The 129573-nt window shown below is 40.5% G+C and overlaps 2 protein-coding genes, 1 long non-coding RNA gene and 2 pseudogenes across 3 annotated transcripts; 3 read left to right on the forward strand and 2 right to left on the reverse strand.

The window, feature by feature from the left end:
* LOC122062671 overlaps positions 1-2522 on the forward strand; it is a 3978-nt pseudogene extending 1456 nt beyond the window's left edge.
* Positions 2523-50421: 47899 nt separating this feature from the next.
* Positions 50422-57886, reverse strand: LOC122062674. The gene is made up of 3 exons (XR_006135055.1): positions 57811-57886; positions 56912-56980; positions 50422-50569 (listed from the first exon to the last, which is right to left on the reverse strand). It is a non-coding gene; the product is annotated as an uncharacterized LOC122062674 (long non-coding RNA).
* Positions 57887-61246: 3360 nt separating this feature from the next.
* LOC122062673 lies at positions 61247-94233 on the reverse strand (annotated as a pseudogene).
* An 11100-nt stretch (positions 94234-105333) lies between these two features.
* Positions 105334-106229, forward strand: LOC122062672. The gene has a single exon (XM_042626313.1). It carries the CDS (start codon positions 105334-105336, stop codon positions 106162-106164), a length of 831 nt encoding a protein of 276 aa, XP_042482247.1. The 3' UTR covers positions 106165-106229.
* Positions 106230-124129: 17900 nt separating this feature from the next.
* LOC122062675 (uncharacterized acetyltransferase At3g50280-like) lies at positions 124130-125762 on the forward strand. The gene has a single exon (XM_042626314.1). It carries the CDS (start codon positions 124176-124178, stop codon positions 125628-125630), a length of 1455 nt encoding a protein of 484 aa, XP_042482248.1. The 5' UTR covers positions 124130-124175; the 3' UTR covers positions 125631-125762.
* The last annotated feature ends 3811 nt before the right edge of the window (positions 125763-129573 follow it).

The raw sequence follows: 129573 nt of genomic DNA on the forward strand, positions 1-129573 counted from the left end.
TTTTTTTTTTTTCTTTCTAAAATTGATGCCCCAAATCGGTGAAACTCCATGGGTTGGCTGAGGCTCTGGTGGGATATCTGGAATGGTGACCTACAACGTGGTCTCATCATTATCTCCCCTGTCGATGAAAGTGTGAAATACATTTTTTGAGTTCCATCAAACTACTAGAACATGTGGATTAAGAGATTTTCCATTTACCGTGGGTGAAAGAAATCTGAGTCTGCCAGAAATATATGTTTATTTCATACACTTGAAATTGTAGTATGGGTAAGGGTTCTCTGAGCCTAAGGTATTTCCTATGCCATCTCCAATCCCCATTTTTTAAGAGAAATTTTTTGCTTTAGACATATAATGGAAGAATACATAAACAGACAGGGTAATTACAGGTAATACAAATGAAAGGAGTGATAATTAAAGTCCATTTTGTTATTTTCATTAGTGTAGAACTTTGTCATTCTTTCGGATATGTTTGGTATGCATTATCATTTTCTGATGTCTAACTTAATTATGAAGTGTCCAAGACTCTGAACCTTGCGGTGGATTCTCTCTTTCAAGCTAAACTTTAGATATGAGATTCAAGATTCAGTAGTTTTGATTATCCATAGCATTATGTTATACTTTATTTGTGGTCGGTCATTGGTGCTCACCATTAGAGGCCTCGAAGGTAGTGGGATTTTTTTTTTTTTTTGGTAAAGGTGGTGGGATAATAAATGGCGGCTCTGAAAATGTTAAACTTGATCATTACAAAATCTTACAATATGAAGAAACATTCATATAATGTTTTCTTACACCCATATGACCTTTTTTTTTTTTTTTTCGTTGTTGGGTGTGCGTATACTGTGGAGGAAGCCTCAGATCTTGCAACTCCTCTCCTTAGTATTAACAGCTTGCGGGGTGCCATTTTACCATTCTATTGTCCAGAAATTGAGTCATTAGTGCCTTAAACTTGTATTGGACCTCTTTCTACATGGTGTGCATATGAATGAACGTTCACTTTGTCAATCATTTCCTTGAAAGAAGTTTGAAATTAAAACAACCCTGTAGTAAGGAAAAAAAATATTAAAACACTCCTGTAGTAAGAAAACAGGAGAACTTCATATTTTGTTCTCCTTTTTTTCGGTTGATCGTGGTGTTCTCCTATTAAAGGGCCTAACAATGTCACAACATTTGGTTCTCATTTCTAGTTCGAACCATATTTGATTGGAAATTTTGGCTTGTTATTGGGTTATATATATTGGGCACATCAAGTTTACCCTGGATCCAATAGCACCAAACATGTTTTCTGCCACAGTAATTGGCCAAATAAGAGCTTGCATTAACTCTCTTGTTTTTGTTCATCTGTGTTGATGCAACATATGGAGTCAAATTGCTTGTTGGTTATTCCTTTTCAGATGTTAGGTTCCTTTTCTATTTAATATTCTCTATGGTTCCTTTATGAATCCAACTGTTCTCACCTTTTAGTGAATGTTAGAAGTTAATGGCTTTCTTTTGTTTATGTAATTATAAATGTGCAATGTGCCTGTAAACTAGCGTATTTCCAATATCCTTGTGCTGTAAGATTCTAACCTTGTTGCCTTTTTTTCTTGTTCCTAAAGGGTTGTTTTGGACTGATAGCCAAGTAAACGGTGAGGGAAGGGCACATGGCCATTGAAGGACACTTTCAGGAGGCAGTGGAACAACATGAGGTGGATGGTGATGAGTCGAAATTGCAGAAGTGGAAGTCAGACTCTGATGTTATGACTACCTCAGACAACAGTACTGGCTGCTTTGATTGCAACATATGTCTAGATTACGCACAAGATCCTGTGGTGACACTCTGCGGCCACCTCTTCTGCTGGCAATGCATTTACAAGTGGCTTCACTTCCAGGGAGCCTCCACAGGCTCAGAGCAGCAGAAACAGTGCCCTGTGTGTAAGGCTGATGTCTCCCTCACTACACTGGTAACCCTGTATGGTCGAGGCCATGCCCCAACAGAAAGACAGTCCAAAGGCGAAGGCTCCGAAATTGGTCTTGACATACCAAGAAGGCCTCCTGCACTGATAACTACATCACATCCTGGTCATCAATCTCTTCGTAATCGCTCAGTCACAGCTAGGTGCCCATCAGCAGCATCAGCAATTCTACCCACAGCAATAAAGCAACTATTCTGCGGCATCAACCCCTTTGATTCATCTTTCTGCTAATGTTTATCATCCAATTCTTAGTATGATCGGGGAGATGGTCCATGCAAGGGTGTTTGGAAACACAGAAACGAATTTCTATGCATATCCAAATCCAAACTATCTCATGGGGAGCAGTAGTCCAAGGTTGAGAAGCCAAGAGAAGCAGGCAGACAAGTCGCTTAACATAATTTCAATCTTCCTCGTTTGTTGCTTTGTCTTATGCCTCCTCTTGTTCTGATTGTGGTACTGCTTTTTCTTTTCCACTTTCATCCCTGTATACTTGTAAAAGTTATGGACATTATGGAAAGTACACTGGTGGATCAGATTTATATATAATTATGAGGTCAGAACTTGGAAGAACTATGTTGCATTTATCTGCTGCTATTCTGTTTCCAGACAGAATTACTTATTGAGCAGATTCAATTACAAAGTCAGAATTACTCCTCCTATTAACAGAAAAAAAAAAAAAAAAAAGGAAGAAGAAGAAGAAGAAGAAGTCAAGATTCACTCTCTTATACTACAACGTTTCATTTTTAGTTATTTTAAGAAACTGATGAATGTAATCATGATGTATTAGAATGAATCCACTGTACGGATGCGATCCCCCTCGCCTTTTTTTTTTCCTATAAAATAAAAAATAAAATAGTAGTAAAGAAAAGATGTAACATCTACAGGGTCTCCAGAAATCGAGGCTGTCGATTTCTTAAGCATAACTTTACAACCCAAAACGTAAACCAACCAACCAACCGCCTCATTACAGTCCATAAGCCAAAAAAACCACACTACTCAAAAACACTCAGAAACAAATGGAGAGAACTCCAAGGCCACGCACAGGTAGTGGATCCCCGCCTTGTGTGTTGTCGATATTTACTTTTCATCTTAAAATGTGAGTGAAGATAGCAAAGATTTGAGCAGCTTCAATTCTTTGGATGGATTTTGTGTCTCGTGTCAGTAAGAGCAATTGTTTTTTTTTGGTAAAAATGCTCTCAAGTGATGATCTACTGTGTCTGAGATTTATGCCTGTTATGGCGAAAATATACGCCCATCAAGGGCATACTGAGAAAACCGAACGAGTAGCAGGCCTGAAGCCTGGAAAGTACTAATACGGGCCCATGTAAGTAGCCCAACTCCATTTGTCCATTCACTCGACCTAAAGCGGGCTCCCGGGTTAGAAACAGACCGACTGATTGATTTTACAAAGAGAACTTTGACTACCGAACGGTTGAGCAAGTACCAGCATAAAGCAATGCGGACATTCTGCTAGGGGTGTCAACCGGTCGGGCTGGTTCGGTTTCGGTCAGGCTTAATCGGGCTTGAAGACTTTCAAAGGCTACACCGTGTCCGCCCATTTAACTAATCGGGCTTAGTTATTGAGGGCATGGTACACTTTATATTCGGTCGGTCGGTCTCGGGCTATAATCGGGCTTTAGTCGGGCCTGAACCGGGCTACGGACATGTTTAATGTTAAACGGGATTTAACCGGTTTTTAAACGGGCCCTCTTTAAAATGTGTTATTATATTCCGGCCCACTCATGCAAGTAAAAAAAAATGACAATAAATCAATAAATGATACCAAATATAACCATTATTTAAAATGTGAACATGTCCTTACTTTTTAGTTTTTATTCTTTAATTTCGGGGGTAAAATAGGTATTTTACAATCATTAAAGGGTCGGTCCAAGTCGGTGCACAATAGGCCGGTCTCGGTCGGGCGTTATTCGGTTGGTCTCTGTTGGGCGCCCGATGGTCCAAGTAGCAAAACCGAGACCGACCATTTATAAATGGGTCGGGCTCAAGCCCGACACGTTTAATAAACGGTCTGGGCTGGGCCGATCTATAAACGGTCGGTCCCGGTCGGTTTAGTCGAGTCGGGCCACTAATTGACACCCCTACATTCTGCCATGCGGTTGTCCGAACCACTAAACAAGTTTAACGATAATAGGCCCTTGGCAAAACAGAAGGTCCAAGGCCTTACCAACCGAACAGTAAGTAGCACGCACAACTCTTCACTCGGGATAAGTAGTTCGGCAATTAGAGCACTCGACTTAGGTCACTTGGCCCAAGATTCCAACGAGTTTCCTCACCAAGATACGTCTAAAAGAGCTCACCAAGTCTAGAACGTGGATTGCAAGGGTGCGGATCAATCTAATATGGAAAGGACTTTCAACGGAATATTGAATCTTCCCTATAATGAAGGATATTTCACCATATCCCCTAGGATATGGCCAATACGTGGAAGTTCCCATAATCAGGACATCCTCTATATTCACTCTCCTACTATGACTCACGCCATACACAGACTCCTACCAGCACTAGGAATTTACCAGATTGGAACTCTCTTGATGACCGCCAACTTCAACTATAAATACCCAGGTAAACCCCCTTTCCAAGGGGATCGAAACTTTTCTATGCTTACTGAAATTATCTATTCACAGAGAGATCTAACTTAGGCATCAGAGATTCCCCCACCGAATTAGCTCGACGATCACTCTCTTATTTTTGTTCCTTTGTGCAGGAGCCGGAAGTAGCCTATGATGATTTCTTGCCACAACATATTAGCATCATTCGTGGGAAAACGCTACTAATCAAGCCACCCACCTAAACTATGGATTTGCAGAGCGGTCATTCCTCGCCTCATCTTCCCATCGCTAAAAAAGACAGGGAGATCAAGAAAATCAGGCAGGACAAGCAATTGGCGTAAACCCTAACTCGTCAACTGCCAACGCATGAGTAAACGAGTTGTGAATGCCTACATTGGGTGTCGGTTCACCCCGAGCATGTGGCGTTGAAGTTGGGATCATCCAAGATGAATCCCTCCTAGAAAGGGTGTAGCTGATGGAGGAGCTGATAGAAGTACCACTGTTTGAGGAAATATTAGACCAAATAGTTTAGCTTGTGCTTGACAAAGGCAAGAATAGACCCATGAAATACTTAGCCTCCTAAAAAACAATGCATACATCTTCGCTACATGCCAGGAATCCCCAGGACCATTGCCAAACACGCCCTCAATGCTGAATAAGGGTGAAAGCCGGTCAAGCAAGTGAGAAGAAACTTCACTCCCGAGCAACGAGTAGTTATCAATGAATAAGTAGAAAAGTTGAAGGCCTCACACCTGATCAAGGAAGTACAATTCCCCTCTGGATCACCGCTGTTGTAATGGTCCCAAAAGAGAACGAGAAATGGAGGATTTGCATTGACTGCACTGACCTGAACAAAGCTTGCCCAAAAGATTGCTACATGCTTCCAAGGCTCAACTAGTTGATCGATGCAACCGTAAGCCCTAAGATGCTAACCTTTATGAATGCCTTTTTCTGGGTATAACTAGATAAGGATGAAGGAGAAAGATGAAGAGAAGACATCTTTCCTGACTAAACGGGGCAACTGCTATTACAAAGCGATGTTGTTCGGCTTGAAGAATGCTAGCGCAACCTATCAGAGGATGGTAAACACCATGTTCGTAGAATAAATCAGAAAAACATGGAAGTGTAAGTAGATGACGTGCTTGTCAAAAGTACAAAAGCCGATTGACATGTGACGAACATAGAGGAAGCGTTCGAAGTGTTACAAAAAAATCAGATGAAGTTGAACCCCTCAAAGTTTCAGAGTTATCTTAGGAAAATTTCTAGGGTTATGGTCTCAAAGAGGGGAATAGAAGCAAACCCGAGCAAAATCCAAGCGATACAAGACATGACCCCACCAAGGACTATTTGAGAAGTTCAGTGGCTTGCCAATCGAGTTGCCAAGCTTAATCAGTTCGTCTCCTAGATAAGCGATAAGTGCTTGCCCTTCTTCAAAACACTGAAGAACTTGTAGCCTCTGAAGGCTTTCTTTGGGCATCAGAGTGTCAAGACGCCTTTCAAGCCCTGAAAGCTTATCTTTTATCACCTTCACTCATCATTCGTCTAGAGTCAGGCGATAAATTGCACATTTATCTGGTAGTCTCACCAGTGGTCGTCAATGTGGCCTTCGTAAAAGAACAAGAAAAGCAGCAGCGACTGATCTACTATGTCAGCCATATGCTCATGGATGCCGAAACAAGATACCCTGGTGTGGAAAAACTAGTTTTTGCTCTGTCATTGTCGCTTGAAAGCTGAGGCCATATTTCTAGGCCCACCAAACTGTCGTACTTTAATTGATGTGCTTACCATCGGCCACTTAAGAAAATACTACACAAGTTGAGCGTGTCAGGAAGACCCGTCAGTTGGCCGGTCAAACTGAGTGAGAATGATATTGATTAACGCCCCTCAGTGGCAATCAAAGGACAACGAAGGGACGTGTGCCACACGACTTTAAACTTTGTACGTGGATGGGTCAAGCAGCAGAACGAGATGTAGAGCAGACCTTATTCTAACCAATCCTGAGGGATTCAAAATCTAATATGCACCGTGAATCACTTTCGCTACCACCAACAATGAAGCAAAATATAAGGCTTTGTTGTCCGGACTCAGAGTAGTCAGGAAGTACAGCAGAAGAACTCCGGGTCCATAAAGACCCCCAACTTATTGTAAACCAAGTGAACAGAGAATATAAGGCAAAAGAAGCAAGGGTGGTCAACTACCTGAAGAAAGTGAAGTGCTTAGTCGCTCAGTTTGCGAAGTTTGAAATCAGACAACTCCCTAAGGCAAAAAATGCTTCAGTGGATGCCTTGTCCCAATTGCCATTGACACTACGAAAATATAGGCAGAACAATATATGTCGACGTGCTAGAGAAGCCGTCCCATGAGTTAGAAGAGTTGCGTTACGTGGACCAAGAACCAAGCTGGATGGACCCGATTATAAAATACCTTAGGGATCTACAGAAGCCATATAAGAGGATGAGCCCTAGCCTACAAAGTCCTCAAATAGGGATTCTACTTGCCCCACATGCAAGAAGATGCAATGGCCTACGTCTAGAACTGCTGGTCTTGCCAAATACATGCCCTAGTAACATGCTGACCGGATGTTGAGTTGTCATCCATACTCAACCCAATCCCCTTCGCAATGTGGGGGATGGACATACTAGGACGTTCATGCCTAGACAAGGAAAGTGAGTTCCTCATAGTGGCGATAGACTACTTTATGAAGTGGATCGAGGCTTGTCTGTCAGACCAAATCACAGAAGAAAACTTGGAAAAGTTTGTTCAGGATGACATAATCTATAGGTTTGGTATACCGAAAATCCTCCTAATTGACAATGGGAGATAGTTCAATAACCCATCCTTTAGGAACTTCTGTGCGAAGTACCACATCGAGTTTCATAACACATCGATAGGGCACCCAAAGTCGAATGACCAAGCTGAGGTATCTAACCGAACCATGTCGGAAGGACTGAAGAAAAGGCTCAAGCTTGAAAGGAAGAGGTAGGCCATTGAGTTACTCAATCTACTATGGGTTTAGTGAACTACGGTTTGGGTCTCGACAAGAGAGAGTCATGCAAACTGGTATATGATACAGAAGTTTTTGCCTCAATTGAAGTCTTGGTGGGGTCTCATAGGTCCCTCAACTTCAAAGAAAACACCGACGAGGAAGGACTATGGACCAACCTAGAATTCTTGGACGAAGTTGAAGAAAAAGCCACTATGAGAAATAAAATGTATAAGAAGAAGACCGAACGAATTTACAACTCAAATGTCAAAAAGAGGGTTTTCTAAGTTGGCGATTTGGTCCTTTGAAGGAAAGAAGTTTATGATCCAAGCAACATAGGCGAACTAATGACGAACTAGGAAGGTCTGTACATAATCTTCAAAGTTATACGCCTAGGGGCATACAACTTGCAGAATCTAGAGAGTGAATCCATCCCAAGGGCTTGGAACTTGGAGAACCTAAAAAAATACTACCAGTAAACCCCACTATGAGTCCCCAAACATATCACTGAGTTATTCTAATTTAATAGTTATTTCATTTCAATTTTAGCTTAGTTTCTCTACTTTTGAGCAATAGAAAATTCATTCTACTTCGCAATTAATTTAAAAACTTTTTTCAAACAAGTTTTTGTAGCTCAACTCTACGTCAATTCTAAAAACTAGTCCCCGGATTGGCATACAAGCCGGTCCACACTGATTGGTGAAATCCTAAGGACCAATCCTTGGATTGGTGAGCAAACTCGATCTGCATTGACCAGCAAGCCCTAAAGATCAACCCCAAGTTGGCAGACAAGCCCAAACTATATTGTTCAGAAAAATCTGAAGTCCAACCAAGGGTTGGCCACCCTTGGTTGGCAATAAAAATCTTAACCGTTACTGACTGGCATACAAACAAAACATATGACACCACATAAATTCGAGCGAAGGTTATTCATAAAAAAAGGTCGTGGGCCACCATACAAAAGCAATGAGGTCACCTTACAAAGAAAAAGGAACATACACAACGAAGGGCGCTCAAACCTCATCCAACCTCCTTTTTGGTCCTGGTTTTTACAGGCGTGAAGGGCGTGAAGTCAAGATCCGATTGCTTGACACCGACGAAGTCTCAATAGTCACGAGCCCCCTAAATGTAAGCGTCAAAATAGAAGGTGGCAATGCAGTCCTCAAAATATTTTGAGGCCTTGTAGTCCTCCACAGTGCAGGATTGAGTAGTAGACCTCATCTCTTAAGAAGCCTTGAGCTCCTCCTCTAGCTGAATCACCTACCGCTCCGTTGCCTCCCTGATTACCCGCTCATTTTACGAGATCTCCTCTTCCAGCTGAGTCCAAACAGAACCCAGGTTGGCCTCAGTGGTCTTGAGCAAATCCTGCAGGTCCTTCTCCCCTTCCCAACTGGACCTATTGGGCTCACAAGCCTCTAAATCTGAGGCAACTCGAGCCTCGAGGACGGAAAAGCTCTCCTGAGCGTCTAGGAAGGAGCTCTATACGGTCTCGCCCTCAAGCTCTGTCTTCCTCAACTACTCAGAGAGAGAGAGAGAGAGAGATAGAGAGAGAGGCAATCTCCTCGTCCTTAGCTACAATGGAGGCCTACAATGCCTCCACTGGCCTGGTCAACCTATATGCTCGGTTGTAAGCCTTTGAAGCGTACGACGTAGTATGCATAAGAAAAGCGCTTCAGTACTCGAATAAATATAACATAAGTAACCTTGAATAAAAACACACCCGATCGAGCATCACTCTACCTCTTTGGCTAAGCTTTGACATCATCATCTCCTCCCTCCTCCATGAGTGGTCCTAAGTGAAACGGCAAGAGTGGGTCCTGAAGTCTGCTATGAAGTTCTCATAAAAAACTGAGCAATTATTGAGCGTAACAATCCTTAACTAGTCCCCATCATCAATGGCCATGCAATAGCCCCTGGCCTCAGCAGCCTCTGCTCCTTCATTCGTTGTGAGTGCTTACATCAAAGGATGTAGCCGTATCCCCTAGGTCGCTCATAGACCCCCATGGACGAGAAGCTCTTGTCGGGCAGCAAAGTCCTATATGCCCTAGAACCTACATACTGGGACAAAACCTAACCTTGCTCTCAACTGTCGTGCGGTGGAGTGCCCTCAGCACATGAAATTTCTTCCATCACTCGATCGGTTATAGGCCAGGTAGCCCATCTTGAAGTATCGACCCAAACAGTCGGCAGGACCACATTAGCTACGGGGTGGACTATGGCCTCCTCACTCGTGACCTCCATGTTTTGGGGGGTAGTTGCATTAGCCACTGTTACCACCTCCACGCCCTAAGGGATGGATGTGTTATCCACCATCGCCACCCCAATATCTTGTGGAATGGGCATATTGGTAGCTAGCACCAACCTTCTCCTTTTCCGTAACCTCTCCTAAGGGTGATTGGCACCTTCGGTCTCTCTTTCCCTCTACACCTCTGCCCGACTCCAGTTATGGGCCTTATGAGAAGCAAAGGCTGCCTGGATCATATCACGGCTAAGTGACACTGTAGAAACAAGACTAGAGTTAGTACCAGGAAGAGAATTGAAAGTTGAATGAATACTCTCATAAGGGTAATCAACTGTGGACAACCCATGCAGAGTGAGAAAGTCCTCATGACCCAACTAGTGTTATTAATGACATGGCCCAAATTCATCAGTGCCTAGTAGGTATGCTCATCAAAGTCTATCAAGGTAGGAAGGACATTCACCTTAGTGATATTTGGTTCGGTCCAGACATTGCCAATCGGCAGACCTTCAATCCCCGACGTAAAGAAGAACATATTCTTCCATCCATTGATAGAAGAAGGGTTCCCCTACACAACCCTGGTTTTACGACACTAGCTCAACGTGTACCAATGACAATGACCTCCCTATGAGTTCAAGTGAAAGCAGCACAAGAAGAGATTACAAGACGCCGCTTGGTCTATCCCGTTGATAAGGGCTCATAACCCTATTAAGCTTCGCCAATTATTTGGTAAGAGCTAGGAAGGACTGATGGCGAAGTAGTTAAATACCTCGGCCATGAGGGGGTGTATGGGGAAGTAGAGTCCATCTGTGAAGGCCTCCTCAAACAAGTAGACCTCGCCGCTAACCGATGTACATGAAAATTCGTTAAAGGTTGGTGCTCGGAGGGTGATCAAATCAATGATGTGAAACTGATATCTAACCTTAACTAAAACTCACTCCCCCAAATGGCTGTGGTAGTTCAGGGCCTCGAGCCCTAGACCAATGGGAATGAAGGCGAGCCTGATGCCCCTATGGATGTCAGGGATGGTCAAATTAGGACCGGTCCCCGATGGAAGTACGGTAACCAAAAATGGGGTGATGATAGATCCAGAGGCACCCAAAATACCCAATGAAGTAGGGACAAAGGGCACAAATGTGGCCATATGGTTAGCAACGATCACTGCAATCTTTGTCTCCAGGCCTCGGGCGGAAGCTATTAGTGGCGGAATAGGATTAGGAATTTGAGAAAATAAAGGAAAAAAAGGAAAATTAAGAGAAGAGGAGCTTACTAGTGAAGGAACGACGCCAACAAATGAAAGGGCACAACGGTGACGTCGACGATCCTGGAAAAGAACATAGCACACCGATGACACATCGATGACAGAAAAGGAGCAGAACTCTTAGACGTATGGCAGAAAATGGAAACGAAGAAGATGAACAGTAAAAGGAACTTAAAATGACGTCTGTCCCCCAAACATGTGTACGGGGCATTACATGAAGACGACTATGCCTGCAATGACCCCTTGCAACTATGGATTCGGCCATGGCCCCTACCACCTCCCATTATTTTATTTAATCTTAAATAAGAAGCAAACACAAGTTGCCTCTTATAAGGGTTCTTTTCACAATCCTGCAAACCACAACTACCTACAAAAAAACTAATGCATAAACAACCTCTAACATGGCTAGCTCACAGAATCCATCCCTTGCAGTTGTTGCAAAATGGGAGTAGAGAGAGAGAGAGAAAACATTCTGAATCCAAATCGATATAAACAATCATGATTAATGAAAAATAATAATAACATTATTCAAGTTATAAATCTCAATAACTGATCAGTTCAACGATTCAAAACATGTCAAACTCTGATACCAGCCGTGAGAATAAATTTATAGGATCCACATGATGAACCATTGAATATGGAAACAAAATCGATAGATTCAATTGATCAATACCTGGATCTATATCTGTTGACAATATATTATCCCCAATTGTTCCTCTCATTCTATCAACCTTAACTGTTCCCTTCCTTATGCAATTGCTAGGGTTTCAACTAATAGGTATTGAGACTATCATATCGACTGGGAACATAGACCAACCCTTAAATAGAGAACAACTGATGCCTCTCTTATGATGGACTCAGTTGTTAATCGGTCCATACAAAATAATACAAACTTTACACAACATGGAACGGGCATACTGAAGCCACTACCCAATAAGGAGACCACCTCCTTCATAAGGCTCCATCCAAACATGCCATTAGTCAACACCCATTTAACTAGTCCATACCCACAAAATGACTAGATGCTAGCCCACATATAGGAAAAATTTACATGCATAACATCTTGTAATCTGGCTCTTTATTGTACAATATTGCAAATGGACACGACTATTTCAAAGGCTAAAGGCCAAAGACATAGAAATAGAAGTTTTATTCTTTTGTTTCACGTGTCCATTTACCTCAGATGTGTGACGACATGAAAAATGATGAATGATGCCTTGTTGGTTGAAGCAACCATCAAATGCTTAGTACTGACATGCTCCATCCTATTGAAATACTTTGATCTTATAATGAAAAATATTTGATATATGAGTATGAAATTCCATAAAAATAGAGAAAGCCTCAGAGCAACATACAAGTGGAAATATTCAAGCGAATCTACTATGATCATCTAAAAGGAATAATGATACTAATAGCCTTGAACTGATAGTGATGGAGAAGGACCCCATGTTGGAGTGACTAAAATGAATAGAGATGTTGATTTATTCACTACAAATGGGAGTTTGTGAGCTTTTCCCATCTGACAAGAGACACAAAACGATGGTGATGGTGTGGCATGGAATTGTAAGATTGATCAGTGAATGAGAGAATCCAGACACTTTGATGATGGGTCTCTTAATCGATCATGCCATATCGATTTGGAGACCCTTTCGCTAATGTAAATGGTGGGCAGCAGTTGCATTGTGGTGGATGATGACGAAGATACTGTCGGAAAGTGATATAGCCTTACTTCTATTGTTCCTTGGAGCAATGTGATCCCCGTGTGTGGATCCTTCATCACATAATAACAATTTAGATGAAATTCTAATATCACATTGTTATTTCTTGTAAACCATTAACAAATAGGAGACTCTTTACGATTTTAGGTACATGCAAAAGTGCCAAAGTATGGGATGAGGAATATGAGAAGTCCCCATATGTTGAATTTTCAAACCTACCCCATTTCCAAATCGCACTTGATTGGAACCATTGTAGGGGGTATTTCTTGGCTTAAGAGGAGATCAGTGAAATCATCAAGAGCCAAAAATTTGAATCAGGCAGTCATAGATAATGCAAAGGATTTATAATCATAGCCAAGTTCACAAAGAATGCTCAGAATCACATCTGCTTCAGACATTGGGTGGCAACAATAGCAATTTGGATGGTATCTCCCGTATCATTCAATACGATGGGATGTATTGTATTTATAATATAAACCAAACCGTAATTTAGATTTTATATTTAGATTTTTAGTCAAGAGTGAGTTCTTGCTAACTTGCAGGAGTGAAACCATCCACATAATTAGGAACAATGACAATATGTGCAGACTTGGTCAATGAATTATTTGAATTTTGATTCATCCGTCATACAAATAAATTAGGTGAACTTATCGGTGAGAATGAGATTAACGTTTCTAAATATCATTGTTTTGTAAATTTTTGCAACTCAGAGTACCACATATCTATAGTGTCAATGAATGATTTGGTAGCAAAATTTTCTTTATAATCAGTTTATTTTGGGCATTCAAAATGACATATAATGATTCCAATAAAATTGCAATATAAGTTAAGAACTTTTTTTTTACAATGTCAGCTAGAAAACTATTAACTAAGAAAAATTCAATGGTGTCAGTAAAATCCATGCAAGCTTTTCATCAAATATATGACATGTATTTCAAGTATGTACTATAATATTCATTGGTGACTGAATTGAAAATTTTTTATTTCAAGGAAAATTTATGTATACCTCCCTTGAGGTTTGACCTAATTATATACACCCACTCGCATTTCAGTTATTACATTTTGGTCTATGACATGTAACACCGTGAGTGAGGTGTTAGTTTTTAAATTGAAAAGACTATCTACCTTTTTATATCTTGAACTTGAAACATTTAATTTATTTTCTATTCTTTTTTTTTTTTCTTCGCTTTTCTAGATTCTTTTTTCTTTTCTTCTCTTGATTACCAAACACAGCCTTAGGCAATGCTTGACTTATGTGTGTGTCTTTCCTCAAAATTATTTTTTTTAGTTATTTATTTTCCTCTTCTTTTCTGTTTATCTCTTTGCAACAAACATAGCCTTGTTATTTCTTTTGTTTTCTATCCAAACAAAAACAACATTTTGCATTGATTGATATTTCCATATGAAAAAGGGAAGATTTTTTATTTCACTCCCCTCCCCTGACATTTTAATTTATTACACTCCCCTCCCCTTCGAAGTTTAAAATAACATAATGCTCCCTTTGATGTTGTAGATTCTATCAATCGTACCGACGCCCTGAGTTGCCCACTGTTAAGTGATGATGGAAGATGTAGAATTTCATTTTAAACCCCAAAATACCCTTACCTTAACGTGAGATTACATATTTGCCCTTACCAAGTTTCAACTTCTTCCTTCATTGGAACTAAGAACCACAATTTTGGTTTTAGGGTTTTGAAGCTCAGTGTGCCTCCCTCTTCCTCCCTTTCGATTATTAGTGCTCCTCCCTCTGAGTCCATGTTGATTTTTCTGCCTTTAGATCATCCTCCTTTGACGATTCCTCTCCCATCAAGTCCAATTACTCCACTTCTCTTCTCTGGTATTCCTTTCTCATGGGAACAACAACCCGGAATCCCAAAGAAATATTTGAATCCTCACTCCTTAAAAAATCGAAGATGGTAACCCTCTAGTTCTACTTCCACTGCCGCCTCCCAATCCAACTATTTCAAAATGATTCAATCTTGAATCAATCTTACCCACAAGAAAGAAAAAGCCCCAGTAGAATTTTCATCCAGATCCGTTGTGTCACACCCCGTGCTCACTGAACCGGGCCAGTGACCGGGTTAACACCGGTTAACCCAAACCTGCCAGGATCATCTGATACTGTATTCCACCACAACATACACACAACTAATACAAGCTCATCAGATCAGCGGAAGACTAAGTTTTACCTGTGAATAATCCCATAATACTTGATACCCGAATTGTGATATTATAATTATATACATGTGGGCCCGAAGGCATGATATTTACACAATAAAAATACAATTCACATATCAAGTACATAAAGGAAACCATCAAAATAATCAGAGTACACAGCTCGGCTCGGCAACAAAGGCTAGATCTCAGCTCGACATCAAGGGTTGAGCCCAGCTCGGCATCACATAGTAGAGCTCAGCTCGGCCTCAGAAGTGGAGCTCAGCACGGCATCAGAACTGCGGTCCTGCAGCACAACTCTCGCACGAGTAGTCAATGCCGTGCTCTAACTCCTCAGGGGCCCACCAGTCCTCTTCAGGAAACTCGACTGTGGGACCCACCCCGTGCTCCTCAGATGTATGACCTGCAAAATCATCTAAAAAGAGGGTACCCGTGGGATGAGCTCACTAGCTCAGTAAGTGGTAAGATGGACCACACTAGCAGTCCACACAATCAAAACACAATCATATGCACTACATGCCATGCTATACATTTTAAATCACATCCACCTAAGCAACATTACTAAGTCTTCGGTTTTAGTGCTACTACAGCCACAGTGCGCGTATACTCCGGGTACGAGCCACGAACTCCATCCTGCGATACGCCCATAGGGCTATCGGAGAAGGCCCACCGTGAGTACTCAGAAAAGTAAAAACAATGCCGACCACCGGCTCTCAACAGAAAAGTAAATGACTGAAATTAAAGGTGCTGACTCCAGTAATTTAAAAGCAGTACGATTGGCCCTCTTGAATATACCACCGGGATTGCCGACTGTCCTAATGACCTGCCGGGCGTTATGTCTAACCGCCACAGTGACCAGACAATCGCGACCACAGGTTAATCCAAATGGTAACCCAACACCTTAACCCCTGTTGGGAAGGGTCGTAGCACGGGATGGTGAAAATCCTAAACCGCATGTTTCTATATGATAATAGTACAATTGTATAGTGCCACCGCGTCCCATACCACGGGCCACCAATGCACTCGTTTCCAAGCTGACTACGGCATCTAATCTATTTATGCATCATGCACAATGATGTCAACATTCATCACAAAAGCATATTATCACCTGGCATTTAGAAAATAAACACAACACACATGCATAACAATGTGAGGATGACTAAACTACATAGCATTTTCATGATGGCATAACTAGACTAGATACATTTAAATGAATGCCAAAAAATGCCTTGAAACAAGGCCAAACGTCCTCTCCCCACTTACCTGTAGTGTACAAGGATTCCCGTTCGGTACAGGTGAGATCCGGTGCGAGACGCGTAGGATTTGGTGAACCTAACATGATTGAGCGGGGTTAGTGCTTCACCATTTTGGAATCAAAATTAACACGATCCAATGACACGATCATGTTTAGAATCCTAAAAGGAGGTCACACGTCCGATTTGGGTCCAATCGGACGTAAAAATCACCTTGGGGGTCTCACAGGTGGGTCAGACAGCCCACCTGTCTGGCCCACTGGTCTGGCCCACCGGTCTGGACCGGTGGGCAAGTTGGCCTGCCGGTTGGCCCGTCAGTCTGGCCCACCGATTAGGCCAGGGGGCCTATTAAGACTGGCGGGCAGGGTGGCCCGTCGGTTAGCCCGTCGGTCTGGCCCGCCGGTTGTGCCCGAGGGCCCTGCCCTCTCAGGCGGGTGCCTACAGGCGAGCCAGATGGCCCACCGGTCCTGCCCACCGGTCTTGGCGGGAAAACTGTTGTTTCTTCCCAACTTCCTCCATTCTTTGGGGATTCAAATGGGGCTTTTTCCAACCCATTCTTCACACTTTCAATGTCTTATAGGATGGTTCTAACCTAGATCTAGGTTAGATTCAAGTGATGGGAAACCATCTTACCTTCTTTGCTCAAGAACACCTTCAAACCCTCAAAATCACTTCAAACCCACAATGCTTCTCCAACCTTATCAATACCTCTTCAAATCCTTCAAGATCAACACATAAATCATCTATTAAACCTTAGATTCATCATTTCAAAGGGGATTTACAAGATCTCAAGAAACCCTACTTGAATCAAGGGTTTTACGTGGGTATGGTGAATGTTTAAGGAACCCCACCTTGCTTACCTCTAAATGTAGATCTAGTGTTGAAGATCACTCTTTTGGCGCCGGAATGGGAAGATCAAGCTTCGGCGCCGCTGAAATCCTTCTCTTCTTCCTCTTCCTTCTCTTCCCTTCTTCTTCCCTTTCTTTTCTCACTCCTCTTTACTATCCTCACCAACGTACGAGTGTCATAAATGAAAAGAAAAGAAAATTATAAATGCTATATATATACTTCTTAAGCAACTAAATAGTTCACATGGATGGGTCACTCAGGTGGGTGGGTGCACCCACCTGTCCGCCCATCTGTCCACCCACCTGAGGGCCAAAACTTGGGATTTTGACAGAGTTCGGCCTCGGTGCGAACCCCACCCCCGGCATATGATGTAATATACGTATACTCCTTAATATACGGCTATAATACCTGCTTTATTCGTACATGGCCTTATGATAGGTGCATGTACACGGCTTGGGTACTCCCGTCTCTTCTGGCGCTGGCTCGGACTTGTCAGGCCAGTTGGTGTTTAAGGTCACCCTTGCCATCATAGTCCATAAGGAGCCCGCTCTAACTCTCTCCGGTTTGGGTCCTGCATAGTTAAACCGGGCCAACCGTGTAATCAGACCGGGTTTAAGAAGTAGGGTATTACACCAAACCCATTTGAAACATGAGCACCACAGCGCCCAAATCACATTCGATCCACAGAGATGCACAATTCATCTCTCTTGCTCTCTCAATTTCTTCAATTAATCCCTAAAATTTAGCTTGAAAATCGAAGCAATTCCTAAAAAGGAGCTATAAATCGATACAATCTGGCACTTGCTGTACCTTATAAGGCCACCTGCTCCTTCATTTGCTGGATTACCTAAGGACGAGCCATCACAATTTAGCTTCCACCAACCATCCATCGGAGGTAGCCAAAAAATTTCTCGCACCCCTTTAATTTTCCTTCTTGGAACCTCAATATTCAGCTTCAAGCATCTCTTAGAATCTAGGCGAGATTTAATTCTATCACGCTTTCCTGGGCCACGTCTTCTAACCTCCTCCATTATTGTATGAAAGACTTGACCATAAGATCGATGAAGTCCCCTAAATCTCCTTGAGTTCCTTTCCATCCAAATAAAGTATGGAACTAGAATCAAACCTGCCATCCACATTTGAGATAGTCTAATGGCGTTGGATTTTTTAGTCCACCATGAATTATGTGCCGAAAAATCTTCCCCTTGATAGGGCCAATGAAATCCAAAGACTTCAGCAAACGCCCTCCAAATGTAGATAGCTCCATCACATTCCAAGAACAAATGATTTATAGACTCCTCAACCTTATTGCACACCTCGCACCTAGAACGGAGCGGCCCTCCTTTCCTTTTTACCTTGTCATCATAAGGAAGCTTCCCATGCATGAGTCTCCATCCAAACACCGATTGGCGGGGGATCAAATCTGAGCCCCACACTACGTTTGCCTAGCCCACTTTAGGAGAAACCTTTCTCAGTGCTTCCCAGGATGATTTAGTGGAGAAGGATCCTAAGGAGGATTGAGACCAGCAGCATCAGTCTTTCTGACCCCACGGCAAGGATATATTCCCTATTGCATTGAATATATCACGTAAAAATTCAGATTGAATAGGAGGAAGACACCACTTACGTCTCCAATAAAGTTTTCCACTCTGCAAGTGTTTTGAGAAAAATGAGACAAAGGGAGGGGGGAGAGCTCAGCAATAGAAAAGGGGCCTATCCATCTATCCTGCCAAAAAAATATGTCCTCACCGATACCCACCATCCAACGCTCAGATAAAGATACAAAGTTCCACATCTTCGTAATTCCTTTAAACACCGAGGATGATTTATAACCCTTCTTAAGGCCACCACCTTCATTCATAAACCTAGCCCGCAAGAAGGTACTAAAAGCAGATCCTTCATGCTTCATTTGCCACACTAGTTTGCTGAGCTCCGCACAGTTCACATCCCTCAATCGCCTGATACCCAAACCCCCTTCCTCCTTAGACCGGCACACCTCTTCCCATTTCACAGTGATTTTCTTCACTGTGTAAATATCCTCCTGCAGATTTTTTTTATTCTTTCACCTTTTATTTCTGTGTATACTTGGTCCCCATTATATAATGTAACTCCTAAATAATGTGAGTCCCCTGACCATAGGAAATTCCTAATCCAACGCTCCACTGTTTTAATCACCGATTCAGGCCACCAATAAATGGAGAAGTTATGAATAGGCATACCTGAAATCATAGACCAAATGAGCTCTGCACGACCTTCCATTGAAAGGAGTTTGCCTCGCCATCCCTGTAATCGAGATTTAATTTTATCCATTAGAGGAAGCAGCCTATCCTTCTTGACAACGCCCTTGAAGATCTCAACCCCAAGATACTTCGTAGGAAGAAAGCAGGTTGGGATACCCAGCAGATCAGATATATACCTCTTCCTGTGAGGGGTGACTTTACCAAAAAAACCTTACTCTTCTCCAAGCTGAATTTTTTGCCAGAAAAATCTTAGTTTTTGAGCAGGAACTCTCTCAGGCATCGAACATGTTTTGCTGCAGCATTCATGAAGATAAAAATGTCATCCGCAAAGAGAAAATGACTGGGAACAGTGGCACCTCTTGGACCAGGGAGCGCCTTCAATTTTCCCTCCTTTAATAGACCATTTAGACCCCTGCACAACACTTCTTCTTCCAGAATAAAAAGCATTGGGGAGAGCGGGTCCCCTTGTCTCAAACCCTTCTCAACTCCAAAGAAACCAACCAGACCACCATTCAGCAACACTGAAATTCTAGAAGAAACCAAAATTTCGTGAATCCAGGCCAACCACACATCCATGAAGCCGAACCATTTTAAGACCACAAAGAGGAAATCCCATGACAATGTGTCATAGGCCTTCTGCACATCAATCTTAATACCCAAGCCGCCCCCTTTGACAGATGTTGTAATAAATTGGCAAGCTCAGAGGCTAACCCAATATTTGATGAGATAATCTTACCTTTCTGGAATGCCCCTTGCTCATCTGACACCAATCGAGGGAGAAGGCAAGATAACCTCTCAGCCATGATCTTTGACATGGCTTTGCAGAAAAAGTTTTCTATACAGATGGGGCAAAACTTTTCCAGAGAGACCACTCCCTCCACCTTTGGAATTAGTGTCACAAAACTATTATTTACTCCATTCAGGAGCTTCCCACTGTGGAAGAAAGCAATCACAGCCCCACAAAAATCGTCACCCACTATCTCCCAACACTGTTTAAAAAAAACTCTTGGGAACCCATCAGGGCCAGGAGAGCTATCTGGGTCCAGCCCCTATACCACCTTCTTAATCTCTTCCCTGGCAGGGATTGCTTCTAATATATAAGAGTCCTCCCTATTCACCTCATTAGGAATCACCTACAACAGCTCCATATGATCTATGCAATGGTCCACTTTATGAAAATTTTCAAAAAAATGCGACACATATTCTGCCATCTGCAGTGGCTCAGAGACCACTGTACCATCTTGTTTTTTCAAAGAGCGAATGTTGTTTTTTATACGATGCACCTTAACCGATAGGTGGAGGAATTTTGAGTTACGGTCTCCTATTTTCACCTAATTGCAGAGGGCCTTTTCAGCCCAAAGTTTTTCGTGCATCTCCACCGCTTTCAAGAGCTTAGTCTTCGCCTCTGCTTCTCTGGAGTATAAATCATCAGACATCCCTACCTGGTCAATAATTCTCTGGACTTCCTCCACTTCTCCAATAGCATCTTTAAGTGCTATATCCAAGTTAGGGAATCTCTGTCTCGCCCACCCCTTTAGAGCACTCTTCACTACCCATAATTTATATGCCAGCCTGCCAATGGGTCCACCCCTAACCTCCCTAGACCACACATCCCTCACTAGGCCATCAAACGATTCCTCTTCCATCCATAAACGATGAAATCGGAAAGGGGCATTACGAGGCTTAGGAATCGCTGCCAATGAAAAAAGGATTAGAGCATGATCTGAAATTGATCTATGGAGCACCTGTTGACCGCAATCACCAAAAACTTCCAACCATTGAGCATTGAAAAAACTTCTGTCAAGCATTGCCGCCACATGCCCTCTACATCTATTGTTAGTCTAGGTAAATTTTGATCCCTGAGATGGAGAGCTTATCAGATCACAAGCATCCACCATGGCCTGGAACTCTACCCCTGCACCCGCATTGATCTACCAGGACCCCTCTTCTCATGAGAATACAATGTGGCATTAAAGTCCCCTAGAACAACCCATGGAAGGGATAGGGCAGCCGCAGTACCCAACTCCACCCAAAGATTCCTACGCTCTGCCCTGAAGCACGATACATGAATCATAGAAACCAATACCTGCTGACCATTCCATTGCAGTGAAACTGAAATCATCTGCTCTGAGGAATGCACCATAACAGGCCTCGCAAGAGAATTTTTCTAGACTACCCAGAGGTTTGGCACTTTGTCACGATGGGAATTATGAATAATTTCAGCCATGAATCCCAGTCGATTAAAAAATAAGGCAGGGAAAGACACTGAATCCACCATGGGCTCTGCAATACACACCACATCAGGGGAGTGATCACGAAGAAAAACATGCAATGCTCTAGAAGTCGCTGCCTTTCGAACACCTCGGATATTCCAATAGAAAATTCGCATAATTAAAAGGTTGTTCCATCAGACTTGTCCGACCTCAAGGTCTGACCACCACCTTTGTTTTTCCTTCTCCTTTTCTCCCCTGCTTCGGTCCCTTTCTCAATCATCTTTGCCGCTTTGTTGATAGCTTGAGCCCCCATCCGAGCAATCTCCTTCCTGCTCAAAGGGAGCTGCAATGGGGTAGTATACTCCCTATTCATCGCTGTACAACCCCCTGCTGGCAAAACCTCCTCGAGAACTGCCTAGAGACACCCCTGTCCTCTTTGGATGAGCAGAAACCCTCACCCCACCCTGAGAGGAGGGTGCCATGGCCTTGCTGGCCTGCTGCTGGATCTCCATCGGACCAGAGGTTGAAACTGAGCCAAACTGGTTCGATTCTCCTCCCTTGACAGTATCTTGGTCTTATTCTGACCCAGTTTCAGAGCTTGACTCCTCATTAGACCGGCCCACCTCATCATCAGAAGATACCGAAACCTTATCTGAATCAGAAGATTCAAAGTGTATCTCCTCCCTATCATGAGATTCCTTATTTAATATCTCCCCCTCATGAGCTGTTTCCAGATTTTCCGAAATAGGAATAATAGAATTGTGAATGGGAGAAATCAATTCAATTAAAATCTCACCTTCCTCCACATTTGGTAACTGAGGTGAGGAATTAATGGGAATAAAAGTGCCCGACACTACTCCATCAGTGTTCACACGATTTGAATTTAAATTCACAAGATCGTGATCCATTCTTTCCAAAGAAGTGATGTTTCGACCCGGTGAGTTACTCGTTCCCGAGTTGACTCTGTCTTCTTCATACACCGCCCCTGGTATCCCTACCTTGTCTCGAGCATTCAGCCTCTCGTCATAGGTCTTCTTTTCTCGGCAGGCATGAACTTGGTGCCCTAGTTTTTTACAGAAGCCGCATTTCCCCAATGAGTCCTCGTAGATCAACTATTGCTTGAACCAAAACAAAGTTGTAGTCCTAGGCTGTTTGCGTTTAACTTGGATTTCCTCCAGCCTCGGAACCCCCACTTCCATCTCCACCAGAACACGAGCATAATTCCCATATATAATGTTCTTGGTGCGTTGATTGAGTCCAACTGGCCTCCCTACCGCCTTGGCCATTGTCAATAAGACCTTTTCATGCCAATATTCTAGAGAAAGATCTAGAAATCGCACCCAAACTAGGACCTTATTGATCAATTTTTCATGGATGCTGAAGTCTGGATGCCATCTTTGAAAATGAATGAGTTGACCTCCAATCTTCACAGGGCTTCACTTCCACATCTGGGCCATGTCATGCTCAGACTCAAAGTGGAAGATCGTGAAGCCCTTACCCATGGGTATCATCTTCACTCTACCTTTCAGTTTCCAAGATTCACGGGCTTCTCTTCAAATGTCATCTTGGGAAAGAAAACGAAAATTGATTCTACCAATCAGGGCAAATTGATATTTAATTAATCTATCCTCGTAAGCCTCCTGGGGGATGATCACCTTGGTCGAATTCCCTGCATGAACTGGGTTGGGCAGTTCATCCACCATCAGTGTATTTGAGCCTACCACATTTGCATAAGATTTGTATGGTAATTGATCCACTGGGGCTGTCACGTTTGCAGAAGCTTTGGTATCAGAACCGACAATGGAGGTGAAAGAATTATTTACGGCAAGAGAAGGATCCTTTCCCCCATCCAAAACCGCCTACTCCATGGGAGGTTGAGCCTTCCAAAAATCCATTAACCGGAGTTGCCTTCCCCTATCCTGCAGGAGGCCACCTCCTGGATCATCCCTTGTGACTGTGAGAGGGCTCTCAGACATCATTTCTTCTTCAATTTATATTAATTAACTCATTCTTTACAATTGTAGAGCAACTGAAATCTCCGGTAGTGGATGGCTTAGCAAAGCATGCAGCGGCAACTCGATTGTCGTATATTTGGGACACCCCTCCGAGGTTCTCGGCTAACGATATGGAATGGGATGCAATGGAGAGGCCGAGATTTCGCTTTGTATGATGTCTAGGCTGTTTTTCAATTTGTGCTTTTTATAAGTTGTCTTAGCTTCCTTCGCTACTGATGGCAATGCCGAAGGTGGAGTAGGATGCTAGGAGTGTTTTTGTTTCCCGATTTTGGGCTTTGTATATTTTCTCTCATTTTAATATATACTTTACTGACCTTAAGCAAAAAAGATAACACTAATAATGATGTAACCAGCAAACCCCATAAGGTAGATAATTTTTATTACATTTTACCCTTGCTCTACCAACATCCACAATGCACACTCACAAGTATAAAATAAAATAATCGCCAAAAAAACAAGTGCAATGCTAATTAAATTGTGAATGTCTGTCAAGACCCATGATCAATCAAAAGATTTTGAAACTCATTTCAAATAATAATATCAAATACAACATTATTGTGGTCTTGAATTCTAACTAATCATAGTCCGACAACTTACAAATTTGGCTGGTCACCCTTTTGAGGTGCAGGAACCCTATTGAGTGTCACCCCCTTTCACACATATACCCGACATAACGAGTGTGTCTGGTGTGTACTAAGTCTTATTGGTAGACATCAACCATTAGATTACCAAATTGCATGAAATATAAACACAAAATTAAGTGTATCTTAGATATGAGAAAAGTAACTACAAAAAATTTCTCTGGCGAATATAATGGTGGTAAACTAAATCGGAGATTTCGATGGATTCATGTTCAACACAATTAAATGCCCACATTTATATTTCTATACCAATATCAATTAGAGATACATACAATGCAACAACCCTAGAACAAAGTGCTCAAGTTTGTCCATAGTTATGGACAAGTAACGGTAAATATTGGACAATTACTCATTACTGAAATAGTCAAAACAAGCATATAAATAAAAATTGAAATAATTAATTTAATCAAATTAAATTAGACTTGATGAATACGTCAAATGTTCTACATTAGGTTTGTTTGATTAGGGATTCTCATTCGACGATACCAATTGCAACTCCTAGAAATACTAGTTTTGTTTCACTGATTCTCTATCATGGATTCTTAGATGCAGTGGTATATGCTCGGAGATTTCCTAGGTGGAGATAATTAAACAACCATGCACTCAAATTGCATGTCACTTTCGCTAGGAAGCTGATGAGATGGCAAGAGAAGTTTGATGGGTTCGGGCTTTGGGACAGGGTTATTATGCCAAATCATGTCTTCTATTAAGGCCTTTAGAGTACCATGTAGTATTCTTTCTTTCATCATGAAATCATGTTCTTAATGTTCCATAATAGTCAAATTTGGATTGATATGGGTAGGACCTCTATGTGACAAGGCCCAAACCAAATGGTGATTTTTTTATTTTATTTTTATTTTATTATGAGTTGTAAAAGAAACCAGTGGTTTTTCTATGATTGTGTGACACTTTAAACTCACTCTTAAGACACTTTGTTTTGTACTTTTCCTAAGGCTGAAATTTGTTAGTGAGATAGTTTTCGTCTTCAATTAGATGGATACACACAGATTATAAGATCAATCTATCCATAATTAGAATTTGATACTGAAAAAGTATATTGTGTAAGTGGTGGATTACGATCTCAAGAATGTATAGCTCATGGGCCCACAATTGAAGAACCTAATATTCTGAGATTGGGTGTCTTCATATACCAATGGGGCCCTTTGATAGCTCTATCAGCTGCATGTTAATTTGGTAACCTTAAAAAATCACAATACTTATGATACAAAGGACGAAGCTTTGTATGAGAGGCACTTTGATCGCCCTAGTTTTTGCCACATCGCATGTTACATACCCCAAACTGTTGGATGACATGCAGCCACCATATACATGTCATTTCATATCAAAGTGATACCTTTATTTCAATAATTTGGCTCATCATGTATTTGAAACTTTCCATGAATTGGTGTTTCTGTGGTACTTTTTTATGTGGGCGGTTTTGTTACACAAAAGGTTAAACATGGAATTGGTTCACGGCTTCACTCAATTATGTCATTTGATGGTTTAGATTGGTAGAGACTTTATGGATAAGTAGACCACTCCTGTTGACATGTAAAATTTGAAACCATAATTTAAAAGAAAAAAAGGAATTGAATGTACTGAGTCCAATTTTGAATATGAACATACACATAAGGGTTTTGTTGGCTGTTGGGAATGCCCGACAAAAAATTTCCATCACTACTCATATTGTAGAACATGCAATATAGGTTTGATCAGATACACATAACAAAGTTCAAGGTTACCTTAAAAACCCACAAAGTAGGAGTATCCATCAAGGGTGTTCATCAGTCCTAATCTATTTATATTAGCTATGGAAGGTTTATCTAGACTTTTAAGATGTATGGGAGTTGAAAATATGTTTATAGAAGTAATATTGGACCGGCTGCTTCTGAGATTTCATATTTTCTTTTTGCAGATGATTCTTTAATTTCTGTAAAGCCTCTAAAAATGATGCCCAATCCATCCAATTCATTTTGCACCTTTTTCGGGAAATATCAGGGCGAAAAATAAAATTTTCTAAGAGTGGAGTTATGCATAGTAAGAGAACTTCATGGTCATATGGTGAAAAAGTGATCATTCTTGGGGCTTCTCCCATGAGTGATGAGACTACTTATTTTGGGACCTTATTAAACCTAAGAAGAGGGAAAATGTTTTTTTTTTTTGCTAAAGGTCAGCAAATGAATATATTGAAAAATGAATAAATGGGAGAATACATGAGAACACTCTTCAAATCTTTGCTCCACCTTCAGCATGGCCATCAGCAGAGCAAAAACACAAAGCAAAATATAAACATTACAAAAATCGGAACCTTGGTCTTTTCAGACAGTCCCACTCAAGGTCTGAGATAATAAAATTAGGACTAGAAGCCCAAGATGATGTAGAACGAGTAGCAAAGGCATGATTCGCTAACTTGTCCGCGACTGTGTTCGTCTCTCTATAGCAATGAGTTATCTCCCCTATAGTGTTGTGCAAATATCTTTTATAAAAAAGCCATGATTGCTAAAAGCACCATGGAATTTTCTGGTTTCTGATACAGGCCACCATAGCTTGAGAGTCACACTCTATCCATAACTTGGTTATCCCTTCGGGGGAAGCAAATCTGAGGCCATGAAAGGATGCTACAAATTCCGCCATAAAATTAGTCGTACTCCCTTCATAAATTGCAAAGAATCCTAAGCCATTTCCTCTTTTGTCTCTGAGGATGCCACCGTGTCACACCCCGTTCACACAGAACCGGACCGGTGACAGGGTTAACTCCGGTTAACCCAAACCTGCCAGGATCATCTGATACAGTATCCAACCACAGCATACACACAACTAAGATAATGTTCAACAGTTCAGCGGAAGACTTAATTTACTTTTAAATATCCCCAATATACTTGATACCCAAATTGTAATACATAGATAAATACATGTGGGCCCGCAGGCATGATATTTACACAAAAAGAATGTCAATTCACGTATCAAATACACAAAAGGGATCATCAAAAGAATCAAAAAGTAACCCTGTATGTAGCCACAACATAGCCCTCGCACGTGCAATCCGTGTCGTGCTCATAGTCCTCGGGGACCCACCAATCCTCTTCGGGGAATTCAACTGTGGGGCCCGACCCTTAATCTTCAGGCTAATGACCTGCAAAATCATCTAAAAGAGGTGTACACGTGGGATGAGCTCACTAGCTCAGTAAGTGAAAAGGAGGACCACACAACATTCCACACAACAATCACAACCATATGCATTATATGCTATGCAATTCATTTTTCATCACATCCACCTAAACAACATTACTAAGTCTTTGGTTTAGTGCTACTACAACCACAGTGTGCGTATACTCCGGGTACGAGCCGCGAACTCCATCCCACGATATGCCCATAGGACTGTCGGAGAAGGCCCACCGTGAGTACTCAGAAAAGTAAAGCATGCCGACCACCGGCTCTCAACATAAAAGTAAATGACAGAAAATAAAGGTGCTAACTCCAACAATTTAAAAGCAGTATGATTGGCCCTCTTGAATATACCACCGGGGTTGCCGACTATCCTTATGACCAGCCGGACATATGTCTAGCCGCCATAGTGACCCGACAACTGCGACCACTGCTTCCCCCCAAGTGGTAACCCAACACCTCAACCCCTGTTGGGAAGGGTCGTAACACGGGAAGATGATAATCCTAAACTGCATGCTCCTATATGACATAGTACGATTGCATAGTGCCACCGCGTCCCATTCCACGAGCCACCAATGCACTCGTTTCCAAGCCGACTACGGTATCTAGTCTATTAATGCATTATGCACAATGATGTCATCATTCATCACATAATCACATCATCATTTGACATTGAGAAAATAAACACAACACACATGTCATAATAATATGAGGATGGTTAAGCTACATATAATTTGCATGATGACATGGTTAGTCTAGATACAATTTAATGAATGCCAACCAAGCCTTAAAATAAGGCCAAACGTCCTCTCCCCACTTACTTGTAGTGAACAAAGACTCACGCCCGGTACGGGTGAGATCCGACGCGAGAAACGTAGATTTCGGTGAACCTATCATAAGTGAAGGGGGTTAGCATTTCGTCACTTTGGGGTCAAAACTAACAAGATTTGATGACAAAATCATATTTAGAATCATAAAAAAAAGTCGCACGTCCGTTTTGGGTCCATTCGGACGAAAAATCACGTTGGGAGCCTCTCGGGTGGGTCGTCAGACAGCCCACCTGTCCCAACCCACCGGTCTTCACAGGTGGGTGGGTTGACCCACCGGTCCTGACCCATCGGTCATGACCGGTGGGCAGGTCGGCCCCCCAGTCGGCCCATCAGTAGGGGCCCACCGGTGGAGGCCAAGGGCCTGCTAGGACCGACGGGCAGGTTGGCCCGTCGGTCGGCCCGCCAGTAGGGGCCAGCCAGTTGGCCCCGAGGGCCTGTCCCCTCAAGCGGGTGCCCTCAGGCGGGCCATTTGGCCCACCGATCGCAACCCACCGGTCTTGGCGAAAACATGCCATTTTCCCTAAAACCTTCCCCAACCTTTGGGGAATCAAATAGGGTTTTTCCAAACCCATTTTTTACACATTCAAGGTCTCATAAGATGATTCTAACCTAAATCTAGGTTAGATTTAAGGAATGGAAGCCATCTTACCTTCTTTGCTCAAAAACTCTTTCAAAAACCCCAAAATCACTTCTTGGCTCAAGAAATCACCAATGCTTCACAATCTTGTAAACACTTCCTCAAATCCTTCAAAATCAACACATACACCCTCTATTAAACCTTAGCTTCGTCATCCCAAGTGGGATTTACAAGATCTCAAGAAGCACTACCCAATCAAGGGTTTTACTTGGGTATGGTGAAAGTTTAAAGAATATAACCTTCGCTCACCTCTAAACGTAGATCTCGTGTTGGAGATCACTCTTTCGGCATCGGAATGGGAAGATCAAACCTTGGCGCCGCTTAAATCCATTTCTTCTTCCTCTTCCTTCCCCTTTCTTCTTCTTCGTTTTCTTTTCTCCCTTCTCTTCTCTCTCCTCTTAAATCTTCTCACCAACTTCCCGTGTAATAAATGAGATATGGAAAAACATAATTAATGTTATTTATACTTTCTTAAAATCCTTTGTAGCACATGGGTGGGTCACTCAGGTGGGCGGATGCGCCCACCTGTGACCGCCCACCTGAGGGCCGAAAATTGGCCAACAGGTGGGATTTTGGTGGAATTCGACTCTCGGCATGAATCTCACTCTCCGCACAAGATATATTATACGTATGCGCTTTAGGATATGGCTACATACTAGCTTTATCCGTACATGGCCTTATGATATGTGCATGTACACAGCTTGGGTACACCCGTCTCCTCTGGCACTGACTCGGACTTGTCTGGCCAACCGGTGTTCAAGGTCACCCTTGCCATCATGGTCCACAAGGAACCCGCCTTAACCCTCTCCGGTTCGGGTCCTGCATGGTTAAACCGGGTCAACCGTGAAATTAGACCGGGTTTAAAAAGTAGGGTATCACATTTACCCCCCACTTTCTGAAAATTTCGTCCTCGAAATTGGCGTACCTGGTTGTTCGAAAAGATGAGGGTACTTGGCTTGGATTTCATCCTCTTTCTCCCAAGATGCTTCTTCAAGTGAATGATTAGCCCATCACACCTTTACGAAGGAAATGGAGCAGTTGCGAAGGGTTTTCACCTTTCGGTCCAAGATTTCAGCTGGCTGCTCTGTATAGGTCATATCCGCTTCTAGATATTCTGGTTCCACAGGTAAAACATGAGATGGATCATGGACGTATTGCTTCAGCATGGATACATGAAATACATTATGGATATTCCCGAGTGATGGTGGCAAAGCAAGCATGTAGGCTACTGAGCCAACCCAAGCCAAGATCTCAAATGGGCCAATGTATCTCGGGCTCAACTTCCCTTTTCTATGAAATCTTTGTAACCCTTTAGTAGGAGAGATCTTGAGAAACACCTTTTCTCCTGGATGAAATTCAATGTATTTCCTGCGGTTGTCCGCATAGCTCTTTTGGCGAGACTGAGCTGCTTTAATCCATTCTCGAATAACATCAACCTTGTCACAAGTCATCTGTATCATTTCAGGTCCTAACATTCAGCGTTCGCCTACCTCATTCCAATATAAGGGAGTTCTACACTTCCTACCATATAATGCCTCATATGGAGCCATCCCAATTGTAGCTTGGTAACTGTTGTTATAGGTAAACTCCATAAGGGGTATATATTCTTCCCAACTACCACACATTTCCATTGCACATGCCCTGAGCATGTCTTCTAATATCTGTATGGTTTGCTCCGACTGACCATCAGTCTGTGGGTGGAAGGCAGTACTCAAATTCAATTGTGATCCCAAGGCATGCTAGAAGCTTTTCCAAAATCTGGAAGTGAACCTAGGGTCCCTATCTGATACAATACTCACTGGCACTCCATGCAAGCGCACTATGTTATCCATATAAAGTTGTGCTAACTTGGCCATAGAGAATTTGGTCTTGATGGGAATGAAATGAGCAGTCTTAGTAAGCCGATCAACCATCACCCATATCGCATCCATCCCCTTAGGTGTGCATGGTAGTCCGGTGACAAAGTCCATTGTAATCCTGTCTCACTTCCAGCCTGGTACTGGGAGTGGCCGAAGAGTACCATAAGGTCGATGCCTCTCAGCTTTCACTTTTTGGCATGTAAGACAAGTTGCCACATACAAGGCTATTGTGATTCTTATGCTAGGCCACCAGTAATTTTGTTTAAGGTCTTTATACATCTTTGTACTTCTTGGGTGGAGTGAGTACTCAGAGCTGTGTGCTTCCTGCACTATCTTATCTTGTATATCCAAATCATCGGGCACACATAACCTACCTCGAAACAGTAATGCCCCATCGCTGGCTAAAACAAAATCAGGGTCGTTCATTGTTTAATCTTGAATCTTAACTCTGATCCGCTGTAATTCAGGATCCAAAGGTTGTTTCATTATCACCTATTGCCTAATAGACGAATGCACCTGTAGAGCCGCCAGTGATACAGTCAACCATTTAAGGTTTTCTAGTTGATGTTCAAGCTCTAAGGTTGCTCCTTCATATAAGAGGGTTTCATCCATTAGCGTCGCTTCTAGTACGAGTGGTGGGCTGACTACTAAGTATGAGAGTGACACAATCTGTGCCTTCCGACTCAACGCATCTGCCACTACATTAGCCTTGCCAAGATGATTCTGGATGTCACAGTCATAATCCTTCATGAGCTCAAGCCATCTCCTCTGCCTCATGTTCAAATCTTTCTGGGTGAAAAAGTACTTAAGGCTTTTGTGATCACTGTATATCTCACACTTCTCCCCATACAAATAATTTCGCCAAATCTTTAGGGCAAAAATGACTGCGGCTAGTTCCAAGTCATGAGTGGGGTAGTTCTTCTCATATTCCTTTAGTTGTCGGGATGCATATGCTATCACCTTACCGCGTTGCATGAGAACACAACCCAACCCCACCTTAGAAACGTCAGTATAGACTGTCATTCCACCTGTGCTTTCGGGGATGGTCAGCACAGGGGCCGACACCAATCTTTTATTCAATTCCTGAAAACTCTTCTCACATTCCTCTACCCAGTCAAATTTCACACCCTTTTTGGTTAACTTAGTCATTGGTGCTGAGATTCGAGCAAAATTCTCAATAAAGCGTCGGTAGTATCCAGCCAAACCCAAGAAACTTCTAATTTCAGTAACGTTCTTAGGGTTTTCCCACTCTACTACTGCTTTCACCTTATCAGGATCCATCTCGATTCCGACCTCAGACACTACGTGTCCCAGAAATCCAACTTGCTCAAGCCAAAATTCACATTTACTGTATTTGGCAAACAATTGTTTTTCCCTCAACCTCTGTAACACCATTCTCAAATGTTGAGTGTGCTCCTCTTCTGTCTTAGAGTAGATCAAGATATCATCAATAAAAATAATTACCCATTTATCGAGGACATCATGAAATACTCGATTCATTAAATCCATAAACGTTACCGGTGCATTGGTTAACCCAAAAGATAACACTAGGAACTCATAGTGACCATACCGAGTCCTGAATGTTATCTTGGGTATGTCGCTGCTCTTTATCTTGAGCTGATAATAGCCTAATCTAAGGTCTATCTTTGAAAATACCCTTGCACCCTACAGTTGGTCAAACAAATCATCAATGCGTGGCAATGGGTACCGGTTCTTAATGGTTAGCTTATTCAATTCCCGGTAATCAATACACATACGCAAGCTGCCATCCTTCTTCTTGACAAACAATACTGGGGCACCCCAAGGTGAAACACTTGGGCGAATAAACCCCTTCTCCAACAATTCTTGCAACTACATCTGCAACTCCTTCAGTTCGGCTGGTGCCATCCTGTATGGGGCTTTAGACACTGGAGCTGCTCCAAGAACCAAGTCTATGGCAAACTCCAACTCTCTATCAGGCGATAAATGCATCAGATCATCTGAAAAGACATCGAGAAACTCTTTAACCACCTTTACCTCTTCTAGAGGTGTAACCCTTGCATCAACATCAAGTACCGATGCTAAGTAGCCCTGACATCCACTCTCCAACAACTTTACCTCTTAAAAGGCGGAGACAAGGACCTTTCTAGCCCGTTTCATTTTATCTGCTCGGTATACCAATTCCTTTCCTTCCTCATCTGTCACCCTGATTAATTTTTCAGCACACATCACATTAGCTCGATTGGTCGACAACCAATCCATGCCTAATATAACGTCAAAATTCTGCATATTGAATTTAATGAGTTGTGCATCCAATTCCTTCCCACTGATTTTCACTGGGCACGGCCCATGCACCTCCTTCAACTGTGTAACTTTACCAGTAGGCATACTAACAATCATCCCATGATCTAGTGTCTTGGGTGACATACCAAGTTTCTTAGCAAATCTCTTAGATATGAATGAATGTGTAGCTCCTGAATCAAACAAGACATAGGCTGGTATGCCCGATATAGGTAGGACACCTAGTGTAACAATGCATATAAGTACAACAGGTCATCAATATTTAACATAAGAAAATTCTTAAATTTAAAATGTACCTACTACCACTTCCGTGCTGGCCTCAGCTTCCTTAGCTGATAGGGCATACATCCTTCCCTGCAGTTGATTCCCCCGAGTTAAGGGAGGTCGGTACGCAGAGGGATGACTAGAGGGCAAGGCTGGTCTGACCCGACAGTCCTTAGCATAGTGCCCATAGGAATGGCAATTAAAGCAACGGATCTGTGATGCCGAAACTAGGGCGGGGCCCCTCTGCACTTGACCCGCTGTAGATGGAGGTCGGGGCGGCCATGGGACTGTAGGCACCGTACTAGTGTTTGGGCGAAAAGATATGGAGCCCGAACCACCAGCTGGTTGAGAAGGGTAGCCAGATGGCCTATAGGGCTGTCTATATGTAAGCTCAAAACTATACGACCCACGATATACCTTGGACGAGTTGCCCATGTCCAGAAATGGATTTGACCTTTTCCACAAACCCGGTGTGAGGGACTGCTCTCCCTTCTGCTTATCTTCCATGGTCTTAGCCTTCTGCAAAATCTGGCCATAGTCTGTCAAATCTAAGACCTCAAGTACAAACCCAATGGATGCCTTTAATCCCTTCAGAAATCTTACAGCCTTTTCTTCAGCTGTCCTCATATGCCTAGGGGCAAAGTGGAACAAGCTTTCAAACTGCTACTGATACTCAAGGATAGTCTTATTCCCTTGAGTTAAGGCCATAAACTCTGTCTCTTTACGGTCTCGGAAGCTACGTGGGTAATGGTTGGCCAAGAACAACTCCTTGAACTGTTCCCAGGTGGGTTCCGGATGTGCATCCAACAATATGGGCTTAGAGGCTTGCCACCAAGAGTTGGCCTCCTTCTTGAGTTGCGGCTCTGCACATATAAGTTTTTGTGCCTCAGTGCACTCAATCACCTCAAATATCTTCTCCAACTCTTGGATCCACTGGTCCTCTAGAGTATCACTTCCCACCTTAGAGAATACATGTGGCAAGTTCCTCTTGAATGACTCCACTACCCTTGACGTATTATTCGTCGGCGGGTAATTGGGTGCATACGCCGGATAGTAAGGGTATGAGGGGGCACCACATACGGAGGAATGCTGAAAGGTGGAATTGGAGGTGTACCTCTCACTTGTGGCCCCATACCAGACCCTACAGGTGGGTCCTATGGAGTAAGTATCCGGGGAGGTTGACCTGTTTGAGAAAGGTCTAACTGTTGCTGTATAGCAGTCATAGATGCTTGCTGCTGCTGAAGCATTTGTTGTTGGAAAGCCTGTTGTGACTGCTGAATTATGGTAGCAACATCACCCGGAGTGATGACCGATGGAGGATCCGGAAGTGTAGTCACAGGTGGGTCCCCTTATGCCACACCCTGACCAAAGGTTTCTGGAGGTTGTGGGAGTGGGATTTGCCCCATAGAGCAGGACCTTCTAGGATTCGGTGGTCGACCGATCGGACGAGGACCGCGCGAGGTACCTCGTGCATTGCTTCCAGATCTAGTACGTACCATCGTATCCTTGCACCTGGACCATACCATACACCACATTGGTTAAGCACCTTAGAATTTATATCAGCACATAATCATATGCCAACGCACAGGGTATTATAGTGGATGATGTTTTGCAACTAGCCATAACTTAATCCCGAAAATACAATGCTAGTGCTTCAACAAATAGTACGATGGTCCCACACGACAATATGGTGCTAGCCGCACACACATTTTTTTTTATCACAGGTATATCCTTATATTAATAATAATAATAATAATAATAATACCCCCACTTTTTTTCTCTCTTTTTTTTTTTAAGTTTTCTCCCAACCGGCAGGTTGCCACTGGCGGTAGGTTGGCCCGCCGATCGGCCCGTCAGTCTGACCTGAGCAAAAATATGAACAGGGCTTTTAAGCCCCTGTTCCTCTTTTTCTCTCATTCCTTCCCCCTTTCTCTCTCTCAGGCAATTTTTAAGGGTTCCTTGACGCTTCCACTCGCGATCTCACTCAACGATCCAGCGGGTTTTGGGAAGATTCAACTCCTCTACTCCCAAGTAAGTCTCTTCCCCATTTTTTCTTCTTAGAACGTGTACTTTGGAGGTAGAAACCATATGTAGTCCTCAATCTTGATTTTTTTCCGTGCTTCTTTCCATAGAACAATGTTTCCATGAAAATGTGATGTTTTCTTTGTGATTTATTTCTAGTTTTAGGATTTACTTCTCAATTTTTGAGAGAAAACCCAACCGTGCCCTAATTTTCTCTAATTTGGGGCTTTCTTCTATCTCTATTCTTTTCTCCCCAACTAACGACTCAAATGAGTTTCCTTAGGCTTGGTTTGCACTTAAAATGTTGGAGAGATCATGGAAGGTTGTGTATGCATGAAATCCCATCTCTTTCCATGAAAATCCATCTCTTTTGTGTTGGTTTCTTTGACTCTCTGTCCATCACTTCATACTTGTGGATTCCTTGCACCTCAATGTCATAATTAGAAGATGTCTTTGCACATTCTAGATTGTATAACGATGGCATTTCATTCATAGACATGTAAGCTTCAAGTTTTACTCTATTTTGAGACTTTTCATTTTTCTTAGATTGAACTTGCACATTGAAAATTGGGGTTTTTCTATCATTCCTCACTTGCCATGCATTATATGCCTTTTTCACATTTCTGTTTTGCGAGAATTGGTTTTGGGGCTTCCTCCTATTGCTCACCCATCTATTTATTTCCTTTGTTATTCCTCTTCCTTACTTATCATCCTTTCTCCTCTTTTCTTGCTAGGATGTCTTCTCGCAAAGGCAAGGAACCCGCATCCTCTTCCGCTCAGCGTAAGACCACCGCTTCCAAACGGAAAAGTGCAGGGACTAGTTCCCCAGCCCCTCGCACAAGGCGACCCAGACCTGCCCCTATTGATCCTTCCGACTGCGATGATGGACTCTTCTGCTGTTCAGAGGCAGCAACCAACTGGCAGGCCTCCCTGAAGAGGTTTGTGATGATGGAGAAGACTGTGGTAGTTGGCGACTTCCACAAGGTTTAGCTTCAGGAGAGGTTCACTGCACTGGGTTGGCAGTCTATCCTCCATATAGACCGTCTGTGCTATGAGCAACTGGTTCATAGATTCTACTGCAACTTGGAGGTCTCTTACCAGTATGGAGAGTTTGCGATAACCAGCATGGTGAAGGGGGTGGACATTCAGTTGACTGTGGACACCCTGGCTAGCATTTTGGGTATTTCTTCAGTTGGGCAGCATTTCTACAGTCCTCCAAGGAGTAAGCCCGTGGGCCCATCCTTGAGTTTGGAGACACAGAACCATATCTACGAGACCATCTGTGGCAGCAGGGAGCGTCCGAATTTTGAGACGTCATTTTACCTAGAGGTTCATGTGTTTGCTCGTTTGGTCCAGTTCAATTTGCTCCCCAGAGGAGGTCACCAGAACCAGGTAGGCTTCATGGTAGCCTAGCCTTCTGCATTTATAAGGCCTTAGAGGGAGGTGTCGAGCACTTGTGCTTGCCTTACGTCATCCTCAAGACTATGGAGCACCATACCTCACACCCCGAGGACGGAGGGTTTCCATATGGTAGGATCCTCACCAGGATCTTTGAGTTCTTTGGGGTGGACTTGAGTAGTGAGGAGGGTAAGACTCCAGCGGATAAGTTTGACAGGGGAAATCTATTGAGGATGGGTCTCCACACACTCATGGATGTACCTCAAAGAACAGGGGCTCAGAAAGGCAAGGACAGGAGGAATGCCCATAGGGAGGATGTTCCCATGGAGGAGGAGCCTAGTGAGGAGGATGAGGATTATGTTCCTCAGTGCGAGGAGGAGGATTTTGTGGACGAGGACATCCTCGAGGAGGAGCCTCTTGACTCGAGAGGTGCTGATCCTGGCTTCACGAAAGCTGTAGGCCCACAGCATAGAGCCCCACCACCTGAGAGTGGTGCATATGATTTTGAGGGCATGATGTCTGCTATGAGGGCCTTGAAGGATGGGCAAGATCAGCTGCTAAGAAGACTGGATGAGAGTGCTTCTAGGGAGGAAAACATCCTAGAGAGGCAGGCTACCCTAGAGAGTTCCTTCCTCAGATTGGGCGAGGACTTGGTTACAACGGCCAATGCCATTTTGGCGGATTTTTCCTGACTTCAGAGGGATGTACAGCTGGTGAACTTGAGGTTTGACTACTACAACTGTCGACTCAACGTTAGCTCGAGACCTAGGAGGGACGGAGTAATAGTATTGGACGATGATGATGATCTTTGAGGACTTAGCTCGCTCGTCTATACCAGCTTCTCACTTGTTTTCATGTTGTTGATCTTACTATATATTTCTTTCTTTTCTCATTCCTTGTACTCTATCTGTAATTGGACTTATTTGTGGGGTGATATGTTTTGATGGTGGCTTGTGCGAGTTTTTTTTTTTTTTTTTTGTATGTTTGATAACTTATCGTAGTTTAGTTGTGGTGTCATTAGTTATTTATGCTCAGTGATATATGTATATGTTGTCTATCAGGTGTTTGTGTGCAAAAATTTTTGGAAATCTTGTTTTGCGCCGTTATGCTGTCAAAATTTTGTTAAGTTCGTACTCGATGGATTATGACATCAATTAACTAATCTTTTATTTTTCTAAGTAACTTTCTCTCATACATGCCATGAAATGCGTTAACTAAATGCAATCATTATTATTACTTCCTTCCTTTGGCTTTTAACTCTTTAAAGTTTTTACATTTACCCAATCCAATTTCCTATTATAGATTCTATGGGGTCTATATGATATGCTGTGAGTGAATAGAGCATCACGCTCTGATACCATCGTTGTCACACCCCGTTCACACAGAACCAGACCGGTGATAGGGTTAACTTTGGTTAACCCAAACCTGCCAGGATCATCTGATACAGTACCCAACCACAACATACACACAACTAAGATAATGTTCAACAGTTCAGCGGAAGACTTAATTTACTTGTAAATATACCCAATATACTTGATACCCAAATTGTAATACATAGATAAATACATGTGGGCCTACAGGCATGATATTTACACAAAAAGAATATCAATTCACGTATCAAGTACAGAAAAGGGATCATCAAAAGAATCAAAATGTAACCCTGTATGGAGTCACTGCTGTGGTCCCACAGCTCAGCCCTCGCACGTGCAATCCGTGCCGTGCTCATAGTCCTCGGGGACCCACCAATCCTCTTCGAGGAATTCAAATATGGGGCCCGACCCTTGATCTTCAGGTTGGTGACCTGCAAAATCATCTAAAAGAGGTGTACACGTGGGATGAGCTCACTAGCTCAGTAAGTGAAAAGAAAGACCACACAACAGTCCACACAACAATCACAACCATATGCACTATATGCTATGCAATTCATTTTTTATCACATCCACCTAAACAACATTACTAAGTCTTTGGTTTAGTGCTACTACAATCACAGTGCGCGTATACTCCGGGTACGAGCCGTGAACTCCATCCCGCGATATGCCCATAGGGCTATCGGAGAAGGCCCACCATGAGTACTTGGAAAAGTAAAGCATGCCGACCATAGGCTCTCAACATAAAAGTAAATGACAGAAAATAAAGGTGTTGACTCCAGCAATTTAAAAGCAGTACGATTGGCCCTCTTGAATATACCACCGGGGTTGTCGACTATCCTAATGACCAGTCGGGCGTATGTCTAACCGCCACAGTGACCCAAAAACCGCGACCACTGCTTCTCCCCAAATGGTAACCCAACACCTCAACCCCTGTTGGGAAGGGTCGTAGCACAGGAAGATGATAATCCTAAACCGCATGCTCCTATATGACATAATACGATTGCATAGTGCCATCGCGTCCCATTCCACGGGCCACCAATGCACTCGTTTCCAACCCGACTATGGCATCTAATCTATTAATGCATTACGCACAATGATGTCATCATTCATCACATAATCACATCATCATTTGACATTGAGAAAATAAACACAACACACATGTCATAATAATATGAGGATGGCTAAGCTACATATAATTTGCATGATGACATAGCTAGTCTAGATACAATTTAATGAATGTCAAACAAGCCTTAAAATAAGGCCAAACGTCCTCTCCCCACTTACTTGTAGTGTACAAAGACTCACGCCCGATACTGGTGAGATCCGACGCGAGAAACATAGATTTCGGTGAACCTATCATAAGTGAAGGGGGTTAGCATTTCACCACTTTGGGGTCTAAACTAATAAGATTTGATGACAAAATCATGTTTAGAATCATAAAAGAAGGTTGCACATCTGTTTTGGGTCCATTAGGATGAAAAATCACGTTGGGAGCCTCTCGGGTGGGTCGGACAGCCCACCTGTCACAGCCCACCGGTCTTCACAGGTGGGCGGGTCGACCCACCGGTCCTGACCCACCAGTCATGACCGACGGGCAGGTTGGCCCACCGCTCGGCCCACCGGTAGGGGCCTACCGATTGGCCCCGAGGGCCTGTCCCCTCAGGCGGGTGCCCTCAGGCGGGCCGTTTGGCCCACCAGTCGCGGCCTATTGGTCTTGGCGGAAACATGCCATTTTCCTTGAAACCTTCCCCAACCTTTGAGGAACCAAATGGGGCATTTCCAAACCCATTTTTCACACATTCAAGGTCTCATAAGATGATTCTAACCTAAATCTAGGTTAGATTTAAGGAATGGAAGCCATCTTACCTTCTTTGCTCAAGAACTCTTTCAAAAACCCCAAAATCACTTCTTGGCTCAAGAAATCACCAATGCTTCACAATCTTGTAAACACTTCCTCAAATCCTTCAAAATCAACACATACACCCTCTATTAAACCTTAGCTTCGTCATCCCAAGTGGGATTTACAAGATCTCAAGAAGCACTACCCAATCAAGGGTTTTACTTGGGTATGGTGAAAGTTTAAAGAATATAGCCTTTGCTCACCTCTAAATGTAGATCTCGTGTTGGAGATCACTCTTCCGGCATCGAAATGGGAAGATCAAACCTTGGTGTCGCTTAAATCCATTTCTTCTTCCTCTTCCTTCCCCTTTCTTGTTCTTCGTTCTCTTTTCTCCCTTCTCTTCTCTCTCCTCTTAAATCTTCTCACCAACTTCCCGTGTAATAAATGAGATATGGAAAAACACAATTAATGCTATTTATGCTTTCTTAAAATCCTTAGTAGCACATGGGTGGGTCACTCAGGTGGGCGGATGCGCCCACCTGTGACCGCCCACCTGAGGGCCGAAAATTGTCCAACAAGTGGGATTTTGGTGGAATTCGACTCTCGGCATGAATCTCACTCTCGGCACAAGATATATTATACGTATGCACTTTAGGATACGGCTACATTCCAACTTTATCCGTACATGGCCTTATGATATGTGCATGTACACGGCTTGGGTACACCCGTCTCCTCTGACACTGACTCGGACTTGTCTGGCCAACCGGTGTTCAAGGTCACCCTTGCCATCATGGTCCATAAGGAACCCGCCTTAACCCTCTCCGGTTCGAGTCCTGCATGGTTAAACCGAGTCAACTGTGAAATTAGACCGAGTTTAAAAAGTAGGGTATCACACACCAGCTCTCGAATTTTCTGGGTTTCCAAGAGAACACCCATCAATATTTAGCTTGAAGAAACCCTGTGGAGGAGCATTCCAAAAAAGTCTTGAATTCTTCTAGCCCGAGGCAAGGAAGTTAATAATTTAAACTTTTTGGTAATAAGAAGATTGCCCAATGATTTTATTTGAATAGGATTTAGAGAAGAAAAGTCACTGAGATCCCTCAAAACAGATTGCTCCACCAATCCAACTGGATTAATTTTATTATCAAACCTCCTTCTATTTCTCTCTATCCAAATCTGAAAAGGAATGATAATAATGAGGGGGAGCCATAGCATGTTACAATGAACTGCATTCAATAGAAGGGAAACCACTCCATTGTTGATCAAAATGATTGAGCAGTAGAGACCAAAGGTGGACAGAGAACTCATAGTCAAGGAAGAGATGCGTGAAAGTTTCTTCACATTTGCAACATAAGCTGCACAAAGAAGCCAAGGGGGTAGATTTTTTGTGATCTTGTCATCTGTGGGCAAGAAGCCATGGGTAAGATGCCAACCAAAAATTGAATATCTAGGATGAAGCCCTTTTTGCCAGACTATCCTCCACCATCCTTGAACAGGTAATTTTTCTCTAATTTTTTTCCAAGCAGAAGAAGTTGAGAAAACACCTGATTCAGTCAGAGACCAGATTCACCTATCATGAGCAGTAATAGAAGGGAGGGAAATCAAGGAGATGTGATTGCAAATATACTGCATAAGAGTCGATTGCAAAGTGGACAGATTCCATTGGCTATCTGAGATAAATCTGAAACTAAAGCCCTGAGCCTGCAATTGATCGGTTGATGATGAAATATTTCATCCAAAAGCCTTGAAGAGCTAATCCATCGATCATACCAGAAGTTAATTGTGGCTCCATCACCCACAATCCAACGATCGGAATTGCTCACAAAATCCCAGACTTTTTGCAGGCCAGATATAATAGAGGAAGAAGGGACATACCGTTTAAGATTACCATCATCAATCATAAGTCTTCCTCTAAGGAAGGAAAAAAAAATAGAAGGATCTGAACGAATGTGCCAGCTTAGTTTGGACAGCAAAGAAAGGTTGACATCTCTAAGTTGACGAATGCCAAATTCTCCTTCAAATTTTGGTTTGCAAACTTTGGTCTACCTAACAGTAATACCTTTGGAGGTATCAACATCACCACTCCAGATAAAAATTTTTATCCACCTCTCCATTAGTGCAATCGAAGAAGATGGCCGAAGGTAAACTGAAAATTTATGCAATGGAATGCTACTTATAACAGTCTTCACCAGTTCCACTCGGCCTGCAAAAGAAAGTAATCTTCCTTTCCATCTAGCCAATCTAGATTTGAACTTATCAACCAAAGGAAGGATCCTTTCTTTCTTGACACAGCCTCTGAAAATATCCACTCCAAGGTAATGAGTTGGAAAGTCACAGATAGGAATATTTAGGATCTCCTTAATTCTGTGTCTCCTAGCAGAAGAAATTGTTCCCAAGAAGATTATACTCTTTTCCAGGTTTATATTTTGCCCTGAGTAGCTCTGATAAATGTCCAGGAAATTTTTAATGCTTCTTACACCCTTCAAATCGGCATTTATAAAAACAAAGAGATCATCAGCATATAAAAGATGAGAAGGGGTGTAGATATTCCTAGGACTAGGAATCGGTTTCACAAAGCCTTTATCTCTGAGCTCATGAAGGCCGTGACACAGGGCTTCTTCCACCAGAATGAAAAGCATAGGAGAAATAGGGTCCCCTTGGCGAAGATCTCTTTTAACTCCAAAAAATCCCCTGGAGCCTCCATTAACAAAAATAGAAAGCTTGGTCAAGATCAGAATCTGCTCTATCCAATTCACCCAAGTCTGAGAAAATCCATAGCTTGACATGACATCAAAAAGAAAATCCCACTCAAGAGTGTCAAATGCCTTCTAAATGTCAAGCTTCATCCCAATACAGCCCCCAAAACTCTTATTGGAAATCATATTAAATAACTCTGAAGCAACTGCAATGCTAGAAAAAAATGACTTTTCCTTTCTGAAAAGCGCCTTGCTCTTTGGAAATCAAAAGAGGCAAAAGAGAGCTCAGACAGAAAGCCATAACCTTAGGAATCAACTTTAAAAAGAAATTACCTAAGCAAATTGGGCGGAATTGTCCCACTTTATAGGCATTATCTACCTTAGGAATTAGAGTAATGAAATTGTTATTAGTACCCTTTGTGATAATTCCCTCTATGAAAAATTTTTTAATAGCCTTACAGACATCATTACCCACAATATCCCAACAAGATCTATAAAAAGTCCCAAGGAACCCATCAGGACCTGGGGCTCTGGAAGGATCTAAGTCAAAGACTGCACACTTGATTTCCTCAGACAATGGAATGGAAGTGAGGCTAATATTATCTGCATCAATGAGGACCTTTGGAATCACAGAGAGTAAAGAACTATTCTTGATGGAGATACCCTTCTTTCCAAACTGTTCATAATGGTAAACCAAACACTGACCAATGTCACCCACCTCAGTAAGCATAGAGCCATCAGCACCTTCAATTTCTCTGATCATATTTCTTCCTTTTTTGATCTTAGCAGAAAGATGGAAAAACTTAGTGCAACGATCACCCTCCCTAAGCCATTTAACTCTTGTTTTTTCATGCCACAATTTTTCTTGCAAATGGACAGCTTTATTTAGATCTTCTTTTGCTTGTAGCTCTTTAAAGAAAAGATTTTCATCGATTCCAGCTTCATCAATAGGCTGAATATTCTCCAAAAGAGTTTTCTTATTGCAAACGTCCATATCAATATTAGGGAAAGTTGACCTAGCCTATGTTTGCAGAGGAGCCTTCAGACGCTTCAAATTTGATATTACGATAAACATAGGAGTACCATCTGTAGGAATCGGCCAAGAAGATCAGACAACTTCCTTAAAATCCTGATGCTCACCCAAAAACCGCTGCATACAGAAAGGGGAGTTGACTGGGCAAGAAATCTCAATAGAAGAGAGGACGATAGGTGAGTGATCAGAGTAGTGACGGGGTAAAACCCTTTGAGCAAAACTTGGAAAGACATTCATCCACTCATCATTGCACAAACTACGATCAAGCACAGCATGAACACAACCCAACTACCTATTGTTAGACCAAGTAAATTTTAATCCAGAGGAGGGGACTGACAAAAGGGAAGATGTGTCTTGAAAAGCAAAAAAGTCATCAGAAGAGCCTTGGTTGAACCTACCAGGGCCATGCTTCTCATGGGTGAGAAAATAGATATTAAAGTCACCAATAACTAGCCAGGGGTGGCTGAACCTGCTAAGCAACAAAGGTCTTGCTAGCTGCCTTCTAGCAGCCCTAAAGCAGTTTGCATGAATTACTGAAATAAAACAATTTATGCTAGATACCTTCAGAAATATGGATATATGTTGGTCTGTGCTAAGAACAACCATTGGCAGAGCAATTGTCTCCTTCCAAAGAAACCAAATATTGGGAACGGCATCCCCCCTAGTATTATGAATAAAATCCATGCAATATCCCAGAAAGGAAAAAAATTTCCTTTGATAGCTCTGAGGATCAATCTTTGGTTCAGCAATATAGAGAAAAAGAGGGTCATGATCAATAATCAATAAGCACAAAGCTAAACAGGCACGACAGTTGCCAATTCCTCTAATATTCTAGTAGATAAGCTTCACTAGGCAACAGCTTTTTGCGTTACTCTAGTGGTTCAACGAACAACACCCTCTCCATTGCGTTGAATAATTCCATCAACCATCACAATTTCTTGCCTCCTCTGACCTCTACTTTGATCTGAGACACTCAAGTCCCCTTCTTTTGATTTTGATTTTGTTTTTTTTCCTTTTGACCATAGTGAAAGGGGCATCAGAGTTTTTCTCCAACGTAGGTTGCATTGATAAGTCATGGTGTACAATTGAGGTTCTTCCATTATCAACAGCAGCAATGTTCATAGAACGTACCTCAGTTTTAGTAGCAGTAGGTTTCTCTTGAACTCCCAGCACAACTTCTAATTGGACATCCTCTTGAATAGAGGCATCAGAAGAGTAAACATCATCCAAATCACTACCCGGGTTAAGACCCTTATTCAGGTTTAGGCCTATAACCGTTCCCATATCCCCACAGACCAAAGGATCACCCATTAAAGGAATATTATTAAATAGTGGAGAGGATATTTGGTTTTCAAAAGAAGTTTGAATAACTTCTAAAATTGGTTGCGTGGAATCAACAAAGATTCGATCTTCACCCTCTGGAATAGAATTAGTCGGAGACGAATTAGGAAACTGACCTTGTGGAGAGTCCCGCTCAGGTAAGTTTTCAAAAATATCACCATCCACCTCAGCTTCCAAACATGATGGCTCTATCACCACCAGCGGCACAACCTTGGGCCGCCACTCTCATCTCTGACGAACTGGTATTTGATCTACATAGTCAACTCCAGGTATCCCTTTCTTAGAGCCATTGTTGACACTCACCTTTAAAGGACAAACATCAGGTTGGTGACCAAACCGTTTGTAGAGAAGACACTTGGTAGGAGGAGTTTCATACTCTACAATTTGTTTAAAAGTAAACAAATCCCTGGAATTAACGTGCTCCCTTTCAACATAGATTTCTTCAATACGAGGCAGCGAATTGTCAAGGTCTATGCAAATTCTAGAAAAATGCCCATAGTGAGAGTCTCTTGTTCTCCGATCAATAGCAATTGGTCTACCACCTGCTTTAGCTATAGTAAGCAAGATTTCTTCATCCCAGTATTCCTGAGGAATATTAGGAAACCACACCCAAACCAATCTATGCGTGATATTTTCATCCTCAACCTTAAACTCAGGCCTCCATCCTTGAAAATGAAGTAGCTGACCCTCTACTTTAATAGGACCTCGTTTCCATGTGTTCATCATATCCACCTCAGATTTAAACCGAAAAAGGACAAATCCCTTACCAAAAGATTTAAGAACAACTTCCTCCTTTAGAGACCAGGAGGATGATATTATTGAATGGAGAGAGTCCATGGAAATATTCCTAAAATTGATCCTCCCAAGAAGAGAAAAGTTATTCTTTTCAAGTTGTCTCAAATAAGCACTCTGTGGTATTCTGATACTGGTTAAATTTCCAACCTTAACCGGCAATGGAAGATTGTCGATTGAAGGAAGGGAAGAAGAAGACTCCATAGTAGCAGCATTAGAAGTATCCCCAAGAACAACATCACTACCAACAGCCACTGCATATGATAATGGTAGCATAGGGTGATTTATCTCCTCCACAGCAGTATCTAATGCAGAGGTTACAACATTAGGAATTAAGTGAGTTTCTGCAAGAAGGAATGGATCACCAACAAGTTGAGATTGATCTCCATTAACATCCTAGCCTCGACGGTCAAGATCACCAATCACAACCGAGGTTTCCTGGGGGAAAAAGAACAATTACACCAAGAATTCTGATTTTAAGCCCCCACCTTCAGCATTGCCATCAGCAGGGGAAAAATCAGAAAAAATCAAAATCGGAATCTAGGCCTCAAGAGGGAAAATGTGAGTTGGGATATTGTGCTTAATAACAGTGAGTTTTAAACTTGTTCTTTGGAAGGTATCTCTTCTATCTCAAGCTAGGAGATCTGTGTTAGTAAAAACATATTTTTTAAATTCTATCCCTAGTTTTGTACATCTTGGTTCCATTTTCCTATTAATGTTTGCCAAAAAATTGACTCTACATGTGCTTGTTTCTAGAAATATGGGGGAGGAGAGGCTAAAGGTTAGGCATTGGTATTGTTGAAATCCTTACGCACTTCAAAATTAAGGGTAGGATTGGGATATCGAGGTGCTTTGACCCACAATATGGCTCTATTTTGGAAATTAGCATGGCAGTTGTTAACCCAACCTGATGCTCTTTGGTCTAGAATTCTGAAGGCTAGGTATTTCTCCTAATATTTTTTTTTTGTAGGAATATTTCTCCTAATATTGTGCATGCAAGTTTTAAGACCCCAATTGTTTCATATTCTTCATATTTGTTGGAATGGTTCTGTCCTTCGTCAAAGTATATGTGGTAATTTGAAAATAACTTGTGGTAAAGACAAGATAGACTTCAACCATTTAGGAATCTTTTTTTTTTTCCTAAAAGGGGAAAGTGGCTCCACTTGCTCTTCACCTCGTAAACTCGACCACCCTCACTTTTGTTCAACTATAATTTTTTTAACCACTTTGATGGAGATTTGTAGTATCATTTTAGTAAATATAGATTGAGATCGTAGAAACATGAGCATGTGATATATTGACACCTAATTATGGACTGGTTAATCTAAGAACTATATATAAAAGTCCCTGGATGTAACGCCCCAACCCCATTAACCTTGGCACAATATTGTCCTCTTTGGCCCATGGGCCTCAAGGCTTTAAAATGTATTGTACCATGTTAAGGAGGCTAGAGGTTCTCAACTAGCCCAGTAATCTACCCTTAGATGATGTGGAACTAAAGTTTGCATACCCTCACCTATCTTCCAAACACCCTGGTACTTGTCGTATTCTTGATGAAAGAATCACCAAGTACTAGAATTGCACAGGGATACACCCATCTTCATTTTGGAGCAGTTCGTTTAGCCCTCACTTTTCATGAAAGAAAAGGTTTGCCAATTGTTTCCCAGATAGCATTACTTGATAGCCATTTTAAAAGATATGAGCATATTGTTATTTCTAATATCCAAACAACCCTAAATGCTAGAACAGTTTTCTTCACATTTTTCCCAAATTTCAACATGCCCCTTTCAGATCCACATTTTTTAACCTCACTAAGAATATGGCAAGTATTAGGGTGTTTGATAGATCAATGAGGGTGTACAAACTTTAGTCCTACATCTCCTAGGGGAGATTATTGGATTGGTTGATAACCTCTAGCTTCCTTAATATGGTACAACACGTTTTAAAGCCTTGAGGCCTATGGGCCAAAGAGGACACTATTGTGCCAAAGTTAATATGGCCGGGACATTACAAATGGTATCAAAACCTACCCGATAATGTGTGGGGCCATAGCGAGGACGCTATGCCAAAAGGGGGAAAGATTATGACATCCAAGAATACAACAAGTACCAGACTTGCCTGGGAGATTGGTGAGGAGTCCCCACAAAAAATACGACAAGTACCAAGAGTTTTGGGAGATCGGTGAGTGTATGTAAATTTTAGTCCCACATCGCCTAGAGAGAGATTGTTGGGCTAGTTAATAATCTCTGGCTTCCTTAACATGGCACAACGTGTTTTAAGCCTTAAGGCTCATGGGCCAAAAAGGACAATATTGTGCTGAGGTTAATGGGGTTGGGGTATTACACTGGATGCTTAAACATGAATTATTGATTAAATGAATGAAAAATATATAACTGAATACTTTTTTTTTTTTTTTTTTTTTTTTTGTTAATGGTCAGCAAAAGTGTATTACTATGTAAAAAAATGAGAGATACAAAAAGAACTCTTTGAGAACTTACTCCACCTTCGGCATTGCCATTAGCAGAGAAAGAAAACAAAGCAAATTGAAATCAAAAGATTACATGAATCTAAATCTAGGCCTATTCTGGCAATCCCATTGCAGATAAAAAATAATAAAGTTCAGAGCAACTTCCCATGTGTTTGAGGAACAACTTGTAGCAGCATGTTTAGCCAATTTATCAGTAGCTTAATTTATCTCTTTGTAACAGTGAGTTATCACCCATTTCCGAACTGTTTAGGTAACGCCTGAAGAATCTCCACTGTTACTGAAAACACCAAGGGATTTTGTGATTTATTATGCAGGTCACTATTGATTGGGAGTCACACTCAATCCATAATTTATTGTAACCTCTCCCAACCTCACATTTCAGACCATTAAAAAAGGCTACAAATTCAGCCATGAAATTGGAGCCAACACCCTCATATATAGCAAAGCAAATCCTATTGGATCCACTCCCATCCCTGATAATACCGCCGGATCCTGAACGACCTGGATTTCTAAGGGAACATCCATCGATGTTGAGCTTGAAAAATCCATTAGATGGGGCGCCCAACGTAATTTCTGAATACTCCTAGAATGAGGCAGGGAGGTGGATATGTTCAGCTTTTTTGTCAAGAGAAGATCTACAACTGATTTAACTTGCACTAGGTGAACTGCTGAAAAGTCACTGAGGTCGTTCAAAATTAATTTATGAATCTAGGATTCAGTCATAGAAATCTCATCAAATCTTCTTCGATTTCTCTCTGCCCATATGTGGAATAGAACAAAAATAACCAGAGGAAGCCACAGCATATTACAGTGCACAACTACTGATTTTCTCTTCCACCAAGAGAAAAGGTTTTCAATTGAAGGAAAACCACTCCATCTCTGATCAAAATAGCTCAGCAGAGAGATCCAAATATTCACAGAGAACTCACACTCCAAGAAAATATGCTTGAAACTTTCCCCATGATTACCATAAAGGCTACACCTAGAGACAAAAGGGACAGCTTTGATGGAGATCAAATCATCTGTTGGAAGACATCCTTGTGCTAATCGCCATCCAAAAATAGACAATCTTGGATGAAGTTTTTTCTGCGAGATCATACGCCACCAACCATTTGCTGGATTTTTGTTTCTTAGCTTTTCCCAAGTTGAAGAGACAGAAAACTTACCTGATTCTGTTAAGGACCATATTCGACTGTCAGGCACATCCACAGATGGAATAGGAATCTTTGCAACATGATCATAGGATTCAAGAGAAAACATAAATTGAAACAAAGGAATATTCCAATTACCATCTACTAAAAATTCAAAGACTAGCGACGAGGGGCTGCCAACAATAGGTTGAAGAGGATTAATATCGTCCAACAGAGGAGTAGCACCAGCCAAACAGTCATACCAGAATTTGATGTTGGATCCATCTCCAACAATCCACCTTTCAGAGTCAGAAACAAACTCCCAAAACTTCTGTAAGACCAGAAATAATAGATGAGGAAAGAGGATACCTCTTTAGGCTGCCTTTGCTTGTCATAAATCTTCTTCTAAGGAACAAAGCAAATTCCAAGGAATCAGAGCGAATACACCAACAGAGCTTTGCAATCAATGTTAGGTTGACATCCCTTAATTGGCGAATGCCTAAACCCCCTTCACATTTTGGCTTGCAAACCTTGTCCCATTTTATTGTAATTGATTTAGAGTTATCTGCATCCCTGCTCCAGATAAAGTTCCTAACCATCGTTCCATTTGAGCAATAGACGAGGTAGGCCAAAGATAAATAGACAAATTTTGCAACGGAATGCCACTCATGACAGTCTTTACCAGCTCCACTCTCCCTGCCAGCGAAAGGAGTCTTCCTATAGCTATATCCATCAGAATATAATGATTTGTGATGTAAAAAAATAAATTCGAGTTGTGAAGTGGAATATTAAATAAGGATTGATGAATTTTATTCATTTTGACCTCTCATGTTCCTTTAGTAATTGTGTCAGACCCCACTTTCAATTAACCCAACTTTTCATTAGGAATACCGATGGTGTGAGTAAGACACGTATCTGTCTTACAAACCTACCAGGATCTCTGATAGCAGTACCTTAACATTTCACAATCTCACATCACAAACCAACAATAAATAGCGGAATCAGAGTATAGTAGTGGAATCATAATTAAAATGGGGAAATGTCTAATGATAATATAATAGCAATAACCGAGTTATTCTGTTATATTCATCCATAACATATATTATAAATCTCAAAAAAATATAAAATCTATAGTTATACCTAAAAGTATCAAAGCATGATGTACAATCTCACGGCGTGGCGTAAGCATAGTGGTTGCAAGCACAGTCTTGATCGTGCTCCCTCACTTCTGGCATCCACCAGTCACTCACACCATACTCTGACCCAGAAGATACTGGGTCATACACCATAGGCACCACGGTACCTGCATCATCATCTAAAAAGTGTGCATACGTGGGGTGAGCTTTCTAACTCACTCAATGAGGGGTGGGGTCAAGCACATCTAAGCAAGACAATAGTAATAATAATTTATGATGCGTGATAGTGAAAATTAAACACATAGTCCATGATGCTCGTGATGCAGTTCATTTATTTATTATCCACCTAACAATACAACTAAGTCTGGTAAAATGCTACAACGGCACATTAGGTTGTATCCTTCGTCTTGGGACCGCCATCGACTACACAAGGATATAAACCCTAGCCGTGAATAAAAGCCTGCCAGTCCCCGTATGCATCCATGGGTCACCCAGCAAACCACTGATAACCCCCTCCTGGCAGTCACAGCATCGGTAACACATCAGCCATGCCAGATAGCTTCCCGCCTCTAGCAACAAACACATCATACTGTGGGTGTGGCATTCTGAAAAGACACATTGAACATACGATAATGGATTATCCAACACCTCAACCCCTGTTGGCAAGGGTTTGTAGCATAAGGAGTGATACCTAACCACATATATGCTATATACCTTTATAATGATATAGTAGTATGGATTACACGATACTGGCAAGACCTCGACCACAAAGTGTAACCATCTCCAAATACAGTCCCGGGTACACAATATCAACGAGACCTGATACCTGAGACCGTTGCCTAACCTAGCATACATATCATAGTTGAGTACGGACTATGTGACACCAATACCAATCATCGGTCATGAAGCGTATCCATTTTCAAATGCAGCCCTGGGGTACACGATACCAACGAGACCTTGGCCATAAAGTGTAACCAGCGACTACAACTAACTCTAATGCACAACATACATACGACAATCACAGCACCGGTACCACCTCGGCCACACTGGATTCTGTCTCACACACACAACCATACACACGGCGATAAGGGTACCGGTACCACCTCGGCCACACTGGATCTTGTTATACATCTCCATACAATTCATATTATAATCGTAAAACGCCAAATGTAATATATCATCGTCGTATTTGAGCAATTACAATTAAACATATAATTCTAAGCATGTGCGTAATTTAATAATAATAAACATCCCAAGAATAAACATAGTCCATCCCTCACCTGGTTTTTGTTCAAGTGTGCTAGGGTTTAAGTATGGCCACCGGTCGATCAACTCAATTTTGACTTCGGGGTTCATGTGCGTCATTGTTCTAGGCACAAAGGGAACCAAACATCAATACACATCTGGAACATCAGGAGGGACCCACATGGATCACCCCCAAAGGGTATAGAAAAAATCCATCAGTGATAGTAATGTCACTGGAAACACCCACTAGAAACAGGGAATTTCCACCGGAAATATCAATCCTATTTCTAGTGGAACAGACAAAGAGCTCCTAAGGCTTTGAGGTTCACCAGAAATATGCCACCAGAAGCAGGTCCAATGTTTTCGGTGGCTTGCTTTCGGTGGTGGTACATGAGTGTTCAGCCATTTTGGGGTTTTTCGGCTCGGGCCCAATCATCGGGATTTGTTCCGTCGAGTTTTTAGAGAATGGCCCTAGCATCATTCTAATCTAATAAAATCTCAATTTCACTGAGCCATTTAGGAGATAAATTGATTGAATGATCGAAACCCTAGTTGGTCATTTGGCAATACTTGTTGCCAGAGCTCACCGGACTTGGTTCGAGCTCGACAACAACACTAGGAGGGTAGAATACGCATTCCATGACATCCACATGATTTGTACACTAAGATTCCATCCAAAATTAGCTTTTTCTAGGTCAAAATGAAGAGAGAGAATGGTGGAAGGGAGTGTACTTACCTCCGGCAACGATTCCGGCAACTAGGCGGCAGCCGACACCAAGGTAATCCTTCTTCCTTCTTCTTCCTCTTCTTCTTCTTCCTTTCTCTCCTCTTTCTCTCCTCCCTTACGTTGGACACAAGAGAAATAAGGAATTCATTCCTCATTTCTTACTTAAATGTTAATTTTTTTGGACCTTAGGGTCTGTTTGGTTGGACCCTAATAGAGTCGATCGGGTTATTATGACTTTCAGAGCCTGAGAACCCGACCACTTAGGTCCAAAAGGCCTTCACCTCATGAGAAAAATGTGGGAGATGATTTGGAATCATCCAAGACTGTTTATGACGCGAGTGGCGGGACCCACGGGTATTGACATCTTGATAGCAACCTATTAGGCTCACCGAAAACAGCCCACCGGATTCAAGCCCAGTGGATCCGGTGGCTTATTTTCGGTGCTCAAGACAACTTGTTATCTTGACTGCTTGCTGTCCAATAGCTGGTCTTGCATGGGTGGTTGCCCTCGGCCATACTCAGGGTCTTTCGGTAACTCCAGTATATGCCAGGATCCATATTTGAGGAGTCGGGTCACTTACCGTCTGGGATTAGAAGGTACGAATCCCCTCTAGTTAGACTGGCATGTGATGCACGAACACTTGGGGTCATCTCTCCCCCTTCGGCAATGGGTGGCCGTGAGCCAAAACTCGGTTGTGCTTCCGATCTCCGGTCTAAGACCTATACAACAATTCAAATTAGACCAAGTCAAGGCACGGGTGTAACAAATTGTGAGATTGAGTCTGTAATATTGTCATCTCTTTCTTTCTTCAAATATTTCTAGGATAGAATGTTACCCATTAGACACAATGGGTGAAAAAAAGACCACGCTACCCTGAGCTAAAGATACTCCACACACACTTCCATTAGCCCGTGCACTAGCATGTATATAGCATTCTATTGCCCTATTTCTAAAACACCTAGTTTGTTAGGCCACTAAGTTTATACATAGAGTACCTTCAATATCCTTCTTTGATGGCTTGGGTTGAGTCCTTTATTATTTATAATAATATGTCTAAGTTTGATAAATTATATAATATTTTATTAATCTTGGCGATCACCATATATTTCTTTATAATTTTCTGGAATAAAGGTTTTTTTTTTTAATATGTTCCATTATCTATGATGGAAATGTTAACAAAGTTACCCATGATGCTAGTTGGGCATCTGTGTTTATTCATTACTCGATTTGTTTCTACTTATGTGAGCTATGGCTTTTCAAGAAATATATTGATACCAAAGACTAGAGGAATCTTGCAAGATTTGTAGCAGGCAATGATCAAAGGGAGCAAATATGTAGAGATTTGGGTCAACTTTAAAGAACTAGTGGAGGTGTTAAATTTGGGCTCACAAGATGGATGGTTTTTTATGTATTATTCATGATTTATTATTATTATTATTATTATTATTATTATTATTTTTTGGTAACTTTTTTTTTAATATTAGTTTCACTAAAGTTGTGAATGTAAAGTAAAGACCTTGATTGGTAAACGGATCATTGTAACTTCTAGGACTGCTTGTTTGGAGGATGTATGAAACTTTAAAGAGGCTAAGATCTATAAGTCTTTCATAGTTTTAACACCCACTAAGTTGATACATGATAGGCCATTGAGATTTTCAAACACTGCCTTAACCACCAAGTTCGGTGGTCTACAACAGTTCTCGAAACGTCTTCGATTTCTTTCAAGCCAGATTTGATAAAATCCACTAGATCAGAGAAGTACACCAGAACTACTTAAGAGGTGAAGAGGATGCCTTCTTTTCCACCATGAGAACAGTTCATAAATAGATGGGAACCCTTGCCAACTCAATTCAAATACCTTAATGATATCCACCCATATACTTTTAGAGAATCTACAATGCAAAATAATATGACTAAGGGATTCAGATTCAATATGGCATAATGAGCAGAAACAAGTGACACCTTGCATTCCATAACCTGTTCATCTGTAGAGAGCCTCTCATGGACCACTTGCCACCCAACAACAAGGAGAAATTCCTTTCACCCGTATCATAGAGTACTATGGGGCGGGACCCTTTTGCGACCGAATCCCTTCCCAATCCGATTTAATAGAGAAGCAACCTGATTGTGTTAGGGACCAAACCCTACTATCCTGCTGTGGAATAGAAGGGAGAGGCATATTCCTAATCATGGGACATATTTGACGTAACTGAGGGAATTCAATTTGAAGGAGCTCCCATTTCCCATCACATATGAAATCTGTAACCTTAGCCTCAAGACGATGAACAACTGGAATAGTAATTGCCTCTTTGATCTTGGTCTCTAGAATCCACCGATCTGACTAGATATGTCAAAGCCATCTCCAACCACCAATCTCTCATTATATTATACAAGATCCCAAACTTTCCTAACCCCTACCCAAATAGAGGAGCACATAGACGATTTTTTGGGAGCACCAGATGTTGATAAAAATCGTCATCTTAGGAAAGCAATTGCTTAGGATTTACATTCTTCACAAACCAAGTGAATTTACGAAGCATACACACCAAAGTAATATCCTTTAGTCTGCAAATCCCCAAGCCTCCTTCTGCCTTCGGTCTACACACTTTTTCCCATCTAACTGCAATAGTCCTTATTGCCTCTGAGTCACCCGTCCAAATGAAGTTGCGGGTCCATCCTTCCGTTTGGGAAATCACCTCCTTTGGATAAATCAAAAAATTATGAATGGGAATACTTCCCATCACCGATTTAACAAGTTCCACACAACCCACCATGGATAACATTTTACTCTTCCAATCTGCCAAAAGAGCCTTGAATTTTTCAATCAACGGCATAATGAGGTCCTTCTTTACTATTCCTTTGAAAAATTTCACACCCAAGTACTTTGTTGGGAACCTGCACTCTAGGATATCAATAACTATCTTCATTCGCCTTTTTCATAGAAAATAAATTCTTCTCAAGTAGAGTTTTTTTTCTCTATATTGATGACTTGTCCTGAATAAGCCTAATATCTATCTAGGAAACTCTTGAGATACTTCACACCCCTTAATTCTGCATTGATGAAAATGAATATATCATCAGCATAAAGTAAATGGGTTGGGGTGACTACATTCCTTGGACCTAGAAGGGACCGAATTTTCCCTCTTAGCTTAAGCGATTGCAAGCTGCAATTGTCACACCTCGCCTCCACTTACCTGAAGTCTGGTGATATAGACACGCACACGTGTTCACAATCCATCCAGGATCCACGATGCAGTACTTTAAGTTCATAAGATTAGGAAATGAATCTAAGATCACATACTTATCATATAAATAAAATATATCAACTAATGATTTCTATTGATATTTACCGTATTTACACAAAAGAATGTTTTCACATTTGGATCATAAATACAGTTATGCCCCATAAGGCTACATCTGCTAAGGATAAAAAGAATCAAAAATAGAAGATGATACTCCCATCTTTAACATGCTTCAAATGCACAATCATCACACACACACACCCATGAAGCGGATCCTCAGTCACAATTTTCATAAGATTACCTGAATCAATATCTAAAAAAAATAGGGCAACAATGGGGGTGAGCTTCCATGAAGCCCAATGACGGGTAACACACAGATACACAAGGCATCATGACAATCCAAGAAAATGCAATAATATAAATATCCATGCCCAACCACATCAATATGAATGAAATTATATGAATGCAATGACATGATCCAATTATTATCAAACAATCCTAAATAACAAATTATAGGTCCAAAGTGTGATCAAACTTGAGAGTACAATACCAGAATGACCCACAACCTCAGTAACCGAAATGACCCACAACCTCGGCCATGTTGCACTCATGAGCATGACCATACACTCTCTTAGTTTATAGGTAGCAGTACTAGAATCTCCCACAACTTCGATAACCGGAATTGCCCATAACCTCGGGCATGCTGCACCCGGGTTATTTTCCTAGCTGAATATGATCTTGCTTGATTCATTTCACATGACAATCACAAAGTGTTCATACTTGGAAATGCAATACTAGAATCTCCCAAAACCTCAGTAACCGGAATGGCTCATAACCTCGGCCATGTTGCACCCACAAGCATGACCACATATGGTCTCAGTTCATGGGCATGCAATACCGGAATCTCCCACAACCTCGGTAACCAGAATCTCCCATAACCTCAGACAAGTTGCGCCCTGGGTTATTTTTCCTAGCCCAATGCATTCTAATATACCATAACACATTTCAATCACACACACACACACTCTCACCCTGAGCATGCAGTGTCGTTGGCACCAACCGTTGGCCACCCTGCACCCTAGTCACACACACACACACTCACCCTGAGCATGCAATACCGTCAGTACCAACCATTGGCCACCCTGCACCCCAGCCACACACACACACACATGCACAACTATAATCCACATTCTCATGCCACATCAACGCTTTTCACAAGGAACAAGATAATAATATGCAAAATGACATAATTTCACATATGCATTATGATACAAGCATTCCATAAAAGAATACAAAATCCCCTCACCTCGAGTCCTAAGTGATGATGGACCGCCGATGGCCTTGCACCGTGTCTCATCACCTCTTGGTTCTACTCCTAGAATACATAAGAATTTTAAGAAATAAATCACTCATAGAGAAATGAGTCCCTAGGCATATGTTCTAGCCTCATTTCCTATTTTTCTTTCCTTGAAATCGTTCTCAAATTGAGGGTTTTATGACTATAGGGATAATTTATATGTGGGGGATGTTCACCACCTTAATTAGCTTAGATTAAGTGTAATTAATGGTTTAATTAAGATAGGTTTAGACAGTGTATCCCAATTCCCTAAACTTTCAGTCGCGACTAAGCTAAATTTGGGGATTTCAGTTGAGGGTGTATGTGGTGACCACCAATGGCTTATGTGGTCACCCCAATCCACTATACATGTATTTAATTTCATTTTCCCCAACCCAATTTGTGGTTTGAATGGTGGGGTATGGAGGGTTTAGGTAAAACCCACCTTTTCTAGGGTTTTTGTTACCCAAATTGGGGATTTCACTAGGGAGGGCTCATGGACTCAAATTGATCCATCAATCTTGTTAGGATAGGTCTCTTACACTAAACCGCTCTCCCAATTTGTAGTTTTGACAAGTGGTAATGTGGGTTTTAGTAAATTTTTCCATTTCTAGGTTTTGTGTTGCTCAAATTGGGGTTTTTTTTTTTATGAAGTTTCCAATGGAAGAGGTTTATGCATCCAAAGTGAGAGAAAAACATGCTAGTTAGTCCCCCACACCGAATCCCCAACCAATTCGTACATAGGGCATGTGGGTAGGGAGATTTGGTTGGGGCGATTCTTCAATAGTTCAATAGAAAGTGAAAATGGAAGGGAGAGAGAGATGTGTGTGTGTGTGTGTGTGAAGACGAGTAGAGAGAAAACATCTTACCTTACTTGGTAGGAAAATCCTTGCTCCTCCCTTCTTCTTCTTCTTCTTCTTCTTCTTCTTCTCTTTTCTCCCTTCCCTTGCTTTTAACTTGGTAGGAATGAAAGAAATGGGAAAAGAGTCTCCATTTATAGTCACTTAAGTTAACTAACGGTTGTTTGAGAAAAAATGGGTTTTCACTCATTACCGGGTTATTTCGTCATTTGGCACTAACGGGCCCACCTCGGGGTGTCCGGATATGTTGATTTATTCCCCAATATGTTGTCCCAACTATTGGGATTGAGTTTGAGTTACCTAGGTGTGAGGGGTCGGGCCCCATAGCCAAATAACCTGATTTTGACTGGTATAACTCACCGGAGGTTTTCACTGATGAAAGCCGAATTGGTCCCTTTGTGTGGAAATGGATATTTAAGTTGAACGGGTCCTTTCTAAGGTGTTTCCAGTATGTGAACCCCACCCCTTGGTGTATTTTACTATTAAAGCTCGGGCAAATCCACAAGTTACTAGTGGTTGTCACCCGGGTTGCATTACCTATGTCCAAAAGTTTAAATTTGGTCAGGATTTTGGGCACGGGTGTAACAACAATAGGGCACCTCTTTTGCAATAATGAATAATATTGGAGACATCGGGTCACCTTGACGAAGGCCACGCTCCACCCCAAAGAAACCCATTGGTCCACCATTTATTAAAACCGATAGTCTCATTGAAATTAGATCTAATGAATTCAATCAATTAGGATTTGGGAGAAACCAAATTTCAGCATCACATCAAACAAGAAGCTCTAGTCAATCATGTCATATGTTTTTTGAATATCAAACTTGAGTGCCAAACCACCGTAAATGTCTTGGAATGCATCAAATTTGCTAGCTTTGATGCCATACACATATATTTGAAGATATGATTTTACCTTTCTAGAAAACACCCCTTATTCCTCTGAATTCAACGTTGGAAACAAAGTAGACAATCTCATATTAACAATTTTTGGGATAATTTTGAAAAAGAAATTTCCAAGCCAAATCATTCTAAACTCTCCCTCCTTTACTTCACCCGTCACCTTAGGAATTAGGGTAAAATTTTTGAATAATACCTCTGGTGATGATACCTTATAAGGAAATGTTCTGAATATCAGACTTCAGGACCTGTAATACTCCAGCACAAACGAAAGAACGAGCCAAGGATAGTGATCGAAGATGTCGTGTCCGACATAGCTACAAACTCATTAGCTGAGGTGGTACTAAATTGGCCAGGTCCTCTTTTTTCATGAGAGAAAAGAGTAGAGTTGAAATCATCCAATACCATCCATGGAACTGCAAAACCCGCAATAGAGCAAAGATCTTCCCGTAATTACCTTCTCTCCACCTTAAAAGAAATATATTGTTGACCTCCACTTTTAGAGTCAACCGTTGATTTGAAGACAAAGGCACAACTGGTCTTATAATTTCCTCCTTCCATAGCACCCATATATTTGGCACTCTGTCAGTTCTTAAAATTGAGTGGTGCTCCACAGAGCAACCCAACGATGAGATTCTCTTGTATCTACTGGTGGTTCAGCAAAACAAACCATCATAGCATTGTAAGACCTGATCAAGTTACACAAAGAGTCTTTTGTGCGTTTATTCTAGATACCTCTAACGTTCCAGAATAAAATCCTCATAAATTATACAGAGGAAGAAGATTGCCCAAGGCGGCCGGAGGAACCCTTTCCTTGTAAAGAGTCTTTTCTGCGTGTATTCTAGATTCCTTTAACGTTCCAGAATAAAATTCTCATAAATTATACTGAGGAAGAAGATTGCCCAAGGCGGGAGGAACCCTTTCCCTACAAGGACTGATCCACATTAGTCACTTTCTAAACCCTTGCACTACGACGAAGGGCTGAAATAGAGGTTTGACTAGGAGACCCACTATGGCGGCACACTTGAGTAAACCCCTCCTATGATTGAGTGTCAGCTTGATCCTCAAGATCATAGTGGACCACCATTGTTCTTCCATTTTTAGTGCATGCAACTTCAGTCATCATACATTGGATATGCGTTTGAGCATTCACATTCCCCTCCTTCATCATGAATTGGACCCATTGCCAAGTTGGCATGCATAGAAGACACTTCATGGTTCCCAATGTTAGATTGACTCTCACATGACCCTCCCACACTTGATTCCACCTCTCTAGCTACCAAATCAAGAAAAAGGCCTGATTTGTAGGAGCGTGATGTAGGCCCAAGCCCATCAAGTCAAGGCCTAATACCGTATAGCCTATTTGACCCACTTGAACAAAGGCCATGAAGAAACCAAGCAATAAAGAAGTTGGCCCACACCCTTAGCCAAATTCATCATTGGGAGTCCCTAAGAGATTCCTTTAAGTTCCTCTTGCTCTTCCCGATGTCAAGAAACTTCTCTTTCCTTGAAAACTGCAAAAAAAAAAAAAACTACTTGGAAGTCGCTACTCATCTTGAAACAAGAATCAAACTATTGAGTCTTGCATCAAGGTATTAGAGATCTCAACTTTTGCATCAAGGTATGGGAGACTTCAACAAATGGAAGACCTCAACAACTTTTCTTATTTCTAGATTTCTATTGAGTTTTATTTCCCTATATATTTTTTTATTGGTCCATGTCATAACTTGAAAGTTTGAAAGATATTGTAGTCTCCTAGGTAAATATTGTAGTCCTATATATGGAGAAAAAATTTTGAGTTGTATATATATATATAATTGAATTAAAAAAAAAATTCAAAGTTGATTCTTGCGAACCTTGCAGAGTTCCTCTTATGAAACCAAGTTAAGTTTTCCACTCCTTGAAGAGATTGGGCTTTCAATCAAACTAGAAGAGAGAAGAGCTCCTCTTATGAAACCAAATTAAGTTTCTCCATTCCTTGAAGAGATTGGGCTTTCAATCAAACTAGAAGAGAGAAGAGCTGAGCCTTCAACTTTGAAGAATTTAAGTCACAATCTCTCAAAGATCCAACCTAGAAAAGTTGACTCTTTGAGCTATTGACGTTTCCAAAGTTGGATCTTTGTAAGTACAGTATCTTTATGGTCATTTTAAGCTATCTTTCACCCAAAATCTCTATATTTTCTATTTCACAACAGTTGTATTTCTGCCTCTTGTCTTTGATGCTCAATTTGAATCATCCTAAATTGATATCAGAGTAGAGAGTTATCCTCAAATTACTAGTCATAGGTCATTCTATCCGAGATTGGTTCTTGTCGACAAAAGCAAGTATTCTTCCAATCCTTAAATTCAATCAATCCCATGAGAGAGATTGCATCAGAGAGACTTTTCCCACATATGTAGGATGCATAAAATCATGCTTTCCCAAAGAGGAAACATTCTGATTTTGAGTGATGAGGATCTCGCTAGCTGTGCTTGAGTTCACAAGACTCCTTTTCCGCTTAGGAGTGATCACCGGCCGCCACTCTTGTCGCCGACAAGGGTGAATGGGTCACTTGCGTCTTTGCTCCTCCATCATCTCCATCACCTTCTCCTTCATTGAGCAGGTATCCACCCTATGACCATAACGACTGCAATTAGCGCACCGAGAAGGTGGATTTTCAAACACCACTTGTTGTTTGAACACAAAGGATTCTGATAAACCAGGTTGCTCCCATTCCACATAAAATTCCTCCACCCTTCGCACAGAATCATCAATATCCGCACACACGCATACAAAGTGGTTCATACATTGAGTCCCTGGTCTTTTGATCATTAGCCACCAGATGACCCACAACTTTTGCCATCGAGAGAATGATCTCCTCATCCCAATATTCCTAGGGAAGGTCAGAGAAACAAATCCATGTCAGCCTTTGAGTTATGTCCTTTTGTGAAATATAAAAGTCTTACCTCCATTGCTAAAAGCAAATTAGTTAATCCTCCACCCTCACCGGTCCCCTCTTCTAGATCATTGTCATATAAGCTTCAATTTAGAACTTAAACATAATATACTACTTACTCGAGATCTCAGCTCCATAGATTTCTCCAAATTCCAATTGTCCCTAATGAAAGAGCGTAGAAACTCCATTGGTATTGATCTAAAAATTCACTCTGCCTAGCAAGGTAAAGTGAAGCTTGTCTAGCTGCCGATAATATGGCCATTGCGTAATTTTAAGCCATATAAATGCCCCATCTTTAACTGCAGAAGGCAGACTATCAATCACTAGAAAAGCAGGTCTCCCTTCCACCTAGGTAAAGTACATCTAGCCGCATTCTCCAACTCAGCCGCTACATGGTTAGATTGAGTACCCTCAAGATCCCTCTCTACCTCCATGTCCTCTCCTACCTCCTTTCCAAAAGGGTATTGAGTATAGAAGCCACATGGAAATAGATGAGTCTCCTACCACAATAGGATCAGCTAGCCACCGTTCCACTCCAAAATCTCTTACTCCACTTGCAGCCTCCACCACACTAGAATCAGTATCAACAGCCACCAACAAGTTTCCCATAGGGGGAGCTCAGTACTAGAATTCTTTATTGGTATGATTCCGATATTTAGCGGGACAATTCCTGATTTTGTTCCCAGATTGAAACCCTTATATTGGACAAATCCAAATAGTTACAGCCTAATACTTATACTGGGCTGGTCAGAATAGGTGTCAGCCAAAACTGATACCATATCCAATACCTATTCCTATGCCCATGTTCACGATGTTTGCATTTGCATCACTTTTTTTTTTTGTGGAAGAGACCCTAAAAACCCCATGTTCACCTCTCTCTCTCTCTCTCTCTCTTCAACAATATTTACAAACTCTTCCATGCCCAATGAGTTGCATTTCCCCATTAGTTTAAAATAAGCCAAAGACTCAATATACTTGTTAATGAGAATTCTATTCCAACTTAGGAGCTTAGTACCAAAATTCTTCATCGACGATATGTTGGTGTCAGGAGTATTTTCGAGTACATCACAACCATACTGCCAAAATTTATTGTTTGGGAGTTATGGTGGGAAAGGAATAGTAGAAGAGATGGTGAAGGGTCTCATGTCGTAGCTACCATCATTGAGAGGATTAAAGATTGTGAGATCACTTATGCCACTAAATTCTCTAAATTCATTTCTTTGAGAAATGACTTTATTTTACTTGTATTTATTTCCAATCCTCCTATTAGTCAGGTTAAGGCTCTCGTTCTTATTTACCGATGCCCCCCCTTTAATACTGTAAAACTGAATGTGGATGATGCAAGGGGAATCTGGGTATTTTTGGTGGGGGACACACTAATAGAAACATAAATAGGAATGTTCTTGTAGCATTCTCTAATTTTTATGGGGTATATACAAATTTAGTGGCTGAGTTGAGAGCCCTTAGACATGGCTTGAGATTATGTGAGGATTTTAGTCTCTCTTATTTTTATATTAATTCTGACTTCTCCTTGATTTTGTAGCCCCAAAAATCCTATATTTTGTGGAGTTGCTGGTATTGGTTTTAGGAAGTAATCAACCTCTGTAATTCCCTAAGAGCCGAAGTCTTATTTTCATTTGGGAAAACAATAGAGCAGCCCGTTAGCTAGTTTTGCATGCGAGCCTACAATAAATTAGATTTTCCATGGTGGCGGTTTTATGAGTGATAGAGTGAATTGTCTCTCTCGGGTTAGCATAAGGCATGTCATGTCCCCTTGTAATTTCTTTATTAGTTTCATCTTTAATATAACCCTAGGAGCTTCCCTAGTTCCTAGGTAATATTCAGGTTTAAAAAAAAAAAAAATGAACCACATGGGAGTTTACGATTTGATTTCTACTTGACCAAAGGAAGTAGATAGTGGTAGCAATGACACTAAAGCACCACCGTTTATTAGAGGAGGAGTGTAACTTAGAGTTGATTAAATGTTGAACAAGAGATATGATGGTGCAAAAGGGGAGGTGATGCACCCTTAACCCCAATGGACCTGCAGCCCAAATTCTATTACCAAATTCACAGTCAAAGAAAACATGCCAAATAGACCTACAAGAGGTGTTAGATCTTATTTAGGGTTTCACATCACACCCTAAATGATTCCCATACAGACAACTAGAACATGATATCAAATTAAAATAAATGTTTGAATCAAAACGTAAATGGTTCATACCTTTCACCTAGTATGCTAAAGGCGACCGATGTTGGTCACTCTCACTTTCCCTTTCTTGGCTATGGATCTTCCATAGCCCCTTAGACCTCCTTGGTTCTCTCACTTTAGTGGTAAAGTGGGGGAAGAGTGAATGATGGATGTAGGGACCCAAAACCTGGTATTTATAATACTGTCATATGCCAAAAAACCTAAACCACAACGGGTTGGGTTAGCATATCCCTAAACTTGAGAGTGGACTAAACCAGTTCATGCAACTCGACTCTCACCCATTTAATCAACCCGAATAATTAATTACGCCTAAAAATCCAACAATCTCTCACTTGGGCTACATTAATTATAAGGATGTCTTTTAAATTGGTATGGTCATATAATCTCATTACATTAACTCTCATACTGTTATTCAGTTGAAAAATCACTCACATCGAACAACAGCAGAAGATACACCTCAATATGCGGCTTACAACTTTTTGTTATTACAAACATAAGTAAATTTCTCAACATGAATCTGTGTAAGATATTAACATGGAAATATTTTGACAAATCCTCAAATAACTCTGTTGTCATCCATTGAGGTCCTTAATTGTGATATTAACCTTTACTATGACAAATCGCCTTTGATCTGGGGCCAATATCTAACTATGGCTTTTCGCCTATAAAATTTGGCAAACATTGCTTTTGAGCTATGGCAAATACTGCCTTTTTAACTATGGGCAATCACTGCCTAAAACTGTGGCAAACATTACCTTATTGTGGTAGACATTACCTTTGGACTGTGGCAAGTACTACCTTTTAAACTGTGGCAATTAGTGCCTATAAACCATGCTTAAATAAAGCCATAAAATAATTAACAAAAAAATTGATGATAGAATAACTTTGCATAAGATAAATACTAAAATCGAATGAATAACATAACTATTAAATCTATCAAACTATGCCCAAAACATATAGGCTAAAGTTTCAAACAGAAACAAATAATCAACAAGAAGTAAATCTCCCACTAATTAAGCATATCAAAAACTCAATAGTACTCATGTTAAAAACATGATCTTTGAACACTCCTTTTGGAAAAGCCTTTGTAAAAGGCATGCCAACATCCTATTAGTGACTAAGAGTTGTAAATGAAACTGTATCCCTATCCTTTAGGATAAGGATTCACTGGTCCTCTTATTTTCTTGTATTAACTGTGAAAAGAATACTAACATTCAGAAATTCAATCACCTTTGGGCAAAAGAACTCCTAAGTCACTATCCCTTTCTGACTTGTTAATATTTTATTCACAAACCTTTTAGAAAATGTCATCTTTATTGTCAAGAAATATACAATTAAATTGAATGTTCACAAACTTAATGACCTCACCTTTGGGAAATGCCACCTTTACTGTTGAGGAAGACACAATCAAATTGAATGTACTACTTTGGTGGATTTCACTCAATCATATCATGTTTTCTCCATTCGAGATATATTTATGTGTATAGGAACATACATTTAAATGTGTCACTAGGACAACAGAAATCATACAAGAATCACAATCGTAACTACATTCCTATCCTTTGAGCTAAGAATGCACTAGTCCTCTTGCAAATCCACATTTACGGTGAGAATACAATAACTTTCGAGGTCCCCTCATCTTTGGGCTTAGAAACCTCTAGATTCCTATCATTTTCTTTAACTTTAGTGACATCACCTTTGGGAAAATGTCACCTAACTTTGCTACCCTAGAGAAAGCCATGGAAGAATAAGATGTGCTACTTTGGTGGATTTCACTTCTCCCTTTCAAAGTTTCTAAGAAATGTATTATGCAGCTAAGCATGTGCGGAAGTTTACACATAGTTTAATTCCAATATATCTATTCATTATAGGGTGTTCCAAAATATGATATGCAAGTACAAAATACCATTAATTTTTGACATATTTCAGTCATAAATGAATTCCTAATATCCTAGTAATAATAAACCAATGCAAAAAAAAAAAAAGTTGCATTAAAAATATCCCAAAATATTAATTTCAACCTCTCACTAGTTGAAAATATAAAACATATTAGAGTACATAATTCCATCCTCCCATTGATTCGACTAATCAAATATTCAAATATTAATCCACAACATCCCAATTACATGACAAAGTGACATCATGATAAATGGTATTTTATTATTCACAAGGCCATGGGACTAAGGTCCTAAAACTTGGAAATGGTCGTGTGATCGGTCAAGGCCAATACTGTTTTGATACTGATTGATACTGACGGTTTTGTTTCCCTTGAACTATGTTTGGAATTCTTAATTGAATTGGTTTAAATTTTTAAAAACCCATTAGGCATTACTTAAAAACTTCTTATTATTAAATAACATCCTTTTAAAATACTTTTAAAGATACAAACCCAATTTTATTCCTTCCTTAGTAAATCATCAAACAGTTTTGGGTTTAAAGAACAAGCCCACAAGAGTTTAATAAAAACAAACCTCTTGGGGTCAAATACATGGCCCTTTAGATGACCAATAACAAAGTTATTTTTCAAAACATTGATCAATAGCCTCTTGTTTCTTTGACTAAAAACAAATATAACATAAAATTTCAAATAAACATCTCATATAACAAATTAGATCATTAAATATGGCCTGAACAATGAATCCAACGGTAAAAAAAAAAAAAAAAAAAAAAAAAAAAAAAAAAAGAAAAAGGACTTCAGTTTGACCTTAAAATGGCCCTTAAGATGTCATTGAAAGTAGTTTAAATGAAAACCCAAAAAGAACCAGAATCCAAACAAGCCTTTTTTCTTTTTTTTACCTTCCTGTCAATGCCTGTCAACTTGGATATTTTGGTTAACCCGATCGGTCTAGTCATGGTCCAATTCGGGTTGAACCGATTACATTTGGGCATTTCGCTTTTAGTTTGCTTGATTTGGGATGAACCATATGAACCACATGATATGTGTTGAACCACAACAAATCATTTAAGTCAATGGGTCTAAGCCCATTGCTTATGACTTAAGTAATTAAAATAGAACATGTGCTTAGCTCTTTACTGAATTACTTAAGAAGTAGACCTAACCTATGACTTAATATGACTCTCATAACTGAATTATTTAAGAAATAGACCCAGCCCATGACTTATTATGACTTAAGTTCATGACTTAATATAACTTAAGCCCATAACTTAATATGACTTAATCCAATTACGAAATTAACTTAAAAACAAAACCCTTTCTAATAGATTATGCATATGGGCCAAGCTCATTACGTTTTAACTTGAAACAATAGGGGCCAAAGGGACATTTTAACATTGGGTTTCAGAAAACCCTACCATATCTTTCTTTTTCACTTCCTCCCAGCCCCCATCTTCCAACTTGAAGGTTTTAAAGCATCGAAAAAATAAATTCCCTTAAAATTAAGATTCATTCCAATGGAGGATCTCCATAAACTTAGTGGTTCTGTATATTTTAAATTAAAAATATATTATACCAATCAATTCTAGATCCATATGGGTCACTCTGATACCACTTATTAGATCTTATTTAGGGTTTCACATCAAATCTTAAATGCTTCACATACATACAACTAGAATACGATATCAAATTAGAACAAATGTTTGGATCAAAACATATATGATTTATACCATTCACTTAGTATGCTGAAGACGATCGATGTTGGTCACTCCCACTTTCCCTCTCTTGGCTATGGATCTTCTACAGCTCCTTAGACCTCCTTGGTTCTCTCACTTTAGTGGTAAAGTGGGAAAGAGTGAATGATGGCTGTAGGGACCCAAAACATAGTATTTATAATACTATTATGCACCCAAAACCTTAAACCACAATAGATTGGGCTATCATATCCCTAAACTTGAGAGTGGACCGAACCAATTCATGCAACTCAACTCTCACCCATTTAATTAACTCAAATAATTAATTAAGCCCATAAATCCAATAAGAGGTACCACAAAGGGCACAAGAGAGATCAACATTCAACCACTTATTAAGAATATCTTAATAGAAATACCATTTTGGAGAACTCTTAACAGAAAAATATTAGATTTGGTATGAATGTTGAGTTTCCACAAGATCTTCCACCACCGTGGAGGAAGGTGAACTTGAGAATACTCATGCATTCTAACCTCAAAGAATTTTCCATTGGAGACTCAATCTTGTAGGAATAACCCTTGTCGAGAGAGAGAGAGAGAGAGCACCACCGATCCTCATTCAAAGAAATGGAAATCTTAACCATCTGACAAACCAGGTTGGATAGTAACAAAGAACATAAACGAGAAATATTCAAGAATTGTTAGTGATAAACTCATGCACCCTAAAACAAGATCGATGAAATAAAGTCATCCAGAATCCTAAAAGAAGGAAACAATGGAATCCAAGGATCATTATCATAAAAAGGAATTCTTGCCACTGTCAATTTTAATGAAAACAAAATTTTGTAAGGTTGGTACAATACCCAGCACACCGTTTTATGTCCAAGATCCACATTTCTTAAGCACCGAGGGGTCAAAAGTAGATTTATATGAAACTACTTAGCATGTAACGCTTGTTCTCATAAAGAGTTAATGTCCGTAAGCAGCCTCTATCCTTGTTTCAGTAGTAGTGCTCTCCTTTAGATTTGGGAGTACCAATTTTACCCTAAGAGATAGGGTGAAGTTATGTACCATTCCCCCTATCCCCATTCCAAAAACGGGAGCAAATTGAATCCAAGGAACGGAAACTTTTAGTGGGAAATTGAAGGAAAAACAAGCTAGAAATGAGATAGGCTAATATTGAAGAAAGGATTGATTGAGTTAAAATTTTATGCCTAGCGAAGGACAATAAATGAGATTTCCAAATAGATAGTATTTTCTCCATTCTCATGACAAGGGGTTTAAGGCACACAATGCAAGAACAGGGATGGAACAAGTTAATTCCTAAATACACCACATCACTAGTCATTTCTTTAATGCCCATGAGATTGCACAACCTAAGCCTCTCATCATGAAGGACATTCTTATTGAAAAAGAATTCACTTTTTCTAAGATTGATGTTGTTACACCTGTGCCCTGACCCGATCTAATTTAAATTGTTGTGATAGTTCTCGGACCGGAGGTGGAAAGTACCATTGGGTTTTGGCTCGTGGCTGCCCATTGCAGAAGGGGGAGAGATGACCCCACGTACTTATGTATTGCTTGCCAATCCAATTGGAGGGGATTCAGACCTTCCAATCCTAGATGGTAAGTGACCCAACACCCCACACCCGAATCCCGACACAAACCAAAATTGTCAAAAGACCAAGAACACAGCCTAGGGCAACTACCTGTGCGAGACCAATTGGTGGACAGCAAGCAGTCAAGACATTTTTCTGTCTTGACCACCGAAAATATGCCATCAGAAAGAGCCTGGGCCTGTTTCCACTGACCTCTTTTCACTGGCCATTTAGGTTGCTAGTTGGGTTCCGATGCCCGTGGGTTCCACCACCCGCATCATGAACAACCCTAGATGATTTCAAATACTCCCCCACACCTTCCTTATGACACGTGCACCCTACGGACCAAAGGAGTTGGGTCCAAGTGCCCCGAATCGTGTAATAACCTACTTTGACCGGATAGGGTCCAACCAAACGGACCCTAATGAGAGACTTACTATATAAATGGGAAGTTAGTATCATTTCCCATTTTCTCAATTGCTTAAAATTTGGAAGAGGGAAAGGAGAGAAGAGAAAGGAAGAGAAACGATGGGGAGGAAGAAGGAGAAAGGGTTTGGGGCTCACACTTGCTCCCGGCTGCGCGCGTCCTTACCCGAGGTAAGTGCTACCTCTCCTACCATTCTCGCTCTTCATTTTGACCTAGGGCAAGCTAGGTATAGATGGAATCTTGGCCCAGATACCTTCTAGAGCTCAGGGATTACGTATTTCACCTCCTCGACGCTATTGCCGAGCTCAAACCAAGTCCGATGAGCTCCGACAACAAGTTAGATCGAATGACCATCAAGGGTTTCAATCGTTTGTCGACGTATCTCCCAAATGGCCCAGTGGAATCAGGATTTTAATGATTCAAATGATGCTAGGAACATCCCCCATAAACTCCACAAAGCAAATCCTGATTATCGGGCCCGAGCCGAAAAGGCCCAAATCTCACATCCAACTTCTATACTACCAGTGAAAACACTGGTTCTACTTCCACTGACTATTTTCGCTAACATGTATTAGCTTTAGGAGCTCTCTATTACTCTCACTGAAAACACCTCTAATGTTTCCGATGAAAAGTGACTGTTTTCGATGACAGTACTGCCAATGTGGGACCTTCTCTATGCCCTTTGGTGGTAAACCCTGTGGGATCCTTCTAATGTTTTCGACACATAATAACACTCAACTACGCTTGTGCCTAGGACAGAGACTCGCACATACCCCAAGGTCAATAGCAAATTGAACAACCAGTGGCCATACTTGAACCCCAATCCACACAAGTATAATCAAGGTGAGGGATGGTTGACTTTATTTTGGATTGTTTAATTATTATAGAACTGCTCACATGTGTAGAATTTCCACATGATTATTTAAATTGTTAAATAATGATGATGTTCTATAACATGTTATCTTTTGATGAAAATGATATGAGATGGAATCCGGTGTTGTAGAGGTGGTACCGATACCGTGATTGCTGTATATTTGTTACACTCATGCATTGATTATGTGCATTAGAATTAGTTGTAGTCACGAATTACACTTTGTGGTCGATGTGTTCCTGGTATTATGTACTCTGAGACTACATTTGGAAATGGATATGTTTCATGGCCGATGGAAATCCCAGTGTTACGTAATCCAAACTCAATTGCTATTCATGCTAGATAGGTATATAGTCATAGGTTATACCTTATTCCCGATGTGCTCCCAGTATCGTGTACCCAGGGATTATACTTGGAAATGGACCCGCTTCATGGCTAATGGTGATACCAGTGTTGCGTGGTCCATACTAATTGTATCATTATGAAAGGTATATAAGATATTGTGGTAAGGTGACATTCCTCATGCTACATCCCCTTGCCAATGGGGGGTAAGGTGTTGGATAGCCCAATGGTGGTATTTTCGATGAACCTTCTCAGAATGCTACACTCGTGGTACAATATGATTGTTACTGAAGGCAAGAACTTATCTGGAATAACCAATGGTGATACCGGTGTCGTGACTACCAGGAGGGGGTTATCAGGGATTTGCTGGGTGATCGATGGATACATACTGGGATCGGCAAGCTCCTAGTCATGGCTAGGGTTTGTATCGTTGTGTAGTCGATGGTGGTTCCAAGACCAGGGATATAGCCTAATGTGTTGTAGTAGCATTTACTAGACTTAGTTGTATTGTTAGGTGGATAACAAAATAAATGAATTGCATCACGAGCATCATGGACTATGTGTTTAAGTCCCATAATCAAGCATCATGAATTCTTTATGTGATTGCCTTTGCTTGGTTGTGCATAAACCCCACCCCTCACTGAGTGAGTTGGAAAGCTCGCCCCATGTATATGCCCCCTTTTAGATGATGATGCAAGTACCGTTGTACCTAGGCGTGTGATCTGTTACCCTCCAGGCTAGAGTATAGTGTGAGCAACTAGTGGATACCAGAAGCAGAGGAGCATGACCAAGACTATGCCAGTGACCACTGTGCTTACGCTGCACCCTGAGGAGCACGGTGCACTTTTGGTGATTTTGATACCGAATGATACTATTGGTATTCTTTTGGGCTTATGTATGTATAAGTCATGATTAATTGTAAACGGATAAACTTGATTATGGATATTTACATTATCACTAGATGTTCCCCATTTTACTTATGATTCTGTTATTATACTCTGATTCCACTGCTATTAGTTGGTTTGTGTTGTGAGATTGTGAATCGTTAAGGTACTGCTATTAGAGATCCTGATAAGTTCATAAGATGGATAAGCATATTACTCACACCACCGGAATTCCTATACGGTAAGTTGGGTCTACTGGAAGAGGGGTGTGACAACTTAGTGTCAGAGCCAGGTTTTGATCCTTGGACTTGTGGATTATGGGTGTGCAACATGAACACCTCGTCGTAGTGGCCACTAATAGGAAGGTCATTCAGCTGAATTTCCCTCCAGACGACCTTGGGGTGGCTACATAGTTAGTGGTACAGTCCCACCCAAAACCTGCCTTGGTGAGCAAGTTGTTCATCTCTTGCCTGACCCGACATTCTGAAACTCATAGGCTGGAGTCCTGGGAGGGCAATAGACCAGCTCTCTTGCATTAGAGACCATCAGAATATTCGCTAGCTACCCCATATTAAAGGAGATTTTGACCCCCTTCACATAGGAAGTGATCCTCATCTCTTCCATGCCACGATTCACACATTAGAGGTTGTAGTAGAATAATCTCACCAGTCGTGGGTAGTATTCCAAGTTGGGTTTCAGGATATGATACCACTCAATAGCCTCGAAGCGTTGACGTAGGCGGAACTGTCAGAAATCTCTAGTCCGTAAGTACTTCCCAGGATCCACATTTCGATACTCAAAGCGTTCCTAACGATTCTGTTCAGCCATGGAGTAGAACAGTTGATGGTCATACTATTCTTCTTCAGGAATAGCCAGTTGTTCTTATGCGGCGGCACGACAAGTGCGAACACGGCGACCGGACATGATTGCAATGAGATTCCTAAGGTTTTAGAGAATAAAACCTAAGTTAGAAGAGTAAATCGAATCTCACAGAGAAGAATACAAAACCTAGTTCAGAGAAGAAGAAAACTCACCTTAGATGTGTGGACGGCATCAATTGGGCGCAAAATCGCTAGTAGAAGGTGAGGGGTAGTTGGGATAGGCCTCCTTGGACGTTTCCTCTCCTTTCCTATAACTATAGTTAGGGTTTTATGAGAAAGAAGTGAAACTTGAGCCTATTTATAGTGCTTTTATAGGCTCAGCAGAAACAAGTCATCGGAAACACAGGGCCTATTTCCACTTACCATTTTCTGGAATTTTGGCCTCTACCACCTCCACCGAAAACAGGTCTGATATTTCCAGTGGAATGACCCTGTTTTCGGTGAACCCTTTTGGGGAGAAATTTTTTTTTCTTTTATTTATTTTTATTTTTATTTATGGTGATTGCTTCCCTACTTGGGGTATTGCTTCCTTATTATGCGTGACGTCGGGAGATACATTATGGGCCCCATTATGTATGCATGTGTACCTATAACATGCAAGTTTGTACATGTATGTGAACTAACTGGATTCCTCCACAGGAATCATGTCACGTCGGAACACCTGGTCCCGGTCCCGATCCCGATCACTTGCGTCACCTCCTGCCTCCCCTACGTGGAACCGTGGTAGACCTCGAAACACACCACCGGCTCCATCGGTACTCACTTCTCATGATGTTGCCTCCATCATGAACAATATGATGAGGGAAGTTGAAGAGAGAAAGAACCAATTCATGGCAGGGATCGATAATCGGATCCAAGCGGCAATGGAAGCCCGGAATGCACCACCTACAACCCCTACTCCACCGGCACCCACCCCAGTGCCCACCGGCTTGGGCCACTCTCCAAACATCCGATGGGGCACAAAGGAAAGTACATGGGCAAGGGCAATAACACATACATGGGCATGTATAAGATCGAGCACTAGAACAAGCCCAAGAATATGTAGAAGGTTGGACTGATCTAACCAAGATGATGGAGGAGTTCCAGAGGCTTAGGCCCCTATACTTCCCAAAGGTGGGCTAGGATCCGTTGTTGCCATCAAGGTGGATTGGTGGTATGGAGAAAGTGTTTAGGCTGATGGGATGCACCGAGGAACAGAAAATCTTATGTGCGGGCTACCAACTACAAAATGAAGCGGATGATTGGTGGAGTGCTACTAAGCCCATTCTGAGGGTGAATAACCCAAACCCCACTTGAGAGGAGTTCAACGGGGCCTTCTTTGAGAACTATTTTTGGAAAGCTTCCGGGATAAGAGAGAGAGTGAGTTCTCCCAATTGGTTTAAGGATCCCAGTCCGTGCTTGAGTATCAACAACGCTTTGAGGAGCTATTCCATTTTGCTCTTGAGCATCTCAGAGGTAATAGGGCCAAGGCCAAGAAGTTTGAGAAGGGGTTGAGGCTAGGTATTGGGTCAACCATAATTGGGTTGAAGCTACAGACATATATCGAGGTGGTCCAAGTGGCCAAATCTATTGAAGACCGGTATAGAGAACTTCTCGGCCGAGCAGAGAACGGGAAAGAGGCCTATGAGGGCTACTGACTCCAGGGGAGGTAGCAAACCCTACAGAGGGCCTTATATCAACCCGACTCTAGTGTAGTTTAGAAAGCCTAAGGCTAGCCAGACTTCTCAGTCCTCCCGCTCTAGTGGCGTGTCTTAGTCTGTGGAGTCGAGCCCAAGGTGCTTCCATTGTGACCAGTCAGGCCACCTAGCTAGGATATGCCCCCATCGGAGGCCAGGTGATGCACCTTATACTTTTCCATCTAGGCTCCAGTAGATCTATACAGCCTCCAGACTAGCACAACCCCCATAATGCCAGAGACCACAAGGAAGGGTGTTTGCCATGACCGTTGAAGATGTAGAGGCTGTATCTAGTGTAGTGACAGGTAGATTATTGATATCATTATTACCTACACATGTGTTTTTTGACTCAGGAGCCTCTCATTCATTTGTGTCATCGGCATTTGCAAAGGAGATGGAAATTTCACCCAAGAGTTTGACTTATTATTTGATAGTGAATAGCCCCATAGGAAGTGTGGTGGGTCTGAATTATGTCAACGAGCCTTGTTCGGTGACCATAAGTGGACATGAGTTGCATGCTCACTTGATCGAGTTGGATATGACCGACTTCGATGTGATCCTAGGGATGGACTGGTTGTCCGCATATAGAGCCAGTATGCTATGTGCAGAGAAGATGATCATTTTCAGACCTCGTGACGAGGTTGAGTTTGTATTTCAGGGGGATAAGCCCAAAAAACCCAAGAAGGTTATCATATCAGCCCTTCAGATGAAGAAGCTACTGGATAAGAGATGTCAAGGCTACCTAGCATCTATGACAGATACTGAAATAGAGGTTAGACTATTGACTGAGCTAGATGTGGTGAGGGAATTTCCTGATGTATTTTCAGATGACTTGATAGGTTTGCCCCCAGACCGAGAGACAGAGTTTGTTATAAATCTAGTCTCCGGCTCGACATCAATGTCAATAGCTCCTTACCGCATGGCCCCCACAGAATTAAAGGAACTGCAACTGCAACTTCAAGATCTTCTAAAGAAGGGATTCATTAGACCTAGTGTGTCTCCATGGGGAGTACCGGTACTGTTCGTCAAGAAAAATGACAGAAGTATGAGGCTGTGCATTGATTACCGGGAGGTTAACAAGCTAAACATCAAGAACCGGTATCCCTTACCAAGGATAGATGATTTGTTTGATCAGTTGTAGGGTGCCAAGGTATTCTCTAAGATAAACCTTAAATCGGGCTACCACTAGCTTAGGATCAAGGATAGTGATGCCAGCAAGATAGCCTTCAGATCAAGGTATGGACATTACGAGTTCTTGGTGATGTCATTTGCATTGACCAACGCACTGTCTACATTTATGGATTTGATGAACCAGGTACTCTAGGATGTCTTAGATAAGTTTGTGATTGTATTCATTGATCACATCTTGGTACACTCCAAGAGTACAGAGGAACATGTTGTTCACCTGAGGTTAGTACTGCAATGTTTGAGAGAGAAGCAACTCCACGCCAAATTCAGCAAGTGTGAATTATGGCTGTTATAGGTGGCATTCCTAGGCCACATTGTCTCAGATAAGGGTGTAGAGGTTGACCCAAGCAAGGTGAAGGCAGTTATAGATTGGGAGACCCCCAAGAGTGTGGTAGACATACGTAGTTTTCTGGGATTGGCTGGATACTACAAGAGGTTTATTGAGAACTTCTCTCACATTGCTACCCCCAATGACCTGACTCACACGAAAGGTGAAATTTGAGTGGTCTGATGCTTGTGAAAAGAGCTTCAAGGAGCAAAGGCAAAGGTTGGCATCAGCACCAGTCTTGACTATTTCGATCGGTATAGGTGGTATGGCTATGTATAGTGATGCCTCCAAACTGGGATTAGGTTATGTATTGATGCAGCATGGGAAGGTTATTGCTTATGCATCCCTCCAATTGAAGGATCATAAGAAAAACTAACCCACCCATGATTTGGAGTTGGCAATAGTAATTTTTGCATTGAAAATCTGGAGGCATTACTTATATGGTGAAAAGAGTGAGATTTACAATGACCATAAGAGCCTTAAGTACGTCTTCACCCAGAAGAAGCTCAACATGAGACAGAGGTGTTGGTTGGAGTTGATGAAGGACTATGACTGTACTATCCACTATCACCTAGGAAAGGCCAATGTGGTAGCTGATGCACTTAGTCAAAAATCCCAATCACTGACTCTTGCATCACTGACCACCAATGAGCATCTCATAGAGGAGGCCAGGAAACTAGATTTGGAGCTACTAGTGGAAAGTTTCACCTTATCACTATCGGCATTGGTGGTACAACCTAGTCCAGTGAAGAGGATCACTGTAGCTCATGGTACTGATGCAGAGTTGCAGAAGCTGATAACAGATTGCAAGGAAAGAACCCAAAAAGACCTAGATTTCTCTGTGACTGAAGGAAGGATTCTCAAATTCAAGGGGAGGTTGTGCTTGCCTAGTGATGGTGATTTAAGAGATACAGTTTTGAGAGTGACACACAGCTCTCCATACTCCATTCATCCCTGCAGCACCAAAATGTATAAGGACTTCAAGGGCTCCTACTGGTGGAAGGGAATGAAGAATGATGTGGCCACACATGTGTCTAAATGCCTCACATGCCAGTAAGTCAAGGTTAAAAGACAAAGGCCCCATGGTTTGTTATAGCCACTACCTATTCCGAAGTGCAAATGGGAGAATATTACCATGGACTTCGTCACAGGCCTACATCGCACTCAGAAGGGTATGGATGCTATTTGGGTAGTTGTGGACTGCTTGACCAAGGCAGGTCACTTCATCCCAATCAAGGTCACATTTTTTATGGACAAGTTGGTCAAGTTGTATATTGACAACATCATTCAGCTACATAGTGTATCAGTCAACATCATCTCCGATTGAGACCCTAGATTTACCTCTAAATTATGGACCTATGAGTAGAAAGCTATGGGAACACAGCTGAGTTTCAGTATAACATTTCAACTACAGACCGATGGTCAGTCAGAAAGGACCATCCAGACCTTGAAAGACTTGCTTCGAGCATGTGCCTTGGATATGAATTACAATTGGGATGAGCACCTTTCACTTATTGAGTTCTCCTATAACAACAATTATTAGGCCACCATTGGAATGTCCCCATTTGAGGCACAGTTTGGCAGAAAGTGCTAGACTCCACTATATTTGGACGAGATTGGTGAGCAACATATTCTGGGTCCAGACTTGATACAAGCTACTAGTGAGAAGGTGGGGGTGAATAGAGAGAGAATTAAAGCAGCTCAGTCTAGACAAAAGAGCTATGCAGATGTCAAGAGAAAGCATCTAGAATTTGGGGTTGGAGACAAGGTATTCTTGCGGATCTCCTCAGTTAGAGGGGTAATGCAATTCAGCAAGAAGGGGAAGCTATGTCCTATATTTATGGGACCTTACGATGCACTAGAGAGGAATGGGTTGGTGGTTTACATGATAGCTTTACCACCAGAGTTGGAGGGTACACATGATGTCTTCCATGTATCTATATTGAGGAAGTACGTTCCCGACCCCACTCACATCTTGACTTACATACCCCATGAGTTGGACGAGGATCTTGCCTATGTGGAGTATTCGGAGAAGATTGTTGACCGGAAGGACCACATCCTCCGCAATCGCACTATATCCTTCATCAAGGTAAAGTGAATGAACCACCCAAAAGCAAGAAGCATCCTGGGAGTGGGAAGAGGAAATGAAGAAGCAGTACCCCAAATTATTTGATTTACTAGGTACGTTCAATTTCGAGGATGAAATTCTTGTAAGGTGGGGGGGATGTTACACCCGTGCCTTAACCCGATCTAATTTGAACTATTATGATAAGTCTCAAACCAGAGGTGGAAAGTACCACCAGGTTTTGGCTCGTGGCTACTCATTGCATAAGGGGAGAGATGACCCCACATGCTCGTGTATTGCTTTCCAATCCAACTGAAGGGGATTCAGACCTTCCGATCCCAGATGATAAGTGACCCAACACCCCACACCTGAATCCCAAAACGTACCAAAACTATCAGAAGACCATGAACACAGCCTAGGGTAACTACCTATGCGAGACCAACTGGTGGACAACAAGCAGTCAAGACAGTTTTCTATCTTGACCACTGAAAATATGCCACCAAAAACAGCTGGGGCCTGTTTCCACTGACCTATTTCCTTTGGCCATTTAGGTTGTTGGTTGGGTTCCGATGCCCATGGGTTCCACCACCCGCATTGTGAACAACCCCAGATGATTCCAAATACTCCCCCACACCTTTCTTATGTCATGTACACCCTACAGAGCAAAGGAGTTGGGTCCAGGTGCCCCGAATCGCGTAATAACCTACTTTGACCGCATAAGGTCCAACCAAACAGACCCTAGTGAGAGACTTACTATATAAATGGGAAGTTAGTTTCATTTCCCATTTTCTCAATTTCCCAAAATGTGGAAGAGGGGAAGGAGAGAAGAGAAAGGAAGAGAAAGGAAGAGAAAGGAAGAGAAAGGAGGGGAAACAAGAAGGAGAAAGGGTTTGGGGCTCACACTTACTCCCGGCTACGTGCGTCCTTGCTGGAATCCTTACTGGAGGTAAGTGCAACCTCTCCTACAATTCGCTCTCTTTATTTTGAGCTAGGGAAAGCTAGGTATAGATGGAATCTTGGCCCATATACCTTTTAGAGCTCAGGGATTATGTATTTCACCTCCCTGGCACTATTACCGAGCTCAAACCAAGTCAGGTGAGCTCCGAAAACAAGTAAGACTGAATGACCATCTAGGGTTTTGATCATTTGATTGACGTATCTCCCAAATGGCCCGATACAATTGGGATTTTAATGGCTTAAAATGATGCTAGGAACATCCCCCACAAACTCCATGGAGCAAATCCGGACGATTGGGCCTGAGCCGAAAAGCCCCAAATCTCACGGGTAACTTCTGTATTGCCAGCGGAAGCACCTCAACGAAAACACTAGGTCTACTTCTATTGATTGTTTCCACTGACATGTATCAGCTTTAGGTGCTCTCTATTACCATCACTGAAAACACCTCTGATGTTTCCAGTGAAAAGTAACTATTTTTGGTGACAGTACTGTCAATGTGGGACCTTGTCTGTGCCCTTTGGGGGTAACCCCTGTGGAACCCTTCTGATGTTTTTGATACATAATAATACTCGACTACACTTGTGTCTAGGATAGAGACTCTCATGTACCTTGAGGTCGGTAGCAAATTGAATAACCGGTGGCCATACTTGAACCCCAATCCACACAAGCATAATCAAGGATAGGGATGGTTGACTTTGTTTTGGATTATTTAATTATTATAGAATTGCTTACATATGTAGAATTTCCACATGATTATTTAAATTGTTAAATGATGATGATGTTCTATAACATGTTATCTTTTGATGAAAATGATATGAGATGTATGATGTGAGACGGAGTTCGGTGTGGCAGAGGTGGTACTAGTACCGTGATTACCATATGTTTGTTGCATTCATGCATTGATTATGTGCATTAGAGTTAGTTGTAGTCACAGATTACACTTTATGGCCGATGTGTTCCCAGTATCGTGTATTCTGAAACTACATTTGGAAATAAATACGTTTCGTGGCCAATGGGAATCCCAGTGTTGTGTAGTCCATACTCAGTTGCTATGCATGCTAGCTAGGTATATAGCCATGGGTTACACCTTCTGGCAGATATGCTCTCGATATCGTATACCCTGAGACTATACTTGGAAATGGACCCTCTTCGTGGCCGATTGTGATACCGGTGTTGCATGGTCCATACTAACAAGATCATTATGAAGGGCATGTAGGATATTATGGTTAGGTGACATTCCTCATGCTACATCCCCTTGCCAATAGGGGGTAAGGTGTTGGATAACCCAATGGTAGTAAGTTCGATGAACCTTCTCGAAATGCCACACCCACGGAACGATGTGATTGTTACCAGAGGCGGGAACTTATCCGGCGTGGCTGATGGTGATACCAGTGCCATGACTTCCAAGAGGGGGCTATTAGGGGTTTTCTAGGTGATCGATGGACGCATACCGGGATCAGTAGGCTCCTAATCTTGGTTAGGGTTTGTATCGCTGTGTAGCCGATCGTGGTTCTGAGACCGGGGATACAACCTAATGTATTGTAGTAGCATTTACCAGACTTAGTTGTATTGTTAGGTGGATAATAAAATAAATGAATTGCATCACGAGCATCATGGACTATGTGTTTAATTCTTGTAATTATGCATCATGAATTATTTATGTGACTTCCTTTGCTTGGTTGTGCATGAACCCACCCCTCACTGAGCGAGTTGGAAAGCTCACCCCATGTATATGCCTCCTTTTAGATGATAACGCAAGTACCGTTGTACCATAGGCGTGTGACCCGTTACCCTCCGAGCTGGAGTATGTTGTGAGCGACTGGTGGATACTAGAAATGGAGGAGCACAACCAGGACTATGCCTATGACCACTGTGCTTACATCGCACCCTAAGGAGGATGGTGCACTTTTGGTGATTTTGATACCGAATGATACTATTGGTATTCTTTTGGGCTTATGTATGTATAAGTCATGATTAATTGTAAACAGATGAACTTGATTATGGATATTTACATTATCACTAGATATTCCCCATTTTACTTATGATTCCGTTATTATACTCTGATTTCGCAGCTATTAGTTGGTTTGTGTTGTGAGATTATGAATTGTTAAGGTACTGCTATCAGAAATTATGATAGGTTTGTAAGATGGGTAAGCGTCTTACTCACACCACCAGTATTCCTATACGATAAGTTGGGTCTACTGGAAGTAGGGTGTGATAGATGTTTTACCGAATAGACAGAAAAGAGACCTAAGGTAGCTTTAATTGTGAGTAAACCCATAGTATTGGCTATACAAAAAAAATGAAGGGATCATTGGCGAAAAATTATATGAGAAATATTCGGAGCATGTCGAGCAACTTTCACACCATAGAATAAATTAGGTTCGCTATATGTTAAAAGAAGTAGAGAGGACCTCCATGGTCACAATAAAAATATACGGATTGAGGGGACAACCTTTCCTAATGCTCCGGGAAGGTTCAATGAGGTCAAAGGAAGAGCCCTCAAGTTTTATCGAGTAAGAAACAAAGGAGATCAAATGTGCTATTAGATCATACACCATTGATCCCCAAAAAAAAAAAAAAAAAAAAAAAAATCAAAGAGTGCTCGGATGAGCCCCCTTCCAATCTATCACAAGCCTTAATTATATCCAGTTTCATGGCCACGTTCCCAATCTTACCTTTATTATGACTAAGAAAATGAAAAAATTCCTGTACAATCTCAATATTATTAGAAATCTATCTTCTAGGCATGAAATCAGCTTAAAAAGGGGAAATGAATGAGTGAAGAAAACAATTGATCGTAATAGCTAAAATTTTAATGATGATTTTGTAAGAACCCTTATATAAGGTAATAGGTTTAAACTCCTCCACACAATTATCGTTATCATTTTTAGGGATAAGACAAATTATAGTGTAATAAGTGCCAAAAGGGAGGGTGTAAGAAATGAAAAAAAAATGACAAACAAAATTACAAACATCGGCCCCCACTAGATCCCAGAGTTTTTGATAAAAGCAAGCTTGAAAACTGTCAAACCCTATAGCTTTATACGACCCCAAAGAGAAAACAACATTTTTAATTTCCAACTCTCTCTCTCTCTCTCTCTCTCTCTCTTTGTTATGTTGTGTGTTAACGTATATTAGCAAAGATTAAAGCACCCTAACACAACCGTTTCCATTGGCATGAAATATCAACAGTTGGAATCTTTGATGACAAGACGACTAGTAAGCAAGAAAAGGGAAGGGCAAATACTAAATAGAAAAACAAATTGTTGTGGCAAGAAATCTTCCTAGGCTACTTGTACGTCCTACACAGAAGAAAAAACGAGGAAGAGTGAGTGCCGGACTACACTAATGAGGGCCTCTTTGATGCCTAAGTCAAATCTCTCTACAAATAGTAATTCCATGTAGAATGAAAAAATTTCAATCCCTTTGGAGGGGGTTTACTTGTGTATTTATAGTTAGAGTGAGGCTATCATGGAGAGTCCCAACTTGGTAAGCGTCCTAATGCTAGTAGGGGTCCAAGTGTAGTAAGAGTTTGAGGTATATTTGGAGTGTATAAATAGCAATCGGTCCAATTATAGCAGCCTTACATATCCCGTTCAGTGGGGTATTGTAACACCTTAAATTTTGAAGCAACCGAATCCCAGAAAGGAAAAATGACTGAGAAGTGGAATGCTGAACTATAGGCTAGGCACCCCATGCATACAGCCATACAGTTGTGTAAGGGGCAAATTGGCAACTAGAATGGCCAAGTAAGAAGGGTAAACCTGTCTAAAGGTTGGGAGAAGGTCCCACACACAGTAGGCCAAGAAAATCAGAGGTATAGACTGTTAGGGAGCCAAAATTAGGGCAATCGATAGGTTGCCAGTTAACCAATCGGCCAATCGATTGAGTTGGTAGAATGCCCAAAAATGGGGTTTTTCATTTGTGGGATCCACCACTTTGCGAGGTAATTCCACCCATTTCAACCATGTACAAGGGCATGTGTAATGGCTAATTCATCAAACTACATGTCAAACCATTAACCCTATATTTGATTATTTAATTTTAAATAATTATAAAAATAAGTTTTATTTTAGAAGTAAAATTTGTTTTGGTCCTTTAAAGGAGAGGAGGTTGGCCACTGCCTCTCTCTTTTGCTATTTCATATGAAGGAAATCAAAGAGGGAGAGAAAAGAAGAAGAAGGAAGCAGAGAAGGAAGATGGAAGGAAGAAGAAGAAGGGAAGGAGAGACAGAGTGCAGTTGCTGCCTCTCTGTTGCAGCTACTACTTCCCTGCTTCTGTTGCTGTTCTTGCCCTTTTCATATGCTACCAGTAGTGCAAGGGTGCTTCCAGAGGGTGCTGCCACAATTGGGAGTGGAATTTGGAGGTGGACAACTACATATGGACATGCCACTACACCTCGGAAACCCTAAGGAAGGTAATTACCCTAACCCATCCCTGTGATTTTGGCTAGGGTAGAAATCGGCCAGTGGTAGGGTTAGTTTAAAATTCAAATTGGGAAAGTGAATTTGCTTGTGGGAACCTAATACAGCCCCCCACAGCAAAAAGCCCCAATTCTTAGCCTCTAATTGGGACAATTAATTATAGAGTTGTCTCAAAAACCGTATATCAAAGGGCTTTTCCCAATTGGGCTAAATTGTTGCCAATTGGTAGTGGGATTGACCCCCACATAATCTCAATTTTGCTCGAAAGTCAGCAGAAAATTTAGATGGTACACCCAGGGAGCGAATTGGGTGAACTGAGACCTAATTAACCCAACGAAATATCCCAAAGACCTAAATTGGAGTTGGGAATAGGTTTAATTAAAATAAAATGTGTATGATTAGATTTGGGTATAGGAGTTGCCCGACACAATTTTTCGAGGGGAAGGCATGGTTTAGGCTGATAATAGCCTATTTTTTCAGGGAACAGGCCAGCCGGTTTGGCCCTGACAGACTAGTGTTGTTAGGTCTGCATTGGCTCCGAATGCTCGACAGACTATTAGTATGTGACCCGACTTGTCCAAAGATGATTGTATGGTGTAGAGGTATGGTTTGACCCAAATAAGAAAGAAAAAGGCATGAAGAGAGTTGGGTTGTGGAATACCAGTGTTGACCCTACCTGTGCTTGGAAACCCCATCCAAGTGCATATATGAGCCAAGGACAACACAAGCAAGTCCAGTTAGGTAATTATGGACCAAGTACCTGTAGTTCTGAATGGACTCATTGGTTATATAGGTTGAGTAGATAATCCACATAGACATCGAAAGCTGGATTGGAATACTAGCTTGGTCAGCTGGAGAGGAATACTGATCTGAGGTCAATATGCTCCTTATCAGCTGAGTGTGGATTCTGGTGTGGGAATTCAGTTGAAATATGGAAAGTGGAATTATTAAAATAAAAAATTTAACTGAATGTGAATTGATTACCTAGGAACCTGAAATGTACCCGGTGAGGATACGTGTGATCGGTAATTCAGCAAAATAACACCAGATTTGGGAAATCAGTTGAGTGGGTGATTTTTTTATTTTACGAAGTGTTTTGTATAACCTTTTATGTTTTACATGCACATGTGGAATGTGATGATCACCATATTATGGATTCATTTTATATAAAAAATCTATGTTTTATATGTTGTATAATTTACCGAATTGGATGTGATCGAGGTTTTGTGGATGCATCGTATGATAGATCTGTGGAGATGGATATAATATTGACGGTGTGAACGATGTTCTTTCCGGTACTGTGGGCTCAGAGGTCAGTCTTACAACTATGGCCACAAATGTATGATTGTTGATATGGTGCTAAGAAGGCATGTAGATGCATATGGTTAGGAACACATCTCAGTACTATAATCCCTTGCCAAATAGGGGGTAAGGTATTGGCTAATCCCACTTGGTGGTAGGATGCAGAAAACTACTATGCCCAGATACGATGAGCTGTATCTTGAGAGGGCACAACATGGTACAACGTAGTGTACGCATGACTGTTGGACAACATGGGAGACCGATGTCAGTGTGGGATTCAGGGACCATGGCTATAAGGGGTTACTATTTAGGGGTTGGCTTGGGACTGAGGTTCTTTCTGGGACTGGCTAACTCCTACTTGTAGCTATCTTGTATCTCTGAGGTCCAATGTACTGGGTAGGAGATACCACCTATGTTGCTTATAGCACTTATACCCACATATGCATTGAGACTTAGTAATTAGAATGAAAAATATATTAATAAATGAATCATGTGGATTTTGCATATGGGGCATTTGGATATGGTATGTGTGGGCATGTGTTGGCATCATGACTTATATATGTGTGCTTGCTTGCTCACCCCTCACTGGGCTTGTAAAGCTTACCCCTCGTTGATATATGTTTTTAGATGGTGGAACTAGAGATGAGATGGATAGAAGATCAGTACTATTATGACGCCATGTCTACGAGATACATTGTAGCTGGATGGATATCCCTTCCATTTGTTCCTTTATTTATATTATCAATGGTTTGTAAGATTTATACATATTGCTATTGTAACAGGTGGATTTATTTATAATGGGTCTATATTACTACTTATCATTGTAGTTTGATCACCATACATATATGTTTCATATGGACTATATATGCATGCTCTAATTGTGATAGATGTTCTCAAGTGGTTGGTTGGTTACTAGATTGTGTCCGTTATCCTAGGTATTGGTAGGCTGACTGGGTTGGAAATCCAGTGCTGCATACCTTAGCCATATTAGGTACGATTAGGAGTTCCTTTAGGTGATCTTCCTATTTAGGAAAGATTTGTTCATTACTTTTATATTATGTATTCGACTAGGAGTGGATATCCATTTGGTTAGAGTTTCCTTCTTTAACTAGAATTCTCCAAGCGCTGATACCTCGGTCGCTCGATTAACTACCTACGAATGTAGGTTCGACGGTGGCCAGTCCTTGAGTTGACCCTAGTTCATTTCCTTAATCATTAAGGTTGGTTTAGCGGTTCAGCCCTGGCCTCCCTCGGTCTGCCCAAGTTTAACGAGTTGTGCTAGTATTGATGGGTTCAAAATGAGCATAACATAAAGTAAATGGAGATTTAATGTAGTCAACAAAAAGAAGCAAGATAAGTCTGAATCTCACTCTCATCGGAGGACTAGCTTTCCTGATGAAGAGGAGCCTGTTGCCATTAGCTTCCAAGACACCTTGCAAATTCTCTCTCTCTCTCTCTCTCTCTAAGCACTATGTACGGCCCCTGTAACTCCGATCTCCAAGCCCTCTTGTGGGAGTTTGGATTACCTTCTCGTATGAGAATAGTTCTCATACATCCTCTAATGAACATGTGGATTCCACCAAATCAAAAGACTTCTGCTCCTGAGAGGGAGAATGAGTGGAATCCATGCACAAAAATAGGGGTGAAACAAGGCCAGGAGTATTTAAAACCCTAACCAACCCTGAGTCCCCTTAGTTGGGCCTAGGCCCGGCCCTGACTCAAGGTTTGAAAAATTCAACTCTTGCCCTGAGTCAGGACAAGGCCAAACTTAGCCTGAGGCTTCAACCCTGGGCCCGCCCAACCTTGACTTAGGGCTAGAGGTTCCTCACCCTAACCTGCTCTCAGGACCAGAAATTTTAACCTATATCTTGTTCGGGCTTAGGGTGGGCCAAGATGAATTTGTGCCGTCAAAGCCAAACATAGACCCTTATATGAGAACATTCTAATGCGAAAGTGTGATCCAAGCTCACCTCGCACCCCCTATAGTTTTGATCTACATCCCCACCCGAACCACCCACCCAACCTCCCACACCATGGTTTGAGGAATCGGATCGGTTTGGTTTGGTTTGGTTCAATGTTGGTCCTGATCGATCTTGATTCTTGGTTGATACTATATTGGTAGATTGGTATGGACAAAGGGTAAACCAATAAAAAAATATTTGTTAGAAAGAATCCAATGGTATTTCTATCTAATACAGATTGATCTTATTGGTATTGACTTGACCAATCCCAACTTCAATTCTATCTTCTCAAACTTTCATCCATCCACCCACACACACAGGTAATCGGTAACAAATATCAATATTTGTCTAATAAACAAGGACGAATCAGATAACATCTTGAAATCAGATTAAATACTCCACTTTCCTCCCTCCCAAACCCCTTTGACCTTGCCCTCACCCAACCCCTGCCTTGTAACCCCTCCAAGCCCCACCATACCATACTACTCGAGTCTGAAAACCAGAAGAAAGGCTACCCATCTGATTGTAATCCACTTTTTGAACTATCCCTCTTCAGCTCGATAGGGGTCTTCTTATGATGAGTTCGACCAACAACATCCCAAATGAGCAGACATCGCTCACTAATAATAATAAAAAAAAAAAAAAAAAAAAAAAAGGAGAGAGATGATGAGAACCAGTTAACAGAGGGCTAATTTTAGTATTTCAAATTATCAAGGGAGAAGGAGATGTAAAAGTTTGAATAAGGGAGTTCAAGTAAAATAAAGGATAGATGGAAAATTTCCCTTTTGTAATTGAACTCCTCAGGGATAGTCCTCTCTGATACTGTTGGTATCCAATTTTAGCAAATCTGACCTACAAGACAATTGGTCAATAAATCGACATCGATTTATTGACCGATTGTGTTATGGAGCTAACCGGTAATCAAGTTGGCCAAAAAAAAGGATGACCTTGTATTAAAGAGTTGATTGGTCAGAATAACCATCAGGTTGATCAAGTAGACTGACCAAATACAGTTAGATGACTGATCATGACATTTTACAGTCAGCTAGCTGATTGTGGTTTTTACGATTAGCTGACCGACTGCGACTTATTATAATCAGCTAACCGATTCTAACCTTTCCGTCAGCTTGACCGATTGTCAATTAACATGATTTGTACAAACGTGATTAAGTTTTAGGGAAGTTACAAACACATGACTTGAGTGATTAAGACAGTTACAACCAATCAAGGGAGTGTAATTCCAATAACTACCCCACGAAAGGCATGACACATGGGTTCCTACAGTTATGAAACTTCCAAAAGAGCAGGATCTTTCAAATAAAACTATAAAAAATGGCTTCAATGGAAGAAGAAGGGATCTCTAACCGATCAAACAAAATAGTTTCAATTTGTATTTTTACATTTCCTTAGATTAGTTTTACTTTGTATTTTTTCTCAATAGATCAATTTTATTGCTTACCAAGACCATGACAGCCTGTGCTTCGTCATGACTGTCTCAAAGAACATGACAGCCTATGTTTTGTTATGGTCTTCCTCAGTTTACTTTCATGGTTGTCCCTTGTTTTGCCATGATTGATGTAATGTTATTGTGTTTTGCTTGGACCAATTTTAATGGATGGAGTTCATCTTTTGTCTATTTTCAAGAGTTTGTTTTTCACTTTTAAGTCCTTGAAGTGATTGAGGCATGGAATGACCTTGCTTTTTCCTTGGTTAGAGGTCAGTCAATATTTCTATAACCATTCTCTCAAGTTTGTACGTCTCTGGCACGCCCGCACATTTATCACTTTTCTACTGTATAATTTGTTGCCAACAGATACATGTTGATTCAGGAAGACGAATTGGATAACATCCGGAAATCAGATTGAAGTACTTGAATTCAAATTTGATCATAGATTTTACAAATCCTGCGAATATTCTAACCCAACTTTTTTTTTTTTTTTTTTTTTAAGAAATATTCCTATCCAACTTAGCTACCGGATCTGGGAAGATGATTAATGTAAATATTCCATTAAAGATTCGATTCCTAGTTAACAACCCCATCTCACGAGTGGACGACCACGCGGCCGAGCCATGCAACAACCAATGAACTTATTTAATGGGTCGAAACCAACGGGGCAAACTCGACAACGCACGACTTTATCAGAATCTTATGGTCTCCTCAGCACTTGAAGACAGTGAAGAGTACATATGACTAACTGCCGAGAGTTCAGAACTTCAGACCATCAGTAAACACCAACACTGAGTCTCCTATGCGCTAGTCATTATCACCGTTATATTCTTTGATCAAAAAAATATCAACCATCCATTATTTATGATATATTGACTTTCGCTATTTAATAATAATTGTAATACAGAGCTTCGCTATCGCCTCATCTCGACTCTTCACTGCTACGGTCTCTGCTTTTATTGACTCATTTTCCATTTTCCCTCCCAAAATTTCGCCGGGAAAACAAGAGAACACCAGACATGTTCGAGTGATGCCGAAACCCTAGTTGCATCGATCCTCTGCTCTGTTTCTCTATTCTCTAAGCTTTCATAGCTGCGATTTCTTGTTTTCCATTCGTGAAGCCAGTCAGCAAAACCAACAAAACCAGCAAAACCTGTCGTTTGCGAGAAGAGACCCAGTTTTGTTCATTGAAGCTGAATTTGAGTTTGAATTCTGTTTCTGTCTCTATTGGAAGAAACTATGGTCTTTGTTATTCGGTTTTGAATCTTCGAAGGAAGTTCAGTGGTGGGTCGTCTTCTGCATTTGCTTGCTCCACTTCGCCTTTAATAGGTAGAGTTGGAGAGCAGAGAAGAGATGGGAATGCCTCTTTGTTGTCGTTTGGAATAGACTCTCAGAGTATTTTACCGAAGCAAGTGAAAAGCGATCCTTCTCAGATGTTATTGGCAATGCTTCCCTTTGTTGTCGCTGTGACTGCAGTTGCTGCTCTCACTCAACCTGCAATCTTTTCTTGGTAAGAATTGAGAATTGTGTTCTTCTTTTTCTTCCGAAATCTTAATTTCTGTTCCGATTATTCAGTTTGGAGTCTGGACTCTGCTAATTTAGTTCTTCTTACTGATTTTTTTTTTTTTTTTTAACTCGTTTTCTTCTTCAGTTCTTTTAGTTGTAGGTAATGACGTTTTAGTGTTTATAAGTGAGAAATAAGGAACATCCTTAACTTAATTAATGTTTCTAATGCCCAATATGTTTAAGATTTTCTGATTTAAGAACATTCCCCCCTTTTTGTGAGATTCAGTTACTGTTCATTTGATAATTTTGAGCTACCCAGTGTTGGATTTATGGGCTAAATTAATTATTCGGGTTGATTAAATGGGTGAGAGTCAAATTGCATGAATCGGTTCGATCCACTCTCAAGCTTAGGGATATGCTGGTTCAACCCATTGTGATTTAGGGTTTTGAGTGCAGGACAGTATTATAAATACTAGGTTTTGGGTCCCTACAGCCATTATTCACTCTTCCCCACTTTACCACTAAAGTGAGAGAACCAAGGAGGTGTAAAGGGCTGTAGAAGATCCATAGCCAAGCCAAAGAGCGAAAGTGGGAGTGACCAACATCAATCATCTTCAGCATACTAGGTGAAAGGTACAAATCGATCCTCCATAATTTTATTAGATTTGTGTTTTTGTTTTTCCTGTGTGGTTTCCTCAATAGGGTTTCAAACTCAAACCCATAGGGAGTTCTAACAATTGGTATCAGAGCAGACCACATGGGACAAGAATCGATTGAATTTTTCTTGTACATGAAGATTTTGATTATTACTTAAAACCTGATTTGATTAAAAATCATGAAAATCATAAAAATCGTAATTTTACCATCACTTAAAAATCCTGTATGGGAAAACTTTCTTCACGAAAGTTGTAGACCACGAGAAGACGGTCGCGGCGGTATGCCGCAAGTCACCGGAAACATCCGTACGCGCCGGCACGCGCCGCCGGAAACCGGCTGCCGGAGGAGAGAGAAAAAAAAATTTCAAAAAAAAAACGGCGGCGAGTCATCGCCGGTTCAACTCGGAAACCCTACCGATTCGAACCGGCGACACAGTGGGTCAACTCATATGTACTATTTGACTCGGTCAAAGGTTGACCGGGTCGTTGACCAATTGACCCGAATTTGACCCGGAACTCATATGGCCGAACCGGTTGGTCTTGATTGATTTAAAAAAAAAAAGGCTTGTTTGGTTTTTGTTCATTTTGGGTTTTTATTTAAACTACTTTAAATTTCATTTAAAGGTTCGTTTTAAGGCCAAATTGAAATCTGTTTTTTGCGTTGGATTCCTTGTTTCGGGCCACATTTAATGATCTAATTTTTAATATGACATATTTATTTGAAATTTTATGTTGTATTTAGTTTCAATCATTGAAATAAAAGGGCGTTTTTATTTAAACTACTTTAAATTTCATTTAAAGGTTCGTTTTAAGGCCAAATTGAAATCTGTTTTTTGCGTTGGATTCTTTGTTTCGGGCCACATTTAATGATCTAATTTTTTAATATGACATGTTTATTTGAAATTTTATGTTGTATTTAGTTTCAATCATTGAAACAAAATGGCATAAATCAATGCTTTGAAAAATATATATGTTATTGGTTGCCATGAAATTGAGAAGTTTTTTTTTTTAAATTGAGATATGTTAATATGGAAAAGGGTGTAAGCTTCCGCTCATTCTTAGTTGCAAAGTAATTTTGCTTTAGGAAACCATGAAATGATGAGGTGGAATCCACCAAAGTGGTACATCTTATTATTTCATGATTTTCCACAGGAAAACAATGTAGGTGACATTTGCCCAAAGGTGATGTCACCAAAGTTAAGAAAATGACAGTAACCTAGAGGTTTCTAAGCCCAAAGGTGAGGGGATTTCAAAAGTTATTGTTCTTTTCACAGTAAATATAAATTTACAAGAGGACCAGTGCATTCTTAGCCCAAAGGATAGGAATGTAGTTGCGGTTGTGACTCTTGTATGGTTATTGTTGTCCTAGTGACATTTATATGTATGTTTTGAACATAAAGATATACATCTCTAATGGGAAAGATATGATAGAACTGAGTGAAACCCACCAAAGTGGTACATTCAGTTCGATTGTATCTTCTCCAACAGTAAAGGTGATACTTTCCCAAAGGTTATGTCATCAAGGTTTGAGGATAATCATCCACATTTCAGAAAGGGACATTGAATTTGGAGTTCTTTTACCCAAAGGTGATTGAATTCCAAAGTTAGTGTTGTTTTCACAGTTAAAAGAATAATATAAGAGCATCAGCTAATTCCTGTCCCAAAGGATAGGGATACATTTTTAGTTGTAACTCTTATTTAAAATATATTGATGGTATTACATGCTTTTATATTATGGTTTATATTTTGATATTTGCATGTATGGTGTTGTTACTGCTGTAGTAAGATGGCAGTTCCCTCAAGTTATGTATCTTCCATCCCAATACTCACTGGTAACAACTATCAAAAGTGGGTGGAGGAATTAGAATTGCATTTAGGTCTTCTTGACTTAGACTCGGCACTTAGGGAGCCTAAACCTGAGCCTCTCACAGACTCGAGCAGAAGTGCTGAAAGGACCAAGTTTAAGAAATGGACTGAAGCAAACAGAAAGTGCATACTGGTTTTAAAAAAGGCAGTTCTTGAAATTATACGTGGGAACATAGAGATCAAAGACACTGCAAAAGAATTCCTGGATGCTATTAAAGGTAGATTTCAACACAACAAGAAAGCTGAGAAAACCACATTGATGACCAGGCTAATGAATACAAGGTATGATGGATTTGGGAGTGTTAGAGAATACATTTTGGGTGTAGCTACTGATGCTGGTAAACTTAAGGATCTTGGAATACAGATCGATGAAGAATATATTATACACATTGCACTGAATACCCTCCCTAGTCAGTATAAGGTTATCCAATCTACCTACATTGCACTGAAGGATGATTGGAGCCTAAATGAGCTCATTTCCATTTGCACTCAAGAGGAAGAAAAATTGAAACAAACTAGGTTTGAGAGTGCACATGCAACTTTTCACAAGGGATCTTCTGGTGGACCAAGCAGAAGGAACAAAAATTTTTCCAACAGGGGAATCGTCAAGCCATATGACAGGACTAATAGTTCTCAAGAACTTGACACATCTCAAAAGGCTCAGGATGAAGAGAATACCAACAACGTAGAGTGTTTCTGGTGCCATAAGAAAGGACATGTGAAGAAGGACTGTTTTATTTTCAAGAAATGGTTAGAGAAGAGGAAGAATTCTGGGGCTGATAAGCAGGATGATACCAAGAAAGGGTGAGGTAGAATGATCACCAGTAATTGAGAGCAAGTAAAATTTGGTTCTATCAAGTAGTTAGGATTTCTTTACATACAGTTATTTGAAATGCTTGATTAGTGGGAGCTTTGATTTTGTTTAGTATTTGTTTATGTTTTGAACCTTAGCCCGTATGTTTTGGGGCACAGTTTGATGAATTATGGTTAAGTTTTAGCATTTACATTATGCACATTTATTTATTGAAATAGTTGGTTTATGATTTCATTTAAGAATGTTTTTATAGGCAGTAATTGTCTTGGTTATAGGTAATATTTTGCCACAGTTCAAAAAGTAATGTTTGCCACATTTTAAGACAGTATTTGTCACAGTTCATAGGCAATATTTGCCACAGTTTATAGGCGGAAGGCCACAGTTAGATATTAACCACAGATCAAAGGCGATTTGCCACAGTGAAGGTTAATATCTCAGTTAAGGACCAACATAGAATGACAACAGTGTAATTTGAGGATATGTCAATATTTCTATGATGGTATCCCACATAGATTCGTGTTAAGAAACTTACTTATGTTTGTAATAACAGAAAGTTTTATGCCGTATATTGAGGTGTATCTCTGCTGTTATTCGATGTGAGTGGTTTTTCAACTGAATCACAGTAAGAGTGATTAATGTAATAAGATTCTATGGCCACACCAATTTAAAAGACATCCTTATAATTAATGTAGCCCAAGTGGGAGATTGTTGGATTTATGGGCTAAATTAATTATTCGGGTTGATTAAATGGGTGAGAGTCAAATTGCATAAACCGGTTCGGTCCACTCTCAAGCTTAGGGATATGCTGGCTCAACCCATTGTGGTTTAGGGTTTTGAGTGCAGGACAGTATTATAAATACTAGGTTTTGGGTCCCTACAACCATTATTCACTCTTCCTCACTTTACCACTAAAGTGAGAGAACCAAGGAGGTTTAAGGGGTTGTAGAAGATCCATAGCCAAGCCAATAGAGTGAAAGTGGGAGTGACCAACATCAATCATCTTCAGCATACTAGGTGAAAGGTACAAATCGATCCTCCATAATTTTATTAGATTCGTGTTCTTGTTTTTCCTGTGTGGTTTCCTCAATAGGGTTTTAAACTCAAACCCATAGGGAGTCCTAACAACATCTGCAACAGTCTGAACTACATTAACGGCATTTCTATGATCGGCTCCAGCCGTGAGCTGCAAGATTTGGTTCATGGTGAGGGACTTGGCCAATGAGTAATTCTCGTCAAGGATCTGATTACCCATTTGGAGAGAAAGGGAAGAGGGCTTCTTGTTCTTGGAGCTGAGGTGGTAGTACTTGTCTGTGATCTTCCACCAAGTGAGAATACAGGGTTGGGGTTGGGTCTTCAATGAAGCTTGTGAGGATGATGTGAGGGAAGAGATGAAATATGAGATAATGGCGCGTTGGGCAGGTTAGAAATTGCTGTACCAGATGAGATTAACAGAGATTTGGCCTGAGAGAAGTGGACCATTGTGGTATTGGAAGAGCATAGACTGGTCCTCCACGGGTTTAGTGAGTCTCCTTCCAGCATTGGAGAGATGTAAGAGGGAAACCACCAGGAGGACTTGGTAGAGCAACATAGAAACAAAAGAGGCCATATTAGGGAACTTGAGAAGTAGAGAAGGGAAGCGGTGTCAACGTGGTGGAGAAGAAGTGGTGTCAGCGGCGGCGGTCTGGAAAACTCAGCCATCGAACCTTTGGTGTAGAATCAAGAACCAAGGTCTAGAGATCGATGCAATTTCACCATTGGTAAGTCCATTGAAGAGGCTGTGCAGGTCTCCATCGCCAGTATTTGGATTGATGAGGCTGGATCTGTCGGTGGCGTGCCAGGCTCTGGTGGTAGAAATGGAGGCAGAGGCGACGGCGACGGCGACGGAGGAGAAGGAGGAGGTGAGGGAGAAGGTTTGGCACCTTCGCCGGAAAGGGTTGCAGCCGCCGATCGATTAGGTATAAGGGATCTTCTTCTCCAACTTGGTGACTCATGCGATCGGATTGAGTTGTGAGTTTCATTGTTCAATCGATTTTGGGAATACAACCATTAAGGGCAATTTCGATATTTCTCTATTTTAAAGGAAAAATTGTATTTAGGAAAAATATGAATTGCTGATGTCAGCATTCTTGGTATATCCTATAACGCTGACTAATAGCAAGGGGTCCAAGTCCAATTTGGTGAAAGAGAGGGGTGTCCCTCTAATATTGGCATAGAGGGATGTCCTTCTAATATTGGCATTCTCCAGGGGGTGGCGTTGTAAATTATCCTTTTTATTTTACATATTATATAGCAAAGGATTTTGGAAGCAAAGTAAAATGAAATTTTATAACCAAATATAGAATGATTTGAAATTAATGTTAAAGTCACATGTGTAATGATTACATATATTTCTTTTTTAGGTAAGAAAATTTCTCTTCATTCTCTTTAATTCCCCTTACAACCAAACATAGCCTTAAGAACGGATTTTTTTCTGATAGGATTGTTTTGTAACATTAGCCCATGCTTTACATGGATCCCTTTGTCCCTTCTCTGTCATCTTCTTCGTACATCTGAAGATTCTTCTGTGTTATGACTTTTTACCCCTTCCTTAATCTTCTAAAGGAATTTTGTTCATATTAATGAGTTTGTTAAAAGGGTAGAATTAATAATTAAAGACAAAATACAAATAGTATGAGCCTAGACAACATGTTCTTTCTCTCTCATATGGCAACATGTGCATTTGGGCCGGAGAGCTTAGATATTTGACCAAGAGAGCATCCTAGGCCACTTCAATTCCTCTCTAGTCATTATACTCGGTCCAACGACCAAGTAGATAACACATAAGTTTTAAGAAAAATTGCATGATTACCCATTTTTTTTGTTTTTCTTTACAAAATTACCCACAAAAAGTTTTGGCTAACAAAAATACCCAAAATTAGGTTTGAGTTTACAAAACTACCTACCCAAAATTTTAGTTAACAAAAAATACCCAAAATCAGGTTTGGGTTTACAAAACTACCCAAAATAGTGATTCTTCATCTTCCACATATAATCATGTATTTTTTTATGACTAAAACTTTGAGTGGATAGTTTTGTAAACCCAAACTCAATTTTAGTTATTTTTGTTAACTTAAACTTTAAGTGGGTAATTTTGTAAAGGGAAACCTAATTTTGGGTATTTTTGTTAACTGAAACTTTTGCTGGGTAATTTTGTTAAAAGAAACCCAGAAGTGGGTAATCATGTAACTTTCCCTAAGTTCTACCATTCTCTTTTGACGGATTCTCCTTTTTTCTTCTTGATCAGCAAATAGTACTAGAGAATAATAGAGAAAAGAATCACTCCTACAACAACAATTGTCACAACAATGGTAACAATTTTTCTAGATGACCTTCCATTGTTTCTCCAAATCCTTCACCTCCTTCACCATGCACTCTCTCAATGCTCAAGAAGAAGAGAGAAGGCAAAGTCTTCATAAGGGATAGTTCCGATTCCTCGCAGCTTCACATTGGTACATTCTCTTATATTCGAATGCGTGGCATTTTGGGCGTTGCTCTCTCCATCTGCTATCACACTTAAAGCGATTCAATCAATTACGTTAAGCCTTCAAGTGTAAAAACAAGCAGAGAACTTTTTGAGATAATTGTATTCCCATATCTAACGATGGGTTTACTAATTGTACTTGTAACGTATGTGAGATGCTTAGCCATTTGGGGTGCTGGACTATTGATCTGTAATACCGTGAAGTTTGGCTTTGCTCTTCCAGTTCGTAAAGGATCTTACACCAATAGGTACCACTGTGCAAGCTCTACTGGTCCCATCTAGGAGAAGGGAAGAGGGAATAGAATGTGTGAACTTGGGAAACAATGCTTCTTTACTAGTGGTTTTCATTAGTTGTACTTGTATCCTTTCTACAATAGTAGAGTTATATAAGAGTACAAATAGTGTTGCCAAGTGTTCTATACATGAAAGCGGAAGGACTCTTAGGAGATTGGATTTAGATTACAAGTGATATGAGTTCCCACTTTTGACAAAGATCTACAATAGGTATGATTATAAGAAGCAAAATGGAGAAATTCTCATTGCCAAACAGTCACTACTTTTGACAAGACGGTCTCCTTGTTATGATCGTTACTTTTGAGATCCATTCTTTTAAGGGTAATTTACAGTGTCACCCCCTGAAGAATGTCATAATTATAAGAACACCTATTTTGTTTCACCAAATTAGACTTAGACCCCCTACTGTCAGTCACCGTTAAGGAATATACCTTATTTGCTGATGTCAGTAATTATATTTTATTTTAAATACCAAAATACCCTTATAAAATACGAAGTACCAATAATACCCTTGCAATAGATTGATATTTATTTAACCCAAATTGTAATTGTTGGACCACCAATGATTGTTCAACGCAGCGGCAGCGGCATCGGTCAGACGGCGACCAAAGTCAGGGTGTCACAACTCTCGCTAGATCAACTTTGAGAATATTTTTCTCTTTATAATAATAATCTCCTCCCCTTAGCGATTGTTCTTCCCTTCTCTATTCCAACAAAACCATTATGAGGAGTCTGAAAGTGTCAGAGGAAGGCTTCTACCTTCATCCGTTGGGAGAGAGACAGTGAGAGAGAGAGAGAGAGAGACAAAGAGATATGAAGGTAGCGTTGTCGTCAGTTTCATCGGCATTACTGTTGAAGCCTCTGTCCGATGTCTACAGTGCTTCTTTGAATCTTAACCAAGCTCCCAATTATCATAAAAATCAAGGCAGAAATCGAATTTAGGGTTTGTGTAAACAAGACATGCCGGCGACAAGGCTCCAGAGAAATCCTTGAACATTTTTAGCACATCATTATCTCAGGAATAAACTGAACTGGATTTCAATCCCAAAAGTTGGAATCACAACTCGATAATTATATTGTAATCCAAAAGAACAGGGGATATCCCAAAATGAAATCAACAATAAGAGTCATACGCTAAAATACCAATTCAGTCAGTCGGAACAAGGACAGGTTGTTCTCAAAACTCCATCTGAGTCTCAAACAAGAAACAGGGGGGCTCTTCTATTCAATCTGAGTGTACCTTCAAGCTGATTGAGCTTGATGCTGTTCTTGAGCACTCCAACTGAACCTGATCTTTGAGAAAAATATCCATGCTTCGGGTCATACAATGCAGAATGAACAAAATCTCGAACTTGCAACAACAAAATACAGAATAAAACATAATTACTCAGAGAAAAAGGAAAATTGATCACTTGAATCCTAACAACATAACAGACAACTATTTACAGAGAAAGAACTCATAAGAATGAATCTCTGTTAGTCGAGGAGAAAGCTACCGATGCGCAGCCGATGTGTTCACTTGAAACTATGATTGAAAACATCATTAACCAAAGCACCACGAAAGATTAAAACAGATTCGACAAAGAGCGAGAGAGACAAGAAGATATGAAGATTGGTACCTTTGACTGAACGCAAGGAGAATAACAGAGAGCCTTTTCGGAGGCGCACTCTCGCCAGAGACGAACGGAGACGAAAGGCAGAATGACACGATAGAGAAAAACATAGAAAAAAAAAAAAAAACCTTCTCGCCAGAGACCTAAAATGGTAGCGAGGGAAAGCCCACTTCTCCCAAGAGACAAAAGGAGAAGTATTCATCGACGACGTAATTAGCAATACTCGTCTGAACCCATTGGTCGCAGGTATGGAGAGAAGCAAAATGAAAGGGTAAAATGGTAAAATGATAAAGAGGAGTATTTTTGAGATAATGAAAATGAGTAACTTATCAGTGTTTTAATCATAAGGGCAAAAACATCATTTCATTATATACCTTAACAGTGACTGTCGATAGGGGGTTTGAGTCTAATTTGGTGAAACAGAGAGGGTGTTCTTATAATTATGACATTCTCCAGGGGATGGCGCTGTAAATTACCCTTCTTTTAATTGGTTTTAAAACATTTGGGTACATGTTGATATTATTTGATCAATGAACATTGGTGGCTGTCCTAATAAGATGTTTCGACTGGTGGTGGATTTTTTTTTTTTTTTTTTTTTTTGAGAGCATCATGGATTTTGGTATCTGTATCGGTACCTGTTGATATAGATCCGATATCAATTTGGATCGGATGTGATCGGTGTGTATCAATGATTTTTTCCCTTGCTTTTTCAAAACGAGTATATTTTTTTTTACTGTTTTAACCCTAATATGATATGGGTAACCAATCCAGATTGATCAAGTATCAGTATCGGTCTCAGTCGATACAACCAATATGATATCGATACTTGAAACCAGGATAAGAATTGGATTATTGTCACACATGTTTTTTTGGTGTTGGAACTTGAGATTCAATGGTCCAATGAATTATGCATATTTTATGAAGAACTATATACCCATTTCTCAATCCATTTGTGAATTGCCCAGATGGTTAGGGCGAATTGGGGATTGTGTGGATAGGCATATAGTCCTATGTTCGATTCTCCATCTGTGCATCTGCTATTTAAGTGGAGACCGTGGACACCTTTGCCTTCATTGCAGGAACTAGGGTGTCAATTTTAAGCTCGACGCAATAGACCCGATCGAGCGTGACACGTTTATGGCCTGACCTAGACCAACCTGATTGATATAAACATGTAGTACATGGTGCAAGGGGGTAAGCCTGATTGGCCTGGCCAGTTTACAAGTTCAACTCGACCTGACCATTTAGCCTGACCATTTATATGTAAATTTTGTTTTTATTTTTTTATGAGGAAATTACACTCCCCTCCCCTGAACTATGGCTTAATATCAAGTTTCTCCCACATACTTTCATATATATCAGCACTTTCCCCTGTAGTTTGAAGATTCTATCAAACATACCCTTTTTGTTAGATATCCCTGTTAAGTGATGACATCATCACTCAAGCAAGTAGTTTTCTTCCAAAATTACCCTTCCATATGAATGAACCCTTAATCCCTAAAAAAACTAAACTGTCTCTCTCTCTCTCTCTCTCTCTCTCTCTCTCTCTCTCTCTCTCTCCCTTCTTCATCGCAGCTCGCCGCACTCCACTCTCCACCATCGACAGTGTTTTGAATAAAATCCTGCGGCGATTTGCTCCATCGTCATTGCCTGTCTTCATCGCAATCTGGATCTGCTCCAATCAGGCTCCTCCCAACATCGGTGCCCCTTCTTGAATGCTCTAATCCGCAGCCCTAACCGCACGAACTTTCTGTTCTTTGCGTAGCTTTCATCGCTATGCCCTCAATGACTTACTTGTCCCTCAATTTCCTTTTAGACGGCTGATGGAAGCAAATGAACCAACACGACGTTGAAAAATTCGAAAATCATAATAGAAAGTGACAGCATTAAAAAGTTTTAGGATGCTACTAATGGAAGTGAGCAGATGAACGACATGTCTAGAACTTCAATGGTTCAAATTACAGAGCCACCAAGAGTACTGCCAATGATGATACCAAGAAAGAAAAATTGTTACAACAAATAATAGTTTTTATTTTTTTCTAATAAGATTAGAGAAATAGTTAATGGTGATGGTCAAAAGCTGTTCCTCGCATCCTCTCTCTCTCTCTCTCTCTCTAAACCCATGCACCCTCTCTGTTTTTCCGTAACTCCCATATGGATAGATGAATGGGCTTCCCATAACCAATCTTGTTGTTTTATGGTTGTCCTTGTTGGCAACTCGGCCACGTGGCTGTGATGACGTGGCCAGTTTGGGTGACGTGGATGAAAATGATTACATGGCAATGTCCACTGTCACCGATGAGATAACAGAGCAGCTTGGTATGCATGGAGTGGTTTAATATATCATTAATAGGTGGTGCGGGTTTCTGGGTCAAAACTGGCAAAATTGGTCTATTTACGATTGAGGGCATTTTTGACAGTGAAAATGACATTTTTGGAAGATCGGTTCTTCATGAAAAAGATAGATTGTAATTTACTTAGTCCAGTGCATTTGATTTCGTCACATTCCAATACCGTATGAAGAAGTTACGGCATTTGTGGTAGTCGAGGGCAGTTTCGGCATTGAAGATGAATTTTTTAAAGGAAGCGCTCTACATGTAACAATATGACAAAAATACAATCTTTCCAACGGTTCTGATTTCATCGCATTCTGATTCCGTATGAGAAAGATACGTCATTGGAAGGTGTAGGGGCATTTTGGTCTTTTTACATGGATGATTCAGATGATTGAGTCTTCTGAAAAGTCGTAGAGCATCCAGTTACAATTCCAACGCACTTCGTTTCATCTTGATCGGATATCGTATGAAAAAGTTATAAGTGTTTCTGTAAAGTCGGTTCGAAAATCCAAACCGAAAATCCATCAGTAGCTCTCGGTGTTGGGTGGATTTTTCGGAATTTATTTTTGAAATTCGAGGGGCTTTTGTGTAATTTAAATATTTTGAAGGTCTGAGTTGGAAGGGGTCTTTAAGCACTGAAACATATGGAGGCAGGGGCTTCATTGTAATAAAGAGGAGTAAAGGAAGTGAAATGGATGTCAAGATTCGACCACGTAGGCTTGATGCCCATCCAAAGGCTGCTGAGATTTTGGTGTGATATGGACGAGATAGATGCTTGCGGGTGGGATTTGATTGGTTAGATGCATAATTCTTGATGCACTGGCGCTACACTATATCAAGGTATGTTATTGTGTTTCGCGCGTGTATAGAAGGTACAAAAAGGATTCCGATCTTAATGATCTCATGAAATCTGATTAAAGCCATCATGGAAGATTCGGATCCAACGGTCAATATGCATTTTCACTTTTGTGAGTGGGAGACAAGCTCCCTTAAAATCCGAAAAAGCAACCAATCATAGATCGGCAACACTTCTGACGATGTCAGCGCTTACGTCATGATGACGTCATCGAGATTCAAATCTAACGGTTTGGATCTATTGTCCGTTGGTTTAATCGGACGGATTGGATTATAAGATCTTTTATATGAGATCTACGGTCAAATTTCGCCCCTGTTGCGCGCGCCGCCGGTGTAGCCTACGCCACCCGTACGAAGATTCCATTTCAGGCTATCTCATTGCTCAAACTTCAAAAGGTCATATCTCCCTCATTTTAAGTCGGATTTGGGTGAACCAAGTTGCGGCTTCTTCGTTTTTTCAAGCCCTACGCCATGGAAGCAAGAAAAATGGGTTTTGAGTGAAAGAATGCTACGGTTTTGGTAGGAGAAGCTTCCCCCTCTTTGTTGGTCCTTGAATGAACATACATTCTTGATGATAAATGTTCTTAGACCATTAAAGGAGGTAAAAGAGGTGGTTGAAGTGTGTTAATGGTATATTAACTCAAAGCCAAGGAAGAAGAGAAGAAAGCAAGGATGTGTTTGCTTTGAAGAGCAAGAAGCCAAGCAGAGAGAAGGTGTGAGCACCAAACTTGTCAGTACAAGTTTCCAGTCATCCCAGGCAATCGGTTGTGAGATTCTCTAACCTGTGATTTTACATTACATGTATGTATGTATGTTAGGGTTAGTTGTGGATGAATGTATACATGCTAGGTTAGTTGTGGATGAACTGTAAGCATGCTAGCTAGTTGTGGATGCATATGCTAGGCAGAGCTTGACTGTAGGGCATTGATATAAGCCCAATTTAATTGTATTATTTATTGTGTGCTTAGTGGGTGCTAAGCACCGGGAGTGAGTGCTCCCGTGTAGTGGGTGCTACACATTGTATCGGAACTACGAGTGCCATCTCAGCTTCGGCTTGAGAAAATTGGGTGTGGGTGCTCCCGACTGTGGGTGCAGTCAAAAGTAGTGTATTGAGTAGGTACAAAGCCTTTACAGGCACTACTCCGGGGATGTAGGCAAATTACCGAACCTCGTAAAAACCCTGTGTTGTGGGTGCTTGTTGTTTGTATTTTATATTGAAGTGCGTGGAATGTGGAATGGGTGTGCATACTTGGAAGTGCCTATGAGAGGCTGAGTGTGCATACGACTGTGTGCAAACAGGGACAGGTATATCAGGTTTTTTTTGGCCAGACATCAGACAGATTTTTGGGGATTGGAATTGGACTCACTGATTCACCCCCCCTCTCAGTGACTGCCGGGTTACAACAAACCAATCAACTCTTTCTATTTTTTGGGCATTGCCTTTAACTAATATAAATTTCTGATGGTTGAATTTGATTTTTGACATCTTAACATCTGATGGTTCGATCAGATTGTGTAGAAATAGATGGGGTTTTGATTTTTTTTTTTTAGATTAGCCCAGATCATTGATTTCACTTCAATTTCTTTCTGTTGCCATGTACTTGTCTTATGTGAGGCCGCTCTCCTTCATCTTCTTCTTCTTGTATTTAGGAATTAACACTTTGAAAGCTTTGATGGCGTTGAAGGCTAGACTAAAGCGGCACCTCGATGAAAGCTATGCAGAGAAAAACAAGTTCATGCGGTTAGGGCTAAATCGAAGAGTGAAGCTATACCAAATGATTCGGGTGCGAGCACTATTTCTTCGACGAGAATGCGAAGTAGAGGAAGCTTGCTTGAGTGCAAGGTGCGAGCTTCTTCCGAAGGTTTGTTATTTCAAAGAAATGTGGATTCTGATGAAAAAAAGAGAAGGAAGGAAGAGAATATAGGTATATTGCTAGAATGATAAACTGGTCATTTTACAGGTCAGTTTAACACCGTTAGTCACCTATTAGACGTTTGATAGAATCTTTAAACTAGAGGGGAGGGTGCTGATATATATGAAAGTACGTGGGGAACCATGAAATACCAGGGTATCCCATCAGATACCCTTATACTCTCCATCCTCGACTCGTTTGTCATCCCCAAACCATGAAAAGCAGAGCAATGGCGGTCGATCGGTCATTCTCCCTGTCTGAATGACCCTGAATGCCAGGGTCCAATACTGACGTAGCCAAAATAAGAGGCTTGGATTGGGGACTCGTGCCACTGGGGTGGAAAATTTTCAAAATGATCACCGTCCTCGCGGGTTCATGTCGACCTCATCGGCTCTATCACGTTTCCTAGAAGAGAATTGATTCACTTGACCCCATTAATTTCAGTCTTGGTCTTGGGTCTTCTTCAAACTTGGACCAACTACTACTGATCGCTGAAATCATGGAATGGCGGACAAAGGCAGTTGCAGGTTTTGTCTCCCACTTGGTTCTCAGGTCTGAGAAGATTTTGGGTGTTGATATTTAAAGATTAGGGTCGCCTAAGGGAAGGTACGTTATAACCCAGATCTGAGAATAAAAGAGAGTCAAATTAGGGAGTTAAACAACATCGGCTGGACTTGTCACCGCTAGAACAGGGCAAGCTTGATGGGTAAATGAATGTTTGAAGGAAGGCGCCTCTCCCGACGTCCAAATTGCCGCTGCTACTGCCTTGTTCAACCCAAATGGAGCATTCGACTGTTAGAAGGGCGGAAATTGTGCAGGGATGGAGAACGGCGAGGATGTGCTCAGGGATAGAGAAGGGGAGATGGGTTTTGTTCGGTGAAGGTGAGGAGTAATGAGGGGTTACTTTAAAATAAGCTGGGTTTATGTGTTTTAGTGAAAAAGGTAAAATGGACATTTCAAAGCTTCAATTCACAGAGACGACTAATAAGGAATGTGAACATACTTTGGTATCAGATAGGGATGTCTTTCCAATAGTGGCATTTTCAGAGGGATAACACTGTAAATTTCTCTTACTAGCCGGACCCAATTAAGCATTGTCGTATTTAACACTTTCATTTATTTTTTGGGCAGCACCTTCCCATATGCAGGGGAAGATCCTTCCTGGAAAAGGAGGAAAAATAATGTATTATTGGACGAGTCCTCAGAGGAAAAAAGTTTCACTAGTCTTGATAGCCCTTGAATCTCTACTTTCTGCACTTGTTTGTTCCATGAATTTTCTGAGCTAACATCAAACTCTCAATACAGCCGTCTAGTTTTAAAAAAAAAAGAAAAAAGAAAAAGGCAAAATCTTATGAAACCTAAAACTATAGTCTTTTAATCTTTGGGATCATTCATCCGGAGGCTTTAATTTGTAGCGTCGACAATCCTCTCTCCTTCTCACACTATTTAGGCCCCGATTGATAACAATTCCACTCTCGTTTCGTTGATTTATTACCATATTTTATTCAGAATTGTAAAATCACCCAAAAAAAAAAAAAACTCTGCAAAACTTGCTCTGAGAATATATTTGAAGCCGGTCTGATTCATTGGAGCATGAAATCAGACCCGCGCTTGGTAATTCCACTATCGTGAATAAAAAAAAATCTTAAATCAAGAATTAGAAATGTTATCAATAAAGCCCTTATTCTCTCCCTCTAGTTCAAACTTTCGAAGAAGGAGAGGAAGAGGGGCGCAGAAGGAAAAAGATGGGAGAAAGAGGCTAATATCAAGTTCGGTGAATCTTCACGTACGTGAACGTCCTCAGTTCGTGTATATAATATCTATTTTCTCTCTCCTCATTTAATATGTGCCATATCCACGGATCAGGATGTCCACATACATTTACTTACGTGAAGATTCATGGTTCTCTATTTTTATTTAGTAAAACAGTAATTAACTCTTCCGTTAGATTTGGTTGACCCACTTACTTGTTAGACAGAGACTCAAATACTTTATTATTGGTAGGAGAGATACGGGAGAGAGTCCTACACTAAATGGGTTCTTAAGAAGAGGTAGACCCTAAATAAATAACTTTTGTTTTCAGTTATAAGAAGAAGTCCAATGAAACACTAATCTTTCTTTCGTTGATTCCTTTTACTGTGCAAACTTCCAAGCTTGATAATAATTTTCATGGCGATGGCGACGTCCCACATTCTTGGAGGACCTCCATCAAACCTTTTGGAGCTCCACATTGTAATTCTCTCTGCTAAGCATCTCAAGAATGTTAATTGGCGTCACGGCGACCTCAAACCCTACGTCCTCTTCTGCCTCGAACCTCGCCGTCGATTCGCCACTAAAACTGATGAGTCTGGATCAGTTTGCCCCGTCTGGAACGAACGCTTTACTCTTCCCATCAATCTTCCCTTCCAAGACTCTCTTCTCACTCTCGATATCTACCACTCTAAACCCTCCGAAACCGTTAAGCCTCTCGTCGGAAACCTACAGTTTCCTCTCAAGGAATTATCTGTTTACGGCGATTTTAGTATCAGGACACTTGAGCTACGTCGTCCCTCCGGTCGTATCCAAGGTAAAATCCGGTTGAAGCTCGCTATTCGTGAACGTTTGCCATTGCCGGATTATTACTCCAGTGCCCCGCCGCCGCCGCCGCCTCCGCCTCCGTCGCGTTACATTCCTTTTCTGCCTACTCCACCGCTGCCTCTGTATCCTTCCGGCAGTTACTCAGACCCTTATTCTGGTAATTACTCGGGATACTATTCTCACCCTCCACCAGTTCCTTGGCCTTTATTCGATCGTGTATCTGCTTATGGTGGGTTGAGTGGGCATTCAGCGGCATCCTACGATCGCACTGGTTTGGCTGTTGGAGGTGTTGCAGGGGCTTTGGAAAGGCTTGCTTTGGAAGAACGGATGAAGTACGAGGATGAGAGGATGCCGAGGGTTGCAGCAGAGAGGTTCCAGAACGACTTGTATACCGGGGAAGATTACAGTGAGTACCCTGTTGATTACTGAGTCTCCTAGGTTCAGTGGTTTCTAATTTTAGGGTTTAGTGTTTTCTGAGAGGGTGAGGTCGATTGATTTATAAACTTGTATATAATTGGCCTTTCTTTTGGTCTTTATCTATGCCTTGTTTCTAATTGCTGCTTTAGTTGATTAATATCTATTGGACAACTACCATTCATTATAGTTTCATGTTCTTTCACTGTGTGATGTCCATTTCATAGTTTGTTATCTTCCCTATGTTTGAGTTTTTGGTTTTCTTGGGGCGAAATTTCGTAATTGAAATGTTTGTGCATTAAATGTATTGACTTGCATGCATTGATGTAGATATAGTTATGGGTGTAAGTTTGACCTTAACAGCCCGATCTTGTTCTGAGTTTGAACAGTGCTTGGACTAAGTTTTTTGATACTGAGGGTGAACTAGGATTGAAAAACCTGAGCTCAACTCGGTGAAATTTAACATTGAATTTTTATATTAGAAGTTAGAGCTCCTATTGGTATTTTATTTTTCTATAATTTTTTAATGTATAAAATATGAGTGGCAAAAACAAGTCAATGGAGGCTAATCCAACCATTCCTGAAGCCAAGATCAACTCAATCCGACCCAACCTAGCCTTGACAAAGTCAATTAGGCCGGGTTGGGTTGGTATAAACCCGACAGGATTGGGCCTGGGTTGAATTTTGAGGACCTAAGGTTGGGTTAGGGTTAGGGTTTTAAGGAACCCGACCCAACTCGACCCTGTTTTACCCCTAATAGTAGTAATAGATCATCTATAGGAAATAGATGTTACAGGTCACTCTGGTTCCTTTCTTATGCCTATGTGCAAGTGCTATTTCCTTTGACTAAAAGGACATTCTTTTTAGTAACTTAATTGGGGTCTAACTAGAACTTGATTTTCATGAGTTGGAAGGATTCTAAGGGCAGACTAAGAAAGTAGAATGTGGTGTTTCCAGGTAGCATAGACATGGCCATGCATGAACTTGTCGCATGTATTAGGTTAGCACAACTTCACATGCTTTCTTTGTTAACCTGTGATTACAAACATGCAAGTCTATTACCTAAAGGAAAAATTATAGACATGCAAGGTGGGGGTTAACCTTGCTGTGATATACTTCCTTGACACCAGAACTGGTTCTGTAGCTATTGCCCAGCTTGATTTTAGGACTCTATTTGTTAATATATTAATAGGTTTTGGGGCTATGGTCGAACGGATTCGAGAGATTTGAGGAATATGATCTTTCTCCTAAATTCCCAAGTCAATAGGGAGTCCTGGATGAAGGGAAACTTTCGAAAGAGCAATCGCCTTCCCATGCTCTGTTTCCATGGGGTAGGTGATGGTCTATTTCAATATTTATACTTAAGGGCTTAGTTCTGTTAATTACATTACAGCCCTTCCTTCTATCTCTGGTTTCCATTAATTCCATACCTTTTTGAAATCCCCATTCTGTCTTCTGTCTTTTACTTTTATTATTATTCTATCTGTTTGTTTTACTCAAGTGGTACAAATAATTCTGAATATTTACAAATTTGCCACCGTTCTTTAAAATTAAGCTTCTTATTATTCTGGCGGGTCCATAAGTGATCTGAATCGGGTTATTGAAACCCTGGATCTGCATCACTTTCTTTCTTTCTCATTGTCATTTGAAGAGTTTGGTGACAATGACAATTATTTGCAGTGGATGTACGTAGAAATGACTCTTACCTTCTTTAACCCAGAACATATATTTGTCCCAATAGTTTAGCCGTATGTGTGTGATGTAGTGACAAACTTACTATAATTCAGTTGATTCTGTAATGTTTTGGCATTAATGTTAAGATTAAGGGTGTCAAAAAAGCCCGATCAATCCGAACTCCCCCTAGCCTACCCTAAGCCCAAACTGACCTGAGCTGAGATTTTAGCCCATAGGGTGGGCTAGGGACCTCAACCCAAGCCCAACCCAACCCAACCCAACCCAACCCAATCTAATTTTTTATATTAAGCATATAATAATATAAGGCAAAAGAGTTAATAATTTTTCAACCAAAAAAAAAAAGTTAATAATAAATGAGTACTTATAGGAAAAGGTCTCCAAAAAGTCGTTTATTTTCCGCAATCTACATATATATATATATATATATATATGAAAACTTTTGTTTTTGGTCTCTGCAATACATCAAGATCAAGTAACCAAGTAACTAATAGTACTATGGGTTAAGCCAGGCCTAATCAGGGTCTATTAGGGTTGGGTTGGGTTAAACTCAACAGGGTTCGGCCTGGACTGAGATATCCCAGCCCAAGGGGCTTGGGTTGAGTTAAGATACCTTAGGGTTGGAATGCCCATTGACACCCCTAGTCTAGGCCATCTTTTGAAAAAAAAAAATTGCCGCCTTTGTTTTTTTCTCTTTCTTCTTCCCATGTTTTTCAGCATGATAATATTTTATTTCCTCTCATCCCAATCATGGTAATAAATTTACTGTTCCTTTTTATAATGTGCATTCTAAGTTTGGGGATCTTGCCATTCCCCTCTCTTCTTCTTCTTCTTCCTCCTCCTCCTCTTCCCTTCTCTTGTTCTTTTGCAACCTTTAGTTTCCAACTGCAGCAACACAAGCTATTGGTTGGGTCCAAACTGGACCGAAGGGGCTAGAGTTGGACCAAAAACTGGCCCAATTGTCTGAACCACTCCAATGTCCAGGCTCATTGAGCAAGCCCAGTTTTAGATATAGATTCCTTTAAGTCATCGGAGCAATTTAGCTGCTTATCATGTGTTGGGCCGAAGATGGATGTTATTCGCACGGTGATAGTCATTCAGCTTTCCAAAACTTGTGGGTTAGTATTTCCAAGCCAGGCAATCGGTTGGACAAAAATCTGGTCCATTCATCTGCATCACTATAGTGTCAAGATTCATTGAATCAGTCTAGTTTCAAATTTAGATTCCTCCATATCATGGGAGTAGTTTAGCTGCTTAAGTGTTTTTATTTTATTACTATAATTAGCTAGATTGGATAGAAATATTATATTCCAGCCCTGTTTCTATATTATTTAAGGTTTTTTTCTTCTTTTTTATTTTAATTGAATCTTCTTTTTCTGATTCTGCCCATTGTGTTTACTGTTTAATTATTAGTTGGTTTCAATTAAGATCCCCAAAGCCTACCTATTGATTTTACAAAATTATCAGGGTTTCAGTTTCCTAATTCCATTTGATTTTTCATTGTTTTGTAAGTCTGGCCATTGGATTACTGTTTAAATTTACTGATTTGTTCTCCATACCTAATAGTCCACTTGGTCAGAGTTTAGGTCAAATCAGATGTCTTTATTGAGTTCTCAGTTTCTGTCTTGCTGGTTTTTTTTTTGGATAAGCTCTGTATTGCTGGTTATTATTCCTATTTCTGTGGTTCTGGCAAATTTCTCAAGTTTCCCAACCCTAAATCCATTAGGTGATTAGAACCTAATCAATGGGTGTTTAATTCTGTTTGGGGATTGATACCAATAAGATCCCTTATCCAAGAGGCATGACAGAAATAGTGATTGAATTCGTCTCCTTAGGTGCGTCTGGTGGCTCCACAAGCCTAAACTCGTGTGGATGTCTCTCCAACAATGGATGAGGCTCTCTTCTCTATTAATCTTCACTTCAAGGGATTGGTAGCCTAGTGAAAGGAAGCCCTTGTCCAATCATTGCTTGGGTCGGCTGGTTGTGGATTCGAATTGGAATGTTATATTTTAACTCGTTGGTCCTTTGGAAGTGCTACTTGCTGTATGGAGACCTTGGGCCATCTAAATGTCTATGTTGGATTTTTAAATGTCAATAAAAGGCTTATGTGTTGCGATGTGGTCCAATGTGGTTCAGATGTGAAATAGTTCAGCTCGACTTGGTCCAAATCGCTAAATTTCCTTAAAATCTTTAATAACTCATAACTTTTAAATCATACCTCAAAATTGGATGATTCAAAAGGGATTTAGAAGCTGACTCCCTTAGCAAAATTTGTTATAGAGTGTTGCTTACTTCCCCTTGCTACCACGAACTGTTCACTCTTTCAACAGTTGGATGTTAACAATGCTTTTTTGGATTGTGACTTGGATAAAGAGATCTACATGTGAATCCCTCATGGTTCTAATCGAGAGAACATCAAGTTTGTCAATTAAATAAATCCGTCTATGGTCTTAAAACAATGATCTTGAATTTGTTTCAAAACTTTTAGATCAAGATCATTCAACAAGTGGATTGTTCTCAATCCAAAGCTGACAATTCCCTCTTTTCTAAGATTCATGGAAATTCAACTTCTAATCTTGTATACATTGATGATATCATTACTAGGAACGACTCTTCATCTATTAAGGCCATCAAAGCCTACCTAGTTCCAACACAAATTTGATATCAAAGAATTAAGCATACTATACTTCTTAGAGATTGAGGTTGCACACTCTTCAAAAGGTGTATTTCTTGCACACAAAAATTTACTTTAGATATTCTTGATGATATAGGTATGATAGTTGCTCGGGTAAGCGAGTTTCCCTTCGAACAATATCTTAAGTTAGACTATTCAATGTGCTCATAACTTACTCCTTCTTATCGTCATGATTAACTGGTAGTCTCATTTACCTTAAAATTTCAGGGATTGACATTGTTTACATTGTGTTTTACTTAAGAGACTACCATTTCATGGAAAATTAAGAAGGAATTGACTCATGGTCTTCAACAGAGGTTATCATGCTATGGCTTTGGTGAGCTTCAATGATTAAAATATTTATTCGTTGATTTGGATTTTCTTCATCCCCAACCAACGACTTAGCATTGCAATAATCAAGCAACTCTTTACATTGGCACCCGGAGTTCCTTGAAAGAACACATAGAGTTGGATTGTCATTTGTTCATAAAAAGATACAATGGGGTTTATACAACCATTATCTTTAATAGATTCCAATCTATTTTGTGCAAGTTGGCCATTCAAAATAATCATGCTCCAACTTGAGGGGTTTTAATGGTTACATCTTTACCTCAATCGATCCTTTATATCAAGCGATTGTTGATTCACACCTTAAATCAAGGGATAGCTTATATGTATGTGTATAAATTCTCCTTTCTGTATTGTACAATTTTTAATGAATTTACCCTAATTTAACAATAGCTGAAAAAAATCTTAACCCTTAATTATGATGCTCAAACGAAATTGTTTGAGCATTTAAACACTAAGCATATGTAAAATATGGAAGAAAGAACGCTACCCGCTGGCGCAGATAAACTCAGGTAAACTCCTAGACACAGAGAGTGTAGAAAATTATACTGCCCCTCCACTGAAGAAGCACCCGCATGCTGGAGTGTACCTATGCCCACGTGGTAATGTTCTTTTGCCTGTAAAATATATATGCCATGTGAGACCATATGGTAAAAATATATATATATATATAATTTTATTATTATTATTATTATTATTATTATTATTTTGTTGTGAAGGAAAGCTTGAATAATATATGAGGGAGGGAGTTTCCCACGATGGCCAAATGCTAATTTGGGCTTATGGAAAGCCCATCTTATAAGTCATAAATTGTGGGTTTAGAAGAGGGAAAGGGTGTGGGCCCCCCTCTGTCTTTGAGAGGACTTGCTGAAGGATGCGCAATATATAGATAGAAAAAAAGAAAAAAATATGCCATGTTTGGAATGTGTGTAATTAAGTTAAAACGTATACTTTTTTGTTGTAGTGATGTTTAAGCTTAACTTCATGTGTTAGAAAACTTTTTGAAAATCAAATTAAAATTGATGGAATCGAAAAATTAATGTTGAAACCCATTAACCTCGATTGTTAGCTTATTGAGTCAAATTTTGAAATGATTTGGGTTACTTTATAATAATTGAATCTAAATCGATGGAGGTCCGAATCCAAAAATTTAAAACATGATAAATGGTTCATAGAAACAAAAATTAATATCTCTTTGAATTTTCCCCGCTTGATGGCTTTTGATGTTTCATAAAATCCAAATCCTTTGTGGGTTCTCCATCTCCTTTACTTTGAAGACACTGTAACTTTTCCTCTCTAGGGATTATCCTATCAATCAATTCTTTAGATATTTAGTTTCACGCATTCGTATCCACAAAATTAAGGGCCAATCTCTCTCTCTCTCTCTCATATCAACCAATGTATATCTTTTTGAGATGTTTTTATCTCATCTAACAAAATGATGAATGGAAAAATGCTTCCCCCCAACCACTCTTTCAATCAAATATGTTGACGAAATCTCATGTAATGATATGATAACTGATGATTTGCTAACCTTTCCTATCCTCTAGAGACAAGTATTGACATTGTTTAGGTTGTGTTTGCCTTAAAATTCAAAATATTGACATTGTTTACATTGTGTTTTACTTTAGAGACTTCTATTTCATTGGAAATTAAGAAGCAAAAAATTGACTCAGAGTCTCCAGTAGAGGCAGAATATCTTGCTATGGCTCTTGGTGAGCTTCAATGACTGCAATATTTATTTGTTGACTTGGATTTTCATCATCCCCAGTCAACGACTTAGCTTTGCAATAATCAAGCAACTCTTTACATTGGCACCCGGAATTCCTTGAAAGAACACAAAGAGTTGGATTGTCGTTAGTTCATAAAAAGATACAATGGAGTTTTATACAACCATGATCTTTCATCAAATCTTCTCACCGACTAGTAGATGTTTTAACCAAAGCCTTGGAACGTGATCAATTTCAATCTATTTTGTGCAAGTTGGCCATTCAAAATACTCATGCTCCAACTTGAGGGGTTTTAATTATTACATATTTACCATAATCAATCCCCTAAATCAAGTGATTGCTCATTCACACCTTAAATCAAGGGATTGCTCATTATCCAATTTATCCCTAAATAATCGAGGGGTTGCTTATATGTATGTGTAGAAATTCTCCTTTCTGTATTGTACAATTTTTAATGAATTTACCCTAATTTATCTTTAACTGAAAAAAAAAAATCTTAACCCTTAATTATGATGCTCAAATGAAATTGTTTTGAGCATTTAAATACTAAACATATGTAAATATGGAAGCTACTCATTGGTGGAGGAAAACTCCTAGACACAGAGAGTATAAAAAGAATATGCTGTTCCCACACTGAAGAAGCTCTTGCACGTTGGAATGTACCTATGCCAACAGGGTAGTTCTTTTGCTTGTGAAATATGTATGCCATGTTCGTGGATGGGTAAAATTATTTATTTATTATTATTATTATTAGTGTCTTTTTGTTGTAGTGATGCTTAAGCTTAACTTCATGTGTTAAGACACCCTTTTGAAAATCAAGTTGAAATTGATGGAATCGACAAATGTTGATACCGGTTAACCTCAATTGTTAGCTTATTGAGTCCGATTGAGATAGGTTGAGTGAGATCGAATCTTTCAAATTCTGAAATGATTTGGATTACTTTCCAATAATTGATTTGAAATCGATGGAGATCCGATTCCAAAAATTTGAAACGTGATAAATGGTTCATAGAAACAAAAATTAATGTCTCTTTTGTAATTTTCCCCACTTGATGGCTTTGGATAATTCATAAAATCCAAAACCTTTTTGGGTTCCCCATCTCCTTTATTTTGAAGAGACACTGTAACCTTTTCCTCTCTAGGGATTATCCTATATAGGCGTGTCAATTGGTTGGGTTGGGTCAATTTCAGTCGGGTTTAATTGTGTTCGGTTAATTTTTAGGGCTGCACCATGAACGCCCGTTTTGCTAAATGGGTTTAGCTAGTGTGGACATGGTATGGTTGATAATCAGGATGGTTCGCCTTAATCAGGCTTTAACCAGGATATAGACATATTTAACTTTAAACAGGTTTTAAAGAAATCCTCTTTAAATTTGGTCTTTTAAATGTGCTTGAAAGGAATACCAATACAATGAGGCAAAGATGGGCATAACAAAGAAATATCCCATAGTGAAAATAGATTAAGCCAAAGATGGAAGCTGCTAAGTTACTAAGGTACTCCGTTTTTAACCCAGCGGAACTCAAATCAATTAAATTATGTCTACACAACCCAAGTTGAGCAAGTTTAGATCAATTAAACTATGCTTGAAACAGATGAATGTTCAGATAACAATCACCACCATCTCAACTCTACATATCACATAGTCTTAGCACTAAATACAAATAGTATTAAAAAAAAAAAAAAAATACAAGTAGTATTAAAAGAGTCAGGCTAGGTCGAGCTTAAATGAGTCAGTTGATCAAGTCGGGCTTATAAATGTGTCGGGCCGGTCGGGCTAGGCGGCTGCATCATGTACCACTTATTTATAAACGAGTCAGGCTCAAGCCGGACATGTTTATTAATCGGACCGGTCTAGGTTAGGCTATAAATGTGTCGAGCTCGGTCAAGTCTACCAGTGTGGGCCTGGAATTGACCACCCTAATCCTATCAATCAATTCTTTAGATATTTAGTTTCAAATGTGTATTGTATCCACAAAATGAAGGGCCACTCTCTCTCTCTCTCTCTCTCTCTGTCTGTCTCTTATATCAACCAATGTGTATCTTTTTGACATGTTTTTATCTCATCTAACAAAATGATGAATGGAAAAATGCTTCCCCCCAACCACTCTTTCAATCAAATATGTTGACAAATTCTCGTGTAATGATATGATAACTAATGATTTGCTAACCTTTCTTATCCTCTAAAGACAAAGTTTCAGCTGGCAAGTTTATGCAAGTTGATTTAACTTTGGATTGGGAAGCTAGGTGCATTGCATGACACATAAGATTGTAGAATTTGATGATTCTAGCGAGACTACTGCTCTCTTGAAAGGCCACGAGGTCTCATCAATAATTGGAATATGACCCATATCTCATCAAGATGGGTACTAGATAAGACTATGATTGATGACTCTATGATAGTGATCTACTAAGTTGGCCATTTGGCGGATCTAAAATTTATATACTTTGTCCATATTTTCAGGTTGGAAGCTTTTGTACGTACATATACCTTGTATCATAGTACGAAAACACTGAAGAGAAGAAGTCATAGCATGGCTATATCTATATATATATACACACGTACAAAGCCTGGTGGTCAAGGGAGGCCAAGAGAGTTATAGATAATATCAAGAGAAATATAGATAAGGCAACATAATATCAATTCCTAGCACGCAAGGAATTGAATCCTATTTTAAGTTGATTAGTTCTGCCCTATACAAGGATATGTATCAATACATCCCCTCAAGTTGAAGGTTCTTAAGGACAAACCTTTAACTTGCCACGAAGAAACTAAAACCTTATCGACGACAAGCCCTTAGTCATAATGTATACAATTTGATCAATAGTGGAAATGAAATTGACTATTAGTTTACGTCATGTCACTTTCTCTCAGACGAAGTGAAAGTCGATTTCTACATGTTTGGTGAAACCAAGGAAAATAGAATTGGATGAAAGTTGTATCGGGCCTCTATTGTCACAACATAAATAGGATGCTATAGTGGGAACCCAAGCTCGATAAAGAGAGATTGGAGCTAAGGGAGTTTTTCCGAGGCATCTGCAAGAGCCTTGTATGCTGATTCAGTGGATGAATAAGCCATAGTCTTCTGTTTACGAGATGACCACGAGGTAAGATTTTCGACAAGATAGACTACAAATCCACTTGTAAACTTGCCATCATCAATAGAACTAGCCCAATCAACTTCTGTGAATGCTTGCAATTGTGGGAATGAATGCTCAATCAAAAGACCATAGTTCAACGCGTATTTTAGATACTTGATATGCTGTGGATTGGCTCTCTCAATTCATGAACTATATTCTTGTTGGAAAAGGAAGTTGATGATTTCCCCCTTTGAAATCTATTTGGATGGCTGCAGGGATAATAGTGTTCCTAATATTTTGTGGTAGAAAAGGAATCTGAGAAGATATAAAAATGTGAATAGGCATTATAAGGTGCTTATCAATGTCATGTTCCAGAGCGTTCATGGAGCTTCAATTATTTTGCCATGCAGTGAGATCTATTAATGAGTTGGTTATATCTAAGAAGTTGACTTTTTGTGACCCCCTCAAAGTCCATTCAGATTTAGGAGGATGTGTGGAAGAAACCTGAGTTTGGTCATGTGGGTGCTAATGGGATTTTAAGATATTCTCCTGGTGCTGACATTAGAAGTTTTAGTATGTATGCGGGACTGGCCAAGCTGAAGGCTTGGAAACCTATCATTAACGGGAAAAAAAGAAATTTAGGGGGGCGACTAATTTCTTTGCTAATTATCAAGTTTTTTTCTTAAGGGATAGGACTTGTGTTTGACATGAGGCTTGATAAAGTTTGGGTGAAATATGTGATTTTATCTTTGGTGGTTTAGTATATCAAGGCGCGTTCTTTCCCATGTCGTTTCATGTAACGGTGGAACTATTATAAGCCACATTTAGAGGTTTTATCTTGGAGAATCTCACACAGTTATCAGGAGATTAATAATGTCGCTGATTCTCTAGCTCGTAAGGCTGCTTTATCGTTGATAGAGTTTTGGGGATAGTTAATTGTGAAGGATTTCAGATGGGACATGGAAGAGAGGCCTAGATACAGGTTTAAGTGAGCTTATTCTTGGTGGTAAGTGATGCTTAGTGAGCTGGTTTTCCCCCTCTACTGATGACAATGTCGAATTGAAGGGGAAAACTAAGAGCTGAAATCCCATAAATGAACGTGTGTTATAGGTGCCTACAGCTACATATGTCCCTTCAATGTCATTAAGGAGGTGGAGCGGGATATTTATGAAAACAAAAGGGAAATGTGGTATACAACGTTCAACCTTGCAAATTTTTCTCACAAAAAAGGATTTTCAATAAATAAATAAGGTATGAATATATGAGATACAAGATGCATTATTTATTAATTTAAAGAAGAAACCTAACTAAAATTTAGAAAAACACAAAAAAAAAAAAAAAATTCAAATAATAAAAATATACAAGCCCAATAGTGGATATTGATGATCAATCTAGAAGTGGGAAGACATTAATTGCTTTTCATGGTGGGATCATATCTATGCACGGGAGAGGTGACAGAAGAGGTGGTCATGGTAGGAGTCCTAATATTAGGGGAGGTCGTGTAATCGTTGAGGGACGGAAAGGTTTGATAGATTCGATTTCTCCTAGTATTCTCTAAGAAGGTGCTCTGATTTTGAAATACCCTAACATTGCTACAATCGATGAGGCAGCCTTTTTAAGAGAAGATCTCGATGGTTTTGAGAGAGTTAAGTAAAGAAAAGTCAAGGGAAAGAATAATGGGGAGTCTTGCCGGAAGTTTGACCAACTTGCCTCGTTGAGAAAGTGATTTGCTCTAATTAGTGAAGGTTATGATCTTAAGATTTTGTAATTCTTGGGGTTGATGTATAGCTAACCCCCCCTGGTGAGGGGTGGTTGGTTTTCTTTGTGTTGATATTGCTGGCTTGGTAGCTAGTTGTTATTTATTCTTTTTCTTTTTTTATTCTTTAAGACAAATGACCTTTTAGGGAAAAACAGTGGATATTGATGATTTGAATGTTCTCATGCATTTCCAAAAGGGAACTTAATTCCTCACCAAATTCTCAATTTAAGTGGTGCCATCACACTACATAAGCATAGGCCTTTGGAATAGAGCGTTAATGGGTTGCCCCAACAAGCTTATATCAAAACATTTATACATTACAGAAAGGTAATATTTCTTTGAGAGATGGATAGATAGGTATGCTGCCGATATTATGTATGTTAGTGGAAAGCACCAATCAGATCACATGATGAGGTATCATACAAGAAAGATATGGGGGTCATTTCAAAAAGGAGTAGAGAGAGATAGATACAATGGATGCTAGCTTATGGTATACCTGTGGCATACCCAACCTTTTCCCTATTTCTTTTTCTTGTATGTCCAAATGATTTGGTTCATGGTTTATTTTTCTATTTGTTTTGGTTTCTAAAACTGAATGGGCCGGCGGAGTAGGAAATGAGAGGAGCCATTGTTGCCTCTAGAGAGCCATGCTATGTATTATTTAGTATGTGTATTTTTTTGGGAAGTGTTTCTTGTGTAGGAGTGCAATTCTTATACATGCATGAAGGTCCGTAAAAGTACACAAGAAAATATTCACAAAAATGTCATTTTCTATTACATGCGACGTGGACTGGTCATTTCACCCCATATGCCCAACAGAGGGGCAAACTCCCACTATATTTCTATCATTAAGGTTTACTTGAACCCGAAAAAAAAGGAAGAAGAGGAGGTTTACTTTTGTACTCTATTTATTTGATTTATTATTATAAATTAATGAATTATGATATCGTTATCATGAAGGGTTTGGATTAGATTCCCACTACTACATGCATCCATCATTTTAGGTAGAGAATTGAATTCTTATTAGAAAGGGGAATTAAAGTGGGGTCATAATACAATTGATGATTCCTTAATATGGTTTCCATGTATTACCACCGGATCCAATATTATGTTAGTTACTTCAAGCCAGTTTGGTTCATACTTATTGACCAAAACTCATACTTATTATAGAAATAAGTGCAACACTAGTTTGTCTAGAAGGTTGACATCGACAAAGCAGTACCCTAGCCTTTGGACCACAAAGGAAGCTTTCAAATTGTCAACAATCAATCAGAGCGCAATCCGACTGGGTCATGATGCTCTTGTCACAAGATTTATCCACCACTAGTTAGTGAAGAATCTCTCCCCCTCCCATATATATAACAATAATTTTCCTAACTAAATGAGATCAATTACATGATTTCATAGTGAAGTGAAAAAAAAGAAATCATAAACATTTCACTTAAAAAGGGTGGATTAAATGGATTCTAGCCCTCCTAATAGTTTTATTTGAGGTCATACTAGAGTCAAGACCAAAACTGTGTATGTATTTCTTTACAACATCACTTATGAACATTAGACTTGCCCCTAGCTCTTTTAGTTCATTCCATCTGAATTCGATCACCGCATCCTTACTAGGACATTCTGAGGCTTCATTTGTACATGACCATACCATCTTAAATGACATTCTTGGAGCTTGTTTTGGATCGATGCAACTTTTAAATCTGTTCTAACTCAATCATTCTTTACTTTATCTCTCTTAGTCTTAATGCTCATCCATCTCAACATCCTCATATCTGCTAAACTTAAATTATATATATATATTACACTTCTTGAATACTTACATTCCATCTCATGCATCATAGTCGATCATACAACTGTCCTATACAATTTTCCTTTAAGCTTTAGAGAAATTTGTCGATCACATAACACTCCAGATGTACTTTTCCACTTCATCCACCCTACTTATATTCTAAGAAAAACATCATCTTCCATATCAAGTTTCTTGTTTATTGTTAACCCCATATATCTAAAATAGTCATTTTGTGGTATCTCTCTTTCCTCAAGTTTTACCACTTAGTTATCTATCTTTGTGCGACTAAAGTTACATGCCATATTCTCTGTCTTCATTCTACTTATTTTAAGTCTTTTTTATTTCAAGGTAGATTTTTATAACTTCAACTTTTCGTTAATCCATGCTATTATCTCTTCTATCAAAACAATATCATCAGCAAAAAGCATACATCGTGGAACCTCATTTTAAATGTTCTTAGTTTTTTTTTTGCTAAAAATTTATTTCATAAAATGAAAAAAGGAAAAAGCAATTACATCCCAACAACCAAGCAAAAGAAGAACCACCAGCCTCCCTATCCTCCCACCTTCGGCATTGCCATCAGTAGGAGAAAAGGAAAAGCGCTAAGGGAATCTATAGTTTGGTCTGCCCTTGGCATCTCTAGAAAGAACGTCCCCTATGTGGGGCGGCAAATTCACATCAACTCCTGAAGTGCCACTCTTAGCCGCATCTCTTCCCAAGAAGTCTGCCACTGAGTTCCCCTCTCTGTAATTGTGAGTAATTTTCCAAGAAATTCTTCTCATGTAAGTCTGGAGATATATCCACCTTTGCAGAGCAAACCATGGAATCTTCCATTGCTGGATCAGAGACACAACAACGCTTGAGTCTGATTCAATCCACAAACGTTGAATGTCTATGTCCTTGGCCCTCATCAGACCCTCTATCAGCCCCTCTACTTCAGCCTCAAATACCCCTGTCACCCCCATATATTTTTTATATGAGCATAGAACTTTACCAAAGTGATCATGAAAGATTCTTCCCGCTCTAGCGTGCCCAGGATTTCCCAGAGAGCTCCCATCAAAATTTAATTTGATCCAATTGATGGGGGGTTTGCACCAGTAAACCTCCAAAATGCCTCGACTATTATCTTTTTGAATATATAATCCCAGGCGTTTGCAACACATCAGGTCTGCCAAGGAATTAACTCCCTTTGCTACAGGAGCGTTTCTTCTTATTTCTTCAATCACCATGAGCGAGATGTATTTTGTTATCCGCTCCACACCCTCATAGATTCTATTATTTCTTTCCCTCCATAGGTGATCTATAACAATACCAAAACACATGGTCCACGCCTCCTTGCAGCTCACATTTTTAGTGTTTCTTTTCCACCATTGGGCAAGATCCAAAGTAGAACCCTGGGCACTCCATCTAAGATTAAAGCACTGGCATAAATCATTCCAGATTTCATCGGAAAAAGGGCACGCTATAAATAAATGATGCATTGTCTCTTTTGCTGCCTTACAAAGAACACATCTAGAAGCAAGAGGCACCGCTTTCTTTTTCACCATTTCATCAGTAGGAACCTTTCCATGAAGCACCCTCCAAGCAAGAGATGAGACCCGAGGTTATTACTTCTTACACCAAATGAGTGAAACCTAGGGGGTAGTCGGCTTTTTTTCTCTAATATCCTCCCACGCAGATTTCAAATTGAAATTCTCATCATAAAAAAGGCTCCAAACACATCGGTCAACACACTCATAATTTGGGATTTTAATTTGCAAAACAGCATTAAAAACATTTGTCATAAAGCATGAGTTTACCACATGTATGCTCCACCTATGATTGTCTTTAAATCTGTCCACCTTTCCATCAAGCATCGATCTATCCACATCTTCCACACACTCTTCCAGCGCAAAGCCACCCACCCAATTATCCTTCCAAAATTTAATGGAGCGACCATGACCAACGACCCATCTTTCCTTAGAAGAAATAAAGTTCCAAAATTTTCTAATGCCAGGCTATATGGAAGAAGCACTATATCCCTTCTTAGGTAACCCCTGTTTGTTTAGGAATCTAGCTCTCAAGAATCTACTGGCCAAGGAATTTTCATGCTTGATACGCCATGCAGTCTTACAGAGCATAGCTTTATTCACATCTCTCAATCTTCTCAATCCTAACCCCCCTTCCTCCTTAGGCTTACAACATTGGTCCCAATTAACAACAATTTTTTTTGTGGCATCTATCTCTCCTGACCAGACAAAATTGTGCATCCATCCCTCCAGAGTTGTAATTAGCGACGACGGCCACCAATACACAGCAAAACTATGAGCTGGCATACTCATAATCACCGATCTCACTAACTCAACTCTTCCTGCCAGGGATAGCATCTTGCCCTTCCACCCAGCCAAACGGTCTTTCACTTTGTCCATAATAGGCATCACAACATATTTTTTAACTCTACCTTTAAAAATCTCCACCCCCACGTATCTTGTAGGAAATGTACAAAGGGGAATCCCCAATTCTTATACAATATCCCTCTTTCTTTGAGAAGAGATCGAGCCCACAAACAATTTACTTTTCTCCAAATTGATACACTGGCCAGAAAATTCCTGGTACATGTTAAGAAATTTCTTCAGATGTCTGACATATCTGAGAGATGCATAGCAAAGATGAAGATATCGTCAGCGAACAAACTATGGGCTGGCGTTATCACACCACGAGGACCCTTAATCAGCTTTAATTTATTTTTCTTCGACAAATCATCTATAATAAGCCTAAATAGATAAGGACTTAAAGCCACACTTTGATGTAACCCAATTGTAATTAGGATCTCGTTACCTTGACCTTCTATGATTCTCACACTAGTCATCACACCATCATACATGTCTTTAATTGTATCCATAAACGTACACAATGCATTTTCTTTTGTAATGCATGCTAGATTAACTCTCTAGTAACCTATTGTAGGCTTTTTCTAGGTCAATAAAGACCATATGAAAATCCTTGTTGTGGGATCTAGATTTGTCCGTGAGTCTCCTTAGTAGGTAAATAGGTTATATCGTTGATAAACCTAGCATAGAAATGAATTGGTTCCTCTAGATATTAGTTTCTCTTTTTAGGTGGGCTTCAATAACCTTCTCCTATAACCTTTAATATTTCTTATAGTCTCTCTCTCTCTCTCTCTCTCTCTCTCTCTCTCTCTCTCTCACACACACACACACACACACACACACACACACACACATATATATATATATATGGAGAAAAGAACAGATGCCTACTTGCATGTCTCTAAGCCTAGACACAAGTGGGTGCAAAAAGACCCTCATTGGCCCCACCCCGATGCCTTTGTGCATCATTCCATTGGCTTGCATGCTGGTATAGTGGCCATGCTAGCAGACAAGGTTCTCTTGCCCTATATATACATGGCAAAAGAACGCTCACTGATCGTGAAGGCCCTGCATTGGGAGGGTACTAATGAGGGGGCACACATGGGTATCAATAGGGGTAGGTTTATTTTATTCATAGGGGTCGGACCCCTCTATGTTTGGGCATAGGGGCCACGCGACCACAGAAGATTCTTCTGCCCATATATATTTATATGTGCAAGCATGGCCCCTACGCTTAGAAATAGAGGGGGTGAAATCACTACTCTGCCCCTCATGAAAGGCAAGAATGATGCAATTGTTCATGCTTCCATATGCGCTCCTATTGCCCCCTACTGACGTTGAAGCCATATTGCCTTTAAGGGAATCCTCTCCCTTAATGAGAGAGAGAGAGAGAGAGAGAGAGAGAGAGAGAGAGAGAGAGAGAGAGAGAGAGAGAGAGATTTGGGACTTTTCGAAACAGGAGTTACATTAACCTTATTGATTCTAGTCTTAATGGTGAATGTGTTATCGGAACCAATTGGTCGGGGGATTCCCCCCCCCCCCCCCTCCCTCTTTTCTAATAGAGAAGGGGATAACAAAATGCTCATTCTCTGCTAGTGTAGGCAACATGGATATATTTAATTATCATGTGGCAGCATATTTGGCCTTAGGTAGGATCCTTCAACTCCTGTCAATGTGGAAAAATTCAGTGCATATGGTCGTTTATGCATGGCAAATGTCTTTGTTAAAGTTAATCTAAAAAATCTACATAGAAATGAGAAAAAAGAGCATAATAATTCAATAATAATTTAATGATTCAAAATATACGTAGAAATTATGATATAAGGTAAGGTATATGATTCAGTTGGATTGTAAAATTTGATATGTAACCAATCAAGAGGAGGTTGAATTTTAAACCAATGGTTATCGACCTTCGACGTCGTTAAATTACAATTACCTATGTTGCCTAGCTACCTCAGCAAAACGAACTAATTGTGATGCTTTTTCATTTTTTTAATGAAAAAAGCATCACAAATTCAATGTCAACAATGAATTCTCCTCAAGAAATAACTCTTGTCAGATCTTAAGAATCTTTGTGGGGATAATGACCCCGTGGCTTCTTTCTCCCTATAAATCTTTTGAGAGAGAGAGAGTGTAGTGGCCGGTGCAATACGTGACCCTACGTTAAGCATTTGTCACCATTTCTATTAGAGTAGTAGAAATGGACTGAGGGAGGTAACCTAAAATGACTAAGTTCAGAGTCTTGAGACCCTCTTCCATTTCTTTAATCACTGCTTTCATGGAGGAACCTGTCCGTTGACAGTTGACATTAGCTATTGCAAATTAAATGGGTGTTTATGTTGAGTCCTAATGAAACAAGATTAGCCTAGTAGGATATTTTCCTATTAAAATTGCAAGAAATTAAAAGATAAAAACTTTTAAAATATTCAATAAAATAAATAAAGTTTTCCAAACAATGGAAACAACCAAAGTGCATGAACCCATACAACTATATAAACCCCCCACCTCTCGCTCTTCCCATCTCCCTTGCAGTTTCACACACACTCAAGAAGTGAGGACAACCTGAGATAAAAGGAGTTACAAATGCCTTCTTCTTTTACTTCCTCATCTCCAACTCTCATCTCTAGAAGCACTGTTCTTCCAGAACAGAAATCCTCAATTGGGTTTCTTAAACTCTCTGTCTCCGATCTCCCCATGCTTTCATGCCACTACATACAAAAGGGTCTTCTCTTCACTCGCCCTCCTCTCCCCATCGACTCTCTCATCTCTCTCCTCAAACGAGCCCTTTCTCAGACTCTCTCTCATTTCCCACCTCTCTCAGGTCGTCTCATCACTGACTCTAATGGCTACGTCCACGTGTCCTGCAACGATTCGGGCGTTGATTTCTTCCATGCCAATGCCACCTGCCTCTCCCTCCGTGACATCCTGTCCCCTCTCCATGTACCTGATTCCGTCAAGAATCTCTTCGCATATAATAACGCCGTCAGTTACGACGGCCATTTCAACCCCATAACTGCTGTCCAGGTGACGGAGCTAGCTGACGGCATCTTCATCGGATGCATCGTTAACCACGCGGTGATGGACGGAACCTCTTTCTGGAACTTCTTTAACACCTTCGCTGAGGTTTGTAGAGGAGTGAAGAGAATCTCGAGACAACCTGATTTCAGTCGGAATTTCGTGAAAGATTCTCCGGTTGTTCTCAGATTCCCTGACGGACCTCCTAAGGTAACGTTCTCTACGGACGAACCGTTAAGTGAAAGAATCTTCCATTTTAATAGAGACAAGATTCTCGAACTCAAAGCCAAAGCTAATCCTCCCTCGCGCAAAAGAATGGAAGCTGAGATTCTTGGGAAGCAGAACAACGATGGTTGGAAGGGTAACAGTAACGACAAGATAACGGCCGTGTTAGAAAGCTTGCTATGGCACACCGTTTCGAGAGAAACGGTTACGGAGGTTGAGGTGGTGGAGGAGGAGGTCGTGGTGGTCTCGTCTTTCCAGTCTCTCTGCGCTCAGCTATGGCGTTCAGTGACACGTGCGCGAAAGTTCTCGTCAACAAAATCCACTACATTCCGAATGGCTGTGAACTGTCGTCACCGGGTGGAGCCACGTGTCGATCCGTACTACTTTGGTAACGCAATCCAGAGCATCCCAATCATTGCTTCCGCTGGGGAGATATTGTCTCATGATTTACGATGGTGTGCCGCTTTGCTAAACCGAAACGTGATGGAGTTCGACGATGCTACTGTGCGCCGTGGAGTGGAGGAGTGGGAGAAGAACCCAAGGTGTTTCCCACTGGGGAACTTTGATGGTGGAATGATCACTATGGGGAGCTCACCTAGATTCCCTATGTACGATAATGATTTTGGGTGGGGCCGACCGATGGCGGTCCGAAGTGGTCGAGCCAACAAATTCGACGGAAAGATCTCTGCGTTCCCGGGTAGGGAAGGTGGGGGAAGTGTGGATCTTGAAGTGTGTTTGGCACCTGAAACTATGGCTGGGTTGGAGAGTGATATGGAATTCATGCAATACGTATCATAAGAGAAAGTGTGGGCGTAGCATATGCCACTTGTACTATGTGTTGTTAATGTCGTATTTATAGGATGGATGTGGTTTCGTAATTTTTGTATATCACTTTGCTATAATTGGATCAATGAAAGAAAAATTATCATCTGGGGAAGAAAAATTATCATTTGGGGGAGACAATCTTCTTTCAGTTTAACCTTCTCTAGTGAATTTGTCCGTTCTATTCTATATGATGGTTAGAGTTAGCATGTCGTTATCAATTTATAGGTTAAGAAGAATGACCAACCCTGCAGCAGAGAACAATTGGACCTCAAAAGTCAAGACTCACCGGCCTAGAAATGAAAGAATGTACGACCCAATCTACACCTAGATTCCTCAAAATTATAAGATATATATATTTGGGGGGTCAGGAGACTTAGAGATACGAATAAGATTTTGTTTAGTAAGCTGGTCTAGAGAATTAAGCACGAAAAATCCGCAACATGTTCTTTCCTCAAAGCCCGATTTGTCAAGAAGACAGGGCTCTTCAATAAGGGATGCCGTCCTTCCTCGATTGCCATGGGCATCTGAAGGATGTGGGATTTTTTGGAGAAGAACAAGAGATGGATTATTGGTAATGGAAATGTGGTAAATTTCTGGAAGGACAAGTGGTGGGGACCAAAATCTGTTCTAGAAGAAATTCAGTCTGAAGACCTCTCTTCCCTTAGTACTTCTTCTAAGGTTGGCCACTTTATCAGAGATGGAGCTTGAGCTCTCCCAGATGTTAACTTAGATCTCCTAGCTTTCCAATGGTCAATTGGAAGATGCTTGAGTGTGGCAACGAACTACCTCGGGTTCTTTCTCGATTGCCTCTGCCTAGGAGGATATAAGAAGCAAATCCCTATAGGTGTATTGGTCCTCAGTGATCTGGTGCAAAGGGCTGCCACCCAGTTATTCCACCTTAGGTGGCGTCTTGTCCATAGGAGGCTGCCCACTGACAAGATTGTTAGAAAGAAGGGAATACATTTGGCTTCAAGGTGTTCTCTCTGTGGCCAGGCTGAAGAGTCCATGGAGCATATTTTCCTTAGCTATTCATGTTCGGTGGAAATTTGGGAAAGGTTCACAAACTGCTTTGGTGCCTTGGCTAGGGCCTCATTTGGTTGAATGCTTGATTAAGTGGTGGAAGAGGAAGGCGAGGACTCTTACTCTTAAGAAACCATGGTTGATGAGTTTTCTTATTATTGCGGCCAATATCTGGTGGGAAAGGAATAGTAGACGCTATGAGGAAAAGTCTCGATTAGCGGTTTATTCATATGAATATATTCGCCAAGAGCTCATTCTCTGCTTAGGGAATTCTAAGGGAGAGGTGAAATCTATAAATGATATCATGTGCTGTAGGAAGTTGGGCTTAGAGATTGAGAATACCAGGTTTTCTACCCCTCTTGAAGTGCATTGGAGCAAGCCCCCAATAAACTGGATTAAAATCAATGTCGATGGCAGCACTTTGGGAAACCCAGGTAGAGCAGGGGCAAGAGGCATCCTTCGTGACAGTGAAGGCCAGGTATGCAATTCTTGTAGTATTTTTTGGGAGTCAAGATGATTTATGAGGCTGAGTTTGATGCGGGTTTGGAAGGGATTTTGATGGCTAAGAGTTTGAATGCCAGAGGTCTGTGGATTGAGTCTGACTCGGCTGCGGTGGTTTGGGAGATTTAGAACAATCAGATCCCGTGGTTCATTCTTCAGAAGTGGATTTTTGCCCTCCCATACTTAGAGTCCATTCCTTGGAAGATTTCCCATTGCTTTTGTGAGGCTAACACCACAGCTGATTGTCTCGTTAAGAAGGCTTCTTCTAAGTTGGGCACCTCTGAGACCTCGGTGTCCTTCCCGAGTCATATTCTAATTGATTTGGAGAATGATGCTATGGATAGGCATGGATTTCGATTCTACTAGTGCATTGCTTGCTCTCTCTGCTGATGGTCATGCCGAAGATGGAGTTAGTGAGTTGCTCTAGCGGTGTCTGCCCTGTCCTTGTTTTTCTTTTCTCTTGATGTATTCTTTGCTCTTTTTCAATAAAATTATTTTTTAGCAAAAAAAAAAAAAAAAAGATTGAGTATGCTAGCAGGTTACCCAAGAATAAGATATACCATCACCTTATCTAGAAGCATAACCCTTGCACCAGCACCTTTACCTCTACTCCTACACTACACTACACTACACTACACTCCCACATACATCACCCTCAACTTTTCGACTATAAAATCTTATATTTTCTTGAAATGAATTATTATCATTCGCATGTGGCAGCATTTTAGGCCTTAGATAGGATCCTCCAACTCTTATCGATGTGCAAAAATTCCGTGCATATGGTCGTTTCACATGAAAAAAAGCCATTGTTAAAGTTAATCTAAAAAAGTCAACATAAGAGTGAGAAAAAAAAGCATAATAATTCAAAGGTTCAAAATATACATGAAAATTCTAATGTAAGGTAGGCTGTATAGTTGAGTTGGAATGTAAACTTTGATATGTGATCAATCAAGAGAGTGATCTTTGAAACCAACGATTTTGGACCTTTCAACTGGTTAAATTCCAATTGCTTATATTGCGTAGCTACCTCAGCAAAATGAACTATTTATGATGCTTTTTCTCTTTGAATAATAGAACCAAGTGAGAGTTACATAATCATTTTTTTTTTTTTTGAAGAATATATTACCGTATTGTTGTTGAAGTTTTTCAATGCCCATATAGTGCCCATTTATATAATGGATCCATTAATTATATATATATATATATATATTAGTATTATATATATTTGGTGGGATGGCCATTATTCAATGTGATATTTCGAATGTACACTACTAGAAACATGGTTTAAAAATGTATTATTGTATGATCCATTTTCTTCAACTAGTTGGCACATATGTCCAAAGTTTTTGGTAGCATGCATTTTGACATTGAAACAATCATTATTGAATATTGAGGTCTACTTTCATTTTTTTAATTTTTATATATAATAATTTAGGTAATAATAAATTATTTTTAAGAAATAACTCTTGTCGGAACTTAACAATCTTTAGGTCATTGAACCTCTTGGCTTCTTTCTCCCATTAATTATTTAAGAAATATTAGTCTATTCATGCAAAGGAATGCAAGAGTGATGATAGTGGCCGGTGCAATGCGTGACCCTACGTTAAGTATTCTTCACCATTTCTATTATAATAGTAGAGGGCAGCAATGTACCTTGGTTAATGAAGATCAACTCTTCACAATAAAGAGGTCATGAGTTCAATTCTCTTAGGGTGTATCTACCAAGAAAAGAAAAAGAAAAAAGAGAGAGAGAGAGCCATGGGAGACAACCTAAAATGACTAAGTTCAAAGTCTTCCATTTCTTTAATAACTGCTTTCATGGAGGAACCAGTTGGTTGACAGTTGAGATTGGGGATTGCAAATTAAATGGGAGTTGGTGTTTGTGTTGGCCCTAATGAAAAAATATTAAGCAAACACAGAAAATTCTTTATCTTCGTGGGGATGAAAGATTAAATTTTTTGGAAGGAAGGGTCCAATTATTAGCAGCAATTTTGTCTTCTAAACGAATACCCACTGTCCACTGGTGTTAAAATTACACTTCTTTTGCCCTTCACTTCCACTAAAATTATGGGTCTTTGTCAAAAGACCAACCTGTCCTCCCTATCCTTGGAGGAATGGGAGCCTGGGAGCTGGGTGCTTACGAACTTGCACCGGCCGGCTGCGATTCACGGTTTTGTACTTTTTGATTGAGTGGGTGGACGGGACGGCCTACGTCAACGGTATGAATCCTCGAATCTAAGTCGGCGCAGATGGATGAATGCACACCCCTTCCCTATTGACCTATCTCATTATCTCATATCATCTAATCATCTAATCTGTAGAGAGACAGACTCATCACGATAAGGACAATGTTATCATGGGTGGAAGGTTTTTTTTTTTTTTTTTTTTAAAGAAC

Source organism: Macadamia integrifolia, unplaced genomic scaffold (genome assembly GCF_013358625.1).
Source record: "Macadamia integrifolia cultivar HAES 741 unplaced genomic scaffold, SCU_Mint_v3 scaffold1082, whole genome shotgun sequence".
Classification (NCBI taxonomy): domain Eukaryota; kingdom Viridiplantae; phylum Streptophyta; class Magnoliopsida; order Proteales; family Proteaceae; genus Macadamia; species Macadamia integrifolia.

Bases quoted from the DNA above. Each gene is read 5' to 3' on its own strand.
- LOC122062672 (XM_042626313.1), top strand. From the start codon at position 105,334: ATGGCGACGTCCCACATTCTTGGAGGACCTCCATCAAACCTTTTGGAG.
- LOC122062675 (XM_042626314.1), top strand. From the start codon at position 124,176: ATGCCTTCTTCTTTTACTTCCTCATCTCCAACTCTCATCTCTAGAAGC.